The 144,179-nt window shown below is 38.5% G+C and overlaps 2 protein-coding genes and 2 long non-coding RNA genes across 4 annotated transcripts; 1 reads left to right on the plus strand and 3 right to left on the minus strand.

Annotated features, from left to right (window-relative positions):
- Nucleotides 1-30,724: 30,724 nt before the first annotated feature.
- LOC149234140 (protein NRT1/ PTR FAMILY 8.3-like) lies at nt 30,725-50,317 on the minus strand. The gene is given in 6 exon segments (XM_089371761.1): nt 30,725-30,967; nt 30,970-31,787; nt 31,998-32,554; nt 32,718-32,935; nt 33,057-33,159; nt 50,095-50,317. Coding segments are annotated over 6 exon segments (1,836 nt in total). The 5' UTR covers nt 50,173-50,317; the 3' UTR covers nt 30,725-30,905.
- Nucleotides 50,318-61,537: 11,220 nt separating this feature from the next.
- On the plus strand, nt 61,538-66,200 carry LOC149234141 (uncharacterized). Its single transcript, XM_089368166.1, has 5 exons — nt 61,538-62,932; nt 63,053-63,433; nt 63,902-63,976; nt 64,131-65,905; nt 66,191-66,200. The coding sequence occupies exons 1-5, from the start codon at nt 61,538-61,540 to the stop codon at nt 66,198-66,200; spliced, it is 3,636 nt and encodes a 1,211-aa protein (XP_089224292.1).
- Nucleotides 66,201-99,062: 32,862 nt separating this feature from the next.
- Nucleotides 99,063-100,990, minus strand: LOC149234142 (uncharacterized). Its single transcript, XR_016268209.1, has 4 exons — nt 100,534-100,990; nt 100,249-100,410; nt 99,435-99,474; nt 99,063-99,315 (listed from the first exon to the last, which is right to left on the minus strand). It is a non-coding gene; the product is annotated as an uncharacterized LOC149234142 (long non-coding RNA).
- A 10,541-nt stretch (nt 100,991-111,531) lies between these two features.
- On the minus strand, nt 111,532-112,667 carry LOC149234143 (uncharacterized). Its single transcript, XR_016246073.1, has 2 exons — nt 112,107-112,667; nt 111,532-111,941 (listed from the first exon to the last, which is right to left on the minus strand). It is a non-coding gene; the product is annotated as an uncharacterized LOC149234143 (long non-coding RNA).
- Between the last annotated feature and the right edge of the window lie 31,512 nt (nt 112,668-144,179).

A 144,179-nucleotide genomic window follows, 5' to 3' on the forward strand; every position in this document is an offset into this window, starting at 1 on the left:
GAGGGGTGCTATGAACAATAACCAATCTATCACTTGAAGTGGAAGGTTGAGATTCTGAATTATCCTTCTCAGAAACTATGTTTCTGGTTGGATCGCTCCCACTGATCAAGTCATTTTCAAGAAACTTTGCATTTCTTGATTCCACAATCCTAGTGCTATGAGATGGACAATAAAATCTGTAACCTTTAGACCTTTCAGCATATCCAATGAAATACCCACTAATGGTCCTTGGGTCCAACTTCTTCTCTTGTGGATTATAAATTCTCACTTCAGACGGGCATCCCCAAACGCGCATATGTCGCAAACTCGGTTTCCAACCTTTCCATAATTCAAAAGGTGTTTTAGGAACCGCCTTGGTTGGAACTCGGTTTAATATATACATTGCCGTCTTAAGTGCTTCAGTCCACAAGGATTTAGGAAGAATGGAGCTGCTAAGCATACTCCACACCATGTCCAATAATGTTCGATTTCTTCTTTCTGCTACACCATTCTGGTCGGGTGAACCAGGCATGGTGTATTGGGCAACAATCCCATGCTCTTGAAGAAATTTAGCAAATGGTCCAGGTGCTTGTCCATCTTCTGTGTATCTACCATAATATTCTCCACCTCTATCTGATCTCACGATCTTAATTTGCTTGCCGCATTGTTTCTCTACTTCAGCCTTAAATATCTTAAAGGCGTCTAATGCTTCGCTCTTTTTATGAAGCATGTAGAGATACATATATCGTGAGTAATCATCTATAAAGGAGATGAAGTATCTCTGACCATGTGAGTCCATGTCTGGACTACATATATCAGTATGTATGATTTCTAATATGTCTGAACTCTTATTGGCACCTTTCTTTGACTTGTTGGTCTGCTTTCCCTTTATGCAGTCCACATAAGTCTCAAAATCAGTAAAATCTAGAATATTAAGTATTCTTTCATTTACCAATCTTTTAATTCTTTCTATGGAGATATGACCCAGTCTCCGGTGCCATAATTTAGAGGAATCTTCATTAATAACACATCTTTTAGTGCGAGTGTGAACATGCATTGAATCATAAGTGACATTGTTTTGTAAATTAATGCAGTAAAGACCATTAGACAAAATACCATTCCCAACATAATCAGATTTATAGAATAGACTAAAAGATTTTTCTGAAAAGTTTAAGGAATATCCAAAAGGTACAAGCCTTGAAACTGAAATCAAGTTTCTAGAAAAACTTGGAACATAAAAGGTCTTTTCTAATTCCAAAACAAAGCCACTACTTAAAGTTAAATAACATGTTCCTATAGCTTCCACATGCGAGCCCATCTTGTTTCCTGATAAGATGCTTTGCTCACTTCCCACTGGCTTCCTTAGGTTTTGCAAACCCTGCAAGGAATTCGAAATGTGAATTGTTGATCCAGAATCAATCCACCATGTGTTAATATTAACGTTAACCATATTAGATTCATAACAAACAAACGAGATTAAATTACCTTTGTCTGCAAGCCATTTCTGAAATTTGGCGCATTCCTTCTTCATGTGTCCCTTCTTTTTACAGAAAAAACACTTGGAAACCTTCTTGATATCGGCTTGGGGAGGTACTTTACCTTTCCCTTTCCGATTGGCTTGAGATTTGCCCTTTCCATGCGTTGCCAGCATTGCACTCTCTCCCAGTTCCATCACCAGTCTCTCTTCCTCTTGAACACACATGGTCATGAGTTCATTAATTGACCATTTATCCTTATGTGTGTCGTATGATATTTTGAAAGGTCCATATTGGTGCGGAAGGGTGTTCAGGATGTAGTGCACTAGGAAGGACTCCGATATTTCAACCTTGAGTTTCTTCAATTGAGCCACAGTGTCCCTCATCTGCATGATGTGCTCGCGCACATCTTTCACACTGGTGAGCCTTAGGGATGAGAACTTCATGATCAGGGTGCTTGCTAGTTCCTTGTTTGAAGAGACGAATTGTTCATCAATGGCCTTCAACAAGTCTCGGACCTTTTCATGCTGATCAACGGAACCTCGAATACCAGCTGAAATTTTAGTCTTAATGAACATCATGCTTAGACGATTGGATCGCTCCCATCGTTCATAAAGCGCGATGTCCGCTGCAGTGCTGGTATTAGTGAGTGTCGATGGTTCATCTTTCCTGATAGCATAATCTATGTCCATCCACCCTAAATGAAGGAGAATCCTCTCCTTCCAAATCTTGTAGTTATCTCCCTTAAGTTCGGGAATGTCACAACGAATTTCAGAGAGATTTGCAGGTTGTACTACTGCATCAAAATAAAGAATCACATGCTTATGTTAAAATTGAGGCTTAATAAACTTTCATGTTTTACCAATGTAAATGATGCTAAAAAAATTGAATCTAATGACATAAAAATTGCCTGTGGGCTAAATTTTCATTTCAAACAGATTCAATAAAACTTTATGATAAAACTTATTAATTCATAACTCCCTTGGGTAGGTTATGAAATTTTATCCTAATTAATTACATAAATATAATAAAAATTCCTGTGGGATAAAATTTATTATATTCAATGTAAATCATGTTAAAAAGAATTGAATCTAATGACACAAAAATTGCCTGTGGGATAAATTTTCAATTCAAACAGATTCAATAAAACTTTATGATAAAACTTATTAATTCATAACTCCTGTGGGTAGGTTATGAAATTTTATCCTAATTAATTAGATAAATATAATAAAGATTCATGTGGAATAAAATTTATTATATTCAGTCTAATTAATTACAATTTAATGTCTAAATAATCTTTATGTGATCTAACCAATCAAAATATATAATTTTATTTAATTAAAGATGTTGTGGCTATTCTCTAATTAATTAAAATTATATGGATCACTAGACATTATTTTTGTTGCATAAACAAAACTTAACCAGAGAGAAAAATAATGTTTACTGAAAGGAGTAAGTCAAAATGACATTTTAATAAACTCCATATAACTGTAATAATTCTCCAGCAAAATCAAAATTAAGGTTAAAGCAGTCAGCATTACCGCAAATGACTACAAATTGCATTGCAATGCTATTGAGTTCAAAATAGAGATTCTCACAATTTAGAGTTATTTTCTTTAAGTAATACTTCAAAAGTCATCCCTATATTCATTTCCTCTAATATTTTTATAAAATGAATACAAAACCTCATATTTAAACTCCAGCCTCCATAATTAAATATAACTTCAAAGTAATAAAATAATTTATACCCATAAGAATTCAATTCTTACATAACCAATCAATTTGATTTACTCTCCTTAGTCTAACTGTCCCATAATTTATTTAAGACTAATTCTTAAATTAATTACAAAATGGGCTCTAAAAATTATAAACTATTTCTTTAAATAATTTGCAAAAACTGCAAATTTGAAATATTCAAAACAAAAGACTAAACTATTTCAAATATTCAAATATTGAAATATTCAAATGCATAAACTATTTCTTTTAACCAGAGTAAAACTCATTAAAATAACAATACAATCTAACCAATATATATGTAACCATATATACACATGGAATATAAAGGTATTTCTACCAGAAAAAATGTACACCATCAAATGGCAAGGTATCAAACATTCTATCATCTATCTTATTCAAAATAACAAAAAAAAAAAAATTGAACCAATATGGATTTCAACCTATTGTCATTACATTGGATATTTATTAGTAAATGAACTATTGTTCATTTCAGCATTATGGAAATTATTTGCAAGCAAATCCAATTAATAACAATTTATAAATTTATAATTGATGTAATTATAGGCCGTCCTTTCACGAATAACAATGCCAACATTTAACCTGAGCATGTTTTTCTATCCAACAAAATCTTTACAGAAAACCAAAACAGTCAAATTTGTCCAAGAGTTCCTAATCAAGGATTTTTGCATTCTAATTCTGAATGTTACTATTTATTATGTGAAAGAGTGCATAAAGTGGGTTCAAACTGTAATATCATTCAGGCAACCAAAACATCACTACTTGTCCAAAGTTAAAGCCCCTTTATGTATAATCCTAATTCGACTAAAAGAACACTATGCAAGCAGCAAACTTAAGCCGAATATTTGAAAAAAGATGAAAATGAAGGATTGTATCATAACTAAAGTAACAAGAGAGTTCCAGCAGTAGCACAATTATAATACAATATAATTAGCACATCTGTAGACAAACAAGGTTAGAAGTAATTACTTGAGGATTCTGCAAATTAAAAAATTATAAGATTCCTATCGGTAGTCCTAACAACCATGAGAGGATGCCGAACACTCAATGCAAAACAACGCTCTAGTAACTGTTGTGTATGCACTGGGTTTGACTATCGTGTATCCCAATACTTAAGTGTCTTGTAAGACGAAGCATACTCAGACTGCCTGGACATATGGTCTAAAGGATATAAACTATAATCTAATATTATACACCAACAATATCCAAATCAGACTCCAGCCATTTTGTGTAAGTCGATCAAATATTTTTCTTGGTGCTTCGAATATGGTCACAAGATTTTGATTCATGGGGTTTTGTTCTTCTGATTAGAGCCTCAGTTCTGGACACGCATTTTACCGAGGATATATGGTAACATCCGCATTATGTTATTTGCCAGATTCTGTTTCTGTATTTGGATTATATTGCGGATACAAATTATGAATGTTATGCATAAAATCTAAAATATAAAATCCCCATTGATCACCAAAATCTAAGAAACGGAGGCGGCGAGAGAACACCAAGGCAGAGATAAACCTCGCTCTGATACCAAATGTAAAACTTCTACAGTTTAAACAACGATTCTATATGCGGAATAACTGAAAGAATCGTTTTGAACTTAATGCCCAGGGATACGAATTACCTCCAGCCATTGGTGAAACTCTTGATGCAACTTCTTTCTGAAAAAAAGAAAAAAGAAAAAAGAAAAAAAAAAACCACGCTCCAGCTGCCCAAGCAAAAAGAAAAGAATGCAAAAAATCTGAAGGCACTTCCAAGCTCTGCTATCTCAGCTAGATGGTGTGAAAAATTGAAGGGGATTGAGATGCAAGCTTGGGGACCAAACAGATGAATTTATAGCTAAGCTTCTGATAGCTATGTGTCAGATGTCCCACAGATCAAGGCAGAGAACTCCAGATGGGAGTAATGGACCACTTCAGTAGCTCCTAACAATAAATTTATTAACTGCAGTTGATTTCCTTAACTTAAGGAAACTACTGCAGTTGGTTTCCATAAGTTAAGGAAAGACTGCAGTTTAAATTCCTTAATTGTAGGCAGCATTTGTGCAAAAATTAATGGAGATTAACATTTAAGTGTAATTTTTTAAGGTTTTTGGGGGAATTTTTGCAAGAATCCCGCAAAAAAAGTTGTGGTCAAATTTTGCCTTGTTTTGTTTAAACTAGTTTTTTTGACTACATACATAGATTCAACACCCTGAAAAACCCTGGGGCATTTAGATTGGAAGAGTTCACCTATCAAACTTGTGATTTCAATGAATCCCTATTAGATTTTAGGAAAAATAGTTCGGAAAATAGATCGAAAACCATTCCAAAAAATCGCACTTAAAGACTGCTCCACAAATATTTACATTATAAAAATTAATACAATAATTTACAAAGTTTATAATAAGATGTAATGAAGATTTACAAAATTTGTAATAAAATATAACATTAAAGAGTGAGGTTACAAATCCAAAACTTAATAAATCTAATTAACAAAACTATAAAAATAAATATATAGTGATTAATATTAAAATTAAAAAATAAAAATAAAAAAATAAAATAAAATAAATTACATTGTCGTTTTTCAACGGTTTGGTTGACAAAAACATATCCCTTGAATACATAAACATGCCAGAGAGTAGGATTATGGGAGTTCTGCTTGACGGAGTATATATATATTTAGCTACCCATCGATAATTAAAACACAAAATAAAGATTTGCTAAAACCTGGAAGCATCATGCAGAGAACCACCGCTATGGCGAGCCACCACAAGGTTGGATGAACCACAGTATGCAAAGCCGTCCTCAAGTGCACCACCTATGAATCCCAAGAACCACCCATAGAACCAGAAGTGTGACCATCACATGAAGCAATGTAAGCCACTACAAAGTTGTCATAATAAGTGCGTTCCCATATTGTTTTGGTGACTAAGAGCATTCCAAGAGCATATTTACTAAGGATATAAATCTTCCTTCAGGTTAAAAGGGCTGGCTTCTCTTCATCTCCATGGGTATTCATGGTGCCTAATGTTAACTAATAATTCTTTTGTAAAAGCGAATAAAATAAAGCCAAATGAATGATAAAATAATTTTTATTTTAAAATTGATCTTTAAGAAAAGAAAGGTGGTAAGACCCATAATAACTCAAACTTATCATATATATATATATATATATCATTTAGTAAAATGAGATTTAAAATATATATCATAATTAGGGTTAGTAATAAAATTAAATTTAAAATAATGACAAAAAGAAAAAATAAAATTAAAACAATGATAAAAAGAATAAATAAAATTAAAACATGTTGCTTATTTGTATCTAATAAGAATTGCAATTTAAAGATTATATGATATCACATACCTATACAACTTTAACCTACAAGAAGTCAATTAGAAAATTGATTTAATTATTTCTAAATAATATATATTAGAGAAAAATTAAATCGAATTTATGTGTGAAAGATTAAAAAATGCGATCAAGGCACATCATTCTTAATCAATCACGTATGCCAATAAAAGAAAGTACAATGAAAAACAATATGGTAGAATAAATAAAGAAAATAAAATAAAGAGAACTTGTATGTATTGATATTCAAATTAAATGTGCAAGCAAAACATATATAACATGTATCAGTATTGTCTCCAACCTGTAACATATCTTTCAAATATGATTCAAACCCTTTAAATAACATGTATTTAAAGTTGAAAATAATTAATATTATTTTGTATTAATGGAGAAAATGGTTACATTGTTGTAACGTTCTTCCTAGTTTAGGATTAGTTCCTAAAGTTTAGGGGTTTGGGTGCAGCTTCCTAATTCCTAGTATTGTATTTAATGATGTAATCTTTCATTGATGAATAATAGAGTGTACGAGAGTGATCTCTCTGTTTTGTGAGTGTAGTCTCCAGGTGCAGGCCACACCCGAGAGCTGCATCTCCTTCTTTTCAATTCTGTTCACATTTTATCTTGGTATCAGAGCTCAGATTGGGTGAGCTTGATCTTTTGTCACCTTTGTGGCTGAAGTGCCTTTGTAACTAGCTTGCATGTGTGGTAGAATTATCTGTGTGGCTTGAAGTGCCTTTGTGGTCGCGTGTACACAAAAGCTTTGTGCTCAATTGAGCAGGTGGACTGCAGAACACCTGGCTCGGACTCAGATTGATTTTATTTTTTTCCTGAGTAGAAAGGAGATTGGCGCACTTTTCGCGCTGACAGTAGCGCCAGGAGGGGGAATTGGCACGATTGTTTACGGATTAATCGCGCCAGAGCGCCAGAACACCTGATTGGCGCGGAATTTTACGGATTAATCGCGCCAGCAAAATTACTCTAAGCGATTTTTAATTGGCGCGGATTTTTCGCTCGGGAAAGCGCCGATACACAGGAGGACGCGCCAATCTTCCTTCAAGGGGATCTGCGGGAAGCCTCAACTTCGTTTGGCGGTTTGCAAGGGGTGCAGATCGACGAAGTTGCAGATCTATCCGGGAGAGGCAGATCGGATCAATTTTGATCAGATCAATTCTTCAGCTGTATTGAAAACGCCGAATTTGCTCATTGGAGCGGGATTGCCAGACACTGTCAATCGGTGGCAGAGGTGACAGATCGATCTGACAGTTATTGTTTTTTGTTGTTGGGTAGATTCATTTTGTAGATCTGGTCAGAATGAGTAATACGATGGAATCTTACCTTAACGAGTCTGGTAAACTTGATGGATCTAACTTCACGAATTGGAAGTTTAAGATCCAGACGTTGCTTGAGGGTGCGAATACTTGGTCCATAGTTACAGGCGATGAGCAGAAGCCGAATGCAGGGCCAGAGGAGCAAGATTGGGAAAAATGAGAAAACAAGGCCAAAGTCTTGTTGAGATGTATGTTAAGGACAACGTTATTGCGCACATCAGAGACTGTAAAACGTCCGCGGACATCTGGACGAAAATCAAAAATCTGTATCAGACCCAGAACACAAGCCGAGTCTTGGCACTTAAAAGCAAGTTATTTTCAATGAGGATGGATGAAAGGGAGACTGCTACTGCATTTGTTGTGCTAATTAAAGATGTGAAAGATGGATTGGGGGCCATCGGAGTGACGGTGTCTGATGAAGATCTTGTTGCAATCACAATGAACAGGATGCGAGATGAATTTCAAACGTTCATCACTGGATTGTCGGCAAGGGAGAAAGCGCCCACATTTGATGATCTCACAGGGATCTTGCAGCAAGAGGAGGAGCGGCGGCAGAACTTGAACCCCCAGAGTGATGATCTTGCGCTGATGGCGAAACGACGATCATTCAAAGGAAAGCAGTCACAACAGCAACCAAAGCAGAAAGGAGGAACATCACATAAGAATTCACATTCACATAAAGGTATGCTTGCAAATCATTCTGAAAAGAAATGTTATTATTGTGGAAAGAAGAGTCATATACAGAGTGAATGTTATAAGAAGCAGGCTGATGATGTAAAGAGGAGGCAGGAAAATGCAAAGCACAGAGGATACTTTGTTGAAGAAGAAGACTTCAGTAATGAATTTCCACTATTCACAGTCGACTGTGCCCTTTCAGCGTCTAATGAGGACGATATTTTGTATGTCGATTCCGGAGCATCCTCTCACATGACAGGTAAAAAGGAATTTTTTGATAGTCTTGAAGAAAGTATAAATGGATCAAAAATATACCTAGGAGATGATAGTGGATACGAGATTAAAGGTTATGGGGTGATTTCAGTTGAGTTACCAAATGGAAAAATTAGTCACCTTAAAAATGTTTTGTATGTACCTGGAATTAAGAAAAATCTGATATCTGTATCCCTGATGGCTGATCAAGATATGCAAGTCGAGTTCTTCAAGACTCATTGTGTGATAAAGGATTGTAGGAATGAAATAGTTGCAACAGGCATGCGAGTTGGAAGCCTATACAGACTGTATGCAAAAAGTATACCAAAGCAAGCCATGGTTGCAGGAGGATCGATAGCCGAACAACTCTGGCATCAGAGGTTCGGTCATTTGAATTTGCAGGACCTCATGTTATTGCAGAAGAAAGGTATGGTTGAGGGACTCCCTATCTTTCGTAATATTCAGTTAAATTGTGATGGTTGTGCCTTAGGAAAATTGCATAGAGAACAGTTTCCTGTGCATGATAGGAGGAAGGAAACAGATAGTTTAGAACTAGTGCACACTGATGTATGCGGACCTATGTAGACAAGGTCGTTAGGAGGAGCATATTATTTTCTGTTATTTACTGATGACTGCACTAGATATTCATGGGTTTATTTTTTGAACAAGAAAAGTCAGACTTTCCAGTGCTTTATAGAATTTAAAACTTTGGTGGAAAAACAGTTTGTTAAGAGTATAAAAATTCTCCGATCTGATCAAGGGGGAGAATACAAGCTAAGGGAATTCATGAAATTCTGCAAATCTCACGGGATTGTTCAGCAGTATACAGTGCCACACACACCACAGCAAAATGGAGTTGCAGAGCGCAAAAACAGAACCTTGGTGGAGTGCGCAAGGAGCATGCTACAAGGTAAGGGTTTGTCTAATAGTTTTTGGGCAGAGGCTATCAACACTGCTGTATATTTGAAGAACAGAAGTCCTACCAGGTATCTTGGCTTCAAAACCCCTTTTGAAGCTCTATATGGATTTAAACCAGCAGTAAACCATCTAAGAGTATTTGGGTCAAAAGCATTTGCCCATATACCCAAAGCTGATAGGAAGAAATTAGACCCTAAAGCAGTTAGATGCATCTTTGTTGGTTATGGCACAGAATTTAAAGCATATAAATTATACAATCCTGAGTCTCGTAAGACATTTGCAAGTAGGGATGTAGTGTTTCATGAACAGGTCCAGGAAGGGAAAGATGGCGTTGGTGATGATTGGCACATTCCATTGTTGTTGGAGGAAAGCAGCGAGGATGAAAGAGAGCAGGAACAAAAAGAAGAGCAAAAAGAAGAATAGCAAGAAGGTGATAATGCAAGCCCAGTTGTAGCAGAAGAAAACAAATTTGAGGTAATTCCCCTACCACGGAGATCAGGTAGGAAGACTCAATTACCATTAAAATTGAGAAACTGTGCTTTGATGTCAAAGATTTTGAACATTGTAGAACCCTCTAATTACAAAGAAGCTAGTCAATTTAAGGAATGGAGAGCTGCAATGTATGAAGAGATGGAATCAATTCTTAGAAATGATACTTGGGATTTAGTTGAGCTGCCTAAGAATAAAACACCCATAGGATGTAAATGGTTGTTTAAACCAAAAATGAATGCAGACGGAAGTATAGAGAAATTAAAAGCTAGGCTGGTTTCAAAAGGATATTCACAGCAGGAAGGTATAGATTTTGATGATACTTTTGCACCTGTAGCAAAGTTAAATACAATCAGAATGCTTATTGCTTTAGCTACTAAATGTAATTGGGAATTACACCAGCTTGATGTTAAATCTGCATTTTTAAATGGTGATTTAAAATAGGAAATTTACTTAGTACAACCAGAAGGATTTGTAAAGCAGGGGCATGAACATCTTGTTTGCATATTGAAAAAGGCTTTATATGGTTTAAAGCAAGCACCCAGGTCTTGGTACGAAAAGGTTGATTCTTTCTTTGTAGAGCTTGGCTTCCATAGAAGTTTAAATGACCCAAATTTGTATACCAAGTACAATAATCAGGGGCAGATTATTTTGATTTCTTTGTATGTGGATGACATGATTATAACAGGAAATACAGATGATTTAATCAGAGGAATCAAAAGGCTTATGGCACAATTTTTTGAGATGAAAGATCTCGGAAGCCTTCACTACTGTCTGGGATTAGAAGTATGCAGAAATATTGGGCAAACTTTTCTTACCCAAGGGAAGTATGCCAGAAACTGTTGGAAAAGTTTGGTATGGATCAGTGTAGATCAACAGCGACACCTTTGCAGCAGAATCGGAAATTGAGCAGTGACGATGGCACTAAAGAGGTTGATGCTACAATGTACAGACAGCTGGTTGGCAGCTTGATATATCTTACAACAACCAGACCTGACTTGGCATACTCTGTTAGTGTGTTGAGCCAATTCATGTCAAAACCGCTTGAAAGTCACTGGGTGGCAGCAAAAAGCGTGTTGAGGTATCTTTGTGGTACTATTAATTATGGTATTTCGTACACTGACGCATCTGATGTTACTATAGCAGGTTTTTCAGATTCAGACTGGGCAGGTAACTTGGATGATCGAAGGTCCATCACAGGTTACGCATTCAACATAGGATCCGGGGTCATAGCATGGAGCAGCAAGAAGCAGAATATTGTAGCCTTGTCATCGTGTGAAGCTGAGTATCAAGCATTGTGTGCAGCGACGTGTGAAGCGATCTGGTTGAGAAGGCTTCTCAAAGATGCAGGAAAAGAACAGAAGAATCCCACTTCCATCAAAAGTGACAACCAGAGCACCATTAAATTGGCATACAATCCAGTGTTTCACAAAAACACCAAACATATAGACACTCAATTCCATTTTGTTAGAGAGAAAATATAGTCAAAAGAAATTAATGTTGAATATTGTAAAACTTGTGACAATGTGGCTGATATTTTTACAAAGCCACTTGCACGTGTGAAATTTGAATTGTTTAGAAGGATGCTAAGAGTCCAGGAGAACCCTTTTTCCATTAAGGGGGGGGGGAGTTGAAAATAATTAATATTTTGAATTAGTGATCGAAGAATCCACAGTTTTAACATCTTTATACCAACGTTTCAAATCCCAAGTGGGATCCATCATCAGGGGTTAAAGAATGATGATACAAGAAGAGCAAGAGACTTTAATAAATACTAATGAGGAGGAAGAATAAGAGAGAACAAAGAGTCGGCTTGAATTTTTATTTATTTTATATATTTTATTTTTATTTTTATATTTTAATTTCATTTTTATTTTTATTTTATTGATATAATTAATATTATTTTGTATTAATGGAGAAAATGGTTACATTGTTGTAAAGTTCTCCCTAGTTTAGGATTAGTTCCTAAAGTTTAGGGGTTTGGGTGCAACTTCCTAATTCCTAGTATTGTATTTAATGATGTAATCTTCCATTGATGAATAATAGAGTGTACCAGAGTGATCTCTCTGTTTTGTGACTGTAGTCTCCAGGTGCAAGCCACACCTGAGAGCTACATCTCCTTCTTTTCAATTCTGTTCACATTTTATCTTTTAAAAATATTAAATCAACTTATGTATGCAAAATTCACTATAAGTTCAAGTCAAATCAACAATCTTGTATATTTTACCAATAAATATAAACCCTAAATAAAAAAGAACACATAGAGAGAAGAAAACTTGCGTTCCTCAAATCTTCCAAAAACCCCTTGTTAAATGAGCAATTACATTCTTTTAAATCCCTGTGGGAGTTCATTCCCTATTCAATTTTCCATAACTTCCCTAAATCAAATATTAATATTAATTACATTAGCACTTTCTTTCTCCATAAATGAAATATGTATTCCTTTTATTTAATTATTTTTGTCTAAATCTTCAACCCAACGAGCCTTTAAAACATCCATATTTAATTTTCCCACATTAAAAAGAAAAAGAAAAATTAGTTTTGATATAAAAAACATAAAATAAATAAAACCATAATAAACGGATATTCGTGTCTTGTTAATCTCTCCCCAGAACATAATTCTCACGTACCTCACGTATAGAATTATTTTTTTTGCAGGTAAGAACGGAGATTTGAACCAGTGACCTATCACAAGGAGTGCCTTAAAAGTGCACCCATTCACCATCAAATCTGAAATTTATTTTTCCCTTTTAAATTTTGAATACATGATTTTCTAATAAGCCTTCGACAAAACTAATGGACAAACATAATTCAAATATATAAAATTGATTCATATTTAAAGTGAGAAGCAAAAAATCAAGGTTATTAATGTGTTGGAATCACTTCAAGATTTATTTCAGATTTTAAAATCATGGACTAATTCCCTTCAAACAAGTTTTTATGCGTGAATAAAATGTCCATTCACCCATCAATGATAAAATTTTGAGTTTAAGATTTTATTTAAATCTTAAAATGAATATAAAATCTAAATTATATCTATTTTAAGTCTAATTTAAAATTTAATTATACTACCAGATTCGGCTCTCCTCCTCAACAACGAGCTGTGCTCAATGCCAAGCTCTTTCCACGCTCAAAGAATGGCTCAATGATCAATGTTACAATAGCTTCACAAATCTTCACGCTGATATGATCCACACAAGATCCACATAGCCCCGAAAAGGCCTGAGAGCCTCACTGTATTATATTCCTCACACTCTCAATGTAATCTGCAAATAATGATAATAGTACAATAAATACATGAGGAAGTTTGTCTCAAGATAGTACATCTATAATAGAGTTCAGGTTTCTGTGATCCATATCAATTTAGAGAGAGATTTTTCGGCGAAAATCACATGGAAAATCATTTGTCGACGCGTTTCGAACCAACAAGTGTGGTTCATCATCGGGACAACTTGTCTTGACGATGAACCACACTTGTTGGTTTGAAACGCGTCGACAAATGATTTTCCATGTGATTTTCGCCGAAAAATCTCTCTCTAAATAGTACATCTATCTTAGACACTATGGTTGAGAAAATATCTCAACCAAACACTAATCTAAGAGTCTAACTAGTTGGAGAGAATCTCTCAACCAACTAAGCCTAAACTAACTCCTAACCATGAGGCACAAACTCAATCTAGAAAGGTAGGATTAAATCCAACTTTCTTGATTTTAATTAATTTAATTGTTTTGGACTTATAATTGTTTTCATCACATGAGAATGAGGCTAACATTCCCCCCCCCCCCCCCCAATGATAAGTCCAAAATAAGAATTAGGAACCATCTTCCAAGTTCTCATGCTAAAACTGTTGATCCTCAAAAAACACTGCTTGAAAAACCGCCAAAGATGGATGCCAAAAAAACCTTCAATCTGAAGAGAACATGAGTCAGCTCTAAAATTTTGCATGACAACTCCATCACGTGTCGAGCTGCAAAAGGATCCATCTGTCCTTTGCTTGCAATCAAAATCATTTGTCCACTAACAAAATATTGAGAACGCCCACTAGCCACTTTGATGTTGACTGCCCACTGGTTGCTTTGATGTTGATGAATACCCACTCACTGATTTGACGATGCCCACTGGTTGATTTGTTGATTATGCCCACTAGCTGATTTGAAGATGCCAACTCACTGCTTTTGATGATGTTGTCGAGACTTTCGGTCTAACAACCACCTTTAATTCCCCCCTTTGTCAACTGAAAGGAGAGACAATCATCTGCATTTGATTTCTGAATTCTAAACTCCCCCCCTTCAGGTGTAGGAGAGTTTCACTGTTGTACTCCCGCTTTCAGGTGCATGAGAGTACCATCTTCATTTGACTGTTGGCTGCAATAGGTGAGATTGAATTCTGTTGTAAAACTTATACAATCGTTTTACTGTTGACGACCATTCCCAAGGATCAATCCATGCATAATTGATCTTTAATATGGCAGGTTGGTGTTGTTTGCAGCATTTCTCTGATGAATGATTCTGCTTGCCACAATGGTAACAAGGATGGAGATCAAAACAATGATCTTCCATGTGACCTTTTCTTTGAAAATGTTTGCATGTGGGTTTGTCTTTCACCTTCTCATGGCTTGTTGATGATATTTGATCAATAAATCCTGCACTGATGAACTTGATCGGCTTAGAATAATCTGGGATATGCAAGTTGTTTTCATCTTTGTCATATCCTAACCCTCGTCAATTTTTGTTACTTTGGAGTTCTTCCCACGACTTGATGATTTGTTTAGAAGAAGCAAGTTCAATTTGATCATGAACAACTTCTACACTTGAATTTGTTTGGATGAGTGATTTGGAATCAACATCTTTATCTTTATCTGTATGGTTGAATGACTTGGAAGTAGCACTCTTATGTTGCAACTCATCTCTTTGTAGTTGCGACTCCAGTTGAAGGAACTCAATTGTTTCATGTGCCTGGTTTAGATTCATTGAAATATCAACAAGAGTTGCTCTGCTGATTTGCACCATGTCTTCAGCAGTTGAGAGGATCAAATTGTTAAAAATATTTAACAACTCAATGCTTTTCGCCATGTGAACTTGCTAGAACTCGCTTGCTTGAATGCTTGATCTTGCTTGCTGGAACTCACGCTCGCTCGCTGTAGATATGAACAGGCTTGATTGTTGTTTGAATATTTGCTTTCGTTAAAGTTGAACTCGCTCAGTTTCAGGGGGATCATTCCCTCTTGAGAGGTCAAACCTTGAATTTGGCGTTGACAAAGAGTTCTCCACCATCCTTAAAACTCTCTCCACATGAATCTTTATATAGTACCTTCTCTTTGAAACACGTCCTCCTGTTTTCTTATTTATCTTCATAGAATTTATTGACGAAGTGTTTTATGGCGTTCACTCGAGGTCAACATTGGGCAGTATCACGTCAAATACTCCACGCATATCAGTCAAACACGTTGGGCACTTTTTCGCAGGTTCTGGTCATAGTTCCATTAAGTTCGCTATCTATTGGTGTGGATACTGGAGAACACAAATACAAAGATGATGATCCATTGATGCAATAACAAACAACCGCAGAAGCTGAAGAGATCTGAACGCTTGACCCCCGTGAATATTATTCTTGGATTGCATATGAAAAACAAAAGAGATATTGCAGAAACATCGTGCTCGTTACCTAACACGACAAACCTTCCTGGATTGCATATGAAAGACAAAAGGGATATTGCACAAACATCGTGCTCATTACCTAACATGGTAAACCATTTCTTAGATATAGAAAGTCTAGGTGTTGATCATGTATTCAGTCGTTCCCTGGGCTTTGATTGTGCCTGTTTACAACAAAGGATGAATCATGATATACCTTTCCCAAATTCTCAACACATGAAATCTAGTGCTCCTGACAAAGAGACAGTCCATGGTTTGACTGCATCAGAAAATTCTTCCGATAGCTTGAAAAATGGGAATGCAACAGAAGTTGCGATTGCAAGTGTGCAACCCGACTCTGGTATTGAAATTTCTCTCTGTGGACACTTACTGTCAGAGGGAATGGGAACTGAGGCCGCGGCACAGGCTTTTGATTCTCAAAAATTGTCATTGGAGGATTTCCATGATTCAGGGAGACAACAATCTTAGACAGAGGCTCAAATGTTTATGATGGAAGAAAGCTTGAGCAATTGTAATGAGTGCAAGAAACAAGTGTTTGGAAGTTTTGCTGCTTCACATTCTGAGAACATGGCCTCTAACGAGGAATACACAGATCCTCCAAATTTAAATATCCCTGAAGTAGTAGAACTTAAAAATGTTGGCATGTATCGGGAGGAAAGCTCAAGCAAATTTAATGAGTTCAGGGAACCAATTTCTGGGATTAACGTTACCTTTCAAACTGGGAACGCTGCCTCTGACCAAGAAGATACAAATTCTCCACATTTAAACATTCTGCAGATGGAGGTTGCAGCCAAGTCTTTTGTCAAATCCAACTCTAATGGAGAAGAACAGATGAAGCATAGAGAGATCCAAGATGAATCTAGCTATTTGTTTGAAGGCTTATACTGGCGTCTTCTCACACATGCAACAATTTTCTGAATGCTTATGTTCTTCACGTTGTTGAGCCTCTTTAGTGCATCCAAAAGTGATTCTTACAGCATACAACTCACTCCTATATGCATTGCTCTTCAATCAGCCCCATCGTCTCCCTGTTCGTGGTAATAGTCAGCTTGTGTCAAGTGGCATTGCTTGTATTTCTTCTGATAAAGAGAAAGCAAATGCTTAGTTTAGTTAATAATACGATCAAAATCCTCCGGAATTACAAGGCTGCTAGAATGGCTTATATGGTCTGACTGCATAAGATCCCTTCTTTTTTCTCAATTAGGTTCACAATCCTCTTAGAGATCTAGGGTTTCATTCTTCTTTATTCCTCCTGGTAACAAATCATGGGCGTTGAATGTGCACTTCAACAGTTGCAATGCCAGCTGCTATATCCGCCATAACCTCTCTACGTTTTGCTTGACGACTAGGCATCAAAATTCTCACTGTGTTTGCTTTCTCGACAGAAAATTAGCTTCGACCAAAGACAAAGATTAATTTTCTCATGGACTTGTTTCAAATTGTCTTAAAGGAGGAACTGGAAAACTTCAGCAGGGTAAATATTCGATTGTCTGTGATTGGAGACCTTTCTAGATTATCAAATTCGTTACAGAAAGCAATTGCGAAAGCAAAACATGAGGACTTGGAGACAGCTTTCCAAGGAAATATACACAAGGCGTTGAAATCTTTTTAAAATGCGCAAACGACAACAATACCCTCATACCTTAACTTGACGAGGCCACACTTCTTCAAATACGCTTCCGCTGCTACATGTGAAAGAATCTTCAATGGCTGACCTAAAATTTATTCAGTTTACAATACCCCACATTCATTTCTATGCAAAAATATTCCACCATACATATGCATCTCTATGTCATTCTACAATACTGTGTCTCACAACCGAAACGCTCGTGTACTACCAGATTCGGCTCTCCTCCTTAACAATGAGTTGTCCTCAACGCCAAGCTCTTTCCACGCTCAAAGAATGGCTCAATGATCAATGCTACAACAACTTCACAAATCTTCACGCTGATATGATCCACACAAGATCCACATAGCCCTGCACTGCATGCTCATCGCTTAATTGTTGCATGTCATCTCAAGATCATCCATGGAAAACTACCATGGATTACGATGGACTCACATAGGCCCTAAGAACCAAAATTGCTCTGATACCACATGTAGAATAATAAACAAAATTAACACCAACTAGACATAGCCGAAAAGCCCTGAGAGCCTCACTGTATTATATTCCTCACACTCTCAATGTAATCTACAAATAATGATAATAGTATAAATAAATACATGAGGAAGTTTGTCTCAAAATAGTACGTCTATCTTGGACACTATGGCTGAGCAAATATCTCAACCAAACACTAATCTAGGAGCCTAACTAGTTGGAGAGAATCTCTCAACCAACTAAGCTTAAACTGACTCCTAACCATGAGGAACAAACTCAATCTAGAAAGGTAGGATTAAATCCAACTTTCTTGATTTTAATTAATTTAATTATTTGGACTTAGAATTGTTTTAACATATGAGAGTGAGGCTAACAGCGAAAGTGCTGAAATCACTTCAAGATTTATTTCAGATTTTAAAATCATGGACTAATTCCCTTCAAACAAGTTTTTATGCTTGAATAAAATGTCCATTCTTCCACCAATGATAAAATTTTGAGTTTAAGATTTTATTTAAATCTTAAAATGAATATAAAATCTAAATTATATCTATTTTAAGTCTAATTTAAAATTTAATTAATAATGTAAACTTTAAGTTTAATAAAATTTATTTTTAATACAAAGTTTTTTTTTTTTGGAAAACAATTTACATTATATTAACAAAAATGGAATATATAGAGTACAAGCGAGAGAAATTATTTGCCCCAGGAAGGGGAAACCAGATAGTTAGCTCAATAAATAACAATTTAGAGCCATTGTTACAACTAAGAGAGGCAAAAGCTGAGATGCAAGAAAACTGTGTAGAGTTGTCAATAGAGAGCATGACATAGCCCATGTTCTAACAACATACTGAAAGAACACCAATCGACAAAACATGCCATACATAAATGGACCTAGTCAAGCTAGGTTGCCGCCATGTAAGCCAAAAGGAGTGTGAACAGGTTGTTATTGAGCACATTTGTCGTTGGTTCTATCAATTGTATCTACATTTCCGGAGTCGGAAGGGCCATCTGCAAGCGATTCTTTTCGTAATGAAGCAATCATATGGATTGGGACGAGGGGGGGAGCACATGTTAACAGTAAGCTAGACGTCTATAGGTTAGAAAGAGGTGTCTCGTGACCCATGAGCTAGCGAATTATGCCCAACATTGTCGTTAATGGTGGATGACGAGGAGGAACCAAGAGGATCATAGACTGAAGCGGAGGGACCAGGAGAGGAAAAGGATGGAATTTTTGGAGGGAAAGCAATGTCGGGGTCACGAGAGAGGCAACAAAGGGAAGAGTAGATATGTTTGGTATTGGCAGTGGCTTCTGCAATCCACTTGGAAGCATTGGAGCAGTCTCGTTCCTAAGTTGGGAGGTGACCAAAGAGAAGATTGTGGAGCACCTAGAGAGCATTCTCCCCCTCTCCCCCCTCGAACGTCATTGGCTTCTAGTTCAGTCACCTACCACCAAATGCGAGTAGGGATGACATTGTTGAAAAGAGCAGTTTATTCTTCCATTATAGGGGTAGTAAGTGGGTGGCTTTGTCCCCTTCCACGACCACCACGTCAAGCTCGATCACGTTCCTGAATCATGGGAGAAAATTGGAGGTTAATAAAGTTTGTAGGAGGCATAGAGGTATCAGAGGCCACAAGAGCAGAGCAAGAGGGCATGCAAGGCTGGGCATGGAGGGAGAGGACCAGAGGCAGAGGAAGAACACTCCAGAATGATGGCATGATGTGAAGTAAAAATGTGCACAGGGTGGCACCCAAGAGAGAACTGGATCCAAGCATGTGAGGACACAACGAAGAACTAAAAATAAAGGAGAGTGAGAACATGGTTATATGAGCCGAGGAGAGAGGATGCTAGGTGGAGAGTGTATTGACTCCGAGCTCGAGCAAATGGCTAGGCCAATGATGGCCCCTAGATCCAGAGTATTTTTAAAACAGACATAAAGTTTAATTAAAATATAATTAAAACAATATAAATCCTATATATATATATATATATATATATATATTCAAATTTAAATAATATACATATATTATATATAAATTTAAATATATAGTTAAATACCCCTTTTGGGTCCTTAGGAGCAGAGAGAAAAGTAAGGGCAAATAAAACATGCCAAAATCCTCACAGTTAGAGTGTTTTAATCGAACGGTTTTGATTTTCTTCGGGTCATAACCTTTTAGTTATTTAACGCTCTTGGTTTGAATCGAGGATGCATGTGTATGAGTCAACCTTTAAGTCTTTTCTTCAATCTTTTGGTTTGGAGTCATCTAACGAGGTGGAGAAATTCCCCGGATGGTCAAAAGTGGTCGGAATTCGAGCAAAAAAAAATTCAAAAAATCTTGTAAAGGCAGTGTTTGAATCGTGTTCTTAATGGTGGAAATAGATTCAACACCATCAAAAATGTCTAAGACACCGAAAATTTTGAAGTCTAACAACTATAACTTGGATTTACAAAAATCCTTGCCAAATTTTCTCTAAATATGACCGGAATTTCCATAACTATCCAGACAACTCCTCCGCCTAATTAAACTACGCGTTTTGGTTTTAATCAATGGGGACACATTTTTAAAGGGTATATTAAAATTTGTTGTATATTATAACTTATACTCCACCTATTCCTATGTTAAAGTTTAAACGATACGTCTATTATAATTTGCATGAGATAGGGCAGCTTAGGGTATATATATATGTAATTTAATTTTTATATGTAATTTGTATTTTTGTTTATTTTATTTCTATTATGTTTTATTTATATTTTAATTATTATATTTAATTTATATTTTTAAGTTTTTAATAATTAGTTTTAAAATATATATATATATTATTTTTTATTTTTAAATAATAATAATAATAATATTTTTATAATAATTTATTTACGATAAAAAATAGATTAGTTTCTTATTTTATATAATAATGATTCTAAATTATAATGACTATTATAATCTTAATGTTGGGTGAACTTAAATATTTTATATGTAAAGATTTGAGCATGTAATTTTAATTATAAAAATGTGAATATATCTATATCTATATATATATATATATATATATATATATATGATGAGGGAAGCGTCTTTATAGAATAAGGGAATTAGGTAAGGAAAAACTCACAGAGGTAACCTAGTTTAAAGAGAGGTGAATTTAGCGACAACAATAAGCCAGTGATGTTCAACCATCCCATCAACACTATCCTAAAGCAATGGAACATAAGCCAAGCAATCAAAGCGCAGACTGAGGAAAACCCTCGCCTAGATCCATGAGATACTTGACACATAAGAGGGAAGCTTTCAAATTCCATGATGCGCAGAGCTAGACCTGCAACACTGTGACCCGTTTTGAAAACCAGAGGCCATTATTGATCAATAGGAGAGTTGCCCTTGAATTGAAGAATAATTAAAGCCACATGCTCACAGAGAGAACACAGAGCACTCTCAGTGAGAGACACACCATTACAAAGAATCAAAAAGGTTAGGTAAGATCCCATATTCCCCCCAAGTTCTCGGAGGAGGTTGAAAGGCGCTGAAATAAAGGACGGCTGCAATGTCAATACTCCACCTTTGTGAGGATCAGTGCAAAACAACCAAGGACCAGTGAACGAATGAAGGGAGAAAATCAAGAAGATGGCATGGCGAAAGGTAGGAATAGACATCGGTGAGGAAAGTAATGACTTTGTTGAGCAGCACACCTAGTCTGTAAATAGGCTTGAGGAAATGTGTAGGATGACCATGATGGATACCCTTACACAACTTCAATGGATACCAATCCTTATAATAATAATCTACCATGGTTAATTTGCAAGCCCCAAGAGAGATCTCATACCAAAACCTAGAGTGAGAGAGTACATACATAACTATGAAATGAAACCACATGAATCACCCTGTTGTGGAGTTTGTGCAAGCCAAGTGGCTATCAAATCTATGGACCATTCACATGGTTAATGTATACAGTTAGAATTTTCACCCACCGTGAGGGAGTACTAAAATTAAAATAAATCTACACGATTATATATATATATCATCTTTCTTCTTCTTCTTCTTTTTCAATTTCAATCCATAAATGTTATATAATGAACATTTCATCATACTAAATTAAAATTTTGTATATTATTTCTTGATCGGATGTTGGAATTTGCATCAATGGAGGAAGGGGGGGTTTTGCCACCCCACAATTCCCATCGCATTTAAGAGGGGGGGAATTTGCATCAATGGAGGAAGGGGGGGCTTGCCACCCCGCAATTTCCCATGCAATCACACATGTTAATTAGTATTCATTCCTTTCACAATCGTATGGAAGCCTATTCTCTGTCTACGATGTGACATGCTAATGTGTATTCTTATGCTTGTATATGTCCATTATTTGATAACCCTTTTTGCTTCCCCCTGCGTAAATATGAATATGCTTATGTGAAGTTATGTAAAAATGCAAATTATGGCTAAGGAGTAACATAGATTCAGATATCCGAGGAGGAGAGGTTGCTTGTGCAATGTCTAAACCAAAGCACACCCACCCCATAATTTTCCCTTACCTATCCCTTGCCAAATTAAATGGTCTTCACAATAGATAGTATGTTTTCGCATGGGAATCTTGAGTGGAGGGCAGGCCCCATATTATCCTCTTCATCGTGGGACGAGATGGAAAGGACCAACATTGAAAGAAAAAAAATGCCAGCACAATGGGGAAAAAGAAAACCCAGATTATGTAGAATGAGAGGCGTGGAACATAGAATATACATACCGTAAGGGAGAGGATACAAAATGCAGTGGAAGATAGCACGTAGGAGTGGAAACGTACGGGCAGCTACAGAGATAAAAGCGATATCTTGGAGCTAGTACACTTGTTGGAGAAACGTCTTTGTCACTGTGTTAAGTTCTGAACTATGTGCATGTGTTTGATTAGCCTATGGGGGGCTCAATGGATATTTGAATCAATCGATGCTTGTTGATTGATCTAATAAACCACATACGTGTTTGTTGGAAGGCTGATAAACCACTAAGAAGGTAACCTGATACACTATGGCGCTTGCTGAAAAGAGTTGATAAACCATTGTGTGCTTGCTAAGCAAGTTGATAAACCACTTGGACATTCTGATTTAGATTCCTGCAATGCTTACCTTGAAAACTCCATTGATAAACCACCTATTTAGTTCATTCATTCTCCGAGCACTGAGTAGTGCTTTAACTGAACCTTGGGTGAATCCCTATGATTGATTTCAAAGAGACAAAAGAGTCACTGTCGTGCTTACTTCCTGAGATTAGTTGATAAATCACCTAGACAGTGTATGATCCAGGTGGATATTGGTGGTCACTCGCCTATTCCACCTAGACCTCCATTTGGTTTCCTCTATTTCCGTGTTTATTCCAATGTTTCCTATTTTTAGCATTTTTTCGCGTCCTGAACTTCCGTAGTAGTTTTGACCCCCTAAATGACTTTTTTTTTAGGTCTGCAGTAGGATCATACTTCTTGAAAGGGACCTACCGCAAATCCTATAGTACTTAGAGAGACATTTCCAACAAGGTATCGTATGCCCCAAACGGAGATAAAATGACCAAGTTACGACCTCGGGAATTTGGCTACCCAAATAACCACAACGTGGCCCACAAACTCTTGGTATTCCATCACCTGGGGTTAGGGTTTTCGTTGTTTAGAGTTTTCCCTTGTTGTTCAATAATAAATAGGCCCTTTAGCCTCATTGTAACATAGTTCAGAGGCATGTAGCCATCACATCTCTTCTCAGAGATAAGCTATCATCGCCTAGCTAGTTCATTACCATTCTATTTGTAGGCATATTTCAGTATTTTGATGTTAATCAAATGAAGTGTTATTTATACTGCATCTTTGAATTTATGGTTACATATGTAATTTGTTGCATTGTTGTTTAAGTTCGGATCAGTGGTATCAGAGCGGTCTACTCTTTCTCTGTTTTTCTTTGCGTGTTCCCAACGAGGTTAGTGTATAAGGAGTTAGGGCTCGAACTGGCTAAACCTTTACAAGACCAAAGTCGCAAAACCCGATGGCCTCCTATGGCAAAACAAAAAAAAGATGAGGGGGTAGGAGATCCTATCAAAATATTACTTGAGGAAGCCCTCGAGCGACAAAAGAACGCAATGATGGATAACTTTGCCTAGATCTTTCGACGACTACCCACAAGTGATGCATCTTCATCCAACAACCACTCTAGAGGCACCACAAGTTAACTTTGATATTCTCATATTTGAGGGCTAGATAGATGCAAATGTTGTAGATAAATGGTTAAATATGTTGGAATGATTTTTTCAGTTCATGACTATTCCAATTGGGAAAATATTAATTTGGCACTTCTCAAAGTTGCCTCACACGTCAAGGACTAGTGGGAAACCTACTGTGAACAAAAGGACGAGAGGGAATCCTCACTGTTTTTGATCGCACCCACTTGGAATTCTTTCTGAGACGCCATCAAGGAACAATATTACCCTGTCGGAAGCTATCAAGATAAATACATCAAGTGGACCATACTACGACAGAGAATGGACCAAGATGTTCCAGAGTTCACAAATGGTTTCCATACTCTTTGTACAAAGCTGAGTATCAAGGATTTTGTACGGGATTTGGTACTCAAGTACCGCCGTTGTCTACATAAGTACATCCAAGACGATATGGAGTTCTTGGACATTTCCTCACTCAACACAGCGTACCAATACGCTGTCAAGATTGAGCAGAAGTTTAAATAGAAGAAGCAAGACTATGGATCTGTGAATCCGAAGCAAGGAAAAGGCACCCCCAAACCACAAACGAAAAGACAAAGCCAAAGCGGTGCGACCCAAGACAACTTGCCGAAGCCACAAGCAAAGAAAAACACCACGAAGGCAAAGAAGGACATGGAAAAATGGTGTGAGTTACATAAGAGCTTCACTCACAGCACAAGTGAGTGTCGAGCCAAGCAGTCATTGATGGATGAGTTGAAGGCTTTCGAATAAGATGCATGTTCCGACTCTGAGTCAGAACTCGACAAGGGGAATGGAAAAGGGAAGAAAAGCATTGACGCAGAGCCCAGTGCCACCGTGGCCACTACCAATAAACAGAAGAATGAGTCTGAAGATCAAGAGGAGGGGAAAGCCTCTTCCACTCGTAGATGTGGGTGAAGGGTTCTCGTTATGTTCATTGTCGATAATGGGAGCCAAAAGAACCTCATTTCAATAGAGGTTGTGAAAGGGTTGGGCCTCCGGACTACAACATATCCGCATCCGTACACCATCGGGTGGCTTCACCAAAGACGAGATCTTCACGTCAGCCAGTAGTGTCGCCTTCCCTACAACATCAAGCCCTTCACGGATGAGGTACTACGTGATGTTGCTCCTCTTAAAATTTGTGATGTATTATTAAGACAACCATACTTATGGAAATTGTTTGTTGTATATGAGTTTATATCTCGCTCTGTGATTATTACTTTAGGCAATAAGTTGTACAGGACACCGGAGGTAGCCTCGCCTACTACCATCTTTTTTATCACTACAAAACAATGCAGTAAAATCATTTCCCAAACCAGGAAATTTGTTTTCCTTATGATTTGCCCTCAGGGCAAGAAGAAGATTGTGGCCACGACTTCCAGACAGGGCTCCTCCGCACAACAACGCAGATGGATAAGGTCATGGAGGAGTACAAAGACATTTTCGCCTCACCTACAAGGGTACCTCTGCACTATCAGGTCAAGCACTCCACTGATTTGACCCCGGGCGTGACACTACCCAATGGATCGATCTATCGATGCTCTGTTCTGGAGAACAATGAGATCAAAAGGCAGGAGTTGTTGCAGAAATGGCACATCAGGCCAAGCTTATTGTATAAATTCTCATTATAGGTCACCTGATAATGCAATGTAACTAAAGCAAAATACTTGATCTATTTCTACAAACAAACTTGCGGAAGCTTAATAGATTTTGAACAAAATCAAATAGAACACATATAACAGAGAATGAGAAATCAATCACATGAACACAGAAGAATACTCTAGGGAAAACCTCAGCTAAAGAACCCCGATCTTTGTATTAGCATACAAGTGGAAATATCTCAAGATTACACAAAGCTTTAGCTCACAAGCTATCCAGCTCTCAATACAATCCCTCAATGTTGCTCATACACTGAATAGACACAACATATGCCTTCCTTCAATCCTCCAAGCTTCCTATTTCCTTGCATAGTTTCTCCTGGGTCCTCTGGCTGCCCCCTGTGTGAATTCACCTTTCACACAACTCACCAAACTCTGAAATAACTACGCAATCCTGAAGGAGATAATTCCTTCTGCATGGATGAGTTTCATATATAGGAACATTCCTCCAACTGATAGTACATTGTCCCTTCCTTTGATCTCAACTGGATCTTTGACTGAACTGACATGCATGAGTTATTTATGAGAGAATATTCAATTATCTGAAGTACACTAGTTACATGCATACATGCATTAACTAACTAAACTCACAATCAGTTTTACACACTGTTGTAACTAATCTAACTGGACTTAACTTAGTTAACTAAGCTAACTAATTACGACCCAAAGTACAACTCATCCTGATCTCTTTAATTAAGGGATAACTTCTTCAATCAAAGGGATAACTGTTGTATGTCTTCACATAGACTTCATGTTTGATTTTCTCCAACTAATTAACTCAAAATGAATTAATTAATTATTTTTCAAACAGCTGCCAAGATCCAATTCGAATTTTAATTCAGGGACTAACTAAAATTGGAATCTATCCCAAAATGCTATTTTTAACATTTCTATTTTATCATTCCTTGTTGCTATTTCCAACACTGGTACCTGAAATGCTATTTATAACATTTCTATTTTTATCATTTCTTGTTGCTATTTTCAACACTCCCTCTCAATAAGAAAGGCATTCAACTCGAACCCAACCCTGAACCTTTGGAATGTTTTGCATGCAACGCTTCTCCCTAATGTTGTTGCTCCAGCAACTCTAAAAAAAAAATATCCAACCTGAATCAAAATGATACCTCTGTCATCAAAGTCTCTGACTGCTATTGCCTCTGTGCACTGAAAACTCTGCACCTCTATGCCCTTCAATATCTGATTTCTCTAGCCTCTGTCACTTTGATCTCTGACTGCATCAATCATACTGATTCCTCTTGCTGCATCCGTGCTTCTGCTGGTCCTATCTTCGAGCATGCATCTGCACTGCACCTCCTCTCATCATGTTGCATCGTGCTACCCATTGCTGCATTGCAACTAAGTTACTGAGAAGTAACTGATCTCCCAACTGACCTCCCTGTTGGGCTAGAAACACCCTCTGATACTGAATCTCCCTCTGCCACTCCATCCGCATCCGTCTCTACCCACTCAACCAGCCCTACTACTCCTCGTCAGGGCTCCCGTAGCAGGGTCTAATCAACGAGGTTGAATACCTCAAAGATCCTACCCCTATTTCAGCCTTCTTGGGACTATCACTCCACATCGCCCCACCTCTCACCTGGAAATATAGATGCATGTGATCCCTTTGCCCATTTGGCTCGAAATTTCCCCCTACTAGAGGTCTCTGCATGAGTGGATGCCTCCATTCAGTCTCCTCTCGGCTTCTCCAGTTGTGGCTGCTCCACAACTTCCTTAAGTTGCTTCACCAATTGTGGCCCCTCCACAATTGTCGGAGACTTCTTCTGGTGCTACATGTTGAGAGGTAATGTACTCTTCCTTTCACCTTCGATTATTAAAAAGATAAGCTTGTTCAGACGCGTCATACCCTCTGAGTAATTATTTGGTTTATTTGTGAAATCTGGAATTTGATAGCTTGCACTGAGGGATGAGTGACTATGTAATTGTGTCCAGCCAGTGATTTGAGTTTTAAAACCAATCAAATCGTTAGCTATTAAAGTTCTGATTCTCCTGTGATTTTTCTGTGACCACAGTTCACTTCCTTTTACAGGTGTAAATTTCCTTTTACCAGAACTGGGCATGTTCAGACTGGTTGGTTCAGATGGTCTACGTGAGGATTTCGTGGGGGCATCATCCTTCCTAACTGAAAGCTGAAAGCTTTGGTTGCGCAATGCCCTTTTGACATCCTCTAGGCCGGTGAAGATGTTATATCTTTCCGCTTACTTATCAATATCTTGCCATCCATCAATATCTTGCCAAGTAAAGTCATCTTCTGCTATAATGTTAAGGCTCCAAGATAATATTTCCTTCGTCCCCAAGAATGTCCCAGATTAGGAATCCAGATGGCAACGTCTTCCAGAATCTGAGACTCTGAGTCTTTCATGAACAACATAGGATTCTAAATTACGTATTTTCTCCGGAGTGTCTGGAGGTATTGCTTCCTAATAGTCATCAACGGCTTCCTGTGCCTGTTGATGGCCTCTGCTACGACCCTGAGGGTCGCACCCTCCTTCCCCACCCCTGTTGTGGTGTTGCATATCAACCAATACTCAAATGCCCAGGAATTCTGACTCGCAATAAACTGCACCGGAACCGCTGCAATATGGATTTCAAACCAGGCATATTGGAGGACCCAACTTGACAACAAACCAAGGAATAGGCATGGGGTGAAAGGTGGACAAAGACAGACCAAGACCGGGCTCTTCTCATCGTCTGAACTCTGCCACCCAATACCAACTACTAGACACTGAACCTAGAGGGCATTAACACTACAGCCACACGAAGTCAAATCAATTTTACTTGACCAGTTATGAGTCGACGAGAGTGACTAGCTATACAGATGGTACCAAGTCCAATTACACTGCTCACAACGGAGAATGAGCCTCATAACAAAGACAGGCGTTAAAAACTAAACGAGACCGCAACAAGACAGTGCCACCAAGGCTTTCAAGCCTATTCGAGGGTTCTGGTCCGCACAACAACCTTTAAAAATCTTGCCATAAATATACCAGTGGAAATTAAAAGCAAAGTCATATGTATTACACAGCCCAGAAATAAAAAGGGGTTACCCAGTCGTTGCTCGTCTGGAGAGGCGAATCACACCAGCATGCCTTCCCTGCGCCCACATCCTCCAAATACAACATGCAGAAAAACGCAACACTCCCTTCTCTATCCAGACCCTCTGTAGTCTTCCGCCACAGTTTTCACAGCTTAATTCGCCATTCAGCCACCAGCGCAGTATCCCCTCTGCATCCTGCCAAAATTATCATCAAGGAATATCCCCTAGACCTCGTCTATTGTCTTTCTGAAACGCTCCCCTTCATATTTCCTCCCAAGTTTCTCTGTTGCAGTAGCGAAACTGACTGGAGCCGCCCCGTGCAACTCTACAAATTACTAACACTTCTCACCAACCCCATGTTCTCCAGAGGCCTCAACATTAAACAAGATAGAGATATATGGTTATGCATGCGAGGGGGCGGCCACGCCACCCTCTACATGGCTCCGGATCCACCCATTACCCTGGGAATCCATCCCATGGACTGATAGAACAATAAATATTAATATTAACATTTTTTTAATTATACAGGGGAAAATGATTGCTGCCACTATAACCCCGTGGTTCTTATATAAAATCTCACAAACCATGTTATCAAGCAAGTTAACCAGGCTGCAAACCAAGATTAGCAGCGTTAACACTATTAATTCCAACCATTCGAGCTACCATGCTATTAATTTCGATGTATTAAATGAACTCCACATATTCATTTTTTTTTAACTATTATATATTTGTAATAACTTATACCATCTTAATATTACATCACACATCTATCTTATATTAAGATTTGCATTTTTCATTTGACATAATTTCAAATGTTACACAGACTTCTCAATCTAAAATAAAAGAATTCATAAATATTCATTATACTATCAAATAACTTCAATCAAAGAATATCCATAGCAAATGACCAATGAAAAAGAAATGCAGTTATCAAACATGTTCTCTTTCCAGAAAATATCCGCAGCAAATGACCATTACAGAAAAAACACCCAATTAAGCACAGAGTTACTCTAAACATCAAATATCTAAACAGATACAATAATTTGCAGGTCATAAAAATAAAAAAAAATATGCAATAATTTGAAAATAGCAGTTCAATGATCGTTACAATATAACATACCCAAAGGGGCATTCTACAACCCACTCGGGAAGATGTTCAATGTTTCAAATATGTAATGGGAAGATGTTCAATGTTTCAAATATGTAATGGTTTGTGTGTATGCAATAACATCAAAAATGATATTTTCAATTATTACTTTTCAAAATGTTCAAAGTAAAGGAAACTCCAAAATTCCACAGAGAACAGTGTGTGCAAAAGACAATGCATGTTTAGTGCAAGAAAGAAAACACTAATGACGCAACTTTCAGCAGTTATAGAGATAGTGTTACTTTTTAAAGGGAAAAACTGTAAAACCATATACAAGCGCATCTCCTTTTCAAGATGTCCCACAAAAAGAAGGCAAGTTAATTGCCAAAAATGAAACTACTAGTCATGTAATGTCCAGGAAATTAATGTTGTTATTTTATAAAAAAATACATTAATAATATACAACCGAATCACATTTCTTTTTCACAGTGCTCTGCAAATTACTTATGTCAACCCCGGATTTATAAATGATTAAAAAAGTAAGATACAAATTTTGATTTTTTTTGCAGGTTTATTTTTTATCTTTGTACTTGTAAATAAAGGTTTACAGGCTTAATATAGATCTATTCTAGTATTTGATCCACTGCTCATGAGTCTGACTTGACCTGAAACTAAAACTGTGTATAAAAAAAATCCACACCTAGTCACTGGAACTCTGCAAGCTGAAAACGCACAAGTCTAAATCTCTCTCAACACTATCAGACCTTCGGAAAAAACATAGGCGCAATGTTGGGATCCATACATCTTCAAATAAAATATAATATTTACATATTTACAAACCCTTAGACAGGAATGTCATCCAAGGTAAATCTGACCAATCCTGAGCATCTTTTTCTTAAGCTGGTCAACTATAATCCATTATTCAATTGAAGTGTATTGAATACGTTCTCCGCCAATTTCTAGGTAATAGCTAGTGTATCATCATGGCACAGGCCGTTCACTGTTATGAATTTTAACTGGCTTTTTTGTACTTGTACCGATGGGCACAAGAAACATATACAAGCAAATTCAAGAGGCTGAGTGAGGCTAATACCCAAAAGTAGTAATCCAGGTGGCCTTCATTCAAATTATCTGGTATCCATCCTACATTCCCTCCTTTCGTAGTTGCATACATAACAACTGTAACAATAAGGCTACTCAAATAGTTCCCTAACGCTGTAGTAAGAAGAGAAAGTGCACTACATAAACTGCGCATAGCATCAGGTGACTGGTCATAGAAAAATTCCAGTTGTCCTACGAAGGTAAAGACTTCTGATGCACCAACCAAGAAGTACTGGGGAATCTGCCAAAAAATGCTCATTGGAATTGGTGTCCCTTCGTCATGGACCAAGTCATAAGCCTTGGCAATACTCAGCCGTCTGATTTCAACCAGAGCAGCTGCTACCATAGCCAGTATCGATATAAAGAGACCAATACCCATTCGTTGCAGCTCTGTAAATCCCCGCTCTCTCTTAGTGTACTTGCTAACAATTGGCACAACCAGACGATCATAAACTGGAACCCATACCATGACGCTCAGAACATCAAATACGGATAACGATGCTGGAGGAATATGGAACTTTGACCCAATGCTAGTATCCAATGTCATGCCCTGTTCAACAAACATTGTGGAAATTTGGGAATAAACAGCAGCAAACACAATACCAGTCGCCCAGATGGGAAACATACGAAGAAGAATCTTCAGCTCTTCCACTTGGGTCACTGTACATAGCCTCCAGGGATTAGAAAAGCCACCCTTCCTAACATCATCATCTGTTATTATTGCTGCTTTGTCAAGACACCTGCAAAAAAAAATCAAAATTCAATGAAAAATTATCAGAAATTGCAATAACTTGGCTTATACTGCAACATGTCAAATTCCAATTTATGAAGTGCACAATATTTTAGCACATAGACAACTCATTTAAAGGATTCTCAGGTTAGTCTATAAAAAGAACAAAATACAATCAGTCCTGAATTCAGTACAATGTAATATATATAAAGAGATATACTTGAATTCATCGGTATGTTCCAGCTTTCGGCTTCCTTGAATTGCAGAATTCCTGTCTTGTACTTCGTATAAATGAGAATGGTCAACGGGTACTTTCTTTCGTAGCTTGCGCAATGATGCAACTACAACCTGGCACATCCGTGTCACAGGACTCCCTCCAGGTTTTTGAAGTCTATAAAGTGGTGTACCAGAGAAGAAACTCCCTATGGCTAATCCCATAAATACTGTAGGAATCGCAAAGCCCCATCCCCAACCAACATTATCCTGGACCCAGACAAGAACGCTACTTGAAACGAGAGCCCCAGCATTGATTGAAAAGTAAAACCAATTGAAAAAAGAGCCTTTTTTCTTCTTTTCTTTTGCATCAGTGTCATCAAATTGGTCGGCACCAAAAGAAGACACACAAGGTTTGATGCCTCCAGTTCCTAATGCGATGAGGTAAAGACCAAGGAAAAATACAGCATATTGCCCTACGCTTGCCACCGGGCAAACACTTCCTTCGCAGGAAGGAGGCTTCAACGAAGAAACAGACGCTGAAAGAGTCAAAGTCGTCATTCCCTGCAAAACTCAGTGCATACTTATCAGCAGCAGCATTGTCTCAACAATGCAGCAATCAATATGTAATGTGATTAAACTATTACATAAAAAGGTAGCTTTCAAAAAAAATCAGCATTTGAATTTCGGAGTTGAAAAATGGACTCTGGCAATGTTTAAGGCATACAATGAAATAAATTGTTGAGAAGGCTGCAATGGTCCAATATCGTCCCCAATATGCGTCAGCCACAACTGCCCCCAAAAGAGGTGTGAGGTAGCAAGTGCCTGCCCAGGTAGTGACATTTTTTGCAGCAGCGGCGTTTCCCTGGTGCAGCCTTTTTGTCAAGTAAGTCACTAGATTTGTATTGATTCCATAGTATGCTAGTCGCTCACAGCACTCGTTTCCTGTAATGTAAAAGTGAAAAATTATTTTTGAAACAAATTAGTAGGTTTCAGTACCTGAACCTATCAGGCAAGCATTTATAACGTCATTTTCAAACATTTCACATGGATTTTGAAGAAAAACCTAAAATGAATGGGCAGGCCCTCCAATTTCCAGTATTCTCTTTTACAGAAGGCCTTCCCCAAAAATCAACAGATCCATCCCCCGTGTACTCTTCTTCACTATCCTGAAAAGTCGAAATATTAAATTGAGTTAGATAAAAAAATAAAACGATCCATGTCCCATTGTACTTCCATTCTTAACTGGCCTGAAAAGCGTTAAGAAAAAATTACCGTACTAGAACAAACACAATTTCTCCAGAGGGATGACTTATGCAGTGGAACACCATATAGGAACCATACTAACAACTACTGGCTCACCATACGACAATCGTTTAAAGGAGGAACGGTAAGAATCAGTGGGCAAAAAATGGTAACGCAATCTATTGTATACTTCGAACTGTAGCTCCTCTCTTTTAGCTTCCAGCCTTATTTTAGGTTTTAGCTTCTTTTCAATGAGATTTATTTGAAAAGGAATAAATTTCTTAGGAAAAAGACAAAATGATAAAAAAATTGCATGGCAGTTGTAAATGTACAACATTCTAATTTTATACCAATGTTATTGGAACCATGTTAGAATGGATGAAATTGGTTCGTCTGATCAGTTTGGAGGCAAAAACTGGTCCAACCAGGTGCCCTAAACCATTTTTGGCAGGTTTTATACGCCATTGAAGTCGTTGGACACTTAATAAACCAGCTGGTTCCATACAATTTCGCAGCCAGGGTTCATCGAAACTTCATTTTTTAAAGAAAGCAATATAATAAATCATTTGCAAGCACAATAGCTAAGCCAAGAGTTTTATTAATGATATTAAAAAGATACCAACTCCTCTAGTTCACTCACCCTAGAATGTTATTTTACTCCAATTTTTAACATTACTATTAAATGTTTGAAGATATTTGAAAGTGGTTCAGACCCATTGAATTTCACATTAAGAAAGTAAAACTTTTTATCTCAAAATTCAGTAGAATTAATATTTTTCAATATTTCAAGATTGAATTCTATTACTTTACAGAATTAGCATTTAATTAATATATTTTAATGCTAATTAGCATTTAATTAATATATCTTAATGTTAATAGCATTAATGGTTGAATTTCTATTATTTTATTTAACATGTATTAGTTACTTAAAATTATAAAATATAAAAATAATAATGATGAAATCCCAACAATGACAATTCAACCCACGTAAATTCACCATTCTACAATACAGTGGAAATGCTATAATCCTACCAATCTCAAAATCCTGAAAATTGTTAAGACTGTTGAATTTTGAATGAGATATGAAGTTCTACTTTCTGCATATAAAGTCTAATGAGGTTAAAAAAGCTCTAAACATCATGAAACAATTAATAGTAATGTTAAAAATATAAAAATTTTCTTTATCTTGCTAAAAGAGGCATTCTCCTTTATCTAATCAAAAGAAACATTCCCCTCTATTTTAAAGGATATAATAAAGAGTAAAAGAAACATTCTCCTCTATTTTAAAGGATATAATAAAGAGAAATGTCACTTTTAGTAAGACAAAAAAAATATCATTTTTTTCATTTTTTTTTAATTCCAATCCATCCACATTTTTTAAATTGATTTAGTACCCAATTTCTTGTAAAATTACTTTAGACTTTAAATAATTTTTAAAATGTAAAATATGTGTGTATAATCTTCTTTCACAGTAGCACACATCTAAGTATCTTTTTGTAAATGTAAAATATGTGTGTAATTATAATAATCTTCTTTCACAATAGTTCGCATCTAAATATCTTTTTTCGGTTACAAGAATTATACTCATACCAAAATGTTTATTCCGTCCATTAACATCTGTTGACCAAAATGAAAAAGCTTTTCAAACGGCAGATTAATCTAAAGTTTCTTGATGAAACAAACCCAAACCCAAATTCTCTGGAGATGACTGGGAACACCATAGAGAAAACATACTAAAAGCAACTAACGTAATGGAATATCAGAGAAAACATACTAAAAGCAACTAAGGAAATGAAGTACCATAGAAAAACCATACTAACCACTGGGTACCATACAAAATCATTTAAAGGGAAAAGAACAGTGAAAATTAATTAGATGAAAGGAAGCAATGCCCCCTATTGTATATTTCTAATTGTTATTCCTCTCAAGTTATATTTTATTTTCAAGTCATTAGCTAATATGCATTAGCTTATCTAATTTTCTAAATACTTTGATTAATTTGAAACATACAACATACTCGTACAGTTATAACAATATTCTTCTCATACTTGTCCAATCTGGTGTCTCTATCTTTTTTCCATTCCAGGAATTGTGTTCATTTCAAAAAGTATTTTTCCCAAATCAACATTTATGGACCGAAACGCAAGGAAAAAAAGTAAAAAAAAAAAAAAATCTTATAACGCCTTCCCAAGTATGTGAAAGATAATATATCTTAATCCCTTTACAAAGTTCATATATTATTTGGCATCAACTCTAATGGAATAATTTGCCTTAGGACCTCTATTTCATAATTTTCTTTTTAAATTAACATTGACGGAATAGTATACAATAATGTTTCCAAACATTTTTTAAGATCAACTCTAGTGAAATAATATGTTTATTTTAACAAATTTTTATGGATTCATAAGCCCAAACCTTCTCAATATTGTTTATAACTTTATATAACATTTTTTTACATTAACTTTAATGAAAAACTTCTAAAAAGCAGATTAATTGAATTTCCATTTTATTATCATCATTCGTGTGATGCTCCCTCTCACAAAACATAGGGCCAATTTTTTTTTTTTTTAAGTCAGAATTTCTGTTGGAATGATGCTAGAGAAACCAGAAGCGTTCCAGCAATTCTTATTCTTCGAGACACTTCGGAGTGTTACGAAAATGACAATATTCTGGCCCAGAGAACTCGATTTTTGAACATTTTAAAATTTGTTGTGTCATATGGGCATAATTTTGTATGTGTTAGTTGTAACTTTTATATCCAGGGCATTTTATATTAATAGTTTTGTAAGTGTAATGCAAGTTTATATTATTTTACACAGATAGATATATTTATATAAATATGAAGAATTTTTATATTTAAATCAATTACATTAAAATTTATTATGTTACTCGTAAAAATTGAATTTAGATAAAGAAAATCTTAATCATTCTTCTCAACCATCTAAATAAACTTAATTGATTTTAAACACCCGCAATAAATTTTGCACCGCTGACCTTTTCACATCAAGACAATACAACCTTTTCCGTGCGCAATGCAAGCTTACATAAATCAGTATGTTACTAATTCTAGTAAGATTTGAAGTCGTTGCTCTATGACTGGGCTAAACACCCCTTTCATGTTGGGCATTTAACAGTTGTGTGGATTGCTACTTCCGACAGCTTGTATTTCATAATGCAACAGATTTACAAGAAGCCCTTTGGAATGAAGTTGAATCTCTGTTGCTTCTCAAAATTCAAGGTTCGCCTTCAAATAAAGAAAACCCAAACTTCCACATTCTCAAATTATGTACTTAATATCTGATTACATAATTATGTCCTCAAATCCGTTTCTGTATACATAATGGGAAAATAAAACTAAATTTCATGTTATTCTGATTATGATTGTACACTGCGTACATTAATCCTGGCTTAATTTGGCCCAGTTTCGGAGTTGTCAATACATACATAAATTACTAATTCCAAGCATGATAGCAATATTGAAAATTTTCATGTTATTTCGTTTATATTGTACACCCTGTGCATTTATCCTGGCTCTAATTTGACCCAATTTCAGGGTTGGCAATACCCACATTCTTATATAAATATAATTTAGAATTAATTTTTAAGTGAGTAAAAAGCCAAAGCCCAATTTTATAATTACAAGCATGATAGCTCAATTGGAAATTTCTCATTAAGAAAACCCCAAAAGTGAACCGGTGATGGAACAAATCAAAAAATTCAAAAAATCCAACATGGCTTGAGATTTCATGGCCCTAGGGGTCAATTTCTTCTATTCGATGGGCAACTCAATCAAAGAAAATGGATTTGTAAAAAATATCCGATAAAATTATTCCATCGAACTCCGAAAGCCGAAAACACTAGATAAGAAGCCTAACAATGCTCTACACCAGGAGCACAGCTAAAGTTTTTCTCCCTTTTTGATTTGGGGGCTGGATGCAAACATATAAACCACAGCAAATGTCAAAACAAAGCTTTTCTCACTTTTTCATTTGGGTGGCTGGATGCAAACATATAAACCAAAGCAAATGTCAAAACAAAGCATATAGAGGATGAATGATTTACTGACCTTCCCTGACTGTAAGAGGTCAGTATTTCCGTCTTCTAAGAAAGCAGTTTTCTCTGATCCTTCCCCTCCAACGTCCATCTCAAATCTCTGTGTTTCTGAACCTCTGTGTGTTATCTGATTTGAGAAAACACAATGAAATCCCTCGCTATAAACAGTGCGGTGATGGCAAGGAAGATGCTTCGTGGTCACCCCTCTACCAGTAGAGGTACAAATGAATATAACTAATTAACATAAATAGAAAAAGATCTCATTTGGGCACGAATCTCAATCGCCACCAAGCAACAGAGCCCGTAAAGAGGAAAAGCAGGCAGACCACTTTAACCAATGAGAGCGGGGATGAGGTGTCTCGCCCTTTGAAGGGACCTGGTCACCCCGCGGAATCTACATAAAGAGGGGGCCATTGAGGAGGTACTAAATCTCATTTAAATATCACCATTTTCGTCTTTTATGGGTCGGAAGAAAATTTTCATTACTACAAATTCATTTCTTCTCAAGATTTGATTTGGTTATATCAATGTGAGGGGCAAAGGCATTTTAATTTAATTTAAAAACATTTTTATATAATAATAATTAAAAATAATAATAATAATATTTTTAGTGTTAATACGTTAAAATTATTTTATATTATATATCTCTTACAGTGATACATTGTAATTTACCTTTCATGACAATGCTAAAAACTTTTAGTTTATTGGTGATACTGATATATTTATATATATATATAATTAAAAAAAAAAAAAAAAAACATATATATTTAAACATTAAATATAATATTATTAGAATGTTAGGTATGGTAATATATTAATTTATATATATATATATATATATATAATATTTTAAATAAATAAATGATTTAGTTTGATAACTAACCATTGATCTAATTCAATTTTTAGTAAAAATTATAGTTTTCTAATAATTTAAAAACTAAATATTAAATATAGTATTATATTAGGTATTGAAAAATATTATATATAATTATATATTAAATATATAAATAGATTAATAATCTCTGATCTAGTTAATTTTTACCCAGTTTACTTAGCTCTAGTAGTATAATAATAATTATAAAGAATATTAATATTAATTTAGTTAAAGGGGTTTGACTGGGTCCTTAAGTTGAAAAATAGCCGTTAGTCTTTTTAGCCGTTGGAGTCTCTGCTTGGACTATTTAACTCGCTATACTGGATCTGTATCTTCAACTTGTCCTGACGATGAACCACACTAGTTGGTTCGAAACGCGTCGACAAATGATCAATTATGTGATTTCGCCAAAGACTTTTCTAAACAAACGTTATGGATCACAGAAGTCTAAATTCCTTGATACTGAAGTTATCAATTAAAATTTTATTATTTATTGAAATAAATTAAAAATTTATTGTTATAAATTAAAAATGATTGTGATTTACTATTATAAGAAAGTAAGTTTATACTGAAGTTATTAATAGTAATCTAAAGAAGTAACATTTTAATGAAAGCGGGACGATTGGTGGCTCTGCAATCTGAGCTAGGATTTGAGTTAGGGTTTGGCCGTTGGTAATCATGGCGGGTCGTGGAGGAGTGGGTTCTGCTTACTCCCTGTTATGGTCAAGCAACCACGAACAGAGGCAAGGGAACTGGTCTACATCGCTTCAAGAAACCACCCGAAGTGATAAGTGAGGATATTAACACAGGAAATATCAAACCTCACGGGCAGAAAGAAAATCATGAGGAAGATAGCAGGGAGAAGAGAAAAGAGGGTAGCAGTGAGAAAGTTGAACCTATGAGTGCGACAGGGCTCTATAAACCCAAGTCGACCATTATTCCTCGGATCGTTTTAAGTGACCCAGCGCTACAGGTGCACAGAGAACACATGGCGGAACACGCGGTTATATGCAAATTTATGGGGATTTGGCCCTTACACGCATGGATAAGGAACCACTGGAAACCAAAGGGTGAAATAAACCTTCACCTTGGATCCAAGGGCTTCTTTATGGTGGTGTTCAACCTTATTTTTACACCACTGCAGATCTTTACATGCGACCATGGGTGATGAATTTTGTCCCAGAACGAGAAACGTTCACTTCAGTACCGGTATGGATAAAACTATACTCTCTTCCTTTAGATTATTGGTTGTCGGAGTCTCTAAAGGCTATCGGTAATAAACTAGGGCATTTTATAAAAATATCAGATGCGACTCTAAGAAGTAAAGACACTTCATTTGCCCGGATTTGTGTGGAAATGGACTTATCTGGGGCACTGCTTGACGTGATCATTTTAGAAGTGTATGATGAAGAATGGGTGCAGGAGGTGGACTATGAACATGTCCCATTCAGGTGCCGTAAGTGCCATGAACACGGGCACCTATACAGAGACTGCCCATCAAACAAACTAGAGAGCAACACAAAAACCACCACAAGCAAAGATCCCGAGGGTTTCACTAAGGTGGGGGGCAAAGGGAAAGGAGGAAAGTGGTACCAAAAGAAAATCAACGAGGACGGGCAACCGAGCCACAATAGTTTCAAAATCTTAGAAGAAGAAGTTGGAAACAACGGGGCAAACCAGGAATCGGAGACTAATACCAATGAGAAGGATAGGGATGCTAGCATGGAGGATATACCAGAGAACAACCAGCAAAAGGATGATCTACCGAGCATTGTGGAGCTCAGTAGGGACCATGAGATGACCCCAAGTGAGGCGGGAACGGAGGACCATGAACTGCAGGAGATTCTTGAGAGGGAGAACTTAGATCTAGAAAAGTTTCTGGAGCAGGGTATTGCCAAAGGGGTTGACTCCCTGCCAAAGGAGGAGTTTGACAGGGTTCAACAACTCTTCCTCTGGAGATCCCAATCGAAGGGCTCTGGAGTCAAGAGAAACCATGACAGCCAGGAGAATAGAGGGATGAAAACAATGGAGGAAACACCGGGGCACTCTTCCAAGAATCTGGGTAGGAAAAGAGGAAGAAAAAGACAAAATGAGCTGTTGACCGAATGTGGAAAACTCATGATTAACTCAGGTAAGATGAGAGATCTCACCAACTACTCCTTTACAAACCTTTCTTAATGAAGCTTACAACCTGGAACATTAGGGGCCTAGGAAGTAAAAGGAAACAAAGAAATCTTAGCAGTAGAATAAAAGAAGAAAAACCAGATATGGTTTTTATTCAGGAAACTAAGTGTTCGATGGACAAGATCAGAGAAATACATAGAAAATGGTTAAGCAAGTATGAGTATCTAGAGGTTAAGGCAGATAACTCGGCAGGAGGGATTCTTACGCTTTGGGATCCCCAGAAACTTGGAATCCTGGATGCGGAAGCATCCAAGAACTATCTATCATTGGTGATTCAACCTTTGGGTGATAGGGAGACTTACATGATTACAAATGTCTATGGTCCTCAAAAACTAGAAGACAAACTCAAGCTTCTCACCTCCCTTGAGGAGCTGAGAGAGAGATATCCTAATATGCCCTAGATTCTGGCAGGGGATTTCAATATGATCAAATCTCTTATAGGAAAAAAGGGTGGCACCAGAACACTAGGCAGAGACTCCATTTCCTTCCAGAACTTCATAAATAAAATGAGACTAGTGGATGCTGAAACAATAAATGGCACTTTCACCTGGAACAACAAGAGAGGAGGGGCTTCTCAAGTTGCCTCTAAACTAGATAGATTCATAATCTTAGAGGACCTCCTTCTCACAGGCCTTAACATGTCAGCTCTAATCCTTCCCTTTGGAGGCTCGGACCACTGGCCTGTCCAGCTTGAAGCCACTTTTATGGGTACACCGAGGAACAGACCTTTTAGGTTTGAAAATGTCTGCCTCTTTCACTCTGACTTCACCAGCAATATTGACAAATGGTAGATGGAAGATTTGCCCATTCAAGGCACCAAAATGTTCATGCTGCAACAAAGACTTAAACACATCAAATCCAGACTCAAAGATTGGAACAAAAAAGAGTTTGGTAATATTTTTAAAGCCAAAAGAGAAGTTGAACAGAAACTCCAGGGGATTAATCAAATCATAATCACAGATGGTTTTACCGAGGAAAGGAAAACTCAAGCTGATTCTCTTCAGAAGGAATGGGAAGATAGGTGCATCCAAGAGGAGATATTCTGGAGGCAGAAATCGAGAGTGTAGTGGATTAGAGAAGGGGAAAGAAACACAAAGTTTTTTCATAAATCAACTTTGGATCACAGGTCACATAACAGAATTTCAAAACTCAAAGATTTTCAAGGGAAAGAGCTTGTCTCCCACAAAGAAATGGAATCTGTCCTAGTACAACACTTCCTTAGCATTGCAAAGGAGCCTCTCTTAGACAGGTCACGGTTCATTAACAATTTCACAAAGTACATTCCCAAGCTTGTAACAAGGGAAGACAATCACAATCTTAACAGGCTAGTGTCTGAAGATGAGGTCAATCAAGTTACCAATGAGATGCAAAATGGGAAAGCTCTAGGCCCGGATAGATTCAATGTGGACTTCTTCAAAGCATGCTGGAAAACAGTCAAACAAGACATCCTTGATGTAGTGGAAGACTCCAGAAGATCCAAAACGGTTTTGAAGGCTCTCAATGCCTCTTTCATAGCTTTGATTCCAAAGCAAGAAAAAGCTATGACACTGGACAGATTCAGACCCATAGCTTTATGTAATGTGGTGTACAAGATTATTTCCAAAGTGATCGGTAACAGACTCAAGCCCCTTCTTCCAGCTCAAAATCAGAGGAGCAAACTGGTTATGTGGAAGGAAGACAGATTCTCAATAACATCATACAAGCTCATGAGGTGGTACACTCTCTTAAGAGCAATAAGCAAGCTAGTATGATCATACAGCTTGACCTAACGAAAGCTTACGACAAACTAAGCTGGTCTTACATCAGGGAAGTGCTGAGAGCTTATGGTTTCGACCACAACTGGATTAGATGGGTTATGGCCCTAGTATCCACGACTAGTTTTTCAATGCTGCTTAATGGCTCGCCCTCAAGAACCTTTATGCCTTCTAGGGGTCTCAGACAAGGAGATCTGCTCTCCCCCTTCCTCTTTGTGCTCATGATGGAAGGGATAGGTAGAGCGATAAAAAGTGCAAATGTTGAAGGAAGAATCCAAGGATTGAAACTTACCATAGATGGAGATACTTCAACTAACCAACAATTTGTAGATGATACTACGTTGCAGGGCATTCCCATGGTCAAGGAAGCCAAAGCTTTTAAACAAATCTTGAACGACTTTGCTATGGCCACTGGTACAAAGGTAAGCCTTGACAAATCAAAAGTTTTCTTTTTTAACACTGACATTGCTATTTAGAGAAACCTCACCAGAATTCTAGGATTTCAAAGGGATCAGTTACCTTCTAAGTACCTTGGAATCCCTCTTACGGACAAACCTCTAAGCAGGGGAGTGTGGGAGTCGGTAATTAACAAACTTCAGGATAGGATCAGGAAATGGACATGCAGATCTTTGAATTTGGCAGGGCGCCTTGTGCTTACAAAGGTTGTCTTGTAAGCCATACCCATTTTTATGATGTCAGCTCTTCCTGCTCCTATAGGAGTTATGCAACAGATCAGGAACATTCAAAGAGATTTTCTTTGGGGCAAAGGGGAAGAGAAAAAGAAATGGGCTTTGGTAGCTTGGGACAAGATTTGCAAACCTAAGGCCCATGGTGGTTTGGGGCTTCATGACCCTGAAACCCTCAACAGAATTTCCGATGCAAAACTTTGGTGGAGGTGGCTTAAGGAATCGGCAACCCCTTGGGCCAAGCTTTGGAAACAAAAATATGCAAATAATTGGCAAGAGAGGGATCATATCCGAATGTCTAGGCTTATCAAGGGCTCCCACATTTGGAATCTTGCTTGGGAAAACAAAGCCATTGTCCACCAGCACAGCTTCTGGGAGATCCAAGCTGGGAACCTAGCAAGATTCTGGGAGGACAACTGGCAACAGGAACCAAACTTGTTTAGGGAAGAACTAACCGCTCTTAAGAATGAGAGTGACAACAAAGGCTTATGCATGGTAAGTGACTTCTGGTATCAGGCAAGGAACGATGGTAAATGGGAAATATGGAAGGATCTGGGCTACAATGAAGAGAGCCCTTTGAAAGCTCAGGCAGGCTCTCTTGCTCAGGACTTGGAATAGAGGAAGATTTTGGTATCATCCTCGTCTGACCAACTGAGATGGGGAAGAAACACAGAAGGTAACTTTAACCTCAAAGAAGCTAAACAAATAGCCCTAGGGTTTGATTATCAAAACCCTGATAAGGTATGGAAGGACCTTTGGCAGCACCAGCATTAGATGAAAATAAAGTTGTTTATGTGGTTGGTTCAACAAAAGAAAATTCTAACTTGGGAAAATATTCTGAAAAGGGGTTTCATTGGCCCATCCAAATGCCATCTATGTGGTTCACAAGAGGAGACGATGGAACACTTACTCAACCTCTACCCTTTCACCTCTACCTTATGGGATTAAGTGGCCACAATCTTCAGGCAGACTGACAGGGACAGACTTAGTATTACAAACACTTTGAAGAATTGGAGAAAAGACTTCTCAGGCAATGAAATCATCAACAAAGCTTGGACTCTGGTTCCAGGCTTCCTAATCTGGGATGTCTGGAAAGAATGCAATGGAAGGATTTTCAAGAACAAAACTGGCTCAACCCAGAACATTATTGCACAAATATTAAGATAGCTCAAAGACACTGTTAGTGCCCTTTTAGGAAGACCTCCAGAGGACCCTACTCTGCCCCAAGACGCTCGTATACTGCTGTAGTTGGGTCTCCATTCGCTAGTTCCCCAGAGCATAAACAAGGGTGTGAGCCAGATAAATGCTGGTAAAGACTTCTGGCAACCTCCTCCTCATGGTTTCTTGAAATTCAATATAGATGGAGCCTCTAAAGGTAACCCAGGGATGGCTGGTTTTGGAGGGGTCATCAGAGATGAGCAAGGGTGCATTAAGGATATCTTTCACAGTGATTTGGGGACTGCCACTAATAACATGGCGGAGCTCATGGCCTTAGAGCAATGCCTGGAAATACTGATCGAGTCAAATTTACATAATGCCATCATTGAAGCAGACTCTGAATTGATTATTAATGTGGCCAAGAAGATATGTAATGGAAAAGCATCAAGAAAAGTTTCCAAACATTAGCAGCTTTTGCCAATCTTTCAGCGCATTCATACCCACCTTCAAACCCTGAAAATGATTAGCTTCGTTCATGTGCAAAGAAAAGCCAACATGCTAGCTAATTGTCTGGCGAATGAAGGAGTGTTATGCAAAGAAAGTTACAGCAGATATGCTTGGGATTTGATACCCTCAGGAAAAATGCATGAGGATTGTCAAACACAAGCGGCCAAAGACATGGAGAACTTCTAGACTATTAGGAATGAACAAGAAAGAAGACTAGTGGAAGCCAGAGTGAGCGGAAACGAAAGTCTTTTTTAACTGTTGATCCCTCAAAAATGCGCAAAACAGAGCTTTCTATGAGGGGGGGCAGGCACGTGGTAAACAACAGGCTTCTTAGTAGGTCGCCGACCACAGATCTTGATAACTTTTGCCATCGAATGGCTATCGGGTGGGAAAGTGATTGAAGGTTAACTATTCAAGCGGACCCGAAGATTTTTAGATCAACGATTCATAATCTTCATCGGGTCCATAAAGAGGGTAAAGACCATGCAAGTTTCCGATCCGATATCTCGGAAGACCGTCAGATCAACAAGGACCTAATCGTATGGATATCGGGTTCTAAAAGTAATCGAAGGTTAAGTCTCAGACCGGACCCGAACATTTATAAATGAATGGCTCATAATCTTTATCAGCGCTGTGAACCAAGTAAAAGGGGCGCATGTTGCCGAGGCGATAGTGTTCGTGATTGTCGGTTCTTACGAGAACTGGATCGAAGGGATATCGGGTTTCAACATGGGAGGAGGTTAAGTCCAAGAACGGACCCGAAGTTTTATACATTAACAATTTATTTACCCTGTCAGCTTCGTAAAGCTAATAAAGGTCATGCATATCTCCGAAGCAATTTCTTTAATGACCGTTGGATCACTGGAGGTCTTATCGAATGGCCATCGGGTTGGATAATGGGCGGAGGTTTAGATGTAAGATTAAGGTATAAGGTTGCGAGTTTGTTTCGGGTTGTTTCAAGTTAATCTTCATCGGGTTAGCCCTTGTTGGTCTTTACACTTGTAAAGACATGTAATATATGTAACATTTCTTGTGGTTAATAAAAGGCTCCACTCTTACTTGACCAAAAAAAAACATTTTAATGAAAGCAAGTCTCATCACCAATTGCGGCCTCTGGAGTTTTGGTGTTTGGAATGGATTTGCAAGTAAAGAGTTTTGGTGTTTGGAATCGATTTGCAAGTAAAAGACCGGTGTTCAACTCTTGGAGGCTTCATCAAGATCAAAATCAAAACACATGCATCTCACATTACTTAGATTAAAAAAGCATAAAAATTAATTTAATTGTAACTTTATTTTAAATTATTTCCCCGATTGATGGGGCACATTAACAAAACGCATGAGAGGGGAGGGGAGATTGGCCCACCTTTGTCACATCCCTCCATAGGGGGGAGACAAGGTCATCGCACCCTCCACCTGACCATCACATTTAACATCCATGCAGCGCGAGGTATAAAATCCAACCAAGGTACGTACACTGAGATAGTATTGTTAACTATGTTGCGCCCTGTTATCACTGGAACGGGGAAGGGGGCAACTTGCCACCCTGAGTTTGATTTTCCTACCCAACTCTTGTTTCCATTTGTTTAGAGGGGGAAGGCATAAGTCCTCCTGGCTTGGCCTTCCCTTAGTTCGAACTTTGTGCAAACAATTGCATTAATACTCAACTAAAAGATGCCACTAAAATTTGCTAGCACCCAAGGGTCCGTCTGCTCATTATGATCAGTGGTTTGTGGTTTGATTGGAATGGTTGGAGGCTTGGGCCCTACAATTCTTAGCTTCAACACACCTTCATCTTCAGCAACGCTGGAAAACAAGTGCCCTTCACTGCATTTCATGCTTGGTCTCAATCCCATTTTCCTTTATGCTCTATTGGGAACTCGTTGAAATTATTTGTGTTGCCTAGCCGTATAATTCATGTGATATAAGTCATTACATTTCATTCCTTCTCTTAATACATAGTTATTCCCTATGTCCCAACACATACATTTCATTCCTTCTCTTAATACATAGTTATTCCCTGTGTCCCAGCACATATTCGTTCCATTATACCAATACACAGATTGTTTGGGCCTTGACACTTGCACCCACACTATGTTTTGACACCGCTACACTTGGCTTACTTGATTTTCTTGCAAAGTTTGTTTGCTAGTCACTAGTTACTTTGCCTTAGCTTAGCTTCATCTATCAATTGCAATTGATTGTTATTGCTCCCAACTTTGGTGTGCTTTCTTGCTATCAATTACTCTCTCTTGTCGCTTTGTTGGTCATTTGTTTATCAAACTATCTCCTATAACATGCCTTGTCAGCGCATGAGAAGAAAACACGACTCCTCTAGAAAGGCGAGGGGGGTTTGCGACCCTGCTTCCAAGCCCAAACTACAACGTAGAGGTATCATGACACAACCCCTAAACACATCCAAACATTTGTGAATCAACAGTTGAGTGGCTTCCAAATCCGGGCCACCATTAAGGTAGACAAAATCAATACATATGTATTGTAGATTATATCAGCACATCAAAACACTCATTGGCAAAGGCCTCAAGGATATAGACACTAAAAGGAAGCTCTATCTTCACCTCAACTCCATCCAAATGGAGAACTAGTAGGTGTCTCTTGAACTCAGGGACATGGCTCTCCAGTTAACATGAATTGAGGTCGTCCTCTCAAAGGGAAAAGGCCCAGCATCACCTAGCATGTTGGTGACACCAACTAAGGTTTCAACATCTAACTAATTTATTTCATGGTACCTTTTTCTGTTTATTGTGGCATCTTCTCTTGGGTGTGGCATCTTCTCATAGTTATCCTAGACTTTCGATAGCATAGCTGCCATTTTGATGCACTTAGGCTTATGAATTTGTCTGATAGTATTGGTAAACATGTTAAGGCATGGTATGGATACTATTTTTTTAGGCAAATCTGAAATTTTAGACAAAAGAACTATATTTTCAACGTTAGTGTGGTTTCCCACATGGCAAACTAGCGACACTATATGTTTACCGCATGTACAGCATTGTTTTAAAAAATGGCCGAGTCAACTCCGATTCGACCCAGTCAGACCGAGCCAATGCCTGGCCAGGTCGACTCAGGAAACAGAACGGCTAGCCGAGTTATTACTGAGCCAGTCATTGACTGGGTCAACTTGGTAACAACTCGGCCGACTCGATAGTGACTCGGTCGGCTCGGTAACAACTCGACCGACTAGGCTCTTCGACAAAAATCTTGAAGCACATTTGTCAAAAGTTGTTCTGCCTCCTACATATCAATGGTTGGGTTGTTGTTTATTGCATATTTATAGCCCTAAAGTAATCTATCACTGTGAGAAAGTTTTGAAAGTATGGTTATCCTAGTGGCATGAATTACAAAACTGAAACAATGCATTGAGCCATACAATGTTTTTAAAAAGGCAAACGTTTTGGCATTGGACTAATAAAGACATATTTACCTCTGATTGTTTTGGAGCTTGACCAGAATTAAATCAAGGGTTTTGAGACTTCATTAGGCATAGAGAATTGGTATTATTGTTGTTGTAATCTCGTGATTGTCCTTAGGATGAGGCAGAAAAGAATCTTGGCATTGGTGGCCAAGTATGAGCTTTGTATTGGACAGTGCACTGGGTGCCATTTTGATATAATGGATATATTCATGAGCCTACTTTGATCATATGTTGTCTTCTCTCTATATTCTAAAGCTTTGTGTTTGGAAACATGAATGAAAATCTTTAAAATTATGTTTCTATAAAAAAAAAAATATTTAATGTATTATTTACAATGAACGAATCACTGAAATCAAACCGGCTGAGTCGATACCGAGTCGGAGTAAGAATCGGAGCCGTTTCCGAGTCAAAGTCAGAGTTTTAAAACATTGGTTCACACACACACACACACAAGTTAAGCATATATATACATAAACATGTAACAATTTTTTTAGCCATGGAGATTCACCCTTACTTTACCATGAAAATTCTAAACATGTAAATAAAATTTATTACAATATCATGGACCAATACTATGGCTTATCAATACCAATGCCTGAAAAACCATAAGACACTTGTTCATATAACTTCTTTTAATTAATTTTAAAAAGATAGGAAGGGTATAACTAATTTTATGATAAAATTTCAACTTTTGACGTGTGGCTACTATTAAAATTATTCTAAAATATTTTCTAGAAATTAAATTCCAATCATTGATCTAATAATTATAAATAATTAAATTAAAATTCCAAAAACCTATTCCAAAATAAACATACTTATTATAAATAATACAACAAATTTACAAAATCCCTTTATTTCAATAAAAGTGAATCTGTATTAACTTTCAAAATTCCAAATTAACCTCTATCAAAGAAACCCCGAAATTCCACTATATCGAATTATGTATGTATTACCTTTCAAAATTCCAAATTAACCTCTATCAAAGAAACCCCGAAATTCCACTAATCCCTTTATTTCAATAAAAGTGAATCTGTATTAACTTTCAAAATTCCAAATTAACCTCTATCAAAGAAACCCCAAAATTCCACTATATCGAATTATGTATGTATTACCTTTCAAAATTCCAAATTAACCTCTATCAAAGAAACCCCGAAATTCCACTATATCGACTTATGTACTTAATAACTGATTAAGTAATTATGCCCTCAATCTGTTTCTGCTCCTAGTATTCTGGCTCTAATTTGGCCCAGTTTCAGAGTGGGCAATACTCACATAAATTTCTAATTCCAAGCATCACTCTGCTCCCAGTATTCTGGCTCTAATTTGGCCCAGTTTCAGAGTAGGCAATACTCACATAAATTTCTAATTCCAAGCATCATAGCTATATTAGAAATTTGTTATTCTGTTTCTAATTCCGAGCATCACTCTGCTTCCAGTATCCTGGCTCTAATTTGGCCCAGTTTCAGAGTAGGCAATACTCACATAAATTTCTAATTCCAAGCATCATAGGTATATTGGAAATTTGTTATTCTGTTTATGATTGTACACTCTGGAGTCTGCATCGATCCCGGCTTTAATTTGACCCAGTTTCAGGGTTGGCAATAACCACATTCTTTTATAAATGTGATTTTTAGATGAGTAAAAAGCGAAAGCCCAAATTTCTAATCACAAGTATGATATCTAAATTGGAAATTTCTCATCAAAGAAAACCCCAAAAGTGACCGAACAAACCAGAAGTATTAGAGTGTTCATAAATCAACCTGGCTTGAGATATCAGAGTCCTAGTTAATTTCTTTACATGGCTTGAGTTCTCAGAGCCCTAGTTAATTTTTTTCTCGCAAGGATGCATGACGATACAAAACAGAAGCACGGTTTCTCTATTTTATCATTATTAAGCTTTTCTAAAGTATTAATCTCTGGACTCCATGGACAAACAGATCAAAGAAAATGGGTTTGCAAAAAAATACCCAACAAAATTATTTCATTAAATTCCGAAAGAAAGCTGAAATCATGAACCAAATAATAAAAGATAAGAGACGTAATAATGCCCTGTACCCCGTAATAATGCCCTGTACCAGGAGTACAGCTAAGATTTTTCTCCCTTTTTCATTTGGGTGGGTGGATGCAAACAAATAAACCAGAGCAAATGCCAAAACCAAGAATACAGATGATAAATAATCTACAATACAGAGGACGAATAATCTACTGACCTTCCCTTCCTGTAAGAGGGCAGTATTTCCCTCTTCTAAGAGTGCAGTTTGCACTGATCCTTCCCCTTCAACGCCCATCTCAGATCTCTGTGTTTCTGAACCTGTGTGTGTTATCTGATTACAGTAAACACAACGAAATCCCTGCCTATAAACAATGCGAAGATGGATGAGTCAAGGTGACTTATAAGGTACGGCAAGGAAGATGCTTAGTGGTCACCCCTCTACGAGGCCAAATGAATATAAATAATTAATAAGAATAGAAAAATATACAATTATCATTTGGGCACGAATCTCAAACGTCACCAACTACCAGTCCGGGTAAAGACGAAAAGCAGGTAGCTCATATTATCCAATGAGAGCGGGGAACTTTGAACGGACCCGCGGAATCTACATAAAGAGGGGATTATTGAGGCGGTACGAAATCTCATACGAGTAGGGCACCGTAACGTTTGCCCGACTAATATCACCATTTTCGTCGTTTATTGGTGAGAAGAAAATTATGGTTAGATTTTAGATTTTTGTGGAATATGTTAATAAAGAAATTGTTTTTTGAATTCATTATATTATTGAGTTTTCATTGATATTTTGAACCATATTAATTGAGAACTATCATTAATACAGATTTATTTTTATTTTTTCAAGTTTTGATTAGTTATTTAAATTCAAATTTAAAAAAATAATACCGTTTTAATTTAATTTTCAAATATTTAAAAATTAATATTAATAACTAATTTTTTTTAATTTGTTAAAATTATTTATATTATATATCACTAATGATATTGAATGAAGTTTTATTTTAATTTTTAAATTATTTAAAAAAATAAATTTAAAAAGTTATTATTATTATTATTTTATAAATATTACTAAGAAAATTAAAATTAGATATTCTAAAATAATAAATTAAAAAAGTTATTTTTATTGAGGATGATGATGGTTAACATCCACTAAAATTAAACTTTGGTCTATCGGACCTAAAGAAATGAATTATTTAGTTTGATTTAAGATTTTATCCCTGTGCTCAAAACGCTTAGAGAGAAGCCTCCCAAGCTCACTATAATTTTGACATCATAAAAGGCTAGGAAGGTCAGTATTGCAACAAAGATTATGAAACTAAGATCTAATGTGGTTGTACGCGGGGCACTCTAAGAGGAAGTGATTTTCATCTTCGATGTTCATATTGTCACAGAGATGGCAGATCCTTTCCATCCATGGTGTTTTAGGAACTACCCAACGACCTGTTTCACTATGGAGCTCATGAGAGTTCGTTCTAATTTTGGCTATATTAATTTTCTTCTGAGCTAGTTAAAACAGAGAGATACTTTTGATCTTCTAGGGTGGGGTTGATAACCTCCTTATAATATCTTAATTTTCTTTTAGCTGCTAAATCTTTCTCACACCATATTTTTTCTTTAAACTTAGAAGTTCTAAGTAACAATATTTTTAATGTTATTAATGTTTTGTAATGCAACATTCTCGTCGATCTCACAATGGTTTAACCAGGCCCTGGTGTCTTTATACCAACCTCGTTTGAGCCTTAGGTGCTTTTGGCTGGAATTTAAAGCTAGCTTAGGAAGTCTATGGTTTCCTATGTTGTTGATTTTGTGCTTGTACAATAGAAGCCTAGTCATAGCTAGGCTCTCGATATGGGAAAGACCCACTTCTATCAGGAGAATATGATAGGGTGTATTGCTTTTAATTTTGAGGTTATACATTATAAAATGCTTCTGGATTTGCTCAATCTTTCTCTAGGATTCTCTAGAGATGCTGCAACCCCAAACCTCACATCCATATAAAATAACAGGAGTGACTAAAGTTTCAAAGAGGAACTTCTTTCTATCCCACATTACGAGGTTTGTCGTTTTACAATTATTTTCAAGACCAAAATAAGCTTTCCACCCCCCATTAATCTTTTTCTCAATGCTATAGTTCTAGTTGAGCTTGTGATGAATATCAATTCCTAGGTACTTGTAAGACGACACTTCCTCCAAGTTACTATTGTCACACATAAAATTAGCGTAAGTGTCCTTCTTGGATTTGATAATCATAACTTTTGTTTTGTCAATATTAACAGTCATACCCATGGTAGAGCAAAAATCCTTAAGAAGTCTAAGTTGCTTATCAAGATTAGATGGGCACCTTGCGAGAAGAACAATATCGTTAGCATAGAGAAGAAGGATGATGACTATCCCAGCTAAGATCGTGCCAGCACAACCTGCTTCCTCTAAGCAACCTTCTAGCTTGTCGATGTAAATGCCAAATAGGGTAGGGGAGAGGGGTCAACCTTGTTTAACTTCGATATTATACTTAATATCTTTCGACCATCCCTCATTGCTCTTTAACTTGGCAATTACATTCTCATATAACTTTATAGCGGCAGCTCTCAACTCAAAAGGAACCTTTAGCTCTTCTAATCGATTCCATAGGTTGTTTCTAGGAACCGTATCGAAAGCCTTTCTAAAATCCACAAAGCAACAAAAGGGATTGGATTTATCATTGTGGCATTCCTTCAAGATGATCCTAAGCGTCACGAGGTGGTCTGTTGTTGAGTGTTGCCTTCTAAAACCCGCTTGGCCTTTAGCCCGCTTTGCTTCACTTTCAAGCTATATGTTCAACTTATTTTCCAAAATAATACCATATAACTTGGCTAAGAGAGCGATGATCATAATTGTCCGATAATTAGAGGGGTTATTTGTATCCCCACTTTTAAAAATAGGGATAATGAGGCTCTGAGTCCATGGCTTAGGGAACCCTTGCTTGACCGCTTGATTGAAAAGCTTGTGGATGTGGGGGATGAGGACAGGACCTCCAACTTTTAAGATTTCTGCCTGGTAACCTTCAATATCCTTAGCTTTCTCATTTGCCAAGTGTTTAACCCCAAAATCAATGTCTTCTAATGAGAAAACTTCTTTTGTTGTGAGCAAGGTTTCAAAGTTATCCATGACATTTGGAGATTCATAAAGCTTTTTAAGATAGGAATTCCAATTGTGTAAAGCAATTTTATTATTATCTTTAGTTTTCCTAGTTAGGTCTCTTTCCAAAACTTCTTAAGAACTACCTTAGAGAAGTGTAAGAGATTCTCTTGTCTTTTATGAATACGCTGCCTTTTACGAATATTATTATTTTATGAATATTACTAAGAAAATTAAAAATTAAAAATTCTAAACAAATTGTGCCTTAAGAAATCAGAAATGGTAAGCAAATTGTACTTTAAAACTAAACTAATGGTTTCTTACATCATTTATCTAAAAATTTGATTTTTAATAAAATAATTTTTAATTTAAAAAATGATCAAAGGAAAAATTATAATATTTATAGTTATGAATTTAATTATTTTATAAAATAAATTCACTCGGGGCTTTTCTAATTAATTTTTAAAAAACCATCTTCTAAAACCACACTAAACTAAATCTAAAGACTAATAATAATAATAATAATATAATATTGTATGGACAATAATTCTAAATTTATAAAGATTAAATAGATATTTGTTTTTAATTTTTAAAATAAAATATATAACTACAAATGTGTTTTTATTTATTAATATAAATTTATTAACATTATATTTTAATTTTTTATTAATATATATCTATATATATAAACTAAAATCTTGAGAAATCACATAACTAAAAAGTGATTTTTTTAATATCAATTTATTTCCATTTAAATTTATTATTATTAAAAATTAAAATTATAAAAATAATATATATATATATATAATAATTAAAACTTAAATTAATATTATTTAAATAAAAATTTAAAAATTGCATAATAAAATTCATTAAAAAACAAAGGTTATTGATTCAAACCTTAATAAATATAATTAACCAAAAAACATAAAAATAAATATAATTTTTAATAGCAAAATTAAAATAAATCTATATATATATAATTCATTTTTGTAAATGGATTTTATTTTATTTTTTATTTCAATCCATAGAAAATAAGCATTTAATGATACTAAATTAAAATTACATTTATTGATGATGATGGTGGTGGTTAACGTCCATTGATACCAAACTTTGGTCTATCGGATCTAAAGCAACGAATTATTTAGTTTGATTTAAGATTTTATTCCTATGCCCAAAAAGCTTGGAGAGAAGCCTCTCGAGCTCACTGTAATTTTGACAACGTAAAAGGCTAGGAAGGTCAGTGTTGCAACAAAGATTTTGAAACTGAGATCTAATGTGGTTGTACGTGGGGCACTCTAAGAGGAAGTGATTTTCATTCTCGATGTTCGTATTCTCACAGAGATGGCAGAACCTTTCCATCGATGGTGTTTTAGGAACTGCCCAACGACCCATTTCACTATGGAGCTCATGAGAGTTCGTTCTAATCTTGGCTATATTAATTTTCTTCTTTGAGCTAGTTAAAACAGAGAGATACTTTTGATCTTCTAGGGTGGGGTTGATGACCTCCTTATAATATCTTAATTTTCTTTTAGCTGCTAAATCTTTCTCACACCACATTTTTTCTTTGAACTTAGAAGTAACAATATTTTTAATGTTATTAATGTTTTGCAATGCAACATTCTCGTTGATCTCCCAATGGTTTAACTAGGCCCTGGTGTCTTTATACCAACCTCGTTTGAGCCTTAGGTGGTTTTGGTTGGAATTTAAAGCTAGCTTAGGAAGTCTATGGTCTCCTATGTTATTGAGTTTGTGCTTGTACAACAGAAGCCTAGTCATATCTAGGTTCTCAATAGGGGAAAGACCCACTTCTATAAGGAGAATAGGATAGGGTGTGTTGCTTTTAATTTTGAGGTTATACATTATAAAACGCTTCTGGATTTGCTTAATCTTTCTCCAGTATTCTCTAGAGATGCTACAACCCCAAACCTCACATCCATATAAGATAACCGGAGTGACTAAATTTTCAAAGAGGAACTTATTTCTATCCCACATTACGAGGTTTGTCGTTTTACAATTATTTTCAAGACCAAAATAAGCTTTCCATCCCCCATTAATCCTTTTCTCAATGCTATAGTTCCAGTTGAGCTTGCAATGAATATAAATTCCTAAGTACTTGTATGAAGACACTTCCTCCAAGTTACTATTGCCATACAGAAATTAAGGCCTGACATTCATGACAACACTGTCCCTTAATTCTAGGAGTAAATTATGTAAATTTCTTTGCTAATTGATATGAAATTAGTATGTAATTATCTCTCTTTAATTATAAATAAAGATCCTCACCACAATTACAGTGTGGTAGTTTATTCAACCTTCTCATAAGTGTCATTCTTGGATTTGATAATCATAACTTTTGTTTTGTCAGTGTTAACAATCATACCCATGGTAGAGCAAAAACCCTTAAGAAGTATAAGTTTCTTATCAAGATGAGATGGGCACCTTGCGAGAAGAACAATATCGTCAGCATAGAGAAGAAGGATGATGACTATCCCAACTAAGATCGTGCCATCACATCTTGCTTCCTCTAAATAACCTTCTAGCTTGTCGATGTAAATGCCAAATAGGGTAGGGGAGAGGGGGCAACCTTGGCAAAATTATAATACATATAATTTTTTTAAAGCTTTAGAGTATGTTTGAAATTGTTTGTGCTTGGTTAAAATCTCGTCTTTCTAAGATGTAAGGAAATGGTAACGGTCTAAAACTGAGAGAAATCATGAAAGACATATATGAGTGAATTCTTACTATGGGTCATTTCAGTGCCTTAGTTTTCCTTTGAATAAAAGTCATGAATCAGTGTATATTAACTAATAACTATCCTAAATCTATATCAACTTAATGACAACCAAAAATAATTATCCTAACTACTAATTAAACAAATAAATTATAATAAATTTCCCTTTTAAAAACCATACATATAATTTTTCCCAAAACACTTATTTATTTATAATATTATTTTATGCTATTAAAATAAACTTTGCATTTCAGTCTTATCCAAAAGTAATATCATTCAGTCTTATCCAAAAGTAATATCATGCCTTCGAACGATAGCATTAAGTAATGATATCATAACAAACAAACGAATATACACGTTAACTTTCGAAACTCAAAGGTATTATTGGTCCCCGCTAAGGAGTATCTTTCTCTTCTTTTTTTATTTCGAGACATTTGACTTTTCATTTTTGATATTTTGAAATTTGTTTAATTTTATTTTTGTATAGGTGAAAATATATGATGTGATTTCATATTATTAATATATTTGTAAATGTAAGTATTAAGTTTAAAGATTTGTATGGTGATGTGTAAGTATGTTTATATATTTTAAAATAAAAATAAAATATTTTCTAAATAGAAAAATAATGTCAATTATAATAAAAATTAAAAATAAAAATATGTTATGTATATTTAATAGTTGTCTATATGACCTAATATAATTTCATGTGAAAAACGTACACATTCATTTATCAATTGTGAATTGCAACATAGAATATGGGTGAAATGGAGCGTGTATGTGCTAGGGTTTCACAAGCGGGGTTTGCGGGATTGGGATCGGAGGCCATGAATCGGTCCATGGAGGGTGCGTATGGTGACTACGGAGTTGTGGTGCCTGGCCTCTAGCGAGTTCTAAACTCTGGATGGGCATACGCTGAGGTGCTTATGATGCGAAGGCATCCTAGATTTCGGAACACAGGGTACCCGGAGCAACCAGAGGAAGGAGAATAGGACCCTGCAGATGCCTTCATCCTTGGGGCAACCAAATCAAACAAGCTTAGGACTTGGATGACAAAACCCTTGCAGATGGGTTTGAAGCATATGAGAAACACGGCGGCAGCTAGGATAATTGTGGACGTGGACTATTCATTGTTCCGCAACATCATATCGGAACTCATCTGCTATCACAACAGAACCGCTCACGTCAGAGTGAACACGAATAGAAATCCCTTGATACTCCCAGATTTATAGTATTACTGGCATGCCGACTTTGGAATGGTGGCTGGGTGTTTACAACAAACAAGCTTGCAAGAAGTCACATAACAAGAAAACCAAATATCAATGTAATGTACGCTGGACACAGGGGCTAATATTCGCAGGTAGGCTAATTTTCCATGATTTTTACAACAACAAAAAAATCATCAATTTTCATTTTTTCTAAAAATGATTCGCCCAAATTTTACAAAATAAAATTATTTAACCTTTAAAATCGCCAACATTATATATATACTATATATAAAATCATTATAAATTTGAATAATTTTACAAATATATCAATACACATTTTATGGTTTGTATATTAGGGACTAATGAGATTCGCCAATGTTTTTAAACTTCAAGATAATTTTCCATCCTTAAAATTTTCCCTGATAGGTTCTGAAGAAAATAAGGATAAAAGCCCTTTGTTCCAGGAAATCCACACCTATATTTGCTTTCAAAATATAGATCTGAAGCATCCGTCGAGATTGGGCATATTTGGGATGGCTCCTGTTACGAACCCATTCAACAATCATCCCAAACAGACCTCAACGCATAGTGGATCACTTGTAGCAGAATGGTTAAGTGGCAACATGATGGATATAGATGCCCTGCATTTGGTAAAATCAATACACTTTCAAATTTTTATAAAAACCCTTGCGGGGGTGTCTTTATTAGTTTGGGTTTTGCATCAAACAGTGTGATGCATCTGAAGCAAATCATCTCCCGAAATAATGGATACCCTGCATATTTACAATATTTGATCTTTGGGCGCAGAGCATTGCAAGATATCCGGACCCTGATGGACTATAATATCATACCAACTTCTTCTATAACACTCAATCTGAGACTGTGAGGTGGCGCTGTGGCCTCCAACAAAATTAAAAATGTAGGAGGGATTGGGAGCAGTACATCAAAAAGCACAAAATCAAAATAGAAGCAAATAAATGGAGGTCTTTCCTTAAAAAATATCCTACAAGGAAAAAACGCAGCTACAGCACCATCAAAGCAAGCAGGTACTAAACCTAGTCCATATATAGTCGAGCAACTGAACTAGACTCCAGAACTAAATATAGACATTCCAGGAACAAATGAGCATTGTGCTACATTTGAATCACAAGCCATTATATGTCGATTCAACTATTTCTGGCCAAAACCAACAAAGCTTTTTCATTGAATTTTCACTAACTGGACTGTTCATTGTGAAATACACCTCTGCTCCAAGGGGTTCTTCACTGTCAAATTCCCAACATCGGATGTAAGAGACATTATCCTTCAGGAAGGACCATGGTTCTGGGGATCGACGAGCCTCTTCATCTCACCCCGGTTTTCGGAATTTGATGCAAATACCATGGTCATTTCCAGGATGTTGGTTTGGGTTCGTTTGCACAACCTCCCTCTACATTTTTGGGACAATCAACTCCTTGCTGGTATTGGGAACATCATTGGGAGATGCATCAAAATGGACACCCAAAGATTGGAGGAAAGAGTCTTCACAGTTGAACGAATTTGTGGAAGTAGATCTCAACAAAGGCTTACCGGATCAAATATAACTTATTCATAGACAACAAAACTGGACACAGATTTTAGATTATGAAAACACAAGCTTCAAATGCAGAATCTATCGGAAAACATGACACCTACAAAATACGTGCCCTGAAGCCAAGAAAGACACTCGAAGAAAGAAGAACACTGGGAAACAGCCCAAAGGATGGAAATTTCCCCACTTGAGTCTGATGAGGAGGAGGATGACGCAGAGGAAGAACCCACACCCAATGAGAACAATCAGACAGCCAAAGAACCAGAATTACAAGAGAATAACTGACAAGATCCAATTGAACCACAGAGATATCCGACAAAGATTCCGAAAGCAATGGATACCAGTGGAATCAGACGCCTACATACTTCAGACACCTTAGATTCAGACAAGGACAATGTAAGCCCTGATGATGGCAATCATCTTGCTCTTGTTTCTTCGTCGACGTCACAAGGTGAGTGGCACAAGGTAGAGAAAAAGAAAGTGAAAAAAGCATGAACTTTGTTTTTATATGAACTTTTGATCAATAGTCATGGACTTGTTGATGTAATGCACCTTAGCATATGCAACATGTAATTTTGTTTTCATTAATAAAATTACGATTTTTTCCTAGGAAAAAAATATAATTTCATGTAAAGTAATTAAAAGTAAAAAAAATTATGTGAGTAAGATATTTAAACCTTATACTATTCAAAAATATTTTAACACGTGACATCAACTTCATATATATCTATACAAAAAAATGTTAAAATAAAATATTTTAATGTTGTATACAATAAAATATCCAATGTGAGTTATTGATAAAATATTTTAACATGAATTAATATTGAGATATACTTAAATATATGTTAATAACAAAAAACAAGTTTAATGTGTGTTGGCAAAATGGCTCAATGCACATGTTATGTAATCTCTATAACATTCAAAAATACAATTTAAACAATAAAACATTACACATTATTTTTTGCACTCTAAAATAAGTTTCACCTGAAGAAATTTGATCCCTCTGGGCTCTTGTTAGATTTGTGGTTAAATAGATCTATGTTTGATGCAGGAGCATCCAGCTCCGAGGAGACATGTGACCGTTGACTGACGTACGGGATGACAGAAGCAAGACAAAGACTCCAGGATTGGGTGGACAGGTCACCAAGTTGGTCGTTGTCTTTTCTTTAATTATTGTTTGTTTCCTTTTATTTCAGAACATTTTAAATTACAAGTTGTTAGCTTAGGAAAGGAAAACTGTTTTAGTTAAATTTTTGTTAAAAGAAACCAAATGACAGTTACAGGATTCAGGTAGAACAGCTCAATAAGCAGTTATGCTTCCATGTCATTTAAAAAGAAAAGAAAGAATGTAACGGGGAGACGGTTGCCCCTCATAACAAGAGTGACATATAGCAAGACTGAAACCCTCTGTAACAGAACTAATTCATTTATAACAGAGACAATTTGTTACTGATATTTCCCACATATTGCATATAAAGATTTATTGTGTAACTACTGGGTATCTTAAGAACGAGTTGGAACAAACTTTAGCTGTAACAGGAATTAGAAGAACAGAGAACGCCACAGGCACCAAATCGAAATCAAGTCGACAACGAAATTATCCAGGCAACTGATACATTGAAGCAAGAAGAAGCGCTGAGGACACATAACCCCAGCAAACGAGACTACGGACTCTTACAAAGGCACCAGGTACAAATAAACACCATCACTGTTCTAATTCTTTTTCATAAAATAATACAGACATTGTATACAGAAAGTAAGGTTCGACTGCACAAAATCCGCCACGGGATTGTAAAATATTACAGTGTTAAATCATTTGAAAAACCCAGACATATATCGAAGTATCAACAACTTAATAATACTGAGTTAAATCATTTGAAAAACCCTGACATCTATCGAAGTCCCAACGACTGTCCAAGGACGAAATCACAAGTTGTTGCAGAAGAAACAGAGCTATCGAGATTACAAACGCCGGAAGAGACACGGCTGAGACCACACAAGACGCAGGCAAACATTTCAACAGTGCAAACCCTCTGCAACCTACAGTGATACTAAAGAAAACTACAGTTACACCAGCAAGGGAGCAAACCCTACCCGTTGCGAAGAGAGACAGGAATGAGTGGAGCTGGAGGTCGAACAAACCCTAAACCCTCGAAGGCTAGCCACCAGGTCCACCTGCGTTCACAGAAAAGCAGGGTTAGATAACAGAAATAACAAAACAGAGTTATAATAAAAACAGGGAGCCAAGAACCAAAGATGTGCAGCGTAATGGGGTCATAGGACTTACAGATAAGTCGACCAGGAGACCGCCGAGACAGAACCCGATAAGCCTAACTGAACAAGGCACAAGAAGTTGTGAGTGGTTGTTGCAAGAACCAGAGCAAAGTGAATCAGGGATTGATAAGTTACCTTTGAGAGCGAAGAGGAACCCAGCAAAGTGGAAGCGCCGAACTTGCAGATCACCTGTACAGTAACCATAACTGAGTAATGAAAGCCGGAAGAACCAAGCGTTAGGGAGAGTTCATATCAATACCAGAAACTTACCATTGCACACAGGTGAAGAATGACAGAACCATATGCGCTCAGACGACTCGTTACCCCAGCGAAGGAAGCCCGGAGACACAGATTGTCACCAGAAGCCGCAACAGGGTGAGACCCAAGGTATGGACAGAGAGTGAGGTCCATAGGAAAACCAAAGAGCGGACCAGGTTCGAGCTCGGGAAGCGACGACGGAAAAACAAAATGAAAACAGAGTAAACCTCAACTGTGCAGCAAGGCAAAATGACCCGAAACCTCAGCTAGTAGGGTTTAACAAGGCGGGAAGCTTGTTGACCGAGAGAACCGGCGGGTGGCCTTACCAATCTGATGGAGAAGGTATAATCATTAACTGCATATTAAAGGCAGATTGGACTTTCACTTGAACTGTGACAGCGAGGACCTGTAGGGTGATCACGTGGGTGCATTGTCCACGTCACCACAGGGCTGGGCCATCAAAAGTGGTATCAGAGCAGGTTTTGAGTAAAAGAAAATGGAGGTTGGCAGAAGAGGAAGAGGAAGAGGAAGAGTCCGGAGGGTAGCAGAAGAGGGACTCCGTGAGGAGATCCGTGTCTTGCGAGAACGTTTAGAAGCAGTAGAAGCTGGGGGAAGAAGAAACCCAGCAGATGACAGTGATGAAGATGTGGCAGAACCAGAGGATGAATTGGAGGGGGTGACACCGGAATTCAGACTGTTGAAGTCGGTTTTGCTGTCAAGTCATAAACCAAAACATGAGCTGTCAACTTACGACGGAAGTCTGTCCGCAGACGTGTTATTGGATTGGCTAAGTGAAGTCAACAAATATTTCGAATTTGAGGAAACCAGTGAGGATAAACAGGTGAAGTTCGCCGCCACCAAGCTGAAGGGACATGCGTCCTTGTGGTGGGACAGCATTCAGGCGGAGCGGAAGAGGCTTCACAAACAGCCTATAAAGAAGTGGTCCCGAATGGAGGCCAAACTGAAGGAGAAATTTCTGCCGAAGGATTACCAGATTATGCTGTACAGGCAGGTACAGAACCTGAAACAGAGGGGAATGACTGTAAAAGAATTTACAGAGGAGTTCTACAAGTTGAATTTGCGGGCAGGATATGTGGAAGACACCCCGGAGAAAACAGCCAGATTTGTGAATGGCTTAAGGGGGGAAATCTTGGATGAAATCGGTATCCTTTCACCCCGGACATTGGATGAAGCCTATCAGTTTGCGCTGAAGGCAGAGGAGAAAATTAACCGGAAGCAAAATGCCAGAAGAGGAGGTGGAACTGGCAGGGGGAAAGGTAAGATGTTTGGAAGAGGCCGAGGTACAGGTTCAAGTGAAGAAGGCAGCAGCTCTAAGTCTGCTGGAACAGCAGAAAAAGACAATAGCACTAGAGGAGGACGACCACCTCAGCGAGGGCGAGGGAATGGTCGGGGCAGGGGAACTGTCCAGTGCTATCGCTGCCACAAATTGGGACACAAGTCGTATGACTGTCCTGAAGGTGAACCGGCAGGTGGAAGAGGAGCTTATGTTGCTCAGCCAGAGGATGCTGAGGCAACACCTCAAGAAGCGGAAAATGCACCAGAGACAGGTGAAGCCTTGGTGTTGAATAAAGTGCTGTTGAAACCAGCAAAGGAGGTTGCAGAACCAGATCAACGAAAAGCTTTGTTCCGCACTGTCTGCAAGTCGCGGGGCAAGTGCTGCAAACTGATCATTGACAGTGGGAGTACTGACAATCTTGTGGCTGTGGAGATGGTAGAAAAGCTGGGATTAAAAAAATTGAAGCACCCTACTCCCTACAAAGTGTCATGGCTGCAGAAAGGACATCAGCTGTTAGTTGACGAACAATGTGAGGTGGAATTTCAGATTGGTAGGTACAAGGATAAGATCCTTTGTGATGTCATGCCAATGGATGTCTGTCACCTACTGTTGGGACGACCTTGGCAGTTTGATAGAAGTGCAGTTCATGACGGAAAAACGAATTGCTATAAGTTTGTTAAAGATGGGATCAAGCACACGCTTGTACCCATCAAGGAGGAAAATACAGCAGAAGCCAGTGGAGTGAAGGCATTGCTGATGGGCGGAAAGGAGTTTGTGAAACAGATTGAGGACAACGAAATAAATTTTGCTGTCATAAGAAGACCGAAGGCAGTGGTATTACATACACAGATATCAGATTTTCCTGAGGAAGTTCAGAAGTTGCTGCAAGAATTTGGGGACATTGTGGTGGATGACCTTCCCGATGAATTACCACCAAAGAGGGGTATTAGTCACTGTATTGACTTTATACCAGGGGCAAGCCTGCCAAATAAAGCAGCTTACCGTATGAGTCCTAAAGACCATGAGGAAATTAGGAAGCAAGTCCAGGAATTACTAGACAAAGGGTTGATTCGAGAAAGCATGAGCCCTTGTGCGGTACCGATCGTTTTGGCTCCAAAGAAGGGAGGAGAATGGCGAATGTGCACAGACTCCGGAGCCATAAACAAGATTACTGTTAGGTACAGGTTTCCCTTGCCAAGGATGGATGATATGATGGATTGTTTGAGCGGGGCAGCCTATTTCTCGAAAATTGACCTGAAGAGCGGATATCACCAGATTCGAATTCGAGAAGGCGACGAGTGGAAGACAGTTTTCAAGACAAACGAAGGCTTATATGAGTGGCTGGTGATGCCATTTGGGTTGAGCAACGCTCCCAGCACATTCATGTGCTTGATGAATGAGGTACTGAAGGAATTTAATGGTAAGTTTGTAATAGTTTACCTGGACGATATTTTGATTTTTAGCAGGACTAAAGAGGAGCATTTCAGGCATTTACAGAGTGTGTTGAGGAAGCTGCAGCAAAACAAGCTGCTGATTAATCTGAAAAAGTGTACCTTTTTTCAGCGAGAATTAGTATATATGGGATTTGTCATTGCAGAAAATGAATTAAAAATGGACCCGGAAAAGGTGGCAGCTATAGTTAGCTGGCCTTCTCCAAAAAGTTTATTTGAAGTCCGAAGTTTCCATGGACTAGCCAGTTTTTATAGGAAGTTTATCAGAAATTTCAGCGAGATCTGCGCACCTATGTTGGATACGATCAAGAAGGTGAATCAGCCTTTTCACTGGACTGAAGCAGCAGAAAGTAGTTTTCAAAGTTCGTTGCGATGCCAGTGGGACAGCCATTGGGGCAGTCCTTAGACAGGAGGACAGACCGGTCGCTTTCTTCAGTGAAAAGCTAAACGAGAGTAGGCAGAAATACTCAACCTACGACAAAGAATTTTACGCAATCGTACAAGCTTTGAAGCATTGGCGGCATTATTTGCTAGGAAATGAGTTTGTTTTATTTACAGATAATTCTGCGTTGCAGTACATTATGCAGCAGCATAAATTGAACCACAAACATGCAGCTTGGGTTGAGTACCTGCAGAATTTTACGTTCGTACTAAAACACATTAGTGGACAAGCGAACAAGGTGGCGGATGCACTGAGTAGAAGAACGTTGCTTCTACAGGAAAGCACGATGCAGGTCTTGGGTTTTGAGCACTTGAAAGAGCTGTATCAGACTGATACCGAATTTAAGGAGGCATATGAGGCTTGCCAAAACCCTCTGTTAAGAAATAACAGCATGTGGTTAGACTATAATCTACAGGAAGGATTGCTGTTTAAGGGAGGACAGCTGTGTATACCCAACTGTTCTATGCGGGAAAATATTATACAGGAGAAGCACAGTGGAGGACTGGCTGGACACTTTGGTATAGACAAAACGATTGCTCAGGTACGACATTTCTATTTCTGGCCGAAACTGCAGCGGGATGTGCAGAGGTACGTGAGTAGATGCAAAGTTTGTCAACTAGCAAAGGGTCACAGTCAAAACACTGGTCTTTATTTGCCATTGCCGATTCCAAGTCGACCATGGGATTCAGTGAGCATGGACTTTGTTCTGGGTTTGCCGAAGACACAACGGGGTTTTGATTCAGTAATGGTTGTAGTTGACCGATTTTCAAAAATGGCACATTTTGTACCTTGCAAGAAAACCAGCGATGCCACTTATATAGCACACCTTTTCTTTACTGAAATCGTTCGGTTGCATGGACTCCCGAAATCCATTATCTCTGACAGGGATGTAAAGTTTACTGGTCACTTTTGGAGAACTCTGTGGAAAAAGTTGAATACTCAGTTGCAGTTCAGCTCCGCTTATCATCCGCAGACTGATGGTCAAACGGAGGTAGTAAACAGAAGTCTGGGGAACTTACTTCGAAGTTTAACAGGGGAAAATTCCCGGACGTGGGACTGTGTACTTGCTCAGGCGGAATTCGCATACAACGATTCGCCTAACCGCAGCACCGGTTACAGTCCGTTCCAGATTTTGTACGGCATGCATCCGCGAGGAGTGCATGAATTACGAGATTTGGGGAAACTCGAGAAACGGAGCGCTGATGGGGAAGAATTCGCTCAAGCGATGAGCAATTTACACGAACAGGTCAAGCTGAAGTTGCAGGACAACAGTCAAAAGTATAAACAGCGAGCTGACACAAGGCGTCGGGAAGTTCAGTTTAATGTTGGGGATGAAGTCCTTGCGTATTTACGTAAGGAGAGGTTTCCAAAACGGGAGTACAACAAATTAAAATTCAAGAAGATCGGTCCCTGCAAAATCATCCGAAAATTTTCTGCGAACGCTTATGAGATACAGTTGCCACCCGGGATTGGTATTTCTCCCATTTTTAACGTGGCAGATCTGTTTCCCTATGTCGCTGATTCGGAGAATGATGCAGCAGCAACAATGCCACGGAACACCAGCTATGGAGAAGATTCTTGGACGAGACAGTTGCCAACGGCACCACCCCTTGAGATCGAAAGAATTCTGGATACACAGGTAGCTAGACGCACACGCAGGAAGGAGTATCTGCGGTATTTAGTCAAGTGGCAGAACCGTCCAATAGAGGACAGTTCTTGGCTCAACGCAACGCAGATAAAAAAAGCGGGCTATTCTGTTGACGACCTCATGGAACGGAGCCATGACTTTTTACCACCCCGGGAGCCTGATGCAGGAGCATCCAGCTCCGAGGAGACATGTGACCGTTGACTGATGTACGGGATGACAGAAGCAAGACAAAGACTCCAGGATTGGGTGGACAGGTCACCAAGTTGGTCGTTGTCTTTTCTTTAATTATTGTTTGTTTCCTTTTATTTCAGAACATTTTAAATTACAAGTTGTTAGCTTAGGAAAGGAAAACTGTTTTAGTTAAATTTTTGTTAAAAGAAACCAAATGACAGTTACAGGATTTAGGTAGAACAGTTCAATAAGCAGTTATGCTTCCATGTCATTTAAAAAGAAAAGAAAGAATGTAACGGGGAGACGGTTGCCCCTCATAACAAGAGTGACATATAGCAAGACCGAAACCCTCTATAACAGAACTAATTCATTTATAACAGAGACAATTTGTTACTAATATTTCCCACATATTGCATATAAAGATTTATTGTGTAACTACTGTGTATCTTAAGAACGAGTTGGAACAAACTTTAGCTGTAACAGGAATTAGAAGAACAGAGAACGCCACAGGCACCAAATCGAAATCAAGTCGACAACGAAATTATCCAGGCAACTGATACATTGAAGCAAGAAGAAGCGCTGAGGACACATAACCCCAGCAAACGAGACTACAGACTCTTACAAAGGCACCAGGTACAAATAAACACCATCACTGTTCTAATTCTTTTTCATAAAATAATACAGACATTGTATACAGAAAGTAAGGTTCGACTGCACAAAATCCGCCACGGGACTGTAAAATATTACAGTGTTAAATAATTTGAAAAACCCAGACATATATCGAAGTATCAACAACTTAATAATACTGAGTTAAATCATTTGAAAAACCCTGACATCTATCGAAGTCCCAACGACTGTCCAAGGACGAAATCACAAGTTGTTGCAGAAGAAACAGAGCTATCGAGATTACAAACGCCGGAAGAGACATGGCTGAGACCACACAAGACGCAGGCAAACATTTCAACAGTGCAAACCCTCTGCAACCTACAGTGATACTAAAGAAAACTACAGTTACACCAGCAAGGGAGCAAACCCTACCCGTTGCGAAGAGAGACAGGAATGAGTGGAGCTGGAGGTCGAACAAACCCTAAACCCTCGAAGGCTAGCCACCAGGTCCACCTGCGTTCACAGAAAAGCAGGGTTAGATAACAGAAATAACAAAACAGAGTTATAATAAAAACAGGGAGCCAAGAACCAAAGATGTGCAGCGTAATGGGGTCATAGGACTTACAGATAAGTCGACCAGGAGACCGCCGAGACAGAACCCGATAAGCCTAACTGAACAAGGCACAAGAAGTTGTGAGTGGTTGTTGCAAGAACCAGAGCAAAGTGAATCAGGGATTGATAAGTTACCTTTGAGAGCGAAGAGGAACCCAGCAAAGTGGAAGCGCCGAACTTGCAGATCACCTGTACAGTAACCATAACTGAGTAATGAAAGCCGGAAGAACCAAGCGTTAGGGAGAGTTCATATCAAGACCAGAAACTTACCATTGCACACAGGTGAAGAACGACAGAACCATATGCGCTCAGACGACTCGTTACCCCAGCGAAGGAAGCCCGGAGACACAGATTGTCACCAGAAGCCGCAACAGGGTGAGACCCAAGGTATGGACAGAGAGTGAGGTCCATAAGAAAACCAAAGAGCGGACCAGGTTCGAGCTCGGGAAGCGACGACGGAAAAACAAAATGAAAACAGAGTAAACCTCAACTGTGCGGCAAGGCAAAATGACCCGAAACCTCAGCTAGTAAGGTTTAACAAGGCGGGAAGCTTGTTGACCGGGAGAACCGGCGGGTGGCCTTACCAATCTGACGGAGAAGGTATAATCATTAACTGCAGATTAAAGGCAGATTGGACTTTCACTTGAACTGTGACAACGAGGACCTGTAGGGTGATCACGTGGGTGCATTGTCCACGTCACCACAGGGCTGGGCCATCAATGTTGGTTCTACATCCCAATGTGAAGGCGATGGGTAAGTATGTTTGTACATATTAAAATTAAAATAAAATATTCTCTAGCTATAATAAAAAAATAAAATAAAATAAAATATGTTATGAAAATTTAATTAGTTGTCCATATGACCTAATATAATTTCATGTAAAGTAATTAGATGTAAAAAAACAAATGTGTGTAAGATGTTTAAACCTTATACTTTTCAAAAATATTTTAACAGATGATATCAACTTCATATGTGTGTGTGTGTTAAAAGTATGTTAAAATAAAATATTCTAATGTTGTATACAGTAAAATATCCAATGTGAGTTATAGATAAAATATTTTAATATGAATTACTATCAATATATATTTAAAGGAGTTGTCTTTAGTGTGACTTTTTGGACTTTCTGGTGTCTAATTTGAGGGAAATTTTTGAGGTGAAACCTTGATTTGTGTTATTTAAACTGATTTTTTGACTATATATATGGATTCACATCCTGAAAAATCCCTAGGGCACTTCGATTGTGCAAGGGTTACCCATCAAACTTGTGATTTCAATAAATTATTATCAGATTTTAGATAAATTAGACCGGAAAAACCCACCGGAAAAGCTTCCAAAAGTCTCACTAAAGACAACTCGATACTTAAATATATATTAATAACAAAAAACAAGTTTAATTTGCGTTGATAAAATGGTTCAATGCATATGTTATGTAATCTCTATAACATTCAAAAATACAATTTAAACAATAAAAAATTACACATTATTTTTTGCACTCTATAATAAGTTTGCACCTGAAGAAATTTTATCCCTTTAGGCTCATGTTAGATCCTTGGTTAAGATGGATGTATGTTGGTTAGTATATTTTTCAAATGTAAGGGAAAGAAAATATCAAAGTTAATTGTAGTGGTTATGTTTGTTTAAAAGTTATGGATTTTGTTTTTGGATGGAAAATGAATCATTTCATAAAGTCAATTTTCATCTCACACCTCATGGAATATTTTCAATGATCCTATAATTCCAAACCTAAATTGTCTAGTTGATCGCCCACTTATAATAATCATAGACATGTAACCATGACTTTTACAGAGAGAAATAGAATAGGAAGAGGCTCTGAAATAGAATAGGAAGAGGAGGCAATGATTAAGAGGGTGAAGAGATAATGATGGTGCAAAACAAGAGCCTGCTAGTGTTTGGCAAAAGAAGGTAACATGAAGATGAAGAGGGCATGCATGGGGGGTGCCAAGCAAGATAGACAAGTGGATTACACTAACAAATGGAACATAGACCAATCAACAATTGCCACATGGTGGTTTGCAGGATATGACACAAATCAAACATCAATTGACAAATGTCAACGTTCAAAAGGCTCTATACAAACAACAAAACTTTCCACCCCATTGTCATAATAGCATTATTTTACTCATAAAGACAAATTAATGCACCTTCTCACTTTAATCTAACTCCAATTCTCTTTTAAGAAGTGCGATTAGAAAGTTCTTGTGAGAAAAAATGTGTGTAGCATAATTGCACCAAGAGAAATAAGTGTTATACAATCCATGTGAGATGTTGAACACTTTGTCTGTGTTCACATGGATATGTATGGAACATTATAGAAAAAATAATTATTAATGATGACTTGGTAAAAATAGGTAGGTAATATAGTCCCCTCTAGAGTTCAAATCTCACTAGGTGACATGCTAGTGCTTGTTCTTATGCTTGCAGATTTGCATTAAAGTGCATAACAACATTTATGGCTAATTATGAATCTTGAATCTTTTTGATAAAATAAATATCTACACTAACCATTCCTTAGCTTAAGATAACTAAATTTTAATGGTTCTAATTGTTCCCTATATATGCATTAACCTCATCATGATAAGAGGAAACCACTTTATATAAAAACCTACGCTTTTAAAAAATCAAAATACTATTATTTTTTTGAAATCGACATAATTCGTTATTGTCATCAAGCATTATGCCCCAAAATCGATCCATTGATCTCAATTAGGGTTTTCACATCCCCCTACTCCTAAAATCACATGGCCTCCCCATGGGGGTGAGGAGTAACCCCCCCTTTAGCAATATTGTAGCGGGAAGAGCCATAAAAAATAAATATTGTAGACCTAGCAACCCAACTCAACAAGGAATAATCAGCAATAGCATCGAAAGACCAAAACCATAATAGAAGAACTAGTACAACTAGACACAAAATCCTATCTTAAAACTCAAAGGAGAGCGCACAAGTAAACACCAGGTAACAACTCCAAACGTACATTTGTTTCTTTGGGAGTAAAAAGCAATATTAATAAGGAACACTCAAAAGGAGCAAAAGAAAATAAAAAAATACAAAAGAGGTAGGAAAAACAACAAACAAGTAATTGACGAAACATGGGAATATCTTGTAAGCGCGGGTAGCGTAGTCTTGATGATTGAGGCATTTCAGCGTCCTCCCCCACACTCTCAATAAAAATAATATCATGGAACATTAGAGGTCTCAATGGAAAATCTAAACATAGACTTCTCAAGAACAAAATAAGACAAGAAATCATGGCATTTTCATGCTTCAGGGAACTAAATTCCCTATATAAATTCTTCAAAACATCTCCAAATGTATTTGGAATAACTTTTACGTTATAGTCAATGATGCTTGTGGTGCATTAGGAGGTATATCCATTCTTTGGAACCTTGATAACATAATCTAGCAAGATTCTCTAGCCAACTAAAAAACCATAACAACTAGATTTCACATTTTGGGATCTACAAAGATGGGATTCATTACCAATGTATATGGCCCAACACAACTCAAGGAAAAAAAACCTTTCCTCCATTGTCTTCAAATCTAGTGCATATCATGGGGGATAATTACTAAATGGTGGGAGGAGGCTTCAACCTAATCAAGTCTCTTCAAGAAAAAAAGGGAGGGAATCAGAAAATTGGACAAGAAATCACAGGTATTCTTTGAATTTTTGCATAGTTAAAAAATAGTGGATTTAGAGACCAACAACAGTGTCTTCACCTGGAATAATAGAAGAGGAGGCTAATCATAAGTAGCATCTCAACTTGACAAGTATTTAATTTATGAAATCCTTCTCCTCTCAGGGTTCAACTTTCAAGCCTCACTTTTGTCTTTCCATGGCTTAGACCATTTGCCCATAAAGATAGTCATAGATTAGATAAGAATGCCATGAAACAAACATTTCTGCTTTGAGGCATTCTAGATGATTAGGAGCTCAAAATTTGTCAAAATTTAAAAGTGTCATAATTTTGATAAACTTAGCTTCAAATTGAAGAGTTCGTCATTCTCAATCCAATGGTGCAAACGACACTCAAATTCGAGTTTGTATGCAGAAGTTTGAGTCGGTCAAAGTTCAGGGTTGACTTGATGACATGGAAGGATTGGATGACATAGCAAAGGTTCTATCCAATCAGCAGGTGCCAAGTGGAATCCCGCCATTGGCCCTTGCAAATAGCATACCGCAGCGGCAAGGTGAATCGAGTAAGAATCGACCCCCAGACAAAGCTGATTGCGCTTAGCGAAATCGCATAACGCAGGAAAGGATATCGGCCCTGACCCCGATAGTTTATGGAGTGTGATGTGATGTGATCGCATATTGCAATCGCATCGGCCATAAGTTATCGACCCCGGTACAAGCACAGTTAAGTCCGGAATGTGATAACGATGATTGTGATGAGCAGGAGGTTCCGGACGCGATATTGTATTGTGTTGCAATTTATAATCTGGCGGGTCCCTTATCGCTAGTTCGCATGTTTCATGTGTTAAAGTCTTGTGTAATGTGTATTACCACTGGCATGCCAATTGCGATATCTGACAGACTGTGGGACTGCTGCCATAACCGTCAGACCTAACCGCAAGTGTGACCACTCAGCGCTTAACTGCTAGATTGGCGGGATTGATGGTGGAACTATTGTTTGTGGTGGAACTGCTAGTTTTTTTCTGCGGTTAGTGAATTTAACTAGCAGTAAGCCAGATTTGGAGGAGGAAATTGTGGTGAGACTAGCAGAAGTCATAACTAGGGAAATTTTCGACCAATTTGGATGCAAAAAGAGGCTAGATAGCCACTTTTGGGCATTCTGAACTCATTGGAACATGTTTCGGAGTCAAAGGAGAACTTTTGGATAGGCTTTTTGCAAAGTGAATCCTATGGGTGCCCTGCTCAACCAGAGTGTTGATTCAATTTATGGAGGAGTTCCAAGATGGAGACAACCTTGTAGGGGTATTCCAGCCTCCATATGTCTTCTGTAGCAGCCATTACAATAGTGTTATAACTGTATTTCTTCTTTGCTCCATATGTGTATGGAGAAAGAGACTTATTAAGTACTTCAAGTGGATTGTTGTACTTGTTTATGCTCTTGGAAGTTAAAGTACGGAGTTTTGATTTGAGAGCCCTTAACTCGCTGATCGTTTCATGACTAACTATAGGTTGTCATATGTTTAGAGTAAGAATTGTTTGCAGAAGAATGTTTCCTCGAAGGGGAAACTAGCCACTCTTTTTGTTAGCACATTTATGTACTCTTTATCTGAAGAATTTTGAGCAAAATGAGAAGAGGTCATGCCTTTAGAGTTGATCCAAGGAGATGCAGCCCAGGATGGGTGAACTCCTTTATCAATGGTTGGTGTATTATTGTTTGATGCATGCTTCCATTTAGTGTTTTGGTTTCATGTTTTAAGTTTTTCTTCATGAAACTATCTTAAGCAAAAACACATAAAATTCATTCTTTTACTTGCTACTTTGGAATACAACCTCAAGCACATTTTTATATTATGATGAGGGGAATTAGCATAGCATTACTAATCTGCCCCAATTCAGATCAGGTTGGTATCAGAGCTATGGTTTTGCTTTGTGCAAGGAGGAATTGACTGTTGTTTGCAAGTAAATGTGTTTTGAAGCTCATTGAGGAGAAGGTTTTGGAAAGGAGAGCAATATTGTTTCAATCTCTACCACCAAGTTCTACCTCAAATTGCAGTAGAAGCTTCAAACAAAGCATGTCCCAAGGAGAAGAGCCTACAAGAATGTTAGAGGATGTGAAGGCTTTTAGAAAGGCTTTCTTAAACATGGCAGAAATGGTGAAAGTCCTCTATGAAGAGAGGAATACCAATTTGCAAGGTGAAGGATCTAGACCTCCAAGAGGAGAATGTTATCCAAGGGAACAAGGTAACAATAATGGTGATAAACCACCATCTTCTCCACAATCTTCATGCTTTTCTACAACTATTATGCAAGATGCTAGTGTAGAAAGTCCTTTAGAGAAGGTAGATGGACAAGTTTGTACCTTTTGTCCACATGATGTGGAAAATGAGGTTCAATCAGCACCCAAGTTCGAGGAGTTGAAAGAAGAGAGTCGAAGAGTCCAAGAGGACACATCTCGAATCAAAAGGGAATTTGAAAGCATCTTCATATTCCAATAAAAGGATGCAGCAAATGGTAAGAATTTACATGCTTCTTGCTTATGCAAAAGTATTAATTTAAATTTATTTGTGGCCTTTGAAAAACATAGTAAAGGCATTAGATCCAAACTCTTAACCAAGATGGGTTACAAGGGAGGAGGCCTTGGCATAAACTTGTAAGGCATTAAAAATCCAATTGCAGCCGAGGAAAGGCCTAAATACGAAGGCTTAGGCTATGTCGCCAAAGAAGAATGGTCTTCTAGCGATGGTTCATGGGTCACGTGTTCCTATTGTCGTAAGGGAGGACATGAGGAGGCAAGGTGTTGGAGCCTACACACAGAACTGGTTCTCGCGTGGTTCCTCAAACGTAAGGAGGATTCGAAGGGGAAAATGTCTCCAAAGAGAGATGAAAGCATCGAAGAAGAGGGGAAGCATAGTTCTTCCAGCCACGCAAGTTCCTCACGCAGGCAACGTAAGCCAAAGGACAATAGATAGAGGTATAACCATTATGTTCATTCAAGTTCTATTTATTCGACTGCTGTTAATTCGAATGTTGTTAAAGCAAATGCTTTTCATGATGGAAAACAAAACGTGGATTTGAATAACGTGTTAAGGAAAATGTTTCCATGCACCTTTTGCCTTTCATCTAACCATTGTGTAGATAAGTGCGATAAGAGGAAAGCAATCATCGAGAAGATGTCTATGTCTATTGGAATTGAGACCGAAAGGAGAAAATCTCATCCAAAGATAAAGGTAAGTGAGTTGAGAGGGGCTCAAAAGAATTTCTGTAGTCACTGCAATATCAGTGGGCATTAGGTCGAGAAGTGTTGGAAATTGTTTCCACATATTCATCCTGGTAAGGGCAAGCAGATCGTGCAAGCACCAAAAGAGGAAGCGATAATAGAAAAAGTGGCGCAAGATGCGACCATCCCTGAAACAACTTTAGAAGAAGAGAAAGTTCAAACAGAGGGTTCATTCACCTAGTTGGGTAATTTTTAAAAGTGATGTTCATAAATAAATCACTTATCCGCAACAATGTTTTTCTTTAAGCATTACAATGCCGGTTTGGCTTGTTGATAATCAATTTGAATGGAGAAATTTGGGAGTCAAGTTCATTCCATTTTGTAAAATTATTTCTTGAAAAAATTGTAAAAAACATTTTAAGGTTGTTGTATGAGTAGTTGCAGCACATTTAGTATGTTCCAAATGTGTGTAGCACTCGAGTTATACGAGTATTCACTATGTGAAGCTTGTTTTGGGTTCATTTGACAAAGTATTTTAGGATCTTATCCTTGATAAGGATTTTGCAGATAATCTTCTTGGAATTCTTCTTGGGAAGGATGTTGTTGTGGATGGCCATAGTAACATGGACAGGTCAAGAAGAACATCAAACTTGAATCTTTTTGTCGCATAGCGAAACATGTAATTTGCAAGATGGTACTATAGGTTTGCAGGGGATGCAGGTGTCATCTCATCACTTATGGCTCCGAAGAACAAAGGTGAAGGAGAAGGAAGGATGACATGAAGGATACTTGCAGTGCAGACAAAGTACAGAGCAGTTGTAGATTATTTAATTTTTTTGGACGAAAAGATTTTTAGTGGGGAAGAGTGATCAGGAGCTCAAAATTTGTCAAAATTTCAAAGTGTTAGAATTTTGATAAACTTAGATTCAAATTGAAGAGCTCGTCATTCTGAATCCAATGGTGTGAACGACACTCAAATCTGAGTTCGTATGCAGAAGTTAGAGCCGGTCAAAGTTCAAGGTTGACTTGATGACATGGCAGGATTGGATGACATGGCAAAGGTCCTATCCAATCAGGAGGCGCCAAGTGGCAGCCCTCCATTGGCCCTCGCAAATCACATACCGTAGCGGCAAGGTGAATGGAGTAACAATTGGCCCCCAGACAAAGCCGATTGTGATTAGAAAAATTGCATATCGCAGGAAAGGATATCGGCCCCGGCCCCGACAGAGTATGGAGTGCGAAGCGATGCGATCACATATCGTAATTGCATCGGTGACAAGAATCGGCCCTGGCATCAATAGGGTACGGAGTTGCGATGCGATGCGATTGCATATCGCAATCGCATAGACCATAGGTTATTGACCCCGGTCTAGGCGCAGTTAAGTCCTGAATGCGATAACGCTGATTGTGATGAGCGGGAGGTTTTAGACGCGATATTGTATTGTGTTGCAGTTTATAATTTGGCGGGTCCCCTTAATCGCTAGTTCGCATGTTTCATGCGTTAAAGTCTTGTGTAATGTGTATTACCCCTGGCACGCCGATTGCGATATCCGACAGACTGCGGGACCATCGCCGTAACCGCCAGACCTAACCACAAGTGTGACCACTCGGCCCTTAACCGCAAGATTGGCGGGATTGATGGCAGAACCGTTGTTTGCAGCAAAACTTCTAGTTTTATCTGCGATTAATTAATTTAACTGCCATCAAGCCAGATTTGGAGGAGGAAATTGTGGTGAGACTGGGAAAAGTCATAACTAAGGCAATTTTCAACCAAATTGGATGCAAAAAGGAGGCTAAATAGCCATTTTTGGGCATTTTGAACTCATTGGAATAAGTTTCAGAGTCAAAGGAGCACTTCGGGATAGGCTTTTTGCAGAGTGAAGCCTATGGGTGCCATGTTCAACCAGAGTGTTGATTCAGTTTATGGAAGAGTTCCAAGATGGAAATAGCCTTGTAGGGGTATTCCAACCTCCATATGTCTTCTGTAGCAGCCATTACAATAGCGTTGTAGTTGTATTTCTACTTTACTCTATATGTGTATGGAGAAAGATACTTGTTAAGTACTTCAAGTGGATTGTTGTACTTCTTTATGCTCTTGGAAGTTAGAGTATGGGGTCTTGATTTGAGAGCCCTTAGCTTGCTGATTGTTTCATGACTAACTGTAAGTTGTCATATGTTTAGAGTGAGAATTATTTTCAAAAGAATGTTTCCTTGAAGGGGAAACTAACCACTCTTTTTGTTAGCATTTTTATGTACTCTTTATCTGAAGAATTTTGAGCATAATGAGAAGGGGTCATGCCTTTAGAGTTGATCCAAGGAGATGTAGCCCAAGAGGGGTGAACTCCTTTATCAATGGCTAGTGTAGTATTGTTTGATGCATTCTTCCATTTAGTTTTCTGGTTTCATGTTTTAATTTTTTCTTCATGAAACTATCTTAAGCAAAAATACATAAAATTCATTCTTTTACTTGCTATTTTGGAGTACAACCTCAAGCACATTTTTATATTCTGATGAGGGGAATTAGCATAGCATTACTAATCTACCCCAATTCAGATCACTAGATTAGACATTCGTCATTCAAAAATAACATTGAAAAATGTTGGAATGAAGTAGACACAATAGAAGGCAACACTATGTATCGATTCCGACAAAAGCTATTATTTATAAAGAAAAAACTCAAAGAATGGAATGTTCTAGAATTGGCAACATACAGGAAGAAAATCATAGATTAGAAAAAGAAATGGAATATATATAGCAAAAAATCATAGAAAAAGGGAGAATAGAAGAAGTCAAAAACAAAGAGGCAATCACCCAAATGCAACTTGAAGAGAAATTAAAGCAAAGAGCAAATATTATGGAAGTCGAAATCCTGGATGCAATGGTTGAAAGAGGAGGAAATAATACTAAGTTCTTTCTAATATCCATGATTCATCATAGACATTGAAATAGAATTAAAAATAAAAAGGTGGAGATCCATGAAGAAGGAGATCTGGAACTCGAGCAATATTTTCAAGAATTGCTAATAGAACCGATAAGAGATGAAGCCAAGCAATTAGAAAGATAATTGAGTGCATATTGTTGGCCCACCAACAACTCCCCTACTTTTTGGTCAAAATGAAGGAGGCCCCCATTATAAATTTTAATTTTTTTTCCCTTCTAATTGCACTCGATTGATCGGTGGATTCTCCTATATTCATTGGTCGTACTTTGCACTTCTTTCTCCTTAGAGTTTGATCATGTCTTGACACATTGTTTGTCTCGATCCTTGGGGTTGTCACAGTCTTGATTGTTTGGTTTGAGTGGTTTTGAATCGATTCGTTTCAATTGCCCCATTTCCCCTTCTTTATACAATTTTCTACGAATGAATTTTTGACATATCCCACTCACAATTTCTAAGTTCAGTTGCTTTAATCATTATGACGATGACTTCCAACTTAATTGAGTTGTTTGATAAGTTTGTTTTAACTTGATCTCCACGTGGCTTCTTCACAATTCTTGCCCCTTTAAAAATGTGTAAATGCAAAATGTATAAATTAAAGTATATATATATATATATATATATATAAAAGACATTTTATATAGTATAATATAAAAAATTATATATATGTAATATATATAATAAAAAATAAAACTCACTGTTTTATATAAAAAAAAGTTTTTGTATGTTATATGTATATTATTAACATATATAATGAAACAAAGGGTGTACATGGAGAAATATAATGAACGAACCAACACAATATTTCAAAAAGGGAAAATAAGGATATGAAACATAACTACACAAAAGAACAACAATATGAACAAACATGTTTTAAAACAAAGCATAAATAAAAATTAAATAAAAACTCATTTGTGAAAGGAAGCAAGTCAATTTATTAAAATGTTTCAACAAATATGTAAAGGTTGACATATGGCCATGAGAAGCCATGGGATTATTCTATATTTAAACATTTGTGTGATGTATGGGCACCGCCCATTGACTTCTTTTATTAATATTTTTCTCTTTCTGTATTTGGGGATATGGAACAAGCTTTCGACACGCTGCATCAGATGTTACTCTGCAGGAGGCCTTTATTCGCATCACCTTGGATGCTGAGAGGGACTTCTCACTTCGTAAACATGCCACGGATGGAGTGGCTCAACCATTTCCACATCCTTCTACGTTGCTCACCACCCAAAGGACAGATGTTCCACCATCATCTGACGAGGACACTTGGCAAAAGCGATATTCCAAGCGGTTATCAGGACGGAGAAGACACAATAGAAAAAATATCAAAATCGTTGTAAAAACAAAACTCCTAAGTTTTGGACATGATGTTATGGGACTAGGTGGTAAGCTTACAGAATAAGCTTCTCGTTGGACATTGGGTGTTTGTAGGCGCTCGAGATATGTACATGATGGATTGGGTATGTCTCTATGGTCACCTATTTTGGGATATACTCCTAAGGTGAGAAAATTGATGAATTCTTGGTATAAATTCTATTTTTTATGTAAGGACGATTCTTGTCGCATACTAAAGACTCCTTGGGTTCAAGGGCGAAGTTTTCTACAATTGAGTAGATGCTACGTGGGCTTTAACTCACTCTTGGACACACCACGGAATAACCTGGTATGGCTTAAGCTCCCCGGCTTACTTTTGGAATTTTGGACTCGACATGCAATGACGAAGATCGGAATGCAGTAGGTCATTTCATCTATATGGATCCTCATACTTTGGGTGCCCAAGACAAGAGGGTTGCGTGGATATTGGTCGAGTTAAATTTTGTTGGGGGACTTCCTGATAACATCGACTTGGCTTAGGACTCGATTTAGACTAAATAAAGACTAGACTACTGGGGCATCCCTTTCAAATGCCTACTATGTCAACTCATGGGATACCTTCTGAAAATGTGTCTGTAGAGATTTCATAGATCGAATGGAGCGCATTGGGGCAAAAAAGAATGAAATTTAGCAATTACACATCCTTGTAGTAGATTCACTCCGAAACTGAAAAAGGTACAATTGTTTCTTCTAAGGATCTCTCTATGTTTCGATGTAATGCATATTCTAGTTTATCTTGTTCACCTCCATCCTCACCTACCTCCATGTCTGCTAATAGTTTGAGGAAGGCCTTACAGGTTGACCATTGCTATAGTATACCTCCTTTGGATAGGAACCTATTGTTTATGCCTACTTCCCCCATTATGGTTCCCTCCCACTCGAACTCTCCCCGGTCCCATGTTCCCCCTCCCACTCTAGATACACCTGGGATTCTGGCATTAAAGGAACTGAAGGATTCCTCCCTTTCTCCCTTGGGTTATGGACTAATGTTCTCGTCATCCCTAGATCATGCCCCCTCCCCTTCGATGGACCCTCCTTAACCCTCATCTCCTCACAATTTGGTTTGCAACAACCTCGACTTTTTGATGTTAAATCCTCAATGGACCTTTCCTCTCTCACTATACACAAGGGTAAAGGATGACCCTCCTCTCCTGTCATTAATCCGATATCTGCAAAAAACATCACGGTCCAACAACGGGGGGTAAAGGTAGTTGACACTTCCACGAAAGATCGACTGGAAGACCACTTATGTTTGATGACCCTGTGAATTTACATGGTGTCCCTATCTATGAATCCTCTGCACATTAGGCCCTTAGAGCAATTGATCCCTCTAAGTCTTTGCCTCGATGAATATACTCTCTCAACTTGCATGGACTAGGGGACGCCACAAAGCAGATATCACTTCGACACCTCTTTTTCTCTATCTTCCCCTTCATTATTCTCATTCAAGAGACTATGGTTGACTCTGGGAAGGCCCTTGCATATTTTCATTTTATCTATCCTCATTGGTATATCGTTGTTGTTGATTCATCTAGGATGTCTAGTGGCCTCCCTGCATTATGCGACCCAAATTGAGCTAATTTGAAAGCCCATAAATTTTTTGCTGGTATCTTGCTTACAAGTCATTTTCATGGTTCGAGTGATAGAATAAACATCTAGAATTTATATGCTCCATACAAGGGGAGGCAATCTTTCTAGGATTGTTTAGAATCGTCTCATATTCTAAAGATTGGGTCACTCATTATTGTTGGGGATTATAATGCAATATTTTCCCAGGAGGAGTGTTGGGGACCCCAGTGTAGATGTGACACTCTTGCTGACTAATTACAATCCCTTTTCGATGAAAAAAAATTAGTTGACATCATCCCGACTCCTATCGTGCCTACTTGGCACAATGAAAGAAGCAGATGGAGTACATTGGCAAGCAACTTGATAGATTTATGATTCATGAGAATCTGATTGAGACATTTGGAAACTTGAGGTCTTGGGTGGAACAGGTTTCATCTCAGACCACTGCCAGATTATATTACGATGGCATATGGAATCGGTTTGGAGGGGTATACCTTTTAAATTTAACAAAGTATGGCTCGAGGATGATGATTTTAATTATTTGGTTTTGACTATTTGGAAATATTTTTTTATTCCACAGGGGTTGTCGGCTATGGACACAATATCCTATAAATTGAATTCTCTGAAGAGCCAGGTTTGTATCTAGAGTGGCATAAAATAAAAAAATGTACAAAGAACTAAAGTGTCTGATTGAGGAAATTGGGAAGATTGGGGACACATTGGTACATTCAACACCCAATGTGTAGATTTTGGAGCGGCTAAAGGAACTGGGAGGAAGAGACGCATATTTCAATTACAATAATCTACATGGAGATTAAAGAGTCGGGCACTATGGATCAGAGAAGGGGACATAAATACAAAATTCTTCCATTGTTATGCATGCCATAGGAAGAATATAAACACTATTTTTTATTTATTTATTTTTTCCCAGAACCAATTCAAAGCTCCAATAGAGCTAAATATTGAAGATCAAGTTTGGGGGACGGAGGAATATCCCAAAATGTTCAAGGATGATACAAAGAAGCACTATATTGATCGGTGTCAATTGTTGAAATTCTATCGGTGCTAAAATCATTTGCTAAAGATAAGTGTCTGGGTCCAAATGGTTGGATGGTAGATTTTTTTTTTACATTTATTCAACCTTATGGGTTCGGAGCTGCTAGAGATGGTTGAGGAATCACGGGTCACGGGTCGTATTGTTGGTTCCTTAAATTTGACTTTCATCGCTCTCATCTTGAATCTAACAAAGCCTACTTCCTTTACAGATTTCAGATCAATATCGTTACGCAATATCATTTATAAACTTATATCCAAAATCATTGCAGAGGGCATCAAGGGGATTTTATCGGTTCATATTTCCAGGGAGCAGTTTGGTTTCCTCCACGACATATCTATTCATGATCCTATTTCCATTGCACAAGAGTGCATTCACACCATACATTCCAAGAGTTTGGAGGCGGTCGTTATGAAAATAGATCTACAGAAGTCATATGACTACGTGCACTGATCCTTCCTCAGGATTGTACTACAGAAGATTAGGTTAGATATACTCAATGTGGAGTGGATCATGGCATGTGTGACGAGGGCATGGTTTGTTGTTCTTATAAATGGATACCCTTCAAAAATTTTCTCGGCTGGGAGGGGACTTAGGCAGGGGTGTTCCCATCGCCCTTACTATTCATTCTTGCCATGGATGGCATAAGCAGGAAGATAAATGCTGCAAAAAATTTGGGGACCTTCTATGGTTTGAGAATAACATAGGAGGTCAATATTTGTCACCTATTCTTTGTTGACAACATACTTATTTTTGGGATACTAACCAGCATTTAGTGGATGATATTGCATGATATCTTTCACCGTTATGGTGAAGCTTCAGGTTTACTTGCTAATGGGCATAAACCAGTCTTGCTTTTCTTTAGTAGAGATCAATCAAATATTGACTACATCGCAGATATTTTTGGAGTTGGCTCTAGGCCACTTAAGGAGGATTTTACATATCTGGGCTTTAGATTAAAGCCAAACAATTACAGTTTCGGAGATTGGGCCTAGTTGTTGAAAAAGTTCTATAACAAAATTAAATATTGGACTCATCGTTGGCTTTCTCTTAGTGGTAGATACATTGGTACGAGTCATCCTACAACAGTTGTCTACTTTCTGGGCACACTTATTTGCACTTCCAACACATATTATTTCTAATATATGCTCTATATTATCCCGTTTCTTATGGTATGGCGTTGATATGGGTCAAAAATTGCAATTGGTCAAATGGAAATCCATTTCCAAACCTAAGCTACTTAGAGGATGGGGAATTCTGAACACCAAAATATTTGGTTGGTCCCTGATTATCAAATCCCTTTGGAGGGCTTTATTTGGTGCAGGAATATGGGGGGATATTATTAAGGCATAGTATCAAAAGAGAATGACCTTCATTGATTGGCTCATAATTGGTGAGATAGGTAAGAAGAAGGGACCATACATTTGGCTGAGCTTCCAAAAGATCAAGTACTGGTTTATGTCAAGAACACTTTGGTCATTCGGTATGGGTAATAATATTATGTTGTAGCGGCTACAACCACCCTCCAAAATTTTGGCCTGCACCAATTTTGGAGCCTCCCTTGAAGAGTTTCACTTGATGACTGCACACACTCAGGTTCACTCCGTGAGCTCGTTTGAGTCTTTACATCCGCCTTGCTTATTCATTGCATTCAAGTCTCTGCACGCTGATGTCTAAGTCATGCTTGCGACCATGTTCTGGTTATGCTCAAAGTCTACGCTTCATATGTGCTTGTTATGTTCACTATGAAAGAATCTATCGCACTCACACACAGAGTCACATTCACTATCGCGCAAGTGTCATATCGATCATGAACGATCAATCACGAGTGTCGCGCTTGTCACTTACACCGTCGGTCAATCATGTTGAACACATGTCTAGATGGTTTGGGTTGTTTCGTCGTCAAGTTATGTGAATGTGTGTTCGTATGATCACCTATGCATCTTTTGATTGTTCACACACTTAGTCATTTTGTTGAAATTCTAACAACCAAACTCCACTCTGACACCCGGACCATCACCCCACCATCGACTCAATCGACTGTCAACTAGAACAACGCAGAAGCACCAAGCTAGCATGTTCAAGCTGCGTTGCCCGCAAGCAATGCAATCAACTCTCATGCTGGCCACCCGGACAGTTGGACCCGGTGGTCACCCCAGAGTCACTCCCTTCAAAATTTGCGTAGAGGCCACTGAACTCTCTTGCTCAACTGACTAAAGAAATTGTGCAGACAGGCCTGACAGACATGAAGTGCCCGTCCCTGTCTCCTTCAGAAAATGTGCAATTTTCCTAGTTAGTCATCCGGACAATCGACCGAATGTTCATCTCAAAAATTGCGCAATATTCATGAGCATGCCTTCCACTGCCCATTAGTCAGCTCAGCTCAAAAATTGCGCAAACATGATCAGCAGTTCGGCCTCCCGGCCTTGGTGCATTTCCCCGCCAGCAACTCCTAGCAGCAGATTACTAGTTCCCTATAAGGAATTGTGCACTTTCTGCTGCCAGTGACTGAGCATCCAACTAGCAGTTCCCTCTAGGAATCGCGTAGTTCTGGCTACCAGTGACCCCAGCAGCCAACTAGCAGTTCCCTCTGGGAATTGCGCAGTTCTCGCTGCTAGTGACCCCAACAGCAGACTGGCAGTGCCCTCTGGGAATTGTGCAGTTTTGGTTGCCAGTCTCCCGGGCAGTTCCCCAAGAAAACTACGCAATTCCTGCCAAGTGACCCATCATGCAGCCCGAACTGATCCTCTGGAAAATTTCGCAAATCTAGCTGTCCAGACCCTGCTAACTGTTCATTCCGAAAAATGCACAGAGCATGCCTGCCTTGCCTTCCTTCAGCCCGGGCTGTCCCTCCCAAAATTTGCGCAATTTTGCCTCGCAGTCGAGCTAGACATCGCGGCTAGTCACTGTCGACTCAGATTGCCCGTCTCCATCACTCAGTGACTCTTACACAGTTTTCATCAGCAGTGCCCGAAGCCATCATCCCGCTTCACAACCTTGCTGCCTCTCCTGGTCACCTACATCTGAAACGATCATGTGTCATGGTAGACTAGGAGGTTTCTGGATTTGATGGCGTCTCGTCATGAGTGACTACTGGTATAGGTACACCAACAAACATGACGACGAACGGGATGAACGAAGGGAGCACATGCAAAAGGATAGGTTCACCAACGGACGAATGAACGAAGCATGCGAAGCAGACGAACGCGACGAACATGCACCTTCACGAACATATGAGCCTGTCAAACCTTCTAGCATGCAAGGAACAACATGCTAGAGCTTCATCAAGTGAACTAAGGACCATCAAAGACTCTGTGCACTTCGCCATGCGGAGATGAAGCTGTGATACATCATGAAGACATCCATCACCCAGCATCACTATAGCTTCACATGCACTCCAACAGCAACAATGTACCAACACTGTCATGTCAAGTCATGTTGAGTCATGTCACCCACGTCTCCACTATGGGCTATGTTGTCAATCAATGTGATGTAACGTGGAAGTCCAAGAGACCCACTTGTGAATAAAAGTCATGGAAGTCTAATAGTCATGAGGGTAGTTGAACAACCACCAGGGTCAGTTTTACCCTTGGCTATAAATGCCCCCCCATTTGTACATAGATAAAGGACTTTTCACCTCAACTCCTCCCACATAGCCAAAAGAGTCTGTAATCTTTTCTGTGAGGATTAAGTAGTGGATCCAATGCCTCGCTGATGAGGTTAGTGATGTATGGTGTAACGATGTGTCTTGGAACTTTCGCTTAATTCAGAAGCCTGTTAACAGGCTAGCACATTTTCACACATGTATTGTATTTGTTGTAACACTAATCTTTAACACTTGTAATGCATGTTGCTTTAACCTGTGTTCTACATGTGAACTGATTCATTTGTTGTAATGCATAATCTATTAATGGAAATGTGTTTTATATGTTGTTAATGTTGTCTCGTCCATGTCGACGCTCTACTAGACATCAGACATACCTTTCACATGAACCTTGTTGTAACAATCGTTGCACTTGTTTGGACTGTTCCATGAGTGTTGTACATGTTATCTTACATTGTATGTTGTAACTGTCGCATCCGAGTGGATTGCTCCGCCAGAAGCTGTGCATGTCCTTTTGTGTTGTGTGTTCCTAGCTGAGTTTGCACTGATCCCTTTCAACCTGGAACTCACCTTCACGTTCTTCCCCTCACAGTGAAAGAACCATTGACACAAGTACACTTACATTCACCAGGCACACGAACCTCACTTCTAGAAGACAAAGCGAACCAATCTCTTGTGCTAACAAGCAAGAGTTGAGGCAAATCCTTCAGACAATGGCAATCGGGCCATCATACTGGATGGGACTCCCACACCAAATGGTGTGAGGTCTAGTTGGGACTTCATATCGAGGTGATCCCGTGAATGTTGGCGGGTCCAGCACCGTCAACATTTATGGCGCTAGAAGGAGGGCCATATGACAAGATGTGTCCTCTCATCCAGTTTTGAACCTATTCTTACCTTTCATGGAGTCTTGCACTCTTCTTCCCCCGCGGTGTTTTTCGAATCGTGAAGATGTCTCCATCATGGGGAAGATTTTCGATCTCTTGTCCACTTTCATGTATGATGGTGAAGGCGAAATGGCCTGGCCTAAGCACTTACATAACTTTATTTCCATGCTTCATGAGGAAGATGAGTTTTCTAATGAACAGACCCGTTTGTTGCTTGCATACACACTTTGCGAATCTCCATTTCGTTGGTTTCTCAGCCTATCGACTGACACCGTGCACTTATTTGAGCACGTATGTGATCTTATTGAAGACACGTTCTATCATTTTGATCCAGATCATCTTGATCGGAAACTATTACAGCAACGGAGGGCTTTGCATAAATCAGTTATTGATTTTTGGCAGTGCTACTGTGACTTGCAGTTTCAAGCTTCGAGGAGCCAAATGAAATTTGCTTATTTTTAGGACCGGTTCGAGTATTGCCTTAAGAAATTTACCCGTCCTAAGAGAAAGTTTGAAATCAAGCCTCGCTCAACATTCTTTGCTGATAGCTGCGCAATATCATGTGGATGAGGTCACCATCTCGACTTACTATCCACCTGCCTCTCATTCAACAACTCTACCACTGCTCATCGATGTTGAAGATCATGCTCACACACCGGTTCATATTTCACACTCTCCCAACATCACTTCACTCAACTTTCGCGCAGATTTGGTTGTGAGTCCTTTGAGTTCTCATATGCTATCTTTTCTACGACCTCCGTCTTCGCACACAGGTGTTCCACCAGATGATGTTGTCTTGTGTTCATCCATTTCGGACTCTTCACTTGTTGTGAACAAGGAACAAACCATTGACGGAGTTGGTGTTGCATAACAAACATGCATTGTCATTCATGAAGAGTATGAGTGAGAGCTTGAGCATCAACACTCGGTGAAAGATGATTCCCTTTCGTCTAAGCCCCCTCCGTTCTTTCCTAACATCTTTGGTGAACCTGCCATCCATGATTTCGCATGTGTGTCTTTATCCACGGATGCACCCATTGTTAATCATTCACAGGACACGCTGGATGTTGGCCCATCATACAACAATGGAGAGGACCAATCATTCATTAAAAATCCACTTGATCTTTCATCTGCTCTTTCCGGAAATGCAGAGGGTGAACATCCTTCCTTCTCATCTACCCCTCTGTGTGACTCATCAAACCATGAGGATGCCAACCAACATCCTGAATTTTCTGATCTTGGTTGTTGCTATCTCTTCACTTCATCATCTGATCACGATGTTGATTCACTCATTGTTAATCTGTCTAAGCCATTGGTCTATGAAGATCCATCTACCAACGAAGTCGAAATCCCATAGACAGTCGAGGCACTTCAGCCCAAGCTGATGGTTATGTTAGGCCCTCGCTGTCCTGAGGCTGGTTTCGCTTCTGATCAGGAAATTGTTCAAACACTCAAGGCTCCTCATCACTCATCTGTATGCACTCAAGATCAATCTAAAACTTGGATTTTACTTCCTCCATGCGAACTACATGATCCCATCGCTCATGCATTGGAGGAATCTTATGCAGCAAGCACACTTGTACAACACAAGTGGTCTACCTTCCTCACGTTTACGTGCATATCACAGTCAAGGGAATGCATACACTCAGCATCTGCATGTAGTGTAGCACAACACCACGGCAAGTCCACATAGTGCATGACATGCGCTGTGGATGCTTGTAAGTTTGGAGTGCGTCTATTTTCATTATTGTATCTTTCACATTTGTTGGTTCGCAAAACTGGGTTGCTCACGGACCAAGCCTCCACCAACATGGGTCAACCAATGTGTCAGTGGCTACAATGGAAATATCACTTTACGTTATCAGGCGCATGCACCGTTAGCTTAGGAGTAGGAGTAGTGTTTGCTTTCAATTTGCTTGCTTGCATACTTGTTTGCTTTCGTGCTTTGCATGTTTGATTGTTTGCTTACTTGTGTGTTTGCTTACTCGCTTTGCTTTCGCTTTTACTTTTGCTTCTTCTTGCTCTACTTACTATTTTTGTTTACGTTTGTTTTTTTTGTTTGTTTGGTATATTACTATTTTTGTTTCTGGAAATAAGTGTTGCCAACTATTACGTTCTGGCTTTTGAATAGAGTATGTGGCTGAAATTTGAAGAGACTTGTGACACTGCAGCACTTGGCCGGTCTTGTGTCCGCCTTCTCTGTGCTTGGTTGTAACCTTTGGCCGATGAAGTCCTAATGGAAAATATGAACCATCTGCAAGGGAAGTTTCAGTCCAACCGTGAACCTGTGTCCACACAGGGAAACCCCATGCCTGTACTCAACCTTCTGCTCTATGTGTTTAAGCTCATCCAACTAGTAGAAACGGAGAAGGTGAAAATCTAAATGAGCAAACCTATGTCAGAGGTCTTATATGCTTCTCTTAAGGAACAACTTCTTCTACTCCCAATAATTCGGGATCCCTCTTCTGCCCCAAAAATAAATAAGATCCTATGTATGGTTCACTTGAAAAATACAAAGGCGAAAGAAGAGAAAGGCTTCCTGCGCAAAGAGGTGAAGCATGCAACTCCACCAAGGTACTGACCAAGCTCGTTGGCAGTGGAGCAATGTGTGTGTTCTTGCATGACTCCGCTGAGGTACTGTTCAGGCCTGCTAGCAGCGGAGCAACACAAGAGATGAAAAATTATACTCTGAAAATCTTAAACTCGCGAGCTAAACTACCCTTCCTGGATTCAAAACACTAATATCTAAGCTGAACTTTTGATTGTGTTTGACTAAGTTGACAAAGGGTGAACTATTTATGTCCATGGGGTAAATGGGGAAACTGAAGTAACCCGCACAATGATTCAACACTCCTTGAAAGACCAAGGCCCTGTGCTAGCAATGGACCAAATCAGAGAAGCTCGAGTTCTACCAATGTGTCGCCAAGTGTTGTAGCGACTACAACCACCCTCCAAAATTTTAGTGTGCACCAATGTTAGAGCCTCCCTTGAAGAGTTTCACTTGATGACTACACACACTCGGGTTCACTTCGTGAGCTCGTGTGAGTCTTTACATCCGCCTTGCTTATTCATTGCATTCAAGTCTCTGCATGTTGATGTCTAAGTCATGCTTGTGACCATGTTCTAGTTATGCTCAAAGTCTTCGCTTTGTATGTGCTTGTTGTGTTCGCTATGAAAGCATCTATCGCACTCACACATGGAGTCACATTCATGTCGCGCAAGCGTCGTCTCGATCATGAACGATCAATCACGAGTGTCACGCTTGTCACTTACACCGTCGATCATTCATGTTGAACATGTGTGTCTGGATGGTTTGGGTAGTTTCGTTTTCAAGTCATGTGAATGTGTGTTTGTATGATCACCTATGCATATTTCGATTGTTCACACACTTGGTCATTTTTCTGAAGTTTTGACGACCAAACTCCACTCTGACACCCGAACCATCACCTCGCCATCGACTCGATCGATTCTCAACCAGAACAATGCATAAGCACCAAGCTAGCATGTTCAAGTTGCACTGCCCACAAGCAATGTAATCAACTCTCACGCTGACCACCCAGACAGTCGGACCCGACGGTCACCTCAAACTGACTCCCTTCAAAATTTCTGCAGAGGCCACTAACCTCACTCCCTCAACTGACTGAGGAAATTGCGTAGACAGGCTCGACAGACACCAAGTGCCTATCCCTGTCTCCTTCAGAAAATTGTGTAGTTTTCCTAGTCAATCCTCCGGACAGTTGACTGACTGTTCATCTCAAAAATTGCGCAGTATTCATGAGCAGACCTTCCACTGCCCATCAATCATCTCAACTCAGAAATTGCGCAGAGATGATCAGCAGGTCGGCCGCTCGGCCTCGGTGCATTTCCCTGCTAGCAACTCCTAGCAACAGACTGCCAGTTCCCTTTGGGAATTGTGCAGTTTCTGTTTCCAATGATTGAGCATCCAACTGGCAGTTCCCTCTGGGAATTACGCAGTTTTGGCTGCCAATGACCCCAGTAGCAAACTGGCAGTTACCTCTGGGAATTGTTCAGTTCTAGCTGCCAGTCTCCCGGGCAGTTCCCCAAGAAAACTGTGCAATTCCTGCCAAGTGACCCATCATGCAGCTCGACCCGCTCCTTTGGAAAATTTCACAAATCTGGATATCCAGACCCCACTGATTGTTCGTTTCGAAAAATGCACAGAGCATGCCTGCCTTGCCTTCCTTCAGCCTAGACTGTCCCTCCCAAAATTTGTGCAATTTTGCCTCACAGTCGAGCCAAACCTCGCAGACAGTCACTGTCGACTCAGATTGCTCGTCTCCATCACTCAGTGACTCTTGTACAGTTTTCATCAGCAGTGCCCGGAGCCATCATCCCGCTTCACAACCTTTCTTCCTCTCCTGGTCAACTACATCCAAAATGATCATGTGTCATGGTAGACTAGGAGGTTTCTGGATTTGATGGCGTCTCGTCATGAGTGACTGTTGGTACAGGTACACCAACAAACATGGCAAGAAGGCAAATGAGATGAACGAAGGAAGCACATGCAGAAGGACAAGTTCACCAATGGATGAACAAATGAAGCATGCGAAGCGGATGAACGCGACAAACATGCACCTTCGTGAACAGATGAGCCTATCAAACCTTCTAGCATGCAAGTAAAGAACAACATGCTAGAGCTTCATCAAGCGAACTAAGGACCATTAAGGACTCCGCACACTTCACCATGCGGAGGTGAAGCTGTGATACATCATGAAGACATCCATCACCCAACAACATTGTAGCTCGACATGCACTCCAGCAGTAGCAATGTACCAACACTGTCATGTCAAGTCATGTCACCCACATCTCCACTATGGGCTATGTTGTCAATCAATGTGATGTAACGTGGAAGTCCAAGAGACCCACTTGTGAATAAAAGTCATGGAAGTCAAACAATCATGAGGGTAGTTGAACAGCCACAAGGGTCAGTTTTACCCTTGCCTATAAATACCCCCGCATTTGTACATAGAAAGGACTTTTCACCTCAGCTCCTCCTACATAGCCAAGAGACTCTGTAATCTTTTCTGTGAAGATTAAGTAGTGGCTCCAATTCCCCGCTGACGTGGGTTAGTGATGTATGATGTAACGATGTGTCTTTGAACTTTCGCTTAATTCAGAAGCTTGTTAACAGACCAACACGTTTTCACACATGTATTGTATTTTTTGTAAGATTGATCTTTAACACTTGTAATGCATGTTGCTTTAACCTGTGTTCTACATCTGAACTGATTCATTTGTTGTAATGCATAATCTATTAATGGAAATGTGTTGTATATGCTGTTAATGTTGTCCCATCCGTGTCGAATGCTTTGCCAGGCATCAGACAGAGATTTCACATGAACCTTGCTGTAAAAACCGTTTCACTTGTTCAGACTGTTCCGTGAGTGTTGTACGTGTTATCTTACCTTGTATGTGTTGACTGCCGAATCCGAGTGGACTGCTCCGCCGGAAGCTGTGCATGTCCTTTTGTGTTGTGTGTTCCTAACCAATTTGGGACTGATCCCTTTTAACCTGAAACTCACCTTCACCTTCTTCCCCTCACAGTGAAAGAACCATTGACACAAGTACACTTACACTCACCAGGCACGCGAACATCACTTCTCGAAGACAAAGCGAACCACTCTCATGTGCTGACTAGCAAGAGTTGAGGCAAATCCTTCAGACAATAGCAACCGAGCCATCATACCAGATGAGACTCCCACTCCAAACAGTGTGAGGTCTAGTTGAGACTTCATACCGGGGTGATCCCCTGAATATTGACGGGTCCCGCACCGTCAACATATTATTGTTGGTCAGGATCATATTATGGGTGTATGCAATGAGACGAGCCTTTCTAAAGCTATAATCGATGCATTACATCATAGGGGTATATTCTACTTAGCACAGGTGATTAGTAGATGGAACAAGGTTCACCTGATCTAGAAAATGGTTGTGGAGATAGACTTACATGGAGATAAAGCCTTGGAATGGAATGGTTTCTTCCAGGATCTCAAACGCACTGGTCTATGTAGGAACTTGAGGGGTGACTCACTTATATGGGGTGGTATGCTACGAAAAGGCTACGTTGTGGTAGTAGAAAATTATAGGTACATAATGGGTAATATATAAAACTCTATTATTGCCCCTTGGTTCCTCTACATATGGAAGTGGCATATTCCATTGAAAATTATATTATTCACTTGGGTAGTATGCAACAATAAGATATTAACTTGGGATAATCTCAAGAAGCGGGGATATCATGGCCCTAGATGGTGCCCCCTCTATGGTGCTGCTGGTGAGTTTGTTTCACATCTTTTTCTTTATTGTAATATCACTCAACAGATTTGGTCACAGATTCTCTCTTATTGCAGGATTCCTTATCAACGATTCGATTATAAGGAATTATGTATTCAATGGTGGACATCCATACAAGGATCACATAGATTCACCCCCCTGTTTTTTATATGGGAAACTTGGAGAGCACAAAACAATTGTATATTTGAGGGGATCCAGATCAATCGCCTCTGTATATGCTCAAAGATTCTCACTTGGCTGGATGCAGAGGAACCACACCCCGAGATCACAAAGGATCTTTCTGCAAGATATGTTCCTTCACAAATCTACATGCTTGCTAGCTTCTTCGACGGTGTTGCGCAACGTGGATGGTGTGGATGCAGGGTCTGGGTTTGAATTAACAAAAGAGAACACTCTAAGTTACATTGGTATGTTAGAAATGGTACAAACTCCCGGGCATAGAGATGTGCTTTGTGGGGGCTTCTTTGGTTTTCCAAAGTGAAATCTCTGGAAACCATCCATGTTTATGGCGATTCCACAACTCTTTTTGATGGTATACTGGGCAATACATCTTATGACCCACCAGACCTCCACGGCTAGATGGATCATATTAAAACTCTTATTAGATATTTCTAGTACCTTCACATTGAACATGTCTACAGGGTAGCAAACAATATTGTTGATACACTTTCAAAAAGTTGGACTTATTGTTGATGACAAAGACTTGCATGGAGCAATCTTTGACGAGGGATTCATAGATTTTCCATAGTGATGATTGTTTGGGAGACTACTTGTGTGCTTTAAAGGATATGTGACTATACATTCTATATGGATTTGTTTTTGTGTTGAAACATCTTAGGTATACTTATGATGAACTTATTAGACTTAGATATTGTTGGTAGGTTCCACACTATGCATGAATGGTTGGAAAACATTTGTAATGGAATTCTGGATGATGTATCTATTTTTGTCAGTGGCTGGATTTATGTCGATCTCTCATGATTAAGACTTATGTACTGGTTTACCTTCTTACTAATACAACCAGTAGTTTTTTTCTTCTGAAAAAATCCATGGATTCCATATATAATAAGAAACTAAAAAGCATCCATGCACTTGACAACATAGTCTGTGACGCATTTTTTTTTAAACTACTTTCCAAAAAATACTAATCTCATACTCTAAATCTAAGCTAGCCAAAAAAAATTAAGCGTTGACCAAATTATGCTTCTAAACATTCAATGTTTCCATTACCTCTATGCCCAAACTAGTAACTACGCCACCAATTTTACATACGTCGTCACTTGCAGGTGTGGGAGTTTCTATAAAAGCAAACATTATCCCAGTTATTAAAGCAACAAATCACAACAGAAGGCACAAATTGCTGGGAGGAATCTTGTTCTGCTAAGCCAAAATTGGAGTGCTTTTAACAAATTTCCACAGCATATTAGGCATGCAATTTATTTTTCCATATATAAAAGTTTACAAGGCCAAAATAACGATAATAGTTACGCGAGGTTAAAATATTAAAAGCATTTTGTTTGTGATGAATATGGAAATGTAAACCAATGTTAAAGCTCTCAATCCTCATCTATTATGAATCCAACCAAATCATGATTTTGGGAATTAAGTAATCACCATTCTTACGAAGAATCGTTATAACTAATCACCAACATTCTTAATTTAAAAGGGGGTGGCTAGTCCCCTGAAGAAGCATTTATTAGGCCATATGTACAATATATTACAAGTATCCAGACTGATAAACATCACATCAATCATATATCATTGACCATATATCAATATGCGCTGCGACCATACAAATCGCTGCAGAGAAGCTCTCGATAGAGAATGGAAACCGGGCGAGGCGCGAATAAACCGGCAGCCCCGCCGTTCAACCATGCACCCATGTGCTACTAATCACCAACATTCTGATGCAACAACCATTGGATTTTCTGGCAGTGGGCTAAAGTCTACAACCTTTTCGTGATACCTTTATTTTAATCATGTCAATCTTTCAGGTTTACAATAATAAAAATGTTGTTATAATCTCACTGGGTTTTCGCATCTATCTATTTTTGCAAGTTGTAGAAAGAATGAAGGCAAAGAGATTGTTTAAATTGCATAACAGAACTAAATGAGCAATCGATATAGTTGGACCTTTTGAGATTAGCTTCCGGCAGTGATTTGAATGGGTTTTATTTCCATTAACAAGGAGTTTAACATTGAATTTTATGAGGACAGTTGAAGTGGATGTGGTTGAGCTACTTCCAAATCTCTTGGCGCACCCTATCAGTTAGTTTCTCGTTCTTCTTTTAGATGGCCTTGATACGACCGAGCCGATTGTCTAAATTCAACAAGATATGATCCAACTTTTCAGAAATTACCCTTTTATGTTCTAGAAATTATCTTTAAGGCCTTAAACTTGGAGGGAGAGGAAAAGGGGGGACAATGTTGTTCTAAAGGGCCTATAGGCCATAGGTGATAGAACACTAAGAGTGGAAGGTTGTGCGAAAACTGATAGTGACTGTGGACCTGCCATATTTTGGTTTTTGTAAGTGTTTGTGGTTTGGACTATTCTAGCGAATTAATACTTATATTGTTGAAAATTCAACAAGAAAATTTTAATTTAATTTTGTTCTTAAATCAAATTAGGAATAAAATTGTAATTCCACATCACATGACAACTTGTATTAGTTAAATAAGTTAATTTGACTTAGTTGGCTCAGTTAATTTGAGTAAAGGCATGCCTTATTTATTTTGTACTATATAGATAGTAATGATAAAGGAAAAAAACATTGTTATGAATTTATTTTAGAATTCACATAAAATTGGAAATTAAAGAGTACAAAATGTGTCATGAAAAATTATTCTATAGATTAGAAATTTCAATGGGAAGCATAAGCTTATTAGAATATAATAAGGTTGTGTAACAGTAAATATGCACACATGTTAATTTTGGACTAGTTATGAACTTGTTCAGTTTCTGTGGAATAATACAAGGGAAAAGACAAATAACTTAGAATAGAACTAAAATATAAATGTAATTTTGTACATCGAGAATTTTTAAAGATTAGACACCCTAATTTCGATGGTGAATTTGAAGAGGGAGCAAAAGCATGTTTCCTTAATATATCCAACTATTTTGAAGTATACAACTACCTAAGTAACCTGAAATTAAGATTGACAACTTATTGGTTGATTGGTAAGACAACCATATGGTGAGAAGAGAACAAAGTTGTTAAAATAATTAGAAGTAAGAACTTAACTTGGAAACAGTTTAAGAAGGAATTTAAAAAGAACTATTGGACTGAGAGGTATTTTGATGAAAAGGCTAGGCCATTTCATGAGCTGAATTTGGGATAGTCTACCATGGATGAGTTTGTTAATATATTTATGAGTCTATTAAGATATGTACCTCAATTGAAAGAGTATAATGAAACAATACATAAATTTATCAATTGCCTACTTTTTTTATATAGGGAAATGATTGAATTTGACAATCCGAGGACCATAGGTGAGACCATCAAGGAGGAAAACTTTTGCTTTAATCAAAGTAAACAAAAAGGAGAAGGTTCTAAGGGTTGGGTGGCAAAGAAACATGACAGATTTGGTATTAAAAAAATAGGTTTAAGAAACCTACCTTTTCTAAGAGTATGCAAGCGGGAAACTATAACACAAATGCTGGCTAGCAAAAGAATTTTGGACAAAAAGGAGGACTAGGAACAAGAAACAAAAAAATTAGTGAATCAGTTAAACCATTAATAAAATGTTGGGGTTGCAATGAGAATCACTTATGGAGAGATTGTTCACAGAACCCATTAAATAAAAACGAAGCATTGAACGATATTCAAGAAGCATCTATTGTGAATGATGTTGTCTATAACATACCTAGAATCAGTGTTGCATTGGATGGGAGGCAAGCAGATCACCAATCCACCATGGTGGAAGTGCAAGGTAAGATTATTCAGAAAGATGTGTATGTACTCATTGATCCAAGATTAGATTAAGTTATATTTCCCCTATTGTAGTTGAAATATGCAATCTTGTAAAAGAGAAACAAAACAGACCTTGGTTAATATAGTTGGCTACAGGGACTAAAAGAAAACAGAATAGTTAATGCTTTAAGAAGAAAGCTTAGTCAAATTTGCGCTACATCAACAACAAGTTTGTCAACAAACTTAGTGGATCAAATCAAAATAACTGCAAATTCTAATACAAAATATTTGAAAATCAAGGAGAAAGTTCAGAAAACTAAAACATTGGAAGATGAGAGAGTGGCTTTTCAATAGAGAACCAAGATTTATTGTTGTTTAAAGGTAAAATTTGTACACTTGGTGATATAAATCTAAATTTTTTTGACTTAGCTGAACTGCACAAAAATCCAACAATTGGCCATCCTCGCTACAAGAAGTTGATTACTGTGTTTAGGAAGGATTTTTAATGGCCAGATATGAAAAGAGAGAACAAAATATGTAACTAGGTGTCTTGACTGTCAACAAGTTAAAGCATAACATCAACACCCTACTGGGTTGTTGCAACCCTACCTATTCCAGAATAGAAATGGGAGACAATTTCAATGGATTTCATTACTGGACTATGAAAGACCAGGAGATAGCAAGACTCCATTATGGTCGTGGTTGATAAACTCAACAGAACTGCACATTTCATCCATGTAAAATCCACTTTTAAAGCCATAAACATTGCAGAAATATTCATAGAAATTTTCAAACTCCATGGGATACCTAAAGTTGTAATTTCAAATAAGGATGTAAAGTTCACATCTAACTTTTGAAAAGGGTTGTTTGAAAATATGGGAACAAAGTTAAACTTTAGTGCATCTTACCATACTCAAATTGATGGTTAAAAAGAAAGAACCAATAAGATATTGGAAGATATATTAAGAATGCATGTTAAAGACAAACAAAATAAATGGGAGGACTATCTGCATTTAGTAGAATTTGCTTATAATAATGGATATCAAACCTCCTTAAAAATGAGCCATTTCAAAGTCATATATGGAAAAAGATGTAAAGTGCCCCTAAGCTGAGATCACCTTGAAGATAGATTAGTACTAGGACCAAATATGTTAAAAGAAATGGAATAAATAGTCAAATAGGTTAAACAAAATTTGAAAACATCCCAAGATCATCAAAAAAGTTATTCAAATTTGAAAAGAGTTCAAAAAGTGTTTAAGGTGGGAGATCATGTGTACTTAAAGGTCAAACCCAAGAAAAGTACACTCAGACTTGGTAGTTGTGCCAAGTTGTCACCTAAGATACTGTGTACATTTTCAAGTGTTAGCCATAATTGGACCTGTAGCTTATCATCTAGCCCCACCAACCAACATTAAAATTCACAATGTGTTTCATGTTTCTTTATTGAAAAAATATGTACATGATCCATCTCATGTAATTGATTGCAATGTTATACAAGTGGAGCCAGAGGGAGAGTTTCTAGAAAAACCACTGCGTATTCTAGACCAAGGGTAGTTACGCTCTGGAATATAGATGTAGTGCAATTGGAAGCTTAATGGAAACATTTCACTCCAGAAGAAGCAACTTGGGCGTTGGAGGATGCTTTCAAATAAACACATCCTTCTTTGTTTTGATGAAAGCTGGAATGTGTTTCCAGAATGACATTGATCAGGCACTAGGACGGTGTCAAATTCAAGTAGGGGATGATGTCGGTGTCAAATTCAAGTAGGGGATGATGTGATATCCGCTGTCTTAATAAATTTTGTAATTCAATGTGCATATATGTGTTTTTGGTTAAGTATGCTATATTGAAAGACAAGTGAACATTTTAATTATCACTAATTTGTTATTGATAATAATTGATTATAAAGTTGTATTTATTATGTTTTGTAAATAAGGAAATCTGGAAAATTAATTGTTGAAGTACAAATGGCTAAAAGAGGAAAATGTTGCAATTTAATTATGGAAGTGTTATTATCCATCAATAATTTCTAAGCATCTAATCTGAATGATTTGATTAAATTTAATTGAGGAATTATGATATTGGCCAATTAATTATTTCCTAGAAAACACGGAGTTGTCCTCAAAAGTGGGAAACAATAGCTCATTAATGAGCAGATAACTACCTGCCACTTGTTTGTGAAGTGGAGATAGTGATCAAATCAAAATCAAAAGTGTGGTTGATGGGTTGGAATAAAAATAGTTTTCTCTTTGTTTTTGTCTCATTCTAAAAACACAGAAGAGCCAAAAAAAAAAAAAGTGTAGGCCTAGTTGCTCGGGGTGACACTAGCTGGATTTGTATAAAGGTTGGGAAGAGCCATGTACTTGACAATTAGTCTTCCATAAAATACTTATTTTTCCAAATTAGAATTTATACTGGTGTATTTGAATAAAAGAGAAAAAAAATTGGTTATATATATATAAGATTTGAATAGAGTCATGTCTTTCTTATTTATTCTATACTAGATAGATAGATAGTATAAATGAAATGATAAAGAAAAATAACATTGTTATGAATTTATTTTAGAATTAAAGAGTACAAATTTTGTCGTAAAGAATTATTCTATAGATTAGAAATTTCAATTGGAAACAGAAACTTATTAGAATATAATAAGCATGTGTAATAGTAAATATATGTATTATGTACCACAGAAGATAGACAAATGCACGCATATGTTAAACTTGGACTGGTTATGAACTTGTTCAGTTTCTGTGGAATAATATAAGGGAAAAGACAAATAACTTGTGAAAAAATTAAAATATAAATGTACTTTCACACATACATATATATAACCGAGCAAATTCTACCTGTATAATTCTCTATTAGTAAAAAGAAAAAGAAAAATTATCATATCTCTTATCTTCTGAACGAATGAAGAGAAATAATTTGAACTACATGTAAAAACCTCTTGTATTTTAGCTTTTTGATTGATGTTACAAACAAATTCAATTTATAAAAAGAATATGCAAGAAGAAATTATGGAAGTTTTTATAGAAATAGTATGGTGACAAAACCGATCCAAAAGAGAAAAACATAACAAGTTTTTTTGGAAACATAAAATAACTATAAAAACAAGTAGAGTGTCAATGAGGTTCTTAAGCCCTCAAGTAAAGTGTAACATAAATAAATTAAAAAAGAACAGAAATTTTGTTCATTATATAATAATAGTTCAAAATTTCAAATATAGGAAGCTTACTGTTTGTATACAAAATTTAGAGTTCGTAGACACTAAAAAGATTACATGCCAAGTAAGGTATTAAAAGAAATGTTTTAAAATAAAAACACATTGCAGAGCTAAACAACTCAGAATTTGGTCTTTAAGCAAAGAGAATTCACATTCACGTCCATACAGGAGATGAAACCAAGAGTTGGAAGTTCCTAACCTAGTAAACACAATAAGTAGGTTGAAAATATAACTTCAAAACTATTGGAATATATTCGAAAGAGAGTTTGTTTTGATAGACTTATATTCGCACCTGTAAGAATCAAAACATATGGTATGAGCGATTAATATCAAGAACTGTGTATGTCAATGGAAATATATGTAAATGGAAATAAAAAAAATATATGAGCAAAGAAAATAAGAAAAATATACCTGGGGATGTAATATGTATGATGGTTGACATCCTCCCTACCTGTACAATGTGGATACGTAATCAATTACTGTACAATGGTTAAGAAAAGAAGAACAAGCTTTCCTCAACAAAATTTAATAATAAGAGGGTTATTCTATAAAATTATGAACCATGTAGCCATATAATGATACCAAGTTATAACTGTTAAAAAAAAAAATCAACAGTTCAATATCTGAAATAAATTGTCAGTTTTGTAAAAAGTAACTGCCATCGAAAATACCCTTGTCAGTATTGGAATCGAAAAATGAAAAACCGTCCTTTATCATATAGGCATTTGAAATTCAAAAGAGAAGGGTGTGCATGCGTTTTCCAAAGAAGAGAAATAATACATGCGAGAAAAACCTTAGGGTTTGAAAAAAAAAACCTAAATTAAAGTTACACATGGCCAAGCCAAATAAAAAGCAAATATCAGACAAAGAGGAAGATTCAAGAAAGCCATTAAGGGTTTGAAGACAAGTTTGAACAATGGGTAGTAAAAGAACATAGAATGGAATAAATTCTGATGTAGTTATTGAGAAACAAAAAGAAGTGGAAAAATCTTTGAAAAATTACGAACTATCGGGAAATTTGCTCAAAATAAACTTAGATCTTTTCTCAAAAGAGATACATCGTCAAGGGGTCGAAACCCTATATAATTTAGTAACAGGAATAAACAAATCAAGAAAAGAGAAAGAATAAAAAGGGGAATTATGATGCGGCCTTAGGCCATTACCATTATTATTTGAAAAGTTGAGCCATAAACACCAACGACTCTAGAAATGGAAGAAAACTTACTCAAGGATGTCTCGACATGGCAAATGATTGAAAAATTTAGTGGTCAAGCAATAGCTGAGGTCGAGCCAAAACTATATCCATTATTAACAGAAAATTTATGTATATCGTTGAATGGGAAATTGCATAGGAGATTTCCATCAGAGGAATAGAACTCTATACAACCTGCGAAAACAACAATAGAGGAGAGATTTAAGTTACATTTGAATACGTACTGAAGCATAAACTGTAGATGGTTCATGCATGAAACAAGAGTAAATCCAATACAGAGTTTACATACCCACTTACCTCGTTGCAAGTCGTTGCATAACTGGAGAAGAAAAACTATCTCATTCAATAGATGAGAGCACAGTATCTTGGTGGTCAAATATAGTTTCTTGCATTAGTAAACTGCTCGAGAACACTACAAAAAAATAGTCACAAACCCTAGTTGCAGAGGAAGAAACACGGTAGAGGAAATACAACAAAATGAATGAAGTTGGAAGATATGCATAGTAGTCAACAAGAATCCGAGAAACCTTAAACCCTTTCCACTGTCCATCGCGCGAAATTCAATCCCAAGTTCATTTGCTAGGTCAAAAGTACACCATCTGTCTACATTGGTAAGTGTCGTGTGGCTTGAGAGAACAATCTGGAGAAAGATGATTAAAGACTAGCATAGATTCTAATGCAACGATGGAATGTGTATATACAAAATAATACCACATTCATAAATAAAATGTGTGACAAACCATGTGTAGGGTTATAGATGTACCATCAAATAAGAACGTAGGCATGTATATATTATACTTTGCAACGTGGTGAATGATATTTCTTACAATATAGGTTCATATTCAGGTGATGAAGAAGATAGGAGAGACATATACATGTATACGTCGATTCTGATAAAGGTTCTCAAACCATGTTTTATAGAAAATAACCTCAACGGCATATATGTCCCAGTTTTGACAATAAACCTCAACGGCATATATGTCCCAGTTTTGAGAATATGGTTGGGTAGTAAGACATAAATATATGGAGATTCACAAACTATGAATATGATTCACAAACTATGAATATATGTGTGTGATGAAGAAGATAGGAGAGACATTTACATGTATAACTCGATTTTAATAAAGGTTCTCAAACCATGTTTTATAGAAAATAACCTCAACTACATATATGTCCAAGTTTTGACAATATGGTTGGGTAGTAAGACATAAATATAGGGAGATTTTCACAACTATGAATATATGTGTGTGATGAAGAAGAGAGGAGAGACATTTACATGTATACATCTATGTCCAAGTTTTGACAATATGGTTGGGTAGTAAGACATAAATATATGGAGATTTTCACAACTATGAATATATGTGTGTGATGAAGAAGAGAGGAGAGACATTTACATGTATACATCTATGTCCAAGTTTTGACAATATGGTTGGGTAGTAAGACATAAATATATGGAGATTTTCACAACTATGAATATATGTGTGTGATGAAGAAGAGAGGAGAGACATTTACATGTATACATCGTGTCTAAGTTTTGACAATATGGTTGGGTAGTAAAACATAAATATATGGAGATTCACAAACTATGAATATATGTGTGTGATGAAGAAGATAGGAGAGACATTTACATGTATAAGTCGATTCTGATAAAAGTTCTCAAACCATGTTTTATAGAAAATAACCTCAACTACATATATGTCCAAGTTTTGACAATATGGTTGGGTAGTAAGACATAAATATATGGAGATTTTCACAAACTATGAATATATGTGTGTGATGAAGAAGAGAGGAGAGACATTTACATGTATACATCGATTCTAATAAAGGTTCTCAAACCATGTTTTATAGAAAATAACCTCAACTACATATATGTCCAAGTTTTGACAATATGGTTGGGTAGTAAGACATAAATATATGGAGATTTTCACAAACTATGGGATAGGTAGATTTATGCCTAGTGTTATAACCAATTGGTAGTGAAACCATATTTAATCGTTCTTCTTTCTTGAAAATATGGTTGGGTAGTAAGAAATAAATATATAGAGATTCACAAACTATGGGATAGGTAGATTTATGCTAATTTTATAACCAATAGGCAGTTAAATAATATTTAATAGTTTTTCAAGAAAGGATATAAACCAATGAAAACATATAGGTTAAAAACAAAAAACAAAAAATAAAAACAAAACAAAACAAACCAAACCTTGTAAGAAAGGTATTTGAGTTAACTAGAGTACCGTTGAAAACATATAGGTTAAAAACAAAAAAACATAAAACAAAAAAACAAAACAAACCAAACCTTGTAAGAGAGGTATTTGAGTTAACTAGAGTTATTGCACATTGTGTATAATTTAATAAAAGGGAAGGTAATCCTATTTGAGAGATCTAGAATGATTAGATATGTTTTTAATAGAGTAAGTATATGATTAGAAAAGAGAAAATATTGTAATAAGACATTATTAATAAATTATTATAAAAAAAAAAATGGGTGTTAGTGAGGGTCTTTATAGGTTAGAGGACAAGCTAACCTAATTGGAGTCACTTTCAAGCTAACCTAATTGGAGTCACGTTCTTTATCATCACATTTGAACAATAGCTCTTGCCCACATTAGTTGGAACATGCTTTCAATTTTTAACTACCCAAGATTTCCAATAAGACAATTTCTCACTCACCTTGGATAGCGAAGGGAGAACATCTGCAGATGATCATCTTTATAAATTTTGTGCTAATTGTTTAATACAAAACAAATACTAAGTGTTTAATACATAATATTACTAATCTTAATATTCTTTGCAAATTATTCTATGACCATGGATCAAAGCTTCTCTAAGGTCGACGACAACCTGAAACAACGTCTCTGAGAATTTAATTCTCGCATGGATAGCATTAAGGCTCAATGCGAGCACACTTTGAGTCCTCAAGCAAGTACGTGGTAAGCCTGGGCATTCCGCTCTTTTTTCTAAGCACATTCCGGCCAGATCGATAGACCAATGGAAAGCATAGAGCTTTAGTGATGCGAGTTCCCACATGATGGTATTAATGCTAAAGGGACGAATGTTATTCTTCCCACACATCTCCATTAACATGATGCAAGGATTGTTGGTTTGGATTCTTGCGAAGGACAAATCTGAGATTGTCACGCAGATTAGAGGAGATCCGCGTTTAATGAAGATAGTGGAGAGTGATGTTGGGAGTTCAGCTTACGGGGGTCTATATATGGTAATCTCTCCCGAGTCTTTGGCCATCCATTCTCAATTTCCCCCCATATTTCTCTTGCTCTAGTTTTCTATTAAGTTGTGTAATGATGGTGTCATAAGGTGTTCAGTCCTTGGAGGATGAAGCAGCAAGGTGGAGAGGGTAGCAGAGTTTCTCTTCAAACTGTTAATGGGTCGACTTGATCTCCTGACTCGTAGGATTGATCTGATGGAGAGCAACAAGGAGGCAAAGTCACCCTGATGGAAGCCAAATTTGAAAGCTTAGAGGCGAGTGTCTAAAGGAATTTCATCAAGCTTGAGGCAGAACTGATGTCCCAAGGTGCAGAGCTCGTCAACGATGGGTTATTTGTAGAGGTTAATGATCTCCAATCAGGGAAATCTATCCTCAACACCAAGGAGTCACAAGAACCGTTTGGAGAGGGCGCAGTCATTGGAGGAACGGGTAAAGGAAAATGTCTTCTGGGCAGATAAGGATGGAATCGGGCCCTCTAAGCCAACCTAAATTTTATTTATTTCATGTAATGCAAGTTTATTTTATTATTGGGTCAAATTTATCAGTTATATGGATGATATCAACGTATAATTTTAGTCCAAAGAGCCTGTAGAGGCAATAAGGCCTTGCTTTGGATTTATTGAAATATGGAAGATGCAAAGATCACAGAGATATATTTTGCATTCTCTGATGTAAATGGTTCTAGTCATGTAATCGAGGCCTTATGATATAAAAGTAATCGTTTCGTTAATATATATATATATATATATATCCTTTGCAGATTATTTGCCTTCACATTTTAGGGCGAGACAATATTGGTTCAAATCCTTTCCGATTAATTCGATTCATTCTTAGTCTTAGTTAGTGATTGGATTTTTATCATATTTTAGCAATGTTGATTATGATGAATTAGAGGATGAATTAGAGGAAGAATTGAATTATATGAAGAAAGAAAATGGTGAATCATTAGAAAATTTCATAATCAAGCTTATACATTTTTGTACTAGATTTTCCTTGGAAGAAATTCCTCCTATCGATGAATGGTTTCGGTATCTCATTTCTCTATTAGATGAACAAGATCAATTAGTTGCAAACCAATTTGAATTAGAAAATTTTACTCATTCACAAGTTGGTTTGAATCTTCGTAATGATCTTGAAGATTTAGAAGTTGTAGAAACACCACAATTTTTGTCAACTTCTTTCATTTCATTAGATCAGGAGCAACTTGATATTTTAGAAGATACAATTATCACCCCTAGTAATTCTTCTTCATCAATGTTATCTTCTAATAACGAAGAAAATTTGATGACAGCTCAGCTGCGTTGATACAACAAAGCTGTCATTTTACATAATTCTCGTACATGGACCTATGGGTTATGGGCCCACATATATATCGGAAGCTTTTTAATAGGCGGACTTCCCAACAAAAACCCGACCAATCGAACGGCGGTCCTTATGTGAATGTGTATGACCGAAACCCAAATAAAGTTAAACCCCCTTTGATAACATATCGGGTTCACCAGAAATGTTAACATGCGCGCACTTTCAAACGCGATTATCGTCTGATCACTCAACCAACGAACGGTCTTGATGGCCGGAACTCAACGAAGTTTTAAGCCCGTTGTATAAACCCTCATTACGTCCAAATTTTAAATTAACGTCCACACTTATTAGCACGCGATATACATCTGATCCTTTGGAACATTAAACTCCTTTGGATGATTTTCTCGAGTCCACTAGCTAAGATAACTTGCTCGCAAGTTTCCGCACGATCGCGTGGATCTTCTTCCATTGGACAACTATGATGTTTCCTTCGCCATTCCTCTTCCATCGTTACAATCCGTCGATTTGGACGATTCGACGGTTTCAATTGAAACAGATTCCTTGTTTGCTTTTGGTGGAATCACGTTATAACATAGATTTAACCTGCCATACTCTGTTTAAGGCGAAGTTCATAGGAACTTCATCTTACACTCGCACACGCAAATTATCAACTTACAGTAAAGAATGTATATGTAAACAATACACAGACACACGAAATCCACATAACAAACATATTTCAATTATATACAGAACTAGATTACAGGGTAAGGCCTCATGGCCCGAATTACAAATCGCCCTGCAACTACATTGTATCCTCTCTCCCTCTCTCACAACACAAACTCTCTTTATATAGGAAAATACAAAAGCGTGGATCATCTAGATCCACGATTTCCTCCTATAAATTGCCTAAAATCACTCAATCAAACCCCTAAATCTCTCTATACGCATACATGGCAGATAATTACATTTAATCATGCCTTATCAATTCCATCAATTTAGCTCTGTTTTAAATGGAATTTGCCCCAATTTACAATGGTTGTCCACGTTTTCCCCTTTCATAGTGTTGAATTCTGATTTTAATGAAGAGTGCTCGGATGCTCCTGCATCAGACTCCCGAGGTACAAAAATTTATGGCCTCCTAGTCATATGCTTCTCCATCCCTTAGCAATTCTACCCACATCCTTTGTGGAATTGCTTTTATGATCTTTTTGTGAGCTGCAACAAAACCTCTGCAGTAACAAGTCCTCCTTACTACACGATACCTCACCAAGCTTCTCTCCTCTGAGCTTAGTCTTTTGGCATCTCTCTGATTCTCTCTTCTTTGGAACCATATGAGCACTCCTTGCTCTAGGCTGCTGCAATCTTCTCACTTTCTTCTGCCACTATTTATACAACAATATAAGACCATAAACTCACCAATCTTCAACATAACTGTACCTCCTTCTGAACGCAAAATCTTATTCTGCTCTGATACCAAAATGATGACAGCTCAGCTGCTTTGATACAACAAAGCTGTCATTTTACATGATTCTCGTACGTGGACCTATGGGTTATGGGCCCACGTATATATTGAAAGCTTTTTAATAAGCAGACTTCACAACAAAACCCAACCAATCAAACGATAGTCCTTATGTGAATGTTTATGGCCGAAACCCAAATAAAGTTAAACCATCTTTGATAACATATCAGGTCCGCCAGAAATGTTAACCTGCGCGCACTTTCACGCGCGATTATCGTCCAATCACTCAACCAACAAACGGTTTCGATGGCCGGAACTCAATGAGGTTTTAAGCCTGTTGTATAAACCCTCATCGCGTCCGAATTTTAAATTAATGTCCGCGATTAATAGCACGCGATATGTGCCCGATCACCCCTTAAACGGACGGTCCGATCCTTCAGAACCTTAGACTCTTTTGGATGATTTTCTCGGGTCCGCTAGCCGAGATAACTTGTTCGCAAGTTTCTGCACGATCATCGTGGATCTTCTCCCATCGGACGACGATGATGTTTCCTTCGCCATTCCTCTTCCATCGTTATAATCCGTTGATCTAGACGATTAGACGGTTTCGATTGAAACGAATTCCTCGTTTGCTTTTGGTGGAATTACGTTATAACACAGAGTTAATCTGCCATACTCTGTTTAAGGCGAAGTTCATAGGAACTTCGTCTTACACTCGCACACGCAAACTATCAACTTACAGTAAAGAACGTATATGTAAACAATACACAGACACACGAAATCCACATAACAAACATATTTCGATTATATACAAAACTAGATTACAGACTAAGGCCTCACAGCCCGAATCACAAATCTCCCTGCGACTACATTGTATCCTCTCTCCCTCTCTCACAACACAGACTCACTTTATATAGGAAATTACAAAAGCGTGGATCATCTAGAACCACGATTTCCTCCTATAAATCGCCTAAAATCACTCAATCAAATCCCTGAATCTTTCTATACGCATACATCGCAGATAATTACATTTAATCATGCCTTATCAATTCCATCAATTTAGCTCTGTTTTAAATGGAATTTGCCTCGGTTTACAATAGTTGTCCACGTTTTCCCCTTTCACAGTTTTGAATTCCGATTTTAATGAAAGGTGCTCGGATGCTCCTGCATCAAAATTTAAATGAAAATAGTCGTCATTCTTTCCAAGATGCTAGAAGTGAAAGAGGATGAATTTGAATTTGTAATCATGCCATCAATAAATGTTCTCCTAGTTTATTTCCCAAAGATCAACTATTGGAGGATGCCATCATTAGTCAAGATACTTGTTCCTCATTATTAATTGAAACAAGGCTTGCAACAATGAACATGACTTTGTCTTAGATTATATTATAATCCATGTTCACGTTCATATTTTTCAGAGAAACATGCAATGGTCGTTGATCAAAATATGCAAGGAGAGGAAACAAACTCACAAGTTAAATCACTAGAGCCTACCATTCCAAGAAATACATTTCATCTTCTTTATTCTTCTACCTATTATTCATTGTATTCTAACATATTTAATGCTATGCAACCGCGCTTTTCTGAATATTTTGAATTTAATTCTGCATTGTCAAACTATAATCGGGTAAATAATATAGAAGATAAAGGAGAGAATAATATCCCATCCCATGAACCTATTACTTCTTCTTATGATTAATTATCTCTAGGAAGGTTAGGGAATGATTTAAATGTGTCTCAGATAGCGTCTTTTATTAATTTTCCTCAAATGGTGGTTTGAATAAGAAGTTTATTTTCATCAAGATAATTAATCAAATATTGCTATTAGCTGCCATCGTGATTCTAGTTATAAAAATTATACACCAAGTGACGATGGTTAAAAAATATTAGTTAATCTTATTGCTTCATCTCAATTGTTAATTTTGGAAAATGTGAGCATAGCAAGAATCGTCGAGAAAATGGGACACTTCCTCAATCTAAAACTATGATAAGTTCTCAGTCTCTTGATGTGATTTCTGAAATGAATCCTAATAATGGTATCAATATTCTTTTCTAAGATTCCATTCATTATGATCAGAGACCTTTTTCATCAGCAAATTCTTTTAAACAATTCTATGTTAGTACATACTAGGATATGATTGGAGATTGGCTTGAGTTGTATGATTAAGCAAAGTTATTAAAGAATGGTAAGGTTATACTTGTAGTGTGTATTAATGAAGATCATGGAAGTGAGTATGTCTTATTTATTTTATATTTTGAAACACTCCAATTCATTTTACTAATCAAGAACTTCTTTGTCATTCCAAGATTGGAGCTGCTTCAATGGTTACATTGGAATTATAACTTCAATTAATATTGTGACCATTGATTAATTTAGAGTAGGATAATCAGGTTAGTTTTGTTTAGATAGATTGTTATTTTGTTTGCTTGAATAATGCAAGTATGTTAATGTCGAGCTGAAGATGAGTCGCCATCACGATAACATCAGGGAAGTTTACTTATCTTTGTTTCCTGCACTTTCTATATTCTTGTTAATTATGTTTAATGCAATCTTCATCCTAAGAATATGAAACCTTAAAAAATGGAATTTTAAGGAAGTGAGATTAGTTTTAGATATGAAACCTTAAGAAATGGAATTTTAAGGAAGTGAGAATAGATTTTTTAAGGAAGTGAGATTAGTTTTAGATATGAAACCTTAAGAAATGGAATTTTAAGGAAGTGAGAATAGTTTTAGATTCACAAGTGAAAGTAGGAGCGTTGAATGGAAGCAAGGACTAACTCAAATTGTGCAATAACCCAGTGAGAAGTGTGCTAGAGAGAGGTAACCAAAACAAATCTAAATAGAATCCAATTTGATTATCGCATACAAAATTCACGCTTGAGATGTCTACAAGCAGTCAAGAACAAGGATAGATTCTCAGTAGAAATAGAGGTGGTTGATGTCGGATTCCGAAGTCAATTACAACAATGAAAAGAAACAAATGTTCAACCCAGATATTCTAGGAGTTAAATAAGGTATAAAACTACTGTTCATTGGTTCAACCTAGATATTCTAGGAGTTAGATTAGGTATAATCGAACCAAATCAATGTATTAATCAAGATATATGGATTGCATCATCCTGACAACACAGGACAGGCTGCCATAGGTCCAGTAGCATGTAGTGATGGAAACGGATGTTGGCACTGGTAGGTGAAAGGATAATGGAAGTCCATTGCTGCAATCTCTTAAAAAAAAATTATCTGACCATTTAATGCATGCACTTTGATTCACAGTTCAAAATTAAGATTGAAAAAGTTGATTATGACCTCATTTTCGTAATAAAGCAACTTTTGCAACCACCAAATGAAGCCTTGTGTAAATAAGACAAAGACAATGGTCCTACATTATCAAGACAAGGATTACTATTACTTACAATAGACCCGTAGGTCTATCAATCTCACAAGTACTTGGGTATCTAGGTCTATGAATCTCATAAGCACTTGGGTATCTAGCCTTGCATTTGTCTCTACATAAAACTATAACTCTGTGTAGAAAAAATAACGATAGGTGACATGAAAGGTCCAACATTCGCTTCCATCACTACGTGCTACTGGACCTATGGCAGTCTGTCCTGTGTTGTCAGGACGGTGCAATCCATATATCTTGATTAATAAATTGATTTGGTTCGATTATACCTAATCTAACTCCTAGAATATCTAGGTTGAATAGTCGTTTTATACCTTATCTAACTCCTAGAATATCTAGGTTGAACAGTAGTTTTATACCTTATCTAACTCCTAGAATATCTAGGTTGAACAGTAGTTTTATACCTCACCTAACTCCTAATATCTCGATTGAACATCTCTAGGTTGAACATTTGTTTCTTTTCATTGTTGTAATTGACTTCGGAATCCGACAGCAACCACCTTTGTTTCTGCTGAGAATCTATCCTTGTTCTTGACTGCTTTTAGACATCTCAAGCGTGAATCTTGTATGTGATAATCAAATTGGATTCTATTTAGATTTGTTTTTGTTACCTCTCTCTAGCACACTTCTCACTGGGTTATTGCACAATTTGAGTTAGTCCTTGCTTCCATTCAACTCTCCTACTTTCACTTGTGAATCTAAAACTAATCTCACTTCCATAAAATTCCATTTTTTAAGGTTTTTGCCATATTATTATTACTGCCTTCATTTTCACTACTAACCTGATAGCAAGCATTTTTTCAAACAAGTTATTCTCTTTAATTTCTTAATTTATCATCCCTTGTCATGCTTCGAAATAAATGCTCAAAATTACGTCGAAATGTATCAATTTGACTAAATATGTCATGCCCTGACACAAAACGTCCCTTTGTAAAGGTAGAATACATGTTTCAATTAACATTGTGGCAAAGGGTGTTTGTACCTTTATTCCCAATTCTACTAATACAAATCATTTATGTACTCTCTTGATTTTATTCCAAGACTTTTCTGGCAAGTATCATCTCACACTAAACAACCATATGAAATGATTCCTACAAAGCTTTTTAGAAAGTACATCATTATTTTCCATCCTTAAAGATGCTTTCATCGGCAATCGCTCTGCATAGCATATAGACCTTTCATGTCACCTATCGTTATTCAAGGCTAGATACCCAACAACCATAGAGAAATTCAAGGCTAGATACCCAAGTACTCATGAGATTCAAAGATCTACAGGTCTATTGTAAGTAATAGTTGTCCTTGTCTTAATAATGTAAGACCATTATCCTTGTCTTATTTACACAAGCCTTCATTTGGTGGTTGCAAAAGTTGCTTATTACCAAAATGAGGTCATAAGCAACATTTTCAATCTTAATTTTGAACTGTGAATCAAAGTGCATGCTTCTAGGGAAGGCTAGTTTTTGTTTTCAAGAGAAACAGAATGAAAAGTGTAGGGATCATCCAATCCAGAAACTTCCTCGAGTTGTGAATCGGAATGCATGCGCCTAGGGAAGGCTAGTTTTGATTAACAAGAGAAACAGAACAGAAAGTGTGGGGATCATCCAGTCCAGAAACTTCCTCATGTACACTGCTCATCTCAAATCAATTCTAATGGTGAATAGAAAGATCATATAAATCCAGACCTCAAAGTTGAAATAACGGAAGCAAGAGAAGTACTTGAGATCATCTGCATGGTGTAATCTCTAAATTCCAGCTTCCTTGAGTTGCGTAAGTTTTTGTCATCCACCTTGTACAACATAGAATTATGTTGAGGAATTTGCAACTCGTACAGCATTGAATTATGTTAAGGGACTTTCTTCTGCAATTTATGAAGTGATGCAACTATGACTTGGCATGAATGCAAACAGAAATGTCTCCAGACTTTTGGAATTTATATAGTGGCACCCCAGTAAAGAAATTTAATATGGCTAATCCCATAAATGCTGTAGGAATTCCAAATGCCAATCCCACCCAACATTGTCTTAAACACATACAAGAATGCTGCCTGCAACAAGAGACATAAAACTGATTGAAGAATAAAACCAATTGAATTAAGAACCCCTCTTTTTCCTTTCTGCTGGACCAATGCCATCAATTTGGTCTGCCCCCAAAAGAAAACACAGGGATTGATGCTGCCAGTTCCTGCCATCAGGTAACGTCCAAAGAAAATTACAGCATATCCAAGTGTTGTTACCTTTGGGCAGCCATTAATTGTGCAGGACTGATGTTCAAAAGCAAAAACAGAGCATTTAGTCAAAGTTGCCAATCCCTACAAAAAAGAAAAAAAAAAGGAATGATTATCAGTAGCATAATCTACACAACAGACGAATAATTAACAATAGACAAATAAGCAAGCAGGGCATTGCTTCACTGGTGACGTCAACAGAGTGTTAAACTGTTCACCAAGGTTCCGTTCTCCTTATGGTCTACCCACCTGTACAGTGGCTCGGTCATGACACAATAAGATAATGATGCGGGAAAGGAGTTTAATTAATAGTAGCAAAGGTACAAAGAGATATATCTAATGATTAACCTGCAAGCATTACAGTAATTGCTAAATGTCAGAGTACAGAGTGCTTATATACTATATAGTCAACAATAGACCAGTCAGTTATAACCAACTCAACTTCTGAGTCGTCATTATAGTCGACATACACAGCTTGTCAACCATCTGACATTAGACCCTTCCCAACATTAAACATTGCTTCGTTCTCAAAGCAGATTTGTCAAAAAGGTACATTCTCAAAATTTAAGTGCAGAACTTACATAAATTACAAAAAATTGTGGGGAGTATCAATAGAAACAACAATGAGACTGAGATGTCACAACCTGGCACGTCTGGAAAACTTGTTGCTGTGGATTAGACTGAAGAGAATCAACATGGTCTGCTACAGCCACAGGTTGCTGAGTCTGAAACTGTAACTAAATCCATGTAGTATCTGGACACTGAAACTTCTGGCAGGGTGAGAGATGCTATACCTTGTCCGGCAAGCTAACTCAATGTAGGTACAGTGGGCACATCCCTCAAACATACTTCATATACATTCTTAGCTCCGACTTGCATGGCTTCCTTAAAATTGTACCAGATATCAACAGCATATTTTGCACATTGCTTCATGCTTCGGATGTCAAACAACACATCCATTGCAACATCCATATTAGTGACTGAAGTGGACTCGAAGAATTGATGTACCTTGCAGCTAGTTTTGGCTAATAAATTTTCAGCATTGCCCATAAGTTTCTTTGGATCCTCAATTCTCTGAGCAAGGTTGCGGCCCTCATAGCACCATTCCCTTTCTTTGATTATATGTTCATCCAACTCTTTATAATGTAAGTCAAGAGTTTGCTTCAAAATAGCTTTCTGTTGCTCATTTGACTCTCTGGCATACTCATCCAAGGTATCACGAATGGACATGCGTTTGATCTCAATCTCTTTCATTTCATCACTGCAATATTCTGTCCACTTGTTGAGCACCGCTGCTGCATGATTGGCACTCACTTTCTGTTGTTGAAATAGAGTCATGAACTGCTTCAGGTCATCGTTCTCCTCAATGATATGTTTCTTCAAGGTTTCAGACATAACCATTGAATTTAGAGCATTCTTCTGGACCTTGTTCACATAGTCCAAAAGTGAATCCACAATCAAAGATATCTGTGTGATTGGCTTAAGTGAAGCATCCGGTAACTGCACTCCTTCCAAATTCTGTACAGACTTCTTGAGCTTGTTCAATACAACATTCTCCTGGACCACTAACTGATCGACTTTCTGTGCTGAATTTATCCACCTTGTATCAACCTCAGTGCTCATAGCATTTTTCAGGAGGAGGGCCTCTCTGTCTGGAATCGCAGAAGGATATAGCATGTAAGAACTTGAAATTATTTGCGATGATTCGACATTTGAAGGTCTGATGGCTGATCCAGAAAATATGATGCCTTGTTTTGACATAACAGAACTAGATGGTGGATGTAAAGACTGAGAAGTAATAGATTCTGAATATTGACTACCTTCTTGTCTAAGCGATGGAGACTTTGCCGGGTCAACCTGCATTGACTCAATATCTTTTTCATTCTGGTTTTCCTCCATCTGCGGTCGACTCTCAATAGATTTTGTAGTCGAGACATCCAAAGTGTTAGACTTAGAAGTTTCAAAGTGGTCTCGTGGCTTAACATTAGACTCAATTATGTCTTCACTTCCAGTGAGGACAAAATTAGTTTTAGGAATAGGAAGGACAATACCATTGGATGACTGAATAACCAAATCTCGAGATGAGGGAATGTGAAGAGCAAACTTATCTGAAGACTGGACTTGTTGATCCTCTACCTTGACGACTTCCTCTGACTGGGAATCTGTGGACTCCGGACATTTCAAGGAGTCATCGGACTCTGTAGCCTCTGAGGATTCACTTGACTGGTATTCATCCAAGCTGACATTCTTTTTGCTTTTCTTTTTGGACTTCTCTGCCTGGATCTGCGAGCGAGTTCTCTTTTTTGGAGCCGATGTCGACTTTCCTCCCATCCGGATCGGAACCTTTCTCTCTTGGATTTCAGAGGACTTAACTGCATATTCTAGATTAGCCTCTTCTTCTACTTTGACCATGCTATCTTTCTCCGAGTCTGATAGTTCTGTCAACTTAACCGGACTCACCGTTAACGCCACAACTTCAATATTTTGCGAGAGTTGCCGATCCAATTCGGCCAGCCCTTCGCTGTCCGATACAATGAATCCTAAATCTCTTGGGGCTGAAGTAGCTCCTTCGACAATCAGCCTAGTGCTGTCCGGAAATAAGCAAATTTTCACTTTACTCCCCATATTATCTATCAAGGACTCAGACACCCTAGGTTGCTGGCATGTCCTTTTAATTTCATCTAGCCACTTAAGAAAGATGGGCTGAGTATCTATCTTCCACTTTTCCTGCCATTGAACTGTAAAAGAGGCATATTTCCAGGCAGTGGGGTTTTTGCTAATATCGCCGACAGGAAGTTCAGCGGGGGAGATCTTCTCCATAGCAATCATAATTAACAAAGATGCAAAGCGAAAAGGCATGCTTTTATTTTGGCAATCTACTATAGATGCATTCATCAAGGAAGCTAAATAATCAGACCAATTATATACAGTACCTTCCTCCGCAATGTCGAATATAGTAGCCAGGGTAGATAACATGACATCGGAGGTTCTCCCAGCATGAGTCAAGCAAACTGATATGATAGTAGCAGTCCACTGATGAATCTTGCTCCTAATACAACTAATCTTTAAACCCCTGGAGTTCCTTCCTTCAGTAAGGGTCTTACCTGTGAGTTTATTGATCCAGCTATTGCTGTCTCTGGCAACAAATTTAACCGGTTCTCCTTTGTTGGGCAGACCTGTTATCCTGTGAATAACCTCAGCATCGATCCGAATCGGCTCATTCAACCATAGGGTTTTATCATGGACCCTAGAGAGCAATAGCTTCACAGCTTCTTCCTTGAGACCTTCAAATCCTGCAAACTGGGGCATTGTGAGGATTTGCCCCAACCCTGCTTTTACCAAGTTCTGTGCTTCTTCCCTCCAAGGGTTTTTATCCTTTCTGGTCGCCTTCATTGCCCATTTTAAATATTTTTCTTTCATGGAGGAGCAGTCTAGCTCTTTCAGTCTCAGGGCCTTGATGTTTTCAATCCTTTTATTCAGAATTATGTCCGCTACTGGCAGTTCCTGCTCAGTCATGGCTTCCTCCTTTACCGGATACACAGTTCTCTTTACCCTACCCATCTCCACAGCAGATGATCTCTCTGCGACTTCAGATCTGTGCTGGTTGCTGTAACATACAGAGTATGCAGCTGGATTTTCATTGTGGGTGAATTTGATGGTATGACGTGTAGATATTTAGGACCACAGATCAGTGCCCTGCACAGCACAACAGCAGGACTTGCCCAACGCAACATCAAGAATATTCCCTTTTTTAATGTTATTTTTACATGAACTCCCTTTTTTTATCTTATAGCTGGAAAGAGTCAATGTCTGAACTGTCGCATCAGGGATCCTTGGATTAGATAAGGCTAGACCATTCAACCTGGGTTAGTTCTTCTAACCTGTCATCAACGTTACCCCTTGCAGATCGATGCATTAATTTTTTTTAAATAAACTAAGAGTCTTTTTTCAACATTTGAATCTTTAATTATGATCCAAATTGTCAATAGAGTTTTGCTTTTTTTTGGAAATAAATTACATTTTTCCTCTTTTAAATAAATTAACATTTATATAAATTCTTTGAATCTTTAACTATGCTCCTAATTGTCAATCGAGTTTCGCTGGCTGATAAAATAAAGTTGGTGTGACTTTCTATCAAGACAGTGATGGGTCGTAATCATCAAATTTGGAATTTTAAATTTACTATAACTATATTTAAGTAAAAAATTGATTTTTGATTTTTTGTTTTTATATTTTATTTAAATTTACAAAATTATTATTTATAAAATATATTTAACTAGCCATTGTCCCAAAAGGTACAAAGAGAGGCCGATAGGATTATTAAATTGGAATTGTTGAATTTTTCTAAAAGAGTTAATTGGTTTGTGGAAAACCTTGTTTTCTTGGACGGGATCGTTGTGCAATTACTTTTCTTTAGATGTTTTGTTTATATCTATGTTACAAGGAACACATTGAATGTCTTATTTCATTTTAGAGTAAGTTAATTACCCAAAATCAAGAGGTTAAGTTAATTACCCAAAATCAAGAAACCTCTATAGATGGCCAAAGCATATACGAAGAATACATCTCATTCATATGCAATACCAAATCCATCTTTTCTTTTCTTTGAGTAAAATTTCAAAGCATGAACACATGCCATTTCATATGCACAATAAACCCAACTTCTGAAATTTCAATGTTTGGATGCATCCCATTCATATGCTACAGTGAACCCATATTTTCCTTAAATTTCAATCCATAAACACATCCATTCATGAGCCATAACAGAACCACAAAAAACAAAATCCCTGACCCGTTAATACATTATCTACTCAGAGAGAGGTAAGACGAAAGGACAGCATTGTCTACAGATCCTCCATGTCTCTGAAGGAGATGAGGAGCGTCCCGTGACCCATTAATGCATTGTCTTCTTAGGAATGTGAGGTAAGACTAAATAAAATCACTAGCTACGGATGTTTCATGTCTCCATAAGGCCTTGATAAATCTTCGTTTATTTTGTAAATACAATAATTTGATTGCATTTTAACACTGTAAATACTAAAAATGAGCCCATAAAGAGCATATAATCAAGAAGGAAACACTTCAATCACAGACTGGAAATAAGGAATGGTGATTATTTTATAACGATCGAATCCACCTTCTAATAAAATCTTCTTCCATTCTTTCTCTGTTATTTCCTTCCCACCAGAGCAATGCGCCACCATTACCAGATCAAATACTAGAACTAAATTAGGATCCAGAACCGGCTTCTCTTTCTGGCCACCATTATTATTATCATTGCCTCTGTGATTAGAGTCCAACGCCACTATGTCAACAATAATGAGCTTCCCCGTCTCCGGGATTGCCTTCATGCAGCTCTTCAGCATCTTGATACAATCCTCGTTGCCCCAGTCATGCATGATCCACTGATGACATCGCACAAACAAATTGTATAGTCAAAACGTGCTCTCAGCTCATTCTAATTTAATTACATGACAGCTCAGCAAGTTCAAGACTTACCTTCATGAATATGGCGTCCCCAGAGGGCATGGTTTCAAACATGTCTCCGCCCATGTGCTCCACACCTATTTACATACATTTATATGTATAAGATTGTTATGCATATATACCATTGATGAAGCAAAGGTGTTGTTAGTAACCTGGGAGATGGGGAGCGGTGGCCACGACATGAGGGAGGTCATAGTTGATGCCTCTGATGGAAGGATAACGCCGCAACATTGCCTCAATTGCCTCCTCTGCAAGCCCAGCCTCTCGAGGCAAATCAGAGAATGGAAGTCAAATTTCGAAAAGCCAATAGGATTATTAAATTAGCATAAACAAAAATGAGAAATTAGCATGATGATTTGATCTCTGAAACGTCAAACAAGGCCGCACAGCCTTGTGATTTTAAATATGACATTTTTTTTTTCAAGTTTGGTTGAAGATTGATACCTTGTTCACTTAATGCTTCATCTACTGTGCAAGCAACCTACAGTATCCAAAGAAATTTTATGTCAAAAGTTAAAACATGAAATAACCATACATACCGTGAAGAAGAAAGCAACTACAAAATAATGTTTATGCAATAATATGATAATAAGAAAAGATGAAATGTTAATAGAATACCAATATTCATGTTTTATTTGACACAACCATTCTTTTAACATCTTCATATCAATCTAAAAATGAAAATGACAACAAATGACAGGTAAACCCTAAACCAATTTCATACATAATGTAACAATACAGACCAACTAATGTCCAAAGATTGAAAATGCCAACAGTTTCATTTGATATAATCATCTTTTTCTATGTTTAATGTTTAAGCAAATTTCAAATGGGAATTTGCAATAGAGATAAAAGGAAAACTTTATTGAAATGCTCATATTGTCTGTTGCCTAAACCGAATACCCCATAAGTAAGGTTGGAAAGCCAAGGCCCTCTCTCTTTTTCCTGGTCAAACATACAAAAGGGGCAATAAGCCCGTTAAAAGAGTCCAACGTAATAGCCAAAGGAACCAGTAATCTAAACAAATGTTAAAGGTTTAACAATTTACCCCCTCAGTGAACCACTTGTAGAACCTTGTTGCATTATCAGTGGGCTCTCCATCTCCATACCTGCACAAGTACTTCAGTGCTTAGAAAATGTTGGACCGTAAGACATAGTTACAAACGTCTACCACCTAATACGGGGCATTTTGCACACACTGTTGATAAAGATTAAATAAACCCAACAACGTTTGGACTAAATATGTTGAAGCGGACTTCATAAAGAAACTTTTCAAGTAACTTTAGAAACATACTCATTCAAACTCTGTCAAATGTGACAACAGCAACTACACAGGACTGTTAACTACATGCACTGGGGTGGCAGATGTTGGAAGGTCATCATGGACCCTAGAGGTACAACAGAAACCTATTTTGCTTAGGGAGTACTAGAAAGTACAACAGACCATTCCCTAATTAATTGAGAGTACTAAAAAGGTTTGGAGCTATTAATCTGTCACATGGCTCACAACCTTGCACTTAATCCATCACTCCCTAATTAATGGAGAGTACTAGAAAGGTTTGGAGCCATGGCTCACAACCCTGCACTTAATCCGTCACTCCCTAATTAATGGAGAGTACTAAAAAGGTTTGGAGCCATTAATCTGTCACATGGCTCACAACCCTGTACTTAATCCGTCACATGGCTCACAACCCTGCACTTAATCCGTCACATGGCTTACAACCCATGTAACTTCACCAAGTGTCCAAACAGTTATGTGAAGGGACATGAGTCCCTCCTTCACATGCATTAGGCTTGCAATGTGCATGCTTATGTCCATGTTTATGGTTTTCTCCAGCTCACAGTGGAATAATGGCAATGTTGTTTGAGAAGTGCAGGGGGGAGAATACGGTTTTTCTCGCCTGGTAAGACATTTCATCGATTTCTTCTGGTTGTCGTTCGGGTTTCTGTTGGTTAGTCTGGAAGTTTTCAGAGGAGCCTTCGTGCTGGAGGTATATTGGCACACAGGGATACTACTGGCTTCAGGCTGGTGTCAGTTTCTAGAAAGCAGTATTTCACTCCGACCCATCTGTGCCACTTGGCAATCTGCAGTTCTTCGATCTGAATCCAGGGAAGCATTCCCAGTTCTCGAAAATGGGATATTGGAGCACCCTCAAGAATCAGGAAATGTGGTGTGGGAGTGGGACTGCAGGCGACCTGGAGCATTTTATAATAGGAAAAGTTATTGGTCAGATTAGGTGCCTGATCGATTTTAGAGAACTTCAAGAAATTCGCAGACTCCTCAGGAGTCATAAGGAACATATCCATTGCAACAGATCCTAATTTCTCAATGTTACTTCAAAAATTCATGAGATAATAATAATGACAGATTACGCCTCAGGCTGCAGAAATCATGGGGTCTCCTGTGGAACTGAAGCAACAACGGGCAGTTTTGGAGGCAGAATGCAATCTCCAACAAAATCTGGCACTCAATTTGAGCATGGGTGGATTAGTCTGTGGCCTCATATCAAAGACTCTTGGCCAACTCATCCCAAGGTGAGACAAAGGAGGATGAAACATTGCACTAGCTTGACAAGGAAATGGAAAACGTGAATCAGGACCTTGAGCCAATTAGTACAGGTTTGGAAGAAGCAGTTCATCACAATGCTTTTTGTTAATTTCTATGCTTTTCAGGACTATAAGAATCTTAGGCATATATTATAGAATATATAAGGTTGAGAAGTAATGGATGGTTTTATATAAGGACAAAGCCGAAATCTGTTTTGGGCCTGCGGTGGGATTTTTTTTTGGGGACTGTTTAATGGTTATTTGACCTCTGTTGAACAAAACTATGATGTCATTCCTGCCGCAACATCTGCTGTAGTTTTTATATTAATATAATTTACCAAATTATTGTTTAAAAAAACAACATGCAGTGTGAAACGACTTTGAAAATTATCTTAATGAATATGCTAGGATATGTTGTCCCAATGAAAAATATGCAAAGGCTTCCCAACATGCCTAAACATTTGGACATAAACAGCTGGATAAATGTTGCTGGTCAAAGAATGTTTGTATCTTATGTTGCTAGCATAAAAAATGCTAATTTTTCCTTATTTAATTTTTCTTCATACAGCTCATCATCTGCTGCATAATCATCCTAGTGAAAATCAAACAAATAAGATTTCACGTTATTTAATTCCAGTCATTCAAGTAACAAGCGATTCAAATTTTGAAAGATATAATCAATTTAAAAAGTAATATAACAGCCTTGTATCGACATCGTTACTCACCAGATCCTCTACTTTAAAGACAACCTTATCATACCTAGCTTTCGCTTCCTCGGCGAGAGACTGTCACACATCAAAAAATTGTCAAATAAGTTAGTAAATGTAACTTCACTAGAATTAGCATAACGACAATACAAACAGCAACATGGAATCAAACCCAACACCCTTGAGAAGCTCAATAACGGTAATCATAATAACAAAAGGACGAACATGGAATTGAGAAGATTCAGAGCCAAGACAGATTGCCAAGATGTTTTATTACTATTAACTAGAATATTAGTTCCAAATCAAAGACTGGTATAGATTTGCCAGGGTTTGAAACCAAAAGCCACTTACAAATAACCATCAATGAAAATCAATAAACTCAAGACTAAAAAATGAAAAAAGATCGGTGTGGAATAAACAGGATGTGAAACAAAACCGCTTTAAACAGAGTTTTACAAACAATACCAACAATAAAAGCAGTACACAGGAGGATCTAGGATTAAGAACAATGGAAAACAAGAACCACTTGCAGAGGGAGCCAAATGGTGATAAGCATTAGTTTATTGTAAATTTTTCAAAGAATGACAGCAAATTGAGAGGAGTTGGAACCCTCACCGCTTGCAAATTGATGATAATGTTGAATTAAAGAGAATCGAAGGCAAGACAGCTTCATACTGAAATCAAATGCTTACGATTTTTATTAATTATGTGGAATTAACGGATACACGAGGACCGCTCATAAGCGAAGTATAATAATGATATCCAGGGTATGTCGCTAAGAGTGCTGGCCAAAAGCCAGGTAAGAAGAACAGTGCTTGCCAAAGGACAGGGAAGAAGAACAACGACAACAACTGGCAGGGAAAAAGCAGTAAAAGTATTTTCAAGAGTGACATAAAAAAATGGGAAAAAGCAGTAAGGCAACTCAACCGATATTTGGAAAAAGCAGTCACACTTCAAATCAACGGTTGAAAGTGTTTCGCATGATCCAACGGAACAGGGTAAAAGTGTTGACGATTGTTGATGCATAGGAAGGCCTATCGGCCTAAATATATAAAATTATGTTTTAATTATAATTTTCTGAATATATAAAACACACACTTCATTTTAATAAAATATTAAAATCTACCTCGAGGGGATGGGAGAAAGTTGTCACATTGGTCTTTAGGGTAAGGAATAGCTCTCAATTAATCACCTAAGCGACATGTCGCATAGAGTTCGCATGCAAGACGAAGCACGTATAAGTTTTGAGAAGAGGAGTGACGACCTTATAAGTGGGTTGGTGAGTGTGGTAATGTTGTTGGTAAACTTGGGTTATACAGATATGAAAGGGTGGTGGAAGTTATGAAGGGTTTGTGCAGGTCGTAAACTTATACATGCTCCTTTGGTTCAGGTTTGTTGTACTAGAATTTTTTGAATGCAAGTGGCGCAACCATTGTGGTGTTGGTGGTGGTTAGGTACACCAAGTCTGGGATCTTGTTGAAGCCAAAAACCAGAGCGTTGTTGGGTTGTGTTATATTCTTTCCATGACTAGTTAACCGGGGGGTTAGAGGGGGTGTGGAGCCCCCCTTTGTTGCGTCGATTGTGTAGCGGGGGGGGGGTTTCATAGGAGGTTTGAGGCGTACCCGTAATGGTTTTGGACCCTATGTTAGGACGGGCGGACCCACCTATGGTTTTGTGCATGATTTTCGCAGATGTTTTTGGACGCGATGGTTTTCGGTCCATGGTATTGGATGCGATGGTTTTCGGTCCATGGTATTGGATGCTTTGGCATGTATAAATATGTATTATAACATTGAAAGGAACATAATGAAAAATCAAGCTGGTAGTCCCGGTTTTGAGATCTAGGGGAAAATCTCTGTGTATATGTGTTTTATGTGTTATGCTCTCGCATTGTTTATTTTTTGTGTTTTAAAATTCGTATGCAGGTAATTTCTGTACGGGGTTAAAACCTACATTTGGTATCGGAGCAGTTTTGGCTTCAATGGGATGCCTTTGTCGCTGAGGGGTTTCGCTCAGGCTTATGGTAGACCCTGTTTAGTGGGAGATCTGCGAGATCAATTTTGGTGGTGAAAGAAGATGGCGAGCAGTGGAAAGATAGAGATCGAGAAATTTAATGGTCAGAGTTTTGAGTTGTGGAAACTCAAGATGGAGGATCTGTTGGTGGATAAAGATTAGTGGATCGCGGTAGATCCGAGTACTAAACCAATGGGAGTGTCCGATGAAGAATGGAAGAAGTTGGATCGGAAGGCAAAGAGCACAATACGATTGTATGTCTCAGATTCAGTATTGTTGAATGTATCAGGGGAAGCTACGGCGAAGGATTTGTGGGACAAGTTAGGGACTTTGTACCAATCTAAGTCTCTGGTGAATAAACTACTCCTGCGGAAAAAGTTGTATAACCTGAGGATGAAAGATGGAGACTCAGTGACAGAGCATCTGAATGCATTTAATACTGTGGTAAGTCAGTTAGCATTTGTTGATATTAAAATTTCAGATGAAGATAAGTGCATCAGTTTATTGTGTTCTCTACCAGATTCGTGGGATAGTCTGGTTATTGTAATAGGTAGCAATGCAACTACCTTGCAGTTTGATAAAATAGTCTCATCCTTGCTGACGGAGGAGATGAGACGGAAAAATATGGAGAGCCAGAATGGTGATGCCTTGTCTGTACGAGGACGGTCCCAGAACATAAACAAAAATAAGTCATCGAGTGGGAGATCTAAATCTAGAGGGAGATCTAAATCTCCAGGAAAACCTGTAAAGGTGGTGTGGTGGAAATGCGGAATGGAAGAGCACTACAAAAGGGACTATAAATCTAAAGCTCCTGATAAAGGAAAGGGATCTGATGATGCTCCTTCTGCAGAGGCGAAAACCACCTTAGATGAAGGTGGGGATGTGTACTTGGCTTCTTCAAGTACACATGTAGATCATGAGGCATGGTTGATTGACTCAGGTGCATTCTTTCACTTCACTCCCCATAGAGAGTGGTTCTGCGAGTATGAGAAATACGATGGTGGTGATGTCTTCTTAGGGGATGATAAGAAGGTTAGAATCGTTGGTTGCGGAAAAGTAAAGTTGAAGTTGCAAGGTGGAAGGGTTATAACACTGCCGGGTGTTCTGCATATTCCTGCATTGGCCAGAAATCTGATTTTTGTAAGCAAGCTGGATTATGCAAGTGTAAAAACAGTGTTCGAGAATTATACCTGCAAGATGGTTTGGGGAGCACTGGTATTGATGTGGGGAGTTCGGATTGGAAATTTGTACAAGCTGCAAGGTAGCACTGTTGTTGATGGGTGCAACAGTTCTGTGGTTCCTGAAAGTGGAGCAGAAAATCTAGTGGTCTTTGGAGAAAAGACCATAGTGTGGCATCAAAGGCTTGGACATATTGGAGAGAAGGGCCTTCGAATGCTTCATGGTAAAGGTATGGTAGAATGTATGAGTAATAGCTCTCTGGATTTTGATTTCTGTGAAAATTGTGTATATGAGAAGCAGAATCGGGTGAGTTTCCCCTCTGGTGTTAAGAGGGCGAAACATATATTAGAGCTTGTGCACAGTGATGTGTTTGGACCTGTGAAGGTTCCATCACTGGGTAAGTCTGTGTACTATGTATCATTTATAGATGACTTCTCAAGGAATACATGGATATATTTCCTTAAGAAGAAATCTGAAGTCTTTGACAGGTTTAAAGAATTTAAGGCTCTGGTGGAAAACCAGACAGAGAAGAAAATAAAGTTGCTGAGAACAGATAATGGTGGAGAGTTTTGCAGCAAGGAATTTGAAGAATTATGTAAGAAGTGTGGTATAGCATGACAGAAGACTACTCCATATACACCTTAGAAAAATGGAGTTGCAGAAAAAAATGAATAAGACGTTGATGGAAAGAGCAAGAAGCATGCTCAGTGGTGCCGGGTTAGGACAAGAATTCTGGGCAGAGGCGGTGGATATTGCATGTTACCTAGTTAATAGGTCACCTTCATCAGCGTTGGAGGATAAGACTCCACAAGAGGTATGGACAGGTAAGAAATCCTCTCTTTCACATCTGAGGGTATTTTGATGTGATTCATATGTACATGTTCCAAAGGAGAAACGAACCAAGTTTGATAGTAAATCTAAAAAGTGCATCTTTATTGGGTATAAAGATGGTTTAAAGGGTTATAAGCTTTGGAACCTAGTCACACGGAAGGTTGTGTACAGCCGAGATGTGGTGTTCAGAAAGGTAAAAGATGTTATTAAACATGAAGTCCAACGAAAGGAACCTGAGAAGATAGAGTTTGAGCTTAAGGAGGAAGAATTAGACTCTACAATAGAGGAGGAATCAGAAGATGAAGAGCCACAAACTCCGGGTGTGAGAAGATCAGTTCGAGAAAGAAGGCAGCTAGAAAGGTATAGTCCATCTGCTTTCTGTTCAAATTTTGCTTTCTCTATTACTAACGATGATCCCAGAACTGTGAAGGAAGCAGTAGATTCAGAGGATGGCAAACTCTGGAAATAGGCCATGGTTGATGAAATGGCATCTTTGCACAAAAATGAGGCTTGGGATCTGGTGGAGTTTTCGGATGGAAGGAAACCCATTGGCAGCAAATGGGTGTTCAAGAAGAAGACAAACGCAGAAGGAAAGGTGGAGAAATACAAAGCTCGGTTGGTAGCAAAAGGTTATTTCCAGGTGCCGGGAATTGATTTTGGTGATATTTTTTCTCCTATTGCCAAGGTAGCTTCTATTAGATTACTTTTATCTGTTGCTGTTGCTTTTGATTTTGAGGTAGAACAGATGGATGTGAAGACAACATTTCTTCACAGGGATCTGAAAGAGGAAATATACATGAAGCAACCTAAAGGCTTTGCGGTGAAGGGTAAGAAAGAACTGGTATGCAAGTTAAAGAAGTCTATGTATGAGTTAAAACAGTCACCAAGGATGTGGTATCAGAAATTTGATACATTTATACGGGGACTTGGCTTCACCAGAAGCAAAGCAGATCACTGTGTGTATTTTTAATTAATTGGTGACCGTGTTATTTATCTGGTCTTGTATGTGGATGATATGTTGCTGGTTGGAAATGACAAAGAAATTATCTAGGATTTGAAGACCCAAATGTCCTCCAAATTCGACATGAAAGATCTTGGTGCTGCAAACTATATTTTGGGCATAGAAATTAAAAGAGATCGGGCAAAGAGGAAGTTCTGGTTAAACCAGAGGAAGTATGTCGAGACAATACTGCAAAGGTTTAATATGCAGGATAGTAAACCGGTGAAGATTCCTATTCCTGTAGGTGTGATATTATCTACTGAACAGTGTCCCAAGGCACAAGAAGAGGAAGAGGACATGTCCCGTGTTCCATATGCAAGTGCAGTCGGTAGCCTGATGTATGCAATGGTATGTACTAGACCAGACATTGCACATGCAGAGGGAGTATTGAGCAGGTTTATGTCAAAACCAAGGAAGGAGCACTGGACAACAGTGAAGCAGGTTTTCAGGTATTTGCATGGCACTAGTGATTATGGTTTGTGCTACCAAGGAAGATCAGGATTGGACAAAATGATGGATATTCATGGCTTTGTTGATGCAGACTGGGCTGGAGATATGGATCAGAGAAGATCTACAAGTGGGTATGTGTTTAACCTATTTGGAAGTGCAGTCAGTTGGATGAGTAAGAAACAATCTGTAGTGGCACTATCAACTACAGAGGCAGAATACATGGCAGCCACTCATGCAAGCAAGGAAGCAGTTTGGTTGCAGAGATTGTGTTCAAGTATGGGGTTAGTACAGGGAGCTATAAGGATAGACTGTGATAGCCAAAGTGCAATTTTCTTGGCAAAGAACCCCACATATCATTCAAAGACAAAGCACATTGATGTTCAGTATCACTTTGTGAGGGATATGATAGAAGACAAAAAGGTGTTGTTGGTAAAGGTGGACAATTTGAAGAATATTGTAGATGCATTGACAAAATCTGTGAGCTTTGAGAAGTTCTCTTGGTGTAGAGAGACAATGGGCATTTCAGGGCTGAAAAAATGACTAAACTCTCTTGTGGCCCCCTGTGGAAAGAAAACAACAAGTGGGAGAATGTTGGGTTGTGTTATATTCTTTCCATGACTAGTTAACCGGGGGGTTAGAGGGGGTGTGGAGCCCCCCCTTCGTTGCGCCGATTGTGTAGCGAGGTGGTGGGTTGGGGGGGGGGGTCACAGGGGGTTTGAGGCATACCCCTAATGGTTTTGGACCCTATGTTAGGATGGGCGGACCCACCTATGGTTTTGTGCATGATTTTTGCACATGTTTTTGGACGCGATGGTTTTCGGTCCATGTTATTGGACGCAGTGGTTTTCGGTCCATGGTATTTGATGCTTCGGCATGTATAAATATGTATTATAACATTGAAAGGAACATAATGAAAAATCACGCTGATAGTCCCGGTTTTGGGATCTAGTGGAAAATCTCTATTTAGATGTGTTTTATGTGTTATGCTCTCGCATTGTTTATTTTCTGTGTTTTAGAATTCATATGCAGATAATTTATGTACGGGGTTAAAACCTACAAGTGTGCTCCATCATTGGTCAAGTCCAACATGAAGGAGATTCTTCTAGATTTGGGTAGCTGGTGGAGGATGTCTAAATTGGGCTTTGTTGTGGATTCCTTGGTAAGTTTCCTAGTCTGTTTTTTCAACATTCATACTATATTACTCTCTTGGAGTCGAAGGGGAAAGTTTCGTGGTTGTGTCTATACCCCGTTAAATCCACTTCTGGGAATAGGATGACTTAACCACCAAGGCTTCAAGGTCCTTCGCAGCTGTCATTACATGTTATTAGCAAATGTTTGGGTAGTGGGATTGCTTTAGGTATCTCCTTGTTCTAGTTCTATTGTTGTGAGCGAGAACCCTTGGCCAATGTTGGGTACTTGCAAATTCTCTCTTTGGCGTAGGAGTTTTGGCTCTTAGGGGTTGCCCTCAAAGCTTCAAGTACCGTCTTCTCGCTTTTCCAAGTGTCAAGTCTTCAGGGTCGAGGTTGCAATTGAGGAGTGGAGGAAGCCAGTTGTATTTTGTGCTAACATTTTTGAAGGGAGAGGTGGCATTTTTAGTAGGCATTTGCCCTTCTTTAGCAAGATTTGTGTTGGGAATTATTGGAATCCCTCTACTAGGTGCCAAAGCCTAGGGTGGTGGCAGGGTCTATGCCTAATGTTGGTTGTACGAGGACGGCTTTTGATCCGGATTTAAACAGGAACACAACAAATTACAGAGATAACCATATACACAAAGATGCAATGGAAATAATACTTCATTTCATTAATGGAAAATACTGAAATATGCTTACAACCAGAAATGGAAATAAACTAGCTAGGGCGATGGTAGCTTATCTCTGAGAAGAGATGTGGTGGCTACATGCCTCTGAACTATGTTACAATGAGGCTCGAAGGCCTATTTATTGTTGAGAAACAATGGAAGACCCTTAACATTCCAAAACCTAACCCTAGGAGATGAAACGCCAAACTGTGGGCCCCGTTTGGGTAAATTGGTACATCAACTTCCCGGGGTTGTAACTTTGGCATACGATCTCCGTTTGACGAGTACAATAGCTCGTTAGAAAGATTTATCCGAGCACTACCACTTTGGGAAGGGAAACATCGGTCCATGGACCCATGTTGCCCCCAGATTTCCCAAAAAATGTCATTTAGGGCCTCAAAACAGCTCCAGAAGTTCAGGACCCGAAAAACTGCTAAAAATAGTAAGTTGTGCTACAATGAAGGAAACTGAAAATGCTGAGAGAAACAATGGTGGGGGTCTAGGTGGACTTGGCAGGTGGCCACCAATATCCACCTGGATCATTCCTCCCCCTTAGGAAGCAATGGTCCCCATTGCGTTGAGTTCCTCCATGAGATGAGGAAACTTTTGCTGAACTTGTTCCCTGGTGAGCCACTTGCCCTGCTGAAGGAGTTGGCCTGCTTTGACAACTCGATACAGTTGGATATTCTATTGGCGAGTGTTCTTGATCTGTGTGTCCATGATCCGATCAGTTGCAGCTTGTTCCATGCAATCTGGATTTAATTCTGTGGGTTTGAGCTGTTCTGCAATGTCGGATGTGTCTAGCAATGGTGGAAAGTATGGCCGAAGGCGGTCCACATTGAACACTGGGTGCAGGCCAAGGAATGGGGGAATACTGAGCTCAAATGCATTGTCTCCCATAGCCTTAGTAATGGTGTAAGGACCATATCGGAGTGGTCTCAATTTCCGATAGGCTCCAGTAAGGCGTTCCTTTTGCAAATGCAACCAGACTTTATCGCCCACCTGAAACTTGTGTGGCACTCGATGTTGATCATGTCGCTGCTTGTACTTGGCATTTGATTTCTCAAGAATGTCATGGACCTGCTGGCGAATATGTTGGATGCGCTCAATGAAGCTGGTGGCCTTATCTGTTTTGGACTGGACATGCGCTGAATTTATGTGAGTAGCTGCAAGTGGCATGGCCACATCAATGGGGCATTGTGGCTGGAATCCCAAACCCACCTGAAAAGGGCTATGGCCAGTGGAGCTGTGAAGAGCTCCGTTGTAGCTGTGCTGAACATAGGGGAGGCTCTCATCCCATGTGCGTGGATGCTTTGAGTTATACATGCGCAGAATGTGCACAATCATCCTATTGACAACCTCTGTTTGACCATCAGTTTGAGGATGGAAGGTTGTGGACTTCGTGAGTTTGGTGTCCAACATTGACCAGAGATTGGACCAAAATGTGCTGAGAAACCGACTATCCCGATATGAGATGATAGACTGTGGGATCCCAAAGTGCACCCACACTTGTTCAAAGAAGAGTTTAGCAGTGGCTTCTGCTGTGATATTCTTCTTGCACGCCGCCATAATGGCCATCTTCGAGAACCTGTCGACGACCACAAAAACACAGTAATTTCCATGCTTAGTGGAAGGAAGGCCTGACATGTAATCCATGGAGATGGATTCCCAAGGTTGACTAGGGGTAGCCAACGGGGTATAGAGGTCGTGCTTCTTAATGGTCGGTTTGGAAATGGTACAGGCAGTACATGATCTGATGTACTTCCCAACATCCTGTCGAAGATTTGGCCAATAGAAATAATTTTGCAGTACTGCCACTGTTTTCTCGACCCCGAAATGCCCAACAGCCCGACTGTAGTGTGCTTCCCAAATTATCTTGGCACGCTCTCTTGAAGGAACACAAAGGTGACCCAGGTGGCATAACAGGGCATCCTGGAGGTGAAAATCTGGAACATGCCGACCCTCCAAGAGTGTCTGGTATGTGTGGCCGAATTCTGGGTCGCTTTTGTAGAGAAGTGGCCAATCAGAAGTATCGTGCCCACAAGAGTTGAGCACGGTGGTTAACGCCATGATCGGTGGTCGACTGAGGCAATCTGCAACATTATTGGTGCTGCCCTTCTTATACTTGATATTCAAGTGGAACTGTTGCAGGTATGTAGACCACTTCTGATGGCGATCATTCTGCAATTTCCCTTGGGTCTGTATGAACTGCAGGGGTCGGTGTTCTGTGTGGATGACCGTTTCCTTCCCCAAAATGTAATGCTTCCATTGTCGGCAGGCCTGTACAATGGAATACATCTCTTTATCATAAGTGGGGTACTTCCGGACTGTGTCTGAAAGTGTTTCACTGTGATATGCCACTGGATGTCCATGTTGAGTAAGGACTGCCCGAATAGCATAGTCAGAGGCATCTGTCTCGACCTCAAATGGTTGTTGTAAATCTGGTAACGCGAGCACTGGTGCCGTGCAGAGGCGATCCTTCAACTCCATGAATGCCTTCTGTTGAGATTCAGACCAAAAGAATTTTGCTTTCGCCCCTCCCTTGGTGACTTGACTCAAGGGCCAAGTAATATGAGAAAACCCCAACACGAACCTGCGGTAGAAGTTGGCAAGACCTAGAAAGCTACGGAGCTCTGTTAGAGTGGTTGGAGATGGCCAATCCCGAATGACTTGGATCTTGGCTGGATCGACATGCACCCCCTGTTCATCAATGATGTATCCCAGATACTGAACCTGGGTCATGCCAAAAGTGCATTTCTCCAAATTGGCACATAGCTTGTGTTGCCGCAGTGTTTGGAGAACCTGTCGGATGTGGTGGAGGTGCTCTTCCCAACTCTGGTTGAAGATCAGAATGTCATCCAAGTATACTACTACAAAGGAGTTGGTGAATGGCCGCAAGATGTCATCCATTAGCCTCATGAAGGTTGCAGGAGCATTCGTCAATCCGAAAGGCATAACCAACCATTCGAAAAGGCCCTCCTTGGATTTGAAGGCAGTCTTCCACACGTCAGAGGGTTCGATTGGTACCTGGTGATATCCTGACTTCAGGTCGATCTTGCTGAAATATTTCGCCCCCTTTAGTTGGTCCAGGAGGTCATCAATTCGCGGGATCGGGTACCTATTACGGACAGTGATCTTGTTCAGTGCCCGATAGCCAATACAGAGTCTCCACGTCCCATCCTTCTTCTGTACCAACACGATCGGGCTCCCACAAGGCGATGAACTTGGACGGATGTGACCTTTCTGTAGGAGCTCCTGAATTTGCCTCTTGATTTCATTGTTTTCCAGAACGGAGTGCCGATAAATTGGTCCATTGGGTAGAGGCGCACATGGGGTCAGATCGATGGAGTGCTTGACCTGACAGTGCAGAGGAACCCCTGCAGGGGAGGTGAAGATGTCCGTGTATTCCTCCACAACCTTGTCCATCTGTAGTTGTCGTGCAGAGGGACCCCGTGTGGAGGCCGCGACCACCGTCTTCTTCTTTCCTTGAGGGCGTATCATCAGGAAAACAAATTTCCTGGTTTTGGAAATGATCTTACTGCATTGTTTTGCAGTACTCAAAGAGATGGTGGTAGGTGGTGCTACCTCTGGTATCATGTACAACTTATTTCCCAATGTAATAATAACAGCACGAAGCCTTGATTCATACACAACATGTCGCTTCCACAAGTATGGTCGTCCTAATAATACATCACAAACTTCAAGGGGAGCAATGTCACACAATACCTCATCCATGAAGGGCTTGATGTTGTACGGAAGGCGACACTGCTGGCTCACGCGAAGATCTCGTCCTTGGTGAAGCCACCCAATGGTGTATGGTTGTGGATGTGCCGTGGTCGGTAATCCCAACCACTTCACGACCTCTGCCGAAATGAGGTTCTTTTGACTCCCGCTATCAACAATGAACTGTATCAGGGAGCCCTTTACCCACATCTGGGAGTGGAAGAGACGCTCCTCCTCCTCTGGATCTTCGGGTTCATTTTTCTGGATCTTGGCGGTAGCAACAGTGGCGTTGGGATCCGCATCAATGATCTGCTTCCCTTTTACATTCCCCTTATCGGGTTTAGACTCAGAGTCGGAACATGCATCTGATTCTGAAACCTTTAGCTCAACCACAAGTGACTGCTTGGCCCGACACTCACTTGTGTTGTGAGTGGAGCTCTTATGGAACTCACACCATTTTCCAGTGTCCTTTTTCGGCTTTGCGGTGTTGTTCTTTGCTTGCAGCTTCGGCGGGTTGTCTTGGGCTGTCCCACCTTGGCTTTGTCCTTTGTTCTGTGGTTTAGGGGCACCTTTCCCCTGCTTTGGATTCGCAGATCCAAAGTCTTGCTTCTTTTGTTTAAACTTCTGCTCGACCTTGACAGCATATCGGTATGCTGCGCCGAGCGAGGAGATGTTCAGGAATTGTATTTCTTCTTGGATGTACTTGTGCAGGCAGCCACGGTATTTGAGTATCGAATGTTGCTCCGAATCCTTGATACCCAACTTTGTGCGAAGGGAGTGGAAAAGATTGGTGAACTCCGGCACGTCTTGGTCCCTCCCCTGCCGCAGCGTGGTCCACTTTATGTATTCATCCTCATAGCTTCCGACAGGGTAGTACTGCTCCTTGATGGCATCCCGAAATGAATTCCAGGTGGGTGCGGCTGAAAATAGTGAGCCAGTACTTTCATCCTTCTGCTCGCAGTAGGTTTCCCACCAGTCCTTGACGTGGGGGGCTGCTTTGAGAAGAGCGAAAACAATCTTTTCTCGACTCGAAAATTCATGAATAGAAAAATAACCCTCTAGCAGATTTAACCATTTATCTACGGCATCTGCGTCTATCTAACCCTCGAATATGGGGATTTCAAAATTAACTTGTACCTTAAAGGGCGTGGCATTTCCGAAGTAGCTGCTGGAAGCCGATGCGTCGCTTCTGGGTAGCCGCTGAAGGATCTGGGCAAAGCTGTCCATCATCGCGTTCCGTTGTCGCTCGAGGGCTTCTTCGAGCAAGATTTTAATGGGATCTCTTGCCCCCTCGTCTTTCTTCTCATCCGCCATGGGAGGCCGTCGGGATTTGCGAGGCTGGTCTTGCAAAGGTTCAACTAGTTCAAGCCCTAACTCCTTATATCCCGACCTTGTTGGGGACATGCAAAGAAAAACAGAGAAAAAGCAGACCGCTCTGATACCATTGATCCAGATTTAAACAGGAAAGCAACAAATTACAGAGATAACCATATACACAAAGATGCAGCGGAAATAATACTTCATTTCATTAATGGAAAATACTGAAATATGCTTACAACCAGAAAGGGAAATAAACCAGCTAGGGCGATGGTAGCTTATCTGAGAGAAGAGATGTGGTGGCTACATGCCTTTGAACTGTGTTACAATGAGGCTCGAAGGCCTATTTATTGTTGAGAAACAATGGAAGACCCTTAACATTCCAAAACCTAACCCTAGGAGATGAAACGCCAAACTGTGGGCCCCGTTTGGGTAAATTGGTACATCAACTTCCCGGGGTCGTAACTTTGGCATACGATCTCCGTTTGACGCGTACAATAGCTCGTTAGAAAGATCTATCTGAGCACTACCACTTTGGGAAGGGAAACATCGGTCCATGGACCCATGTTGCCCCAGATTTCCCAAAAAACGTCGTTTAGGGCCTCAAAACAGCTCCAGAAGTTCAGGACCCGAAAAACTGCTAAAAATAGTAAGTTGTGCTACAATTAAGGAAACTGAAAGTGCTGAGAGAAACAATGGTGGGAGTCCATGTGGACTTGGCAGGTGGCCACCAATATCCACCTGGATCAGTTTTTTTGAAGAATCTATGGCACATGCAGTTAATGAGATTATTCTTTGACTTGATAACTATTTGTGAGGCATTTTACCTTCTTATTAGCACAATCTTCTCTTTGACATTATTAGAGTGTGTGTTTCTTATTTCATCAAATAGCTACCAAAACAAAGAGACAAGAACACAAGAAGTTGTCTGCCAGGGCCAAAAGCTCTCCCTCTCACGCACAAAATTCTTCTTATAGAGATTCCAATTGACGAACACCAAGACCATGACACTTGACCTTCTATGCCACTCCAAGACCAAGACACCAATCTTCTTATTTATCATTGTTAAGATCATCTTCACTGTATTGTTGAGATCTTAATTACTGTTGTCATCACTGTTTTATTTCCATAGAGACCTTCACCATATCAACGAGGTCATCATATCATTCTTCATTATGACCTTATCTTCGGTAGGATTATGATCAAGACTATTATGTCAAGAACATGACTATGTTAAGTATGTTGATTGAGTATTGCACCGAGACAGTTTGTATGCTGAGACAATGTGTGTCATTGTGAGGATTGTTCATAAGGTATGTCGAGATTATGATTGTATGCCGAGACAGAGATCTGAGACCTTCTTCATTACACCCATGTTGAGACTATACCTCTGTGGTATACATCCGAAATTGTTTCACTGTTTGCCACCCTAACTGCGAGGATCCCATCTTGTAAACATCCAACAGTCACGGTGAATCTGAGTCTCTGTCCTTACCCGAGTTTGTAGATGAGTCTGAATTGTTACTCTCCTGTAATGTGGATTGCAGTCCCTGTACTTAACCGAATCATCTCAAAAAATGTGAGTTCTTGTCTCTTCTTTTGCGGTGACCCTAACTGGGTATATATAGTGGTTATGTCTCCATTTTTTAGCCGACTTGACCAAGTGAATCGTTGTGTCTTTTATATGAGCCGATATGACATTTATACATAGGCCGACATGATGTTCTTTTCATCGTTTTTCTTGCAGTCTTCTTCTTTGGAGGATGGTGCTTATCTTAGAGGGCTACTTGACACTAGGTTGACCCATATTCATGCTCAAGAAGGGCTCTTTAATGTGACTTTGATTCTTTGACTTTCCTAGACCTATGAATGAGCAAGAAAATTATTCGAATAATTTACAAATAATATTTCTTTTTCTTGACAAGTACAAAGATCAAAATTACATTTACAAATACCGAACCTAGTTACACTTTTCTTCAACACTCCCTCTTAACTAGGGAGGTATTTACAATGGCACTTGGTCATTCTCAATCTAAAGATTTTCTCATAAGAAGAATTGGATTGGTAATCCCATTTGTATAGCATCATATCAACCAACATCGTCACAATGCAAGGCCTTGACTAACAACTCCATCTCTCTACGGGACCATGAGCTACAATGCTGGCGAGACCAATGATTTATAGATACCTTCATCATTGTCTCTCAAGGTACATACCCACCCGGGTGTTCACTGAGTATGACCTTCTAGGACTATTCTTATCTTGGGTTCCCAGCCCTAAAAGGATATCAGTCCTCTTGCCTACTCTTATCTTGGATGCCCTACACATCCTCAAAGAGCATCGAATGCCATATGATTACCCAACCCTCCATTCTTTCTTCTGAGATGAAGACAAGAATGTTGTGTCTATCATGTGTCTAAATTTCCATTCATGGCCTTCACCTAGACTTACGGTTGTTAGTCTTGGTCTAGTGCATGACACATGAAATAGAAAAACACAATTGTCACTCCTTTGTAATCAGGGGTGATCTAATTCAAGCTCCCTCTTGATCAGGGACCTGTGAGAGCTTCCTCTTAGCTAGGGACTCTTTAATATATCAACAACTTCTTCTTCATGGGTGATCCATATTTAAATAGGAACGCAAAAAATTACAAATATAACCATAAATACAAAGTTGCAGTAGAAATAACTCTTCATTTCATTAATATCAAATACTAAAATATGCTTACAAACAGAATGGAAATAAGACTAGCTCGGGCGATGGTAGCTTATCTCCAAGAAGAGATGTGGTGGCTACAAGCCTTGAATTGTGTTACAATGAGGCTCAAGGGAATTTTTATTATTGAACAATAAGAGCAAACCCTAAACAACCAAAACCATAACTCGAGGAGATGTAACACCAAGAGTTTATGGGCCCCGTTGGGGTGAGTTGGACAACCAAATTCCCAAGGTTGTGACTTGGTCATATTATCTCCATTTGACGCGCATGATAACCCGTTGGAAAGATCTCTCCGAGGACTATGGTGGTAGATTGCCAAAAAAATGTCATTTAGGGCCTCAAAATGGTTCCGGAAGTTTAGGACCCGAAAACTCCTAAAAATAGTAAATTGTGCTACAATTAAGAAAACTCAAAAACTGAAAGAAACAATTGTGGGCATCCAAGTGGAATTGGTGGCCACCAATATCCACCTGGATCATTCCTCCCCCCTTAGGAAGCAATGGTCCCCATTGCATTGAGTCCCTCCATGAGATGAAGAAACTTTTGCTGAACTTGGTCCCTGGTGAGCCACTTGCCCTGGTGAAGGAGTTGGTCTACTTTGACAACTCGATACAGTTGGATCTTCTGCTGGTGAGTGTTCTTGATCTGCGTGTCCATGATCTGATCAGTTGTGGCTTGCTCCATGAAATCTAGATTTAACTCTGTAGGTGTGAGTTTTTCTGGAATGTCTGATGTGTCCAACAATGGTGGGAAGTATGGTCGAAGGTGATCCACATTGAACACTAGGTGCAGGCCAAGGAATGTGGGAATGTTGAGCTCAAATGCATTATCGCCTACAACCTTGGTAGTTGTGTAAGGACCATATCGGATTGGTCTGAGTTTATGATAGGCTCTGGTAAGGCATTCCTTCTGCAAATGCAACTAGACTTTGTCGCCCACCCAAAACTTGTGTGGCACCCGATGTTGATCATGTCGCTACTTGTACTTGGCATTTGATTTCTCCAGAATATCATGGACCTACTAGCGAATATGTTGGATGTGCTCAATTAAGTTGTTTGCCTCATTGGCTTCCCACTAGACACACCTGAATCTACCTGAGTAGCTACAAATGGTATGGCCACATCAATGGGACATAATGGCTGGAATCCCAAGCCCACCTGAAAAAGGTTGTGGCTAGTCGAGCTGTGGAGAGCCCGATTATAGCTGTGCTAGACATAGGGAAGGCTCTCATCCCATGTGCGTGGATGCTTCGAGTTGTACATGTATAGAATGTGTACGATCATCCTGTTGACGACCTTTGTTTCGCCATCAGTTTGGGGATGGAAAGTTGTTGACTTAGTGAGCTTGGTGTCCAGCATCAACAAGAGACTAGACCAAAATGTACTGAGGAACCTGCTGTCTCGATCTGAGATGATAGATTGTGGGATCCCAAAGTGTACCCACACTCGTTCAAAGAAGAGTTTAGCAATGGCTTCTATTGTGATATACTTCTTGCAGGTAGCCAGAATGGCCATCTTAGAGAATTTATCGACGACCACAAAAACATAGTCTTTGCCATGCTTAGTATAAGGAAGGCCCGACTTGCAATCCATGGAGATGGATTCCCAAGGTCAACTAGGGGTAGGCAGCGGAGTATAGAGGCCTTGCTTCTTGATGGTCAGTTTGGTAATGGCACAGGCAGTGCAGGGTCTGATGTACTTCCCGACATCCTGTCGAATATTCTTTCAGTAGAAATACTTCTGTAGTACTTCCACTATTTTCTCGACCCTGAAATGCCCAGCAGCCCGACTGTAGTGCACTTCCCAAATCATCTTGGCTTGCTCGCTTGAAGGAACACAAAGGTATCCCAGGTGGCATAGCAGGGCATCCTGGAGGTGAAAATCTGGAACTTGCTGACCCTCCAAGAGCATCTGGTATGTGTGGCCGAACTCTGGGTCGCTTTTGTAGAGAAGTGGCTAATCAGAAGTCTCTTGCCCATAAGAGTTGAGCACGATGGTTAACGCCACAATCGTTGATCGGTTGAGGCAGTCTGCAACATTATTGGTGCTACCCTTCTTATACTTGATATTCAAATGGAACTGCTGCAGGTATGTGGACCACTTTTTATGGTGATCATTCTACAACTTCCCTTGCATTTGTATGAACTGCAGGGGTCGGTGGTCTGTGTGGATGACTGTTTCCTTCCCCAAATTGTAATGCTTCCATTGTCGGAAAGCCTGCACAATGGAATATATCTCTTTGTCATAAGTGGGATAGTCCTAGACTGTGTTTGAAAGTGTCTCATTTTGATATGCCACTGGATGCCCCTGTTGAGGAAGGATTGCCCCAATAGCATAGTCAGAGGCATATGTCTCGATCTCAAATGGTTGTTGCAAGTCTGGTAAAGTGAGCACTGGTGCAGAGCAGAGGCGATGTTTCATCTCTGTGAATGCCTTCTGTTTAGATTCAGACCAAAAGAATTTTTCTTTCGCTCCTCCCTTGGTGACTTGACTCAAGGGCCAAGTGATATGAGAGAATCCCAACACGAACCTGTGGTAGAAAAATTGACAAGACCCAGAAAGCTACGAAGCTCTTTCACAGTGATTGGGGCTAGCCAATCCTGAATGAATTGGATCTTGGCTAGATCCACATGCACCCCTTGTTCATCAAGAATGTATCCTAGATACTAAACCTGGGTCATGCCAAAAGTGCATTTCTCGAAATTGACACACAGCTTGTGTTGTCGCAGTGTTTGGAGAACCTGTCGGATGTGGTGGAGGTGCTCTTCCCAACTCTAGCTAAAGATCCGGATGTCATCCAGGTGAATGGCCATAATATGTTATCCATTGGCCTCATGAAGGTTGCAGGAGCATTCGCAACCCGAAAGGCATAACCAACCATTTGAAAAGGCCCTCCTTGGCTTTGAAGGCAGTCTTCCACACATCGGAGGGTTCGATTGGTACCTGGTGATATCCTGATTTCAAGTCGATATTGCTGAAATATTTTGCCTTCTTCAGTTGGTCCAGAAGGTCATCAATCAGTGGGATCAGGTACCTATTCTGGACAATGATCTTGTTCAACGCCCGATAGTCAATACAGAGTCTCCAAGTCCCATCCTTCTTCTGTACCAACACGATCGGGCTCCCATATGGCGATGAACTCGGACGAATGTGACCTTTTTGCAGCAGCTCTTGAATCTGCCTCTTGATTTCGTTGTTCTCTAGAACGGAGCGCCGATAGATTGGTCCATTGGGCAGTGATGCACCTGGGGTCAGATCGATGGAATGCTTGACCTAATAGTGTAGAGGCACCCCTGTGGGGGAGGTGAAGATGTCCTTGTACTCCTCCACGACCTTGTCCATCTGTTGTTGCCGTGCGGAGGGGCCCTATTTGGAGGTTGTGGCCACCGTCTTCTTCTTTCCCTGAGGGCGTATCATCAGGAAAACAAATTTCCCAGATTTGGAAATGAGCTTATTGCATTGTTTTGTAGTAACTAAAGAAATGGTGGTAGGTGGTGCTACCTCTGGTATCCTGTACAACTTATTTCCCAAAGTAACAATAACAGCACGAGGCCTTGACTCATACATAGCATGTCGCTTCCATAAGTATGGTTGGCCTAATAATACATCACAAACATCAAGGGGAGCAACATCACATAATACCTCATCCGTGAAGGGCTTGATATTGTATGGAAGGTGACATTGCTGGCTCACGCGAAGATCTCGTCCTTGGTGAAGCCACCTGATGGTGTACGGTTGTGGATGTGTTGTGGTGGTAAGCCCAGCCACTTCATGACCTCCGTTGAAATGAGATTCTTTTGGCTCCCACTGTCGACAATGAATTGTAGCGGGGAACCCTTTACCCACATCTGGGAGTGGAAGAGGCACTCCTCCTCCTCTAGATCTTTGGGTTCCTCCTTCTGGATCTTCGTGGTGGCAACGGTGGTGTTGGGCTCTGCATCGATAATCTGCTTCCATTTGTCATTCCCCTTGTCAGGTTCTGACTAAGAGTTGTAACATGCATCTAATTCCGAAGCCTTTAGTTTGGCCACCAGTGACTGCTTGGCCCGACACTCACTTGTGTTGTGAGTGGAGCTCTTATGGAACTCACACCACTTTCCAGTGTCCTTCTTTAGTTTCACGACGTTGTTCTTTGCTTGCGGCTTTGGTGGGTTGTCTTGGGCCGCCCTGCCTTGACTTTGTCCTTTGTTCTGTGGTTTGGGGGCACCTTTCCTTGCTTCGGATTTGCAGATCCAAAGTCTCGTTTCTTCTGTTTAAACTTTTGCTTGATCTTGACCGCATATCGGTATGCCGTGCCGAGCGAGGAGATGTCCAGGAATTCCATCTCGTCATGGATGTACTTGTGCAGGCAGCCGAGGTACTTGAGAACCAGAATCCTTGATAGCCAACTTCATGCGAAGGGTATGAAAAACATTAGTAAACTTCGGCACATCTTGGTCCCTTCCGAGTCGCAGCTTTGTCCACTTTATGTATTTATCCTCATAGCTCCTGACAAGGTAGTACTACTCCTTGATGGCATCCCAGAATGAGTTCCAAGTGGGTGCAGCTGAAAACAGTGAGTTCGTACTTTCATCCTTCTGCTCACAGTAGGTTTCCCACCAGTCCTTGATGTGGGGGGCTACTTTGAGAAGTGCAAAGGTGATCTTTTCTCGGCTGGAAAAATCATGAACGGAAAAATATCCTTCTAGCAGATTTAACCATTTATCTACAACGTCTGCATCTATCTGACCCTCAAATATGGGAATGTCAAAGTTAACTTGTACCTTAAAAGGTGTGGCGCTTCCAAAGTAGTTGTTGGAAGTAGATGTGTCGCCCCTGGGTAGCCGCTGAAGGATCTGGGCAAAGTTGTCCATCATTGCGTTCCTTTGTTGCTCGAGGGCTTCCTCGAGCAATATTTTGATAGGATCTCCTACCCCCTCGTCTTTCTTTTCATCCGCCATGGGAGGCCGTCAGGGTTTGTGAGGCTGGTCTTGCAAAGGTTTGACCAGTTCAAGCCCTAACTCCTTATATCCCGACCTCGTTGGGGACATGCAAAGAAAAACAGAGAAAGAGCAGACCGCTCTGATACCAATGATTTGGATTTAAAAAGGAACGTAACAAATTACGTATATAACCATAAATACAAAGATGCAGTAGAAATAACACTTCATTTCATTAATATCAAATACTGAAATATGCTTACAAACAGAATGGAAACAAGACTAGCTCGGGTGATGGTAGCTTATCTCTGAGAAGAGATGTGGCGGCTACATGCCTCTGAACTACGTTGCAATGAGGCTCAAGGGCCTTTTTATTGTTGAAAAATAAGAGCAAACCCTAAACAACCAAAACCATAACTCGAGGAGATGTAACACCAAGAGTTTATGGGCCCCGTTGGGGTGAGTTGGACAACCAACTTCTCGGGGTCGCGACTTGGTCATATTATCCCCGTTTGACGTGCATGATAACCTGTTGGAAATATCTCTCTAAGGACTACAATGAAAAAGAATATTTTAGGTAGAAAATCGCTGGTGTTAGATTGCCAAAAAAAATGTTGTTTAGGGCCTCAAAACGGCTCCGGAAGTTTAGTACCTGAAAATTGCTAAAAATAGTAAAATGTGCTACAATTAAGGAAACTGAAAAACTGAAAGAAACAATGGTGGGGGTCCAAGTGGAATTGGTGGGTGGCCACCAATATCCACCTGGATCAGTGGGTCCTTTAGCTATTTGATCAACTTCTCTCCTTGATGTCATGAAAGTTAGTTGAGCTTCTTTCTTGTAGGGCAACAATCATCGATCACTTTCCTCCTTCGTTCTTCATGTCATTCCTTTCTTCATGGAAAGAGGCCTTCTTCATATCTGGAACCTTCATCATATGACTACTTCTTTCTCATCATGCTTCTTCCATTCGTTACATGAATTCTAGTTGTACTTGTAAGTAGCCTTGCATGAACTTATACATATATTATTCAAGAAATCAAATATATTAGTAAATCAAATTGTACCTTACTAGGTGGCTCTTCATCATGACATATTTTTGTAGGTATCATAATCCTGCACACATATTGACATATCTCCCAAAGATATCCTTTGTCAAGGGTCTTCATCTTTTTCAGACTTTCATCAGAGTCTTCGTATCTTTCCGGGAGATTTCTTATTCAAATATTCTTGGTCTTTTGGATGTTGATTGCTTTCATGATGATTTCATATCTCACGATCTCTTCCTTCCTCACACATTCCATCCCCAACATCTTTCAATCAGAGTTTCTTCATTGTAGTCAATCACCTCATACTTCATATGAGGACATATTATGTTGATTTCATCTAGGCATCCTTTTAGAGGAGGAGATCCTTTTTCTCTTGATCATGCTTCTTAAGATAGAGCTAATGATCCATGTTATCTGTAACCATATGACATGACATTATAATATTAAACACAAGCATACATACCTTATTTTACCTTCAGGTCATCGATTTTTCTTCCAGCAACTTCCTTGATTGAAACGATCTTCAATCCCGTGATCTACTTCATGTCATCACATCATCATCTAATGGATTCCATAAGTTGGAGTTCTGGTTGAAACACTTGATTCCTCTCTAAATCAGTGAACCCTACAATGAGAATTCCATCAGAGAATTTTGAGGATTTTGTATATCCCCAACTGGCAGATGTTTCCTTTTTGTCTTGATGTATGATGAGCCTTAGATGACTCCCTTCTTTCCTTCGATGTCTACTGAGGTTCCCAAGAGCTATATATTCTACATATTTGTCTTCCATGGATTTCGTCCTTTATGATTCCCATGGTGATGTCACGATCTCTTGTTTCTAATGCTTCCATGATGCCATGATGCATCTTATTGTCATTGTCATCTCTTATAACACAAGATTTAGGAGCTTATGATAGGTCCTTTTTGTGAGGGATATTATCTTACTTGTAGGAGAGATTTGTTAATCCCTCTTTCCTTGGTCCTTTTCTTCATATTCCTCCATATTCCTCCATATTTCAATGATATGAGTTTCTAAAAGCTTTCTATAGCATTGAATCTTAACTATACTTATTTTGTCTTGCTTGAGGACCAACCTTTCCTTTCTTTTATACACATGGTTGAGTTCTTTTAACCTTCAATATTTTTGTCATCAACTTGTCTTTCTCTATCTAGCATAGAGACCACAAGTTGTTGAATGAGGTAACCTTCTTGTTCATGGACATTTGTTACCTTGCCTATCAGTTAGAATGATGATTATCTTCCTTCCTAGATCTTGTAGATGGAAGATGTCCTACATCCTTTGATACCCTTTACTTTCATGTAGATCAGATTTCATGTGACCTTCTTCATTGCATCTTTAGAGAATAAGTTTATCATCTACATCACTTTAATGTCTCCAACATTTCTATGTGAGGGGGTCTTTCATAAGCATCCCTTTCCATAAATTCAGAGGAGACCTATTGATATGTTTAATGACTTTAGTGACTTAAAGAACTATGTCTATCCTCCCTCTTCATGAAAGGAATCTTGATGACCCATCCAACCTATAGATGTCCTTGCAAGCATGAAGTCATTTAACCAAATTTATAAATTGAAAAGATACTTACTTGTCATGTGAATATGAAATCTTCACCTTGATTACTTTGATGATGGTTGAAGCAGATGCATTGATGCTTCCTCCGGATGAGATCCTTGATGTAATGGTATGAAGCTTGCCTTCTTGTCTTCAAGTTTCTTCGACTTATACATTTGATTCTTATGATTAGAAAATTGTTGATGAACTTGATATGGCATTGTCTTGCTATCACATAAGTGGATTATGGAACCTTGTAGTATGCAACATTGTGTGGAACCATAGAGTCTTGATGTTGCTTGCCATGATGATCATTTTATGATATTGAGATCCATCAATGAACACCTCTATTCTATATTGAGATCCCTGTGGTATGACATAGATTAACACTGTAAGAGGCATCGAAACTGCTACCATGAGCCTAAGTTCTGAGTACTTGTAATCTAAACTTCATTCTTTGATCCAGATTTAAATAGGAATGCAATAAATTACAGATATAACCATAAACACAAAGATGCAGTAGAAATAACACTTCATTTCATTAATATTAAATACTAAAATATGCTTACAAATAGAATGGAAATAAGACTAGCTCAGGCGATGGTAGCTTATCTCTGAGAAGAGATGTGGCAGCTACATGCCTCTGAACTGAGTTACAATGAGGCTCAAGGGCCTTTTTATTATTGAACAATAAGAGCAAACCCTAAACAATCAAAACCCTAACCAATCAAAACCCTAACCCGAGATGTAACATCAAGAGTATATGGGCCTCGTTGGGGTTAGTCGGACAACCAAATTCTGGGGTCGCGACTTGGTCATATTATCTCTGTTCAACGTGCATGATACCCCATTAAAAAGATCTCTCCGAGGACTATGAAGGGAAAGATGATTTTAGATAGAAAATTGTTGGTACAAGATTGCCAAAAAACGTTGTTTAGGGCCTCAAAAACAGCACCGAAAGTTTAGGACCCAAAAAACTGCTAAAAATAGTAAATTGTGCTACAATTAAGGA

Source organism: Pinus tabuliformis, chromosome 8, assembly GCF_031772625.1.
Source record: "Pinus tabuliformis cultivar Carrire ecotype Pingquan chromosome 8, CPIR1, whole genome shotgun sequence".
Taxonomy (NCBI): Eukaryota; Viridiplantae; Streptophyta; class Pinopsida; order Pinales; family Pinaceae; genus Pinus; species Pinus tabuliformis.

Excerpts from the sequence above, each read along its gene's own strand:
- LOC149234141 (XM_089368166.1), top strand. The coding sequence starts at position 61,538 with ATGGAGGTTGGCAGAAGAGGAAGAGGAAGAGGAAGAGTCCGGAGGGTA. Across the intron at positions 62,933-63,052 it reads GTGATGTCATGCCAATGGAT|GAGGAAAATACAGCAGAAGC; the intron begins GTCTGTCACCTA and ends GTACCCATCAAG. Across the intron at positions 63,977-64,130 it reads CGGAAAAGGTGGCAGCTATA|CAGCAGAAAGTAGTTTTCAA; the intron begins GTTAGCTGGCCT and ends ACTGGACTGAAG.